Below are 144179 nucleotides of genomic sequence, written 5' to 3'. Positions count from 1 at the left end.
TCAGGATACCTGATAATGGTCACTGATTGCATTACCTGGGCAGCCTGGCCATTCCTTTGTGATGGTTAATACTTTAGTTCCTGAATCCAGGTCACAGGCTCACCCTATTCATACACAAATATGCCCTGGAGACAGGATTTGCAAGCAAAATGACAATAGGAAGGCGTTCCCCATTTGCCTCCGTTACTGTAGAGGAATATTTGAGGTCACTGGGAGAGCCAAAATGGCTTCAGGATTGCTCTCCCATGCTATTTCAGACACATGGTTCATATATTTAGATGTGTGTGCATTTACGAATATTTATTCTACGTTTGAGACCTTAAAATTCTTATAACGTCATGATCGTTTTACTGTGCAATTGCTGTTCTCAGGTGTCTTGGGGGAGGAGCTGTGCTTTAAATGTAAGATATGGTTGTGACCTTTCTCTCCCTCTTCCAAAAATGTGACAAATTGCTGCTGCAGCTTCTCTCTCACTCTCTCTTTCACACACACACACACACACACACACACAGAGGGAAGGGGAGAGAAAGTCCACCCCCTCTCCTCCAGTGAAGAGGTGTTATCAAGCTCCCATTCAATCCCATACAGAGATCCCCAGCTGTCTTCAAAAGCCTTAGCTCCCACTCAGCCAACCCTTCTGGGCTATTAACCAGCTACCTGCCTAGGTCAGCCCCATCTCAGCTCATGCCCTGAGCACACTCAGCAAAAGAGGCTGGAAAATGGCACCATACAAATTGACTAGCAGTTTCTTTTTTTAAAAAATAGCCCCTAGTGTAGCAATAAGATTATAGCTCATTTATCCTCTTGGGCAGAGCAAAGTAATTCTGTGGGTTGCAGAAGGCCATGAAGCAAGATGATGAAGAAGCTACTTTGCACAGTCCTGTTTCTCGTTTAGGCGGCAGATAAGGCAAAAGTAGCCTTAAGAGCTGGAGGCAGCACATGAAGGAGCACAACTGGACTCAAAGGCAGCCTTAATTTTAGATGTCTGCCTATTATCAAGAGACATTCGGCTCTGCACAAAAGAGACAGTGGCCACAGGGTAAGAGATGCTTTCCTCTTTATCTAAATCCAGGAAAGTCCCAGGGCTTTGCCTGCAAGTGTTCCGCAGAGCTAATTTAATCTTTGCTTGTCTCTCCAACAGAGGTTCCCAAAAATGTTCAGGCCACGCCCCTCTAATTCCATAAATTCATCTTCAGTGCCCCCCCTACCCTACTCTATAAAAAGCATTATTCAGAACAGTGGTTTGCATGACCCATTAAGGGAGATAATAACACAATGCAATTCAAGACAGTAACAATCAGTAACAATTTAGCTGCTAGATCACTTTTTTATAAACACTGTACAGTATTAGGTTAAGTTTAGGATAAGTAGAATAACTATGTTATAAGATTCCCCCCCCCCCCGCCCCGGTGTATCTTACAGTGACTATTCTTTTCACATCTTATTTTACCTTGTGCACTTATAGTTTTATACTGGGTGCAAAGATTCCTTTTTATCTTTCAATAGAGTATGTAAAAAAGACAGTAGTGATTAATCGCACATTAATTCAAAATCCAATTAAAATGATTTAGTTCAATTAATTCAACAAAATTGATGAACTTGACCCAGTGATACCGTATTTTCAAAGTCTGATAGTTATTTACATCACCAGAGCCCCCACCCTTGCCTCTTAGTGCCCCACTAGAAAATACCACTGCTCTCTCCCCCCCCCCCAGGAAACACCTTGGGAACCACCTTTAAGACACCACCCCTGAATGTTCCCTGAAACTTACATGGATGTAAGTTAAGGAATGGCTAGGTCTGCAGTACTCTTGCACCTATTTGTAAGTAGATTTCATCCAGCAAAGTGGGACATTTTTGAGTGATAACTATGCATTGGATTGGGCTGTCAATAGCTTTCCAGAAACAAAGGATGGCAGCTACTGAACAAAAACAATGTTTCTACACAATATTTGGGAAACAAATATCCACACTATTTGGTTTGCTGGGTCATAAATATTCATACTTTGAAAAAACACATTACAGCGAGCTCAGGTAGTTGGAGATCATAAAATAGGCAAAATAATGGGCTCAGTGTATGCTTGTGGCAAAGTGCATGATGATATTTCCTAGACTATAGCATGTACGATGACAAGCTAGTTCCCGGATCCGGTAAGATGCCCACAAAAACAACCACACTAAATGAGTTGGGCAATTTAAATTATTTAACCTCAAGAAGTCAGATGTCTTCATCATTGTTCCTTCTTTTCCATAGGAGAAGAAAACTGAGTAATTCAGAATTTTATTTGGCTAAATAATTCAGCTTGGTGGGTTGTTTGTTTTCAAGTGATTATGTGTATTTGATGTTCACATCCAATCAGCTATTCTTTTCAGTTGCATTATCCTTATTTTGTCTTTGTCATTAGACGCCCAAGTAACCTCAGCAGCTAAGGCCTGTCCCAGAGGCTCCAGCTGTCATGCTTTGGGGAATCTGCTTCCTCCCCAGTGGCAGTAAATGAGCAGATCAAACATAAGGAAAGTCTTACCAGTTAGCTTCTTTAATGAACACAGTGAGAGACAAAAGAAAGCGTTTCCCTGTTATGGCGGTGCTCCCAATTAAGATGTACCCCCTCCATCCCTATTAATCTATGTCATTTCTATGTTTTGTAATCTGAGTTTGTACCCTCTGCGCTTTATGTTCTAACACTCTCTGAGCTCTCCTTGTCCTTGGGGATGGGGGGGGAGGAATGCTGTCCAGAGACTGTGAATCTGTTAACTCTTTCTCTTCCAGTGTTTCTTCTGCTAGCTGTTCTCCATCCAGTATTTCCCAGCTTCTGCCTTCTGAACTAGGCTCCTCTCCAAACCACTGTTCCAAATCTATACTGTCCTCCTGCTCCTGGGAAGATTCAGGGTCAGGGGGAGGGGGCTGCTCCCACCATTCCTCCTCAGTGCAGACCTCCTCAGCACGGTCCCTGATACCAGCTGACTCAGAGCAGAGCTGCTAGATGGGGGCAGATGGCTAACAGAATGTGGCATCATTGCTCAAACAACTCCAATGACTGTCCATAGGCTGCCCTGAAGGTTGAAGACTCTTGTGTTGCTATTGAAAGTCCTGAGCAACTTGGATTGAGAAATTCCTGAGCCCTCATAGCCTAGCTTGATCACTAAGACCTTCTGGAGGAAGTCTACCAGTTGCCTCCCATGTTACAGAGGCCCAACTGACCTCATCTAGAAGTCAGGCATTTAATGTCCTATGTCACAGAGCACTCTTCCAGCAGAGATGTGGCAGGCATCCCCCGTCTTTTGACTTGCAGGCTTCTCCATAACCTCCAACATTTCTCTGATGAAAATAGAGACGTCCCCTCCAATATTTCTCCAATGAAAATAGGTAAAAAGGTAAAGGTACCCCAGCCCGTACGGGCCAGTCTTGACAGACTCTAGGGTTGTGCGCTCATCTCACTCTAGAGGCCGGGGGCCAGCGCTGTCCGCAGACACTTCCGGGTCACGTGGCCAGCGTGACAAGCTGCATCTGGCGAGCCAGCGCAGCACACGGAACGCCGTTTTCCTTCCCGCTATAAAGTGGTACCTATTTATCTACTTGCACTTAGGGGTGCTTTCGAACTGCTAGGTCGGCAGGAGCTGGGACTGAGCAACAGGAACTCACCCCGCCGCAGGGATTCGAACCGCCAACCTTTCGATCCGCAAGTCCTAGGCGCTGAGGCTTTTACCCACAGCACCACCCGTGTCCCCTATGAATCCCTATGGAAATAGGGATGTCCTAATGAAAAGCAGTACATTCCAGGATCAAATCAGAAACCAAGATGGCTTCTGTAAATCTGGGACTGTCCCTGGAAAATAGGGAGTCTTGGATAGTCTGCTTCCCTTGATGACCTTTTTATGCTAACAGTCCTTTTGCATTTGTTTAATTAGCCGTTGCTTAAACAGTTATTTGCATTTCTTTTAGTGGTGTTCTGAGTTTTACTTTTGTTCACTGCCCTGCTATTTTACGATAAGGTACAGAAATACTTTTATAAATGCACAAATAAACTGAAAATAACTTTTCTCTCCTGAAGCCGTCCAAAGAGAAAAGAACCAGTCTGACCCAATTCTGAAATACTTGCCCCAAAGTACCATCTGCAGCACACTTTGTGCTGTCCGCTTCGCACCAGCTGGGCTCTGTCTGTCTGCTGAAGCTGAAGGAGGCAAACTTACTAACTCCCTAAGTCTCTCAACTAATTTTTTTTCCAAGTCTCTACCTCAGCATCCAAATATCAGGGGGGTCAGACTTTTGCCTCCCTCCAATTCTGTCGAAAAAACAAGCAAGGAGACCATTTTTATATGCAGAGTTTAACCTACCGAGGCAGGCAGGCTTTGTTCAGCAAACCTTGCACTGGAGAAAGCAGCCTAAAAAATGCCACAGGCAAAAAAGAGAGAAGAAGTTTTTGCTCAATTTACTGGAAATGGAGAGCTGCCACCTCTCGGGAAGCTGGCCATTTAATCCTGTGACTTCAAATCCCAGAACTTCCTAAAGATTTTCAGGCACCTTGCAAATGATGGTTTTATTGCGCGACGTGTTTGCAAATGTGGTGTGTCCAGCGGGGAGTCCAAACTTTTCACATCCACAATCGATGCGCCTAAGCAGAAGACATCTGGTGGAGAATGCAAAGTGCCATGCCACGGGGCTCCCGCAATCGTACCCTCCAACTACCACATGACACTCTCTGTCACCTGTGGCCAGTAAATGTCTGCCTGTGATGGCCTGGGAATCTGATTCAGAGGCTGAACCTGAGGAATCCCAGCCTGCACAGGAGTCCCCGCCTCCAGGGCCGGCTGAGCTGGGGCTGGGGCTTGAGCCTGAAGGGCCCTCACCTGTGCCGGATCCTCAGGAGCAGACATCAGCTGAATCTGCTCTGGCTCCGGAGGTGATCGAGGACCCATTGCGTGCAGGTGCTCCTCTCCCAGCCCTGTCAGGGAAAGGTGAGGTTGCCTCTGAGTCTAGTAACCCTCCAGCCTCACCTGAGCTGCAGAGACTCAGGGCAGAGAGGCAGAGGGAACTAAGTTCTCGCAGAAGGAGTGCTTGCCTCCAGACCAGGAGAGGCGAGTCACCTGTGTACCGGGGCTGCCCTATGCCTCAGAGGAGATAAAGGCTAGCCTGCCCAGTCCCAGGTTGCGGGAGCAACATCGTTGGTTACCTGTTCCTGCCAGCACCCTGTCCTGCTTTCTGCCAGAGTTCCTGACCACGCCCGACTCCCTGCCTTGGACCCCACTTCAGCCTCGGACTGGACACGGACCTTGCCACACGGTAACCCCTCCCTGTGGGGTTGGGCTAGTCTGGTGTGAGAGAGTGAGAGAATTTTTTAAGAGGAGTCAGTCAAACAGTTGAGATAATACGTCAGAAGGTATTAGGAAGGTATAGGCCGGTAAAAAAACTAAAATTAAGATACTGACAGGAATATTATCTGAGAAACCATAAACTTGTTAATGTTTGAAAAATAAACTTGGTTTTTTGGCTCACTTTTAACAACTGACTGGACTTAGTGTTTTACCAGAGAGTAACTGGTTGGTGGCAGCGGGGAAGCGATCACAGTGGTGGCACAGGGATCAATAGACCGTTAAACGTCCAGGGACCGTGTGTGATCACCACAGCCACTCTGGGAAGCTTTTTGGCTGAAGAGTGGGTACAAATGCTCTAAATCATAGAATCATAGAACTGTAGAGTTGGAAGGGACCGCAAGGGTCATCAAGTCCTGACAGTGAGGAACCTTTTTCAGAGCAATGAATACGAATTATACTTTTGTACAACAGTCTCGATTCAAACAGATTCACTCTCTCCTCTCTTTACACCCCCCCCCATCCAGACAAGCAAGAAACACTGTCAGAGCTCAAGGACACATTCCAGCAAAGCAAAAACAATCAAGGAAGATGCAAAGCAAGTGAGGGGTGTGGCCTTGGGAGAGGGGGCGTGGCTTGAGGAGAATGTCAAGGATTGGAAAGAAAGGTTTGATGGGTTATGTTTGGAGCCTTCACCTGAGGTTCCCCACTCCTGTCATATATGGACTTTAGAGGGGGTTTTTTTGTTTTTTTGTTTTTGTAAACTAAGAAATCTTTATTTTATTTTATTTTTTTAAAAAAAACATTTTACAACATATCAAAATATCAAACGAAACAATTCACAATACGACATTACTGAAGATAGTCAAATATAAAGCGTACATTAAGAGCAACAAATTAACAGGAAACCAAAATATTATCTTCAGGATTTCGAAATAAAGCATTACGAAAGAGGTCAGCTACAGAATGCACATTTAATGCAGCAAAGTTAACAAAAAATTATCTCAAACTTTTCAAACGGAAATATTACTAAAGAAAGTCAGATATAAAGCACACGTTTAAAACAGCATACTTAACAACAGAGGAAAAATATTATCATAGACAGAGGACACTGCTGCTGCTGTTGCTGCCAAGCCTGTCAATGGTGGTTCATGGTGGGCAGTGAGTGTTTGTGTATTCAATCTCAAGTTTAGAGGGTTTGTTGAAAGCAAGACGTAAGGATCAGCGTTCTCTTAACTGAAACTGGAGCGGAAGATTCATTCCATTTGTTTTCGGCATCTTCCATTCCTTTATTCTCTCGCTTCTTCTTCCTATGTTGCATAATATATGAAAGTGACGCTTTGCATGAATGCTGAAAAGGTTTCTTCTGACTCATGGAGAAAAGGCAGCTTCGGGATATAAATTGGTAACTCTGAGTGTTGGGCTTGTCTGTGGATTTCTTCCAGGTAACCTGACATTCTGTGTGATCTGTAAGCTGACCTCATGTTAAGGTCCGCAGGAGAATTTGTGAGGTAGCTTTCTTTTATTTGGTTCTGTTTTGCTCAACATGAACTTATAAGAAGGGAAAGAGATGTTCATATTCAGCATGACATTATTCTTTTGGCCAATGCTAAGGTTGCTTTTAGGGGACGCGGGTGGCGCTGTGGGTAAAAGCCTCAGCGCCTAGGGCTTGCTGATCGAAAGGTCGGCGGTTCGAATCCCCGCGGCGGGGTGCGCTCCCGCTGCTCGGTCCCAGCGCCTGCCAACCTAGCAGTTCGAAAGCACCCCCGGGTGCAAGTAGATAAATAGGTACCGCTTACCAGCGGGAAGGTAAACGGCGTTCCGTGTGCTGCGCTGGCTCGCCAGATGCAGCTTTGTCACGCTGGCCACGTGACCCGGAAGTGTCTCCGGACAGCGCTGGCCCCCGGCCTATAGATGTGAGATGGGCGCACAAACCCCAGAGTCTGTCAAGACTGGCCCGCTCGGGCAGGGGTACCTTTACCTTTACCTTTAAGGTTGCTTTTGGTTATACCATATTAACATTTCAGCATTTTTTAAAAATATTATTTTTCTAGTGTTGTTTCTAGCTGTCCCCTGAGAAATGCCTCTATCCTTCTCGTATTAATCTTATTTATCTTACAGTCCGTCAGAAAAGACACTAAAATGAATGTATACATTTAAGGTTCTGTATTAGTGATTTTGAACACACACTCTTTTATTGCTCAGGTTTGCAAACATCCAGAACAGTAGTGGGGGACAGGGACAGAGAGACTTTTTAGTACATTCTTTCCACTGAAGGTAGAATTCATAGCTCATCCCTGTTGGTGTAATTTGAAAAATAAATAAATGGGTGAAATTGCACTAAGTAGGCCATGTCTTGAGCAGCCCATCCTCTGTGTCTAGATTCTGTTTAGAGTTAGCATGTCAGCAGTGCTTGGTGACTTAGAAACAGTCCAAGCCTAAATTCTTGGAGCACGGCTACACTCTCTTTCTCTAAGGAATATGCAGAGGTGGTTAAAAAGCCAAGGATGCATTCAGCAGTGTTGGCAGGAGTGTGAGGTATTCACTGAGTGCAAAGTATCCATGGTGAAGCTGAAAGTTGCATGGTATGTGGTTCATGATGAGTTGGAATAGTAAAGTGCTAGAGGATTTCTCTGTATACAGTGGTACCTCAGGTTAAGAACTTAATTCATTCTGAAGGTCTGTTCTTAACCTGAAACTGTTCTTAACCTGAAGCACCACTTTAGCTAATGGGGCCTTCTGCTGCCGCTGCACCGCCGGAGCACAATTTCTGTTCTCATTCTGAAGCAAAGTTCTTAACCTGAAGCACTATTTCTGGGTTAGCGGAGTCTGTAACCTGAAGCGTATGTAACCCGAGGTACCACTGTACTTGTATCTTTACAAGGTTTACTTCTTAAGACCAGGAGAACTGTATTATAGTAGAGTAGTCTGCAATGTACCAGCATGTCTTGAAAGTTTTTGTAGCTAGTGTGCTTATGCTTGTCTTGTGCCCAGGGGAAGAGGAAGAAGGGTGCAGTGGGTGCGGACTGCCCCGGGTGTCGCCACTGAGGGGGGTGACAAAATGCCGGGTGGCACGCATCGTGGGGCCTGCAGCATGCCCGAGCCATGCATCTCTCCAGGGAGAGGCGCTGTGGCTTGGGCGCGCGCATGCTCTGTGCTGCACAAATGGTCCACCCGCTGCCTCCCTTCCCAGATGTAGGGCAGCTGAGTGGGAGGAGGCAGGCAGACTCTGGAGGGCCCACAGTGTGCCCTGCCCCTATGGGCAGCTCACCACACCCCTGGGCGCACCGCCCCAGGCGCCCGAGCGGCTTCTTCCACCTCTGCTTGTGCCATGAGACGATAAACACTTTATACACTAAACTGAACTGAGTGCAAAAGGAGTTTTCTGAACTGGGATCTCTGAAAAAGGCTGGCTTACTGGGTAGTAGGAAAACTCTGGTGTTCTGCTAGAGGACTCTGCTAGAACTGTGCATACTCTCCGATCACGCTGGTCAAAGTGTGGGGCAGTATCAATGACAGATGGTGGACCCAATTCTAACATTCCCCTCCACCTAGTTTATAGAACTGTTAGAATTACTGCTCCATGATTGCAGTCATTGGGTTTTTGTCTATCACATGATGGTATATGTTTGACTCCACAGAGTGGGAAGTGACGGAAACAGAATGTTTTTGTTACTGTGTTCAGTGAAGTGGGACTATTTTCCTTTGTTCTTTTTCTCTTTGCTGTCTGATGCTAGAGATAGAGGGAGCCATGTTGCAGTGCTCCGTGTATGTTTATATGTAAATAAAGTAGATTAGCCAAAATGCTGAGTTGCTGAGGTCTGTCACGGAACTTGCAGAGACTCTGTGGATCCCTACGTGTGCCGGTGTCTGTTGGCATTGGGCGCTATGATGTTCGGGCAGAAGAAAGCTTTTGAAGCTCCCAAACGATCGACCAGGAGGGAGGGAACATGCCAGTTGGGCATGTGTCTTTGCCAGGGTCCTACTCAAGTGTAGGACGAGCTCCTGACAAGAACAACTGAGAAATCATGACAGGCCCAAGGTCACCTAGTGAGCTTCAAAGCTGATGGGGATTTAAATCTGGAGCCACCTGGTCCTAATCCAATACTGCTGTTCTAAATTGGAGGGGGAGACTCCACCTAAACCCAAGACATTGATGAATGTCAGAACGCTGCACTGCTGTAAGCAAGCTCCTCTTCAGATGACCATGTTGTAAGATCTGGACTCCCTCCTAAATCAAGCTGTAAATATGTGAATAAACCATATTTCAAAAAGAGAGAGAGAAATGTTGCATATGTATGTCAAAAAGTTTCCACTTCTACCTTCACCTGTTGCTCTAACAAAAATGATGCTGTTTCCAATATAGCAATCTGTGGATTGAATGCTCAGAAGGTTTTCACTCGCTGACTCTGAGCGATGCTGTAGGTTGAGGCGTGTGGTATTGATATGTCTGACATGTACATCCAGAGGTTCACTCATTCTGTTCACATTGTTGGATTCGTTAACATCTCTGCAGCAATTATTGATAAGCCCGACAGACTGCGCTTCTCAGAATCAAAGAGATTAGCAACAGTGCGCTCCATATTTTTGGTCAAAAGAGCCTCTTTGTGGTTTCAGAACTTCTGCATAGGTCAGTTGCAGTTTTACACACACACAGACTCAAAAACAATCAGTCTATATAAACAAGAGCTTCCTTGACTTTTGCTCTGGCCAAACGAGACAGAAAATGTAATGAAACCCAGGCCTTTGATTGTCATGTGGGTCAAACCCTTGAGGATATGTTCAGGGTTCTCTGCGCTGGAAATACGATTTTTAACTATTTTCAGTTTCCTGTTACTATATATACACATTATGGTTTCAGATTTTCGTTTGTTATGGCCAATGGCAAAAACAAATACAGAAATAAATAGTTTTGTTCAAGGAGTCAGGCAGAGGGAACTATTATCAGATGAACTCCAATTGAATCCTTCCCCTTTCTTCTCCTTTCCCCTCCCCACAGGTCCTGGGATGTGAGGTTTACGTAAGGGCAACTCTTGACGGACAACATGTGTGACAAAACGGAGGAATTATGATGACAATCAATGTCTTATTAAAGGAGCAAAGTAAAGATGCAGTGGATCTAGGGGTGGAGAAATCAATCCCATGGCAGTGGCACCTATTTATCTACTTGCACTGGTGTGCTTTCAAGCTGCTAGGTTGGCAGCAGCTGGGACAGAGCAATGGGAGCTCACCCCATCGTGCGGATTCGAACCGCCGACCTTCCGATCAGCAAGTCCAAGAGGCTCAGTGGCTTAGACACCAGTGCCACCTGCTCCCTGTTATGCCTCCTCTATTTCTACCCAGGCTATGAAACAGATTCTGCATCTGGGCAATACCTTAATAAACATTAGTTACACAATAACCAATGGAAAGATACCTATAACAGTATTGCCTGACTGCGAATTTTTGCAATTTTCCTAACAGAGCCAAGTGGCTTCCCGTGCTGTTTAAATTGAGTAATTGATTAGCGGTGTAGCCCCGACCATGTCTACTTGAAGGAAATCCTGCTGAATTTAATAGGACTTACTTCCAGATAAGTAGGGTTAGAACTGCAGCCTAAGGCTGAAATTCTGCACACAGTAACCCAGGACTCATTGAACACAGTGGGATATGGTAGGATTCATTGCTCAGCAGAGATGCAGAGAGTGATTGCTCCATTCAGTGAGAGACACATGCATGGTCATGCTTGTTTTAGAAACGTATGAATCCACAGTATTAGGAAATCATGTTTCGCAAATAGAACCCATTTTATTCCTTGTCTCTAGGCTTTAAATTTCACAAAGCTTTTTTATTTTTTTAAAAAACTGGCATAAGTGAGAGAAAAGGGAATAGAGGGAAAAATACAGCCTTAGGCTAGGATTTGTGTCATTCCCCCCTCCCCAACTCTGAGAACCAGAAATAATATCATCCCTTGGATGCAAGGGAAGGGGGCTCTGCTTTTAATAACTGCGTGGAAGAAGGGATTTGGGCAATATACTGCACTGCTGAAATGCCCCCTAAAGGGTAAATTTCCATCACATCCTACTCTCAAACAGACCACAAGATACTATTAAAAACTATGGCTGTACCCACACAAGTGTGCGTGATTCAGTATCCCTCTGTAGGTGCCCATGTTAAGGCGATAAGTATACTTGCTGGCTGTTGGAAGATTTTACCAGTCCTTTGCTTCCTTCACTAAAAGAATGCGATGGATTCTTCCCTTTGCTTTCCATATAAGCATGGCGGATTAGACCCCTAACAGTAACAATAATGGGGAACATTTGCATTGCATTGTATTTACAGTCAAGTTGGTAATTTATGAGGAGAGATAAAGCAGATGTTTATCTACATTTGCCCAGCTAATTTATACAAAAAAGAACCGGGCTCCCCTGATGTGCAAAGCAGAACGGAATTGTCACAAACAAAGCATCCACTGAGAGCAAAGGCAGAATCATTATTCCCATGGAAGAATGTAACAGTCAGATAACAGCGGTGGGTTGCCTCCCAAGACACAAAGCGTGTGTTAGCACGAAGTTGTATTTTAGCATAAAACTTTTCTTGATCTGTTAAATGCAGTCATTGTTGTGGGAATGGGGGGTTGCTGAGGAGGGTAGACTAACAACAACAACAACTTATTATTTATACCCCACCCATCTGGTTGGATTTCCCCAGCCACTGTGGGGGGCTTCCAATAAAATATTAAAAATACAATAAAACGTCAAACAATAAAAACTTCGCTAAACAGAGCTGCCTTCAGATGTCTTCTAAAAGTCAGATAGTGGTTTATATCCTTGACATCTGATGGGAGAGCGTTCCACAGGGTGGGCGCCACCACCAAGAAGGTCCTCTGCCTGGTTCCCTGTAACCTCACTTCTCGCAGTGAGGGAACCACCAGAAGGCCCTTGGAGCTGGACCTCAGTGCTGAACGATGGGGATGGAGATGCTCCTTCAGGTATACTGGGCCAAAGCCATTTAGGGCTTTAAAGGTCAGCACAAACACTTTGAAAGATGCTTGGAAACGTACTGGGAGCCAATGTAGGTCTTTCAAGACCAGTGTTATGTGGTCTCGGTGGCCACTCCCAGTCACCAGTCTAGCTGCCGCATTCTGGATTAGTTGTAGTTTCTGGGTCACCTTCAAAGGTAGCCCCACACCTATGTGTGTCTGCTTGGAAGAAAAGCCCATTGAGTTCACTAGGACTTAATCTCATGTAGGCATGCATAGGACTGCAGCCACAGTCTCCTTGCTGTCTATTCTTATCTGCTTCAGGAACCTTCCTCTAAATAGGATGAGATAGTATGGTAACCAGGTAAAGGGTTTTTTTGGGTGGGGGCTCCTTGAAACAAGCTGCTGCCACACCATGTCTTAGCCCTTTCAGCCCACTGCCGTAAAGACCACAGAGCAATAAGGACCCCAAACCCCAATCAGTTCACAGCGATAGCTACTGCTGAGGGTTCATTGGCTCCCTCCATCTGTGGACAGCATGTGTGGAAGCTGACACCACCACAGCCCCTGACTGGTGGTTTTCCTGGTGTTTCCAAAAATGCTGGGATGTATCTCTCATTTTTATACCATTTTGGTGTTTTCCTCTCCCCTTCTGGGCTGAGCAGGCACTGGATGTCCACAGCTATTCCGCAAGCATAATAGTAGCATATCTCATTGCCTCCTAGATAACTGGTCTGTATTAGGTTTGCTCTGTCTAGTCCAGGGGTCAGCAAACTTACCACACCTCGGGCTGGTGTCTCCAGCGCCGATCACGTGGTGGGCAGGAGGGCAGGGGAGCGTGTGCCCATACGCGTGTGCACATGCTATTTCTGGTGCACTTCCGGGTTGGAGGAGCACCGGAAATAGCTTGTGTACATGTGCACGGGCCTCCTCCGACCCGGATGTGCACCAGAAATAATGCTTGCGCATGCGCAAATAATGCTTGTGCATGCGCAAATAGTGCTTGCGCATGTGCACAAGCTATTTCCGGTGCTTCTCCAACCTAGAAGTGGGCAGCCGTGCAGCGCAGCGCTGGTAAGAGCGGGTGGTGGCAGCAGGCGGGGGGGCATCGTGGGCAGGATAAACAAGTCCCTTGGGCCTTATCCGGTCCACGGGCCTTAGTTTTGGGGCCCCTGGTCTAGTCCTACGTAAGAGCTTGCTGGATCAGGCCAATGGCTCATCTAGTTCAGCATCTGTCAAGGCTTCAGGAAACTATTCCTCCCCCTGTTTGCAGCAAGAGTAGAGAAAACAAGGTAGAGTCCTTTTTAATGAGTTTATTCAATCGTAATAGCGAGAAACGAAAGAGCGCAGCCAGCCCTGACAATGACGTTGCTCCAAGTGACTCCTCCTCCCTCCTTCCTAGCAACAGTATCTGCCTTTACGGTGGCTGCTTGTGGTCAAATGTTTCTGATTCCATTGTTCTTGAACTCTTAACGAATGCAGAGGGAATCAGAAATACACTCCAGTGACAACGTGTCAGCTGGCTACCCTGCCTCTGTGTCCCCCCCCCTTTTAACACTGCCCAACTCTTCTGTTCACCTATCTCTGAGCTGTGATGTCCTTCAGACCCCTCAAACCCCTGCTGTAAATCAGCGCTGCATTCCCCTTCTCCTGCAGTGTCATGACAAGATGGGGTGACCTCCACCATTCCTCCTCCATCTCGCCCTCTTGAGTCCAATCCCTGACAGCATCCTGCTCTTATAGAGACCAACCAGAAGCCTCCAGGAAACTCACAAGCAGGATCCAGGCACAAAAGTGCTCTACCGCCCTGTGGTTTCCAGCCACTAGTGTTCAGAAGCATTACTGCCTGCAACCATGGAAGCAGAGCATAGGTATCATGGCCAGTTTCATGGCTAACTTTCTCTACCATGAACAAGGAGCTGGGTAGGATGGCTTCACCCAGCAGATGGCAATGGGGATTAAGCATTGAGTACACCAGGGGATGCCCTGTCAACCCCTTCTCACCTAAATCCCCCAATAACTCTTCATGGGCTTTTATGGAGTCCAGGCACGTTCAAAATGAGCAGCACGCAGTTCTGTGCCATGCTTTCTTCACCTTTCACTTTCCGCATAATAGGATTTGATGGGCTTCGTTTCTTGCCCTGTTCTCAACAATGAATATTAATAGGATGTTTAGGAGAAAATATGGTCTACAGCTACCGATGGAATATTGCAGACCCCTGCTCCTTGGCAAAGCTCATTCAGTTCCACTTGCCCTGCATTCTGCTCTGTTAAAATAGGGCACAGTGCTGACACTCTGCATTGACATCCTGAGAAGGGCCAAGCCTCCTGTCTCCTCTTGGTTCAGAAGTGGCTGGAGGCAAGGCGCAGTCTGTTGAAATATCAGAGCTCCTACACTCTGTGTGCATTGCAAAGTCTCCACTGGGGGGAGAAAACCAACTCCTCCTGGTGCCAGTTAGGGTTCCCATGTGTCCTCTTTTTCCAGGACGCATCTTCTTTTTCAGGGGTAAAAATTGAGACAAATTGCATTTATTTGCTTTGAATGGCCGTCATAGCATCCTCTTTTTTGCTCTTCAAAATATGGCAACCCTAATCAGCATGTAGTGGGGCCTTGGGAGTCAGGGTAATAGCTCAGGGATAGAGCATGCCTTCCATGCCCAAGGTGCCAGTTTCAATCCCTGGAAGGGTTGGCAAAGACTCCTGCTTGAAATCCTGGGGAGCCATTGCTGCCCGTCACTGTAGATGCTACTGAGCTAAATGGACCAATGGTTTGACTCAGTGTAAGGAAGCTTCCTATATTCCCAGGGATTCCCTGTCCCATTGGTGAGGAGGTCCTATCTGCCTCAGGTTCAAGTGCTGGTTGATTATTATGACACAAGCTTTGCATGTGAGCAGCACAGGAAGGTACCAAAGTGTACCAGCTCCCAAGCTCTAAGTGAATGTTGGAGGCATACCTTTCTTCTGCCACTTATTAAAAGTAAAAAGTTAAAAGGTAAGGTAAAGCCAGTGTGGTGTAGGGTTAAGAGTGGTAGATTCATAATCTGGTGAACCGGGTTCGCTTCCCCGCTCCTCCACATGCAGCTGCTGGGTGACCTTGGGATAGTCACACGTCTTTGAAGTCTCTCAGCCCCACTCACCTCACAGAGTGTTTGTTGTGGGGGAGGAAGGGAAAGGAGAATGTTAGCCACTTTGAGACTCCTTTGGGTAGTGATAAAGTGGGATATCAAATCCAAACTCTTCAAACTCTTCTAAAGGACCCCTGGACAGTTAAGTCCAGTCAAAGGCAATTATGGGGTTGCGATGCTCATCTCGCTTTCAGGCCGAGGGAGCTGGCGTTTGTCCACAGACAGCTTTCCAGGTCATGTGGCCAGCATGACTAAACCGCTTCTGGTGCAACAGAACACCGTGAGGGAAACCAGAATGCACAGAAACGCTGTTTACCTTCCTGCTGCAGTGGTACCTATTTATCTACTTGCACTGTTGCACTTTTGAACTGCTAGGTTGGCAGGAGCTGGGACAGAGCAACGGGAGCTCACCCCATCGTGCGGATTCGAACCACCATCCTTCCAATCGGCAAGCCCAAGAGGCTCAATGGTTTAGACCACATTAAAAGTAGTGTAGTTGAGAAGAGAGTAGCATATGACAGCCTTGCAGTGTAGTTCACTGTTAATGTTGCAGGTTGGAAACCTGAGCTGAGTTGCTTTAAACTTTAAAGCCAAGAGTCTCCCTATGCAAACGCCTCTCCGGTTGCTGCAAAGTTCATTCTATCTCAATTCTCAACTCAGCCTCTTTCCCAGTCTGAATCTGGCAGTCAGTTGCACATAGAAACCCTGGAACCCATTTACTTGCATTGCACTTTTAAATATTTTAAATCTATTTTTTATTAATTGATGGGGGGAAAACATTTCCCACCACCAGTAAGATCGAAGTTATAAAGAGCTTTGCTGGTCTTTTTGTTGCTAGGAAGGGGCAAGCTGATGAATAGCCTCTACTCTGGATTTCTTTTGCAAAAATCCTGGATTTCTATGGCAGCTCTCACTTCAGACACAGAGGAAAGAAAAGGAAAAACCACAAAGTCACCCCAGAAGCAAGGATTTGTGTGCAAGTCAGCAAGTTTATGAGATAAACTTCTGGAAGGAATTTGGTAAGCTAGAAAGTCACGGGACCCAGTGGCGTAGCGTGGGTTGTCAGCACCCGGGGCAAGGCAAGTAATTTGCACCCCCTAACCCGTGGATTTGTGCCCCCTAACCCGTGGATTTGCGCCCCCTAACCCTAACCCCCAGATGTTGCGCCCGGTGCGGCCGGGCCCCCCCTGCACCCCCCACGCTACGCCACTGACGGGACCAGAATAAACCAACCAGCTCCCAGTTCCTTTCATATAAACCCCAAGGCTCACTTACTTCCTATTCAGTCTGAGCAGTATTTATAACTTGCCAGAGTATTTTATGTTGTAGAGAGGACATTTATGAGACTGAAGGACTTTGAAATGAGGAAAGAGCAAAAAAAAAAAAGAAAGAAAGAAAGAAAGAAAGAAAAAAGAAAAAGGGAGCAAATGAGGTTTTGTGAGATTTAAGGTAAAAGCTACCTGTTTCTACAGCTTGGTTCCAAAATGTATGAAAGGCGAAGGCTGCTCTCCATCATCATGCTACATCATGCTTTTCTCCTGTGCATACATTACACATCATACAAAGGGCTGTGTTTCAGTCTGAGAAACACTTACCACTATTGGAGTGAACATTGTGGGGAAGTTGTGTCTGAGCATTGCAAGGAAATTGGGTCAAGGGACAGACTTGTTCCCCTGCTCTGCCCTCCTGCTCTGCTCCCAGAGTTTGCTCCCGCTATCTCTTTGATAGGGTAGGGGGTGTTACTGCCTTTGCCTTGAAGCAGGGAGGTGGGTGGGTGGTTATTTTTAAAGATGTTGCTAGGATTTTGTTGTCTTACGAAACGTAAGCTGTACTTTTATTGAATTTTGTGAGCCATCTTAAGAGTCTTTTTGGCTGAAAGGCAGCATAGAAATAACCTCAATTCACACACCGAGAAGAGAGAGGGGTTAATTAGTAAGACTAACTACTAAGTTGGTGCACTATGTTGTAAATCAGACAGATAATATAATACATTTATGGACTAGTTATTGTTTGGCGTGGATTGATTGACGGACTAGTCTTCCAGCAGCTCACTGGAGCGGTCCAATTTTTCTGGTTTCCTCAAGAATGCAAAACTAATTGGTGAGCTCTAAATTCACATTTGATCACATTTTTATACATGGTGTACAGAATTCCTTCTTTAGAGCTTTCTACCTCTCCTGCATTTAATCAATCAAGATGAGAAGTTTCTGTTTTGGGTTACTTATTTGCATGGTTTTATTGACCTTGACAAAAGCTTTAACAAGGGAACAACTAAGGAGAGTAACAGCCCAACTTATTTTCTTTTTTCTTTTTACACCTGCAGTATAAAAAGGCTGCTTTATGAAGGCAGAAAAGCCCATCGTTATACACACTAGTAAATTATGTTGTGTTCAGAATTTATCTTCTTCACTGTCAGTTTTTCCACGAGGGAGTATTGTTACGGAGAAAGAAGATGGGCTAATAACTCCGAAGATGGATGTTTTCCTATTTCCCCCAAAGAACTGGGCCACTAAATGAGAGGCGAGCTTCAGAGAAAGTGTCTTACCTTCTGTAACCTTTCCTAAATAGAACGATGTGAGTTGTGGTCCCCTAGCACGAGAGCACAATTTTGTGTGTGAAGATGTAACAATGACACAAATGAGAGAGGTCAGTTTCAGGCTTTGTTTGATGTTCCTAAGCTTGGCGAGTGCAGAATCTCTCCAAAAAGGAGAACCAAACTGCTCTTCTCCACCTCCAAAATCAGCCCCTTCCCAGCCTTTGCCAGTATGATGCAGTCTAAACAGAATGACAACTTTGCTTCAACCAAGTGAGGAGGAAAATGAGCCCAATCCTACCATTAGGTATGCTGAAGTGACCGCCTCAGGTGGCAAATACTGGAGGGTAGTGGGAGGTATCCTGGTTGTCCCTTCTGAGCCCCTTTGATGAAGCCTCTGTTTGAGGGGCGTGTGCCATGTGCGGTGCTCTGCACCCTACCAGCTGATCTGCTGCTCTCAGGTGTGGTGAGGGACACTATCCAGGTGCTGATTCAGCTGCCAGTACTGTTGTCTTCTGTACATGAAATGGTAGGTGCCTCATCATGTGTTTCCCATTGGAAATCAAAATGCCTTGTCCTGGCCCTGGGCAAGTTTCATTTGGGGTAACAAGAGCCAATCCCTGGAGCTTGCTTTGGGCACTAGGACTTGGCCTTGGAATAATCATGCAATCATACATTGAATGCCTCTAAAGATGTGCAGAGCACTTTACTCCTGTCTCTGTGAAATTCTAACTAATATGGGAGTAAGAGGGTGGAAATCCAGATTGAGTGAAAATTAATACCTGTTTTTAATTTCAAGGATAGATTCCTTATAGAGCTGAAATGAACCTGGACAGGGACATTTTCCAATTTGCTCATAAAATTTGGATTAATATACTTCTAATCTCCTCACACCCACCCACCCAGGGTGTGGAATGTTAACCCAACTGAAGATTCACCAATAACACTTTTTGAAATGTGTGTGTGTGTGTGTGTGTGTGCATGCCTCTTAATAATATCCTTTGCCTGGAATTTTGAAATTTGTGCAACATTCTTTTCCCTCTCAGCTAATAAGTGCCAGCTTCTGCATAACAAGCCATCGTCTCTTTATCAAGTGACTTTGAACAAGCATCATGATATTACTTATGAGGTATTTCTGCAGCAAAGGGAACTGTAGAATTTTAGATGCTGTTCATTACTGCAGCTGGAGGCATACTAGTCTGGAGAAAAGTTTCTGGCTGTTCTTCCCTACGCTGCTGTCTGGGCATCATAAATAATAACTAGGATACAAGAAAAGTACTTTTTGCCACCACAATTAACTAGACAACTGCGGATACAAAACATGGTGTTGATGCAACAGTTGAATACCCATTAGAAATTTGACAGATGATTGAGGATTCTTATCCAGGAGTTACACTGAATTGTAACTCAATTGTATTAAAAGTGCTCTGGGCATTTTGTTCCTGTTCACTGTTTTAATTAGATTTAGGTGTCTTAATTATTCTGCATTTCTCGTCATGTAACATATGCTGCAATGCGGTGGGTGGAAGGGCAGGAAGATTTCAGGCTGGTTGGATCTACTTTGGTTTACCCACCCCAAGATATACCAGTCAAATCCACTGGCAGCCAGTGCCCTTTGAGACTGATAGGACGGAAGGCAGGGAGGCCAACAGAAGGTGGAGCTAGAGCCATTAATGGGTGGAAGAAGAACATAGAAGACAAGCAAAGCTAACTGATTCTAGCTTTGAGCACCCTCCTCTCTGAGTTTCACAGGGAGCAACATTGAGACTAAGGAGGAGGCAGCTGGCAGGCAGAGCCATTCCCTTGACTGAACATTTATATTTATAAGAATGCATGCAGGTGGGGCATGGCAGAGGGCAGGCTGAGGATGGTGGAGCTCTCTCTAATGGGCTAGCCTCCAAAGCATAGAATCATAGAGTCGGAAGGGACTCCAAGGGCCATCTAGTCCAACCCCCTGCAATGCAGGAATCTCAACTAAAGCACCCATGACAGATGGCCACCCAACCTCTGTTTAAAAACCACCAAGGAGTCCATTCCACTGTCAAACAGCTCTTTCTGTCAGAAGGTTCCTGATGTTTAGTCGGAATCTCCTTTCTTGTAACTTGAAGACATTGGTTCGAGTCCCACCCTCCAGAGTAGGAGAAAACAAGCCTCCTCCACCTTCCATGTGAAAACAAAAAGAATGTGTAGCCAGGATGAACGACACAAATGGTGCTATGGGTGAAACCACAGAGCCTAGGACTTGCTGATCAGAAGGTCAGTGGTTCGAATCCTAGCGATGGGGTGAGCTCCTGCTGCTCGGTCCCTGCTCCTGCCAACCTAGCAGTTCGAAAGCATGCAGTGCAAATAGATAAATAGGTACCACTCCGGCGGGAAGGTAAACGATGTTTCTGTGCACTGCTCTGGTTTGCCAGAAGTGGCTTAGTCATGCTGGCCACATGACCCAGAAGCTGTACGCCGGCTCCCTTGGCCAATAAAGCAAGATGAGTGCCGCAACCCCAAAGTCGACCACGACTGGACCTAATGGTCAGGGGTCCCTTTACCTTTACCTAGGATGAACGAGCAGGAACCTCTGAGTACTTTCTGAGCCTAGGGATTTGTTTTCAGCAACCTCTGGTTAATTTTCATTTCAGCCCCCTACATTTGGGGGTGGGGGGGTTTGTTAAACATCTGAGAGCCAGAAACCCTTGCCACTCTACTCCCAGTGTGCCAGAAACCTACCAGAGATGCCAATGTACCTTCTGCCCCCCCCCTGATGTAACACATCTTTATTACCAGACAAATCCACATCAGGATGTTCCCTCAGTGGAAGGGATGAAAGAACAGCTCTGCTGAAGGCTGACACCCAGCTTGAATCATGGCAGCCTGGAGAAGGGGAACTGGAGAGTGGTTGTTGGTCAAAGGAGCAGCACTGTATCAAGATGAGAATGTAGAAGAGTACCTGAGGGAAGGAGAAGGTGGAGAAGATGTACTTTGATGGCTACTGTCAGCATCAATGCACCCTTGAAATAGGGGCAGATTACATATGTCTCCCAAAAAGAAGTGGGAAAGCCATTTAGGGTCTGATGCTGCTTCAGAAACAGACAGGAAAGCTTAACCTTTCTTAGCTCCTCCACACCTTCTCACTGGTGGAGGCCTCTGTATCCCTATTTAAATGCCTATTTAAATTTTGATCCCGCAGGACTCTGCATCAGTTCAGTCTGATGTCTCCTGTTAATATTCCTAACAATCCAGTCTGCATGACCCATTAGCTGCAGCTTTCACAACACCTCTGCCATCTTAGCGCCCCAAGCTTGATCCATCGGCTTCTTTTGCTGAACTCTTGTCATTTCTAGAATCCTGGCCTCTTGACAGCTCAACTCGGGGGCTGTGTTGTACATTTATAATTGCCAAGATAACTTTCAGAGCTGCTCATTTGTGGTACTTCATTATATCCTTGCCTCTGGAGCAATTCCTCGCTCAGATCTTGCCCATGCCCAAGGACAACAGAAAATGCGACAAAAAGCTTTGTTATTAACCACATTGTCCACCATCTTCCAGAGAAAAGATCTAGTGAGCACTCTAGAATTTAATTAAACTCTGCTTTCCGGCCTCCAACTAATTACACAGAGTGATGAGAAATGCTCTGATAAGACAAACAGATTTTTTTATCTTCCCACAAAGAAGAAAGGGCAGCCTTTTGCTGGAGAGTCTCTGGTATTTGGGCACAATTAATTACTGAAAGAAAAGGAGGTCTCCAACATGGCATATGTTGCACATCTTTGTGAAGTGGAGAAGTGATGTTTGTTTGAAGTTGAACTCTCCCAGTGGATTGGGATTGTTTAGGTGGCTTCTGTTGTCATTTAGAGGCTGGCTTTTCACCAGCTGCCACGCTGAGCTGTCATTTAGCCCCAGATGATCATTAAACCTGCCACAGTTTTAAGCAAATTGTTATGCTTGGAGTAATTATTTACCCAGGAGCAAAAAAATAATAAAAATCCAGGTTGGATGTCTGCAGAAAGAGTCTGAATGGTAGCTTCCAGGAAAGGATTACATGAAATGGCACAATTAGGGGTGTGATGAATATGTTTCCTTGTGAAGGACAAAATTTGTATTTGACCAGTTTCTGTAAACGCTTTCTTCAACCAACATTTACATGGCAGATTGTAGTTATTGGGGATGGGTGTTCCCTGATTGTTCCCAAGGAGCTACAGATCAGAACAGTAGTGTTTCCTATTTAGGATTGTCATATGCTTGGAATTTCCCAGAATACTGCAGATGCAAGCAGTGTCCAGGTGGAAATCATTGGTTAAATGGCTGGGAAAATCTGGACGTATGGCAGCCCATGTCGGCAGTGTAGATTTTGCTGGTCTTCCCCAGAAATAGCTCAAAAACATCCAATTTCGTTCCTCAACAACTTTGGCGAAGAAAGCTCAACAACTTTTCTGTCTGGATTATCACTTTTTAAAATATGGCAGCCCTAGACTAGATGGCCCACTGGATTTCTTCCAACTCTGCAATTTTATGATGATTCAACACTGCTTGTTTTGTCATTGCATGACAGTTCTGATATAGAACAGAATAGAAAGATTTGATATAGCACTGTGATTATACTCAGAACATCTTAACAGAAGCAATTTTAGCTGCAGAAGTAAAAAATAAGAGCAGAATGAGTGGTAAGATAAGCCATTTCTTGGATGGACGAATGAAATGGACCAATGGGACCTCCTCTGAGGGGAAGACACCTTACCCCACTCAGACTCCCTACTGTAACATATGCATTGAATTGAATTACAGATAGGTAGCCGTGTTGGTCTGCCATAGTCAAAATAAAAAAATTCCTTCCAGTAGCACCTTAAAGACCAACTAAGTTAGTTCTTGGTATGAGCTTTCATGTGCATGCACACTTCTTCAGATACACTGAAACAGAAGTTGCCAGATCCTTCTATATAGTGAGAAGGTGGGGAGGGGTATTACTCAGAAGGGTGGTGGGAATGGGAGATTGGCAGATAGCTGAGATGAGCCTGTTGACGACTCTTAACGACCGCAATAGGTCTTACAGGAAAAGGCAAGGGGTGAGAAGGTGAAAAATGGCTTAGTCATGTATAATGAGATAAGAATCCAATGTCTTTGTTCAATCCAGGTCTCTCCATGGTTTTAAGTTTGGTAATGAGTTGCAATTCAGCAGGCTCATCTCAGCTATCTGCAACTTCTGTTTCAGTGTATCTGAAGAAGTGTGCATGCACACGAAAGCTCATACCAAGAACTAACTTAGTTAGTCTTTAAGGTGCTACTGGAAGGAATTTTTTTATATTGAATTGAATGTTCATATCAGAGGCTTCCTGTGCTAATCTTCCATCTCAAGAGAGTAGGGCCAGTGTTGTTGTTGTTGTTGTTTTTGTTACTGTGGGAAATAAGAAATATGGAGGATGGATCTGTCTGGAAGTCAATCTTTTATAAGGAACAGTTGAGGGAGTTTGGTACGTTCTGCTTGGAGAAGAAAAGTTTGAGATGTGATGTGACGGGCATCTTCAGATATCCGAAGAGCTGTCAACATGGAAGATGGAGCAAGGTTGTCTTCAGCTGCTCCAGAGGGTTGGCTATCAAATGGATTCAAATCTTCAAAAGAAGATTCTGATTGAACATTAGGATGAACTTTCTGATGGTAAGAGCTGCTCAACTGTAGAACAGACCACCTTGGAAGGTGGTGGACTCTCCTTCATTGGAGGTTTTTAAACACAGGTTGGATGCCCATCTGTCAAGGTTTCTTGAGCTGTGATTCCTGCATCACTCGGGATTAGATAACCCTTTTTGTATCTTCCATAATTCTATGAATGGACACTAATCACAATATCAACATTAAAAAAACCACCTCTGGGTGCAGAGTTAATCTGCCACTACTGAAAATCCAGTTGCTGAGGGCAACAACAGGACCAGTCAATTGCCTTGATGTCCTGCTTGTGAATTTCTTGGTGGCATCTGTCTAGCCACTTTGGGAAAGTGGGATGATGCTGAACTACATGGACTTTCCATCCGATCCACCAACGCTCTTTTAATGTTCTTATGTCAGTCATTATGTATATATAACATCAAATGATGTGTCATTCAGTCAATTATTCATTTATAAGCCACCCTTCCAGGGCTGCAAAGAATATAAACACTGCAATAAACCAGCCTATAAAAATCAGTACATGCTGTAGAGGCATCAGTCAAGAACAAGCAAAATGAGTAAATCCATAAACTCCAGCAGAATCCATTAAAAAAGAATCATGACTGATGAACTATAAGGCATGCTGCAAGCCCTGGGAAAATGTTTAAACATACCAAAGCACACAAATCCTTGCCGTCTGCCAAAAGGACATCAGAGTTGGTGGTGCCAGGAGATGAAATGTCTGGGGAGGGCATTCCACAGAACAGTCTTCCTCTACCTGGAACCCTCAAGGTGCATTTGACTACAAATCTCATCAGCTCCAGCCAGCATTGCTGTGCCACAATCCAGAGAGCCCCCTTCCCACTCAACTGCAGGGGATCTGGAGGAAGGTGTGAAGTGAAGAGCAAAGGGTTAGGAAGTGAATTCGTGCAATAGAAGGCAGGCCACCAGGCATTTCTACCAAGACAAACCATTGGTCCGTTTAGTTCAGTACTGTCTGTACAGACTAGCAATGGATCTCCATGCTTTCAAACAGGAGACCTCCTCAGCCCAATGTGGAGAAGCTGGGGGTTGAAGCTGGGATCTTCCACATCAGGCCTGCCCCAAGACATTTTGTTATTTGAGGTGGAAAAAAATCCCACCACCGTGGCTTGTGCCACCACTGCCTGGAGGAAGCCTGAGGAAGCTTGGCACAGTGGTGGGGCAGGGTGGGCTGAGTGGCCATGGTGGTGGGGAGCATGTGGTCAGGGCTGTGGAGGAGGAGGAGGCAGCACAGTGGAAGTGGAAGAAATGGGCAAGCTGTCCCCATTCTGCATGCCCTGCCACTGAGCTACAGTCCGCATCTGTATCTTTGGAGATGCTGCTTCAGTCCAACACAAACTCCCCAACCAAATATTATATATTGCATCAGCATCTAAACCAACTAAAGTAGCTGTTCCTCTAAGCACCAGTGGCTTAAGGGAAACCACCGAAAGCTCCTTTGCCAAGCTGAGACTCATAGGCCATAAGATCATCTCTTACTTAACCCAACTCCAGCTACGAAAAATGAGGGCTTTTCGAAAGCTGGATGGCTGCCACCATATCAGCTTTTGTGCTTTTTTAGGGATCGATTTCTCACTTTTTTTTGCCAGTCTTTAAGAGTGACAGTGAATAATAGTCTGAAGATGCCTTTCTCTACTTCCTAACCTTTCCAGTCACCATCTGTTGAGAGATCAATTCCTTGTAGAACTCTCCCTCTGTTATTTCCCCCCTCTTGCTTCTTTTTCTTGCAACTCAGCAGCTGGTTTTAGATTCCTAGACTTGATGCGTCAGGATATGTGGGCTTGCCACTTAAATCATCACAGGGTCCCAAGTGCAGAAAGGCCTAGAGAAACCAGAAGGAGTTGCTGGCTGCAGAGGCTGCAGATGGTCTTTGGGAAGCTGTGGCCGGCTCCATTTGCAGGGAGACAGCAAGCAGAGTCCAGCACGGGAGCCATGCAACATGGTGTGCACTGCTAGCACTATATAAACTAATATAGGGCTGCCATACATCCTGATTTTCCCAGACATTACAGAATTGATGTCCAGAGGTGGGGGGTGGGATTTCCAAACAGCGCTTTGTCCTGGATCTTAGGTGAGTCAATTGAAAAAATGCTCTTTTGGGTCTTTTTGGAAAAAATAAAAACTGAAAAAACTTCCGTGTTTTCCTAAAAAGAAGCTCAACAATTTTCAGGGTGTCCTGGTTTTTACTTTTTGAAATATTGAAAGCCTAACTAATTATTATTATTATTATTATTATTATTATTATTATTATTATTATACCCAGCCCATCTGGGTGGGTTTCCGCAGCCACTCTGGGCAGCTCCCAACAGAATATTAAAAACACGATAAAACATCAAACATTAAAAACTTCCCTAAACAGGGCTGCCTTCAGATGTCTTCTAAAAGTCAGACACAGTGGTACCACAGGTTACAGAGGCTTTAGGTTACAGACGCTTCAGGTTACAGACTCCACTAACCCGGCAGCAGCGGGAGGCCCCATTAGCTAAAGTGGTGCTTCAGGTTAAGAACAGTTTCAGGTTAAGAACGGACCTCCAAAACGAATTAAGTTCTTAACCTGAGGTACCACTGTAGTTGTTTATTTCCTTCACATCTGATGGGAGGGCGTTCCACAGGGCAGGAGCGTCTACCTAGAAGGCCCTCTGTCTGGTTCCCTGAAGCTTCACTTATCTCAGTGAGGGAAATGCCAGAAGGCCCTCGGAGCTGGACCTCAGTGTCCAGGCTGAACCATGGTGGTGGAGACACTCCTTCAGGTATACTGGAGCTTAGGGGCCTGCAGTTCAAAGTAAGACTTGCCACTGAGCTACAGTTCACTTGTGTATCTTTGGAGATGCTGTTCCCTTCTGGCACACACTCCTTTGCCAACTATTTCTAGCCTCACACTATTTCTAGGAACCTAGGAAGCTGCGTCATACTGAGCTGAACCATTGATACATCCTGTATTTTCTGCACTGACTCACAGTGGTTCTCTAGGCCTTCCCAGCCCTAATTGGAGGTGCCAGGGGTTCAGCCTGGGACCTTCTGCGTGGTCTGCCAGGGAGCTAGACCACTTGCTTAAAGTGACCCTCTGCCAGCAACTTGCTCCACTCACTCAGTCCTCATTTTCCTTTCCTTGGCTCTCTTTTTCTCAGCCAAACGTGAAATAATTTGCAAGCAAGCAAACTGTTTGCCCACACAAATGACCACTGCAAGCTCTCGCAGCCATTGTTGTCCATATCTTATTCATTATTGCACCTTCCAGGTAGTGAAAGGATGTAGGAAGGACAGCTCTGCTCAAGAAAAGTATCTCCTTCCTGTTGTCCAGGAAGCATCTTTTGCATCGCCTCCCCTATCCCTCCATAATCCAAAATAATTGCTCTCTTTTGGGTATCTGGCCATCTTCATTACTCCTGAGGCTGAAAACTCAGCTCTTATCTCTGCTAGGAAATATTGTGTACCGCAAGACCAGCATCCATCATCCAGATATGAAGGCAAAAAGGAGAAAAGGCGATGCCGGTATCTGTAGCCCTTGTTAGAAGCATCTGGCCAGGCTTCATCCACAAGAAGGAAATTAATTCTCCCCCTCCCCACTTCACCCACCCAGCCTGCCAGCCACTCATGGCGCAAAGAGACGTTCCCCACCTTTCAAAAGAAGGGGAGGCAAATATGCTTATTTAACAAACTACTGTTTATTTCCTTACACTCATTTGCATTTGAAGAAGAAATCCTAAAGAAAATGTTTTCTACAGCAGCAGCAATTTCTGTTTAAATTAACAGAGTTCGCCGACAAGGGCTACAAAAAGAGAGGTCTTTGAGGAACTGGAGGGAGTCATGAGGAATAACGGATTATGATAAAGTGAAGAGTTACAGGTATAATGTACAGGATTTATTTTCATATTCAAGTCTCTGCATATAATAATGTCAACTTCGTTTATCTTCAAACAGCCCTTCAGGGGAGAGCAGGGGAGTTAATATCCACTTCCAGAAAATCCAAGCAGTTTAGAGCTATAGCGCGTGAGGGCTGTGAGTGAGTGTGTTTAAGTGACTATTAATCAGAAATGTTTTAACATTTTCAGTGCCCTTTTTGAGGGGAACACTCATGGCTCCTGTTGGTTGAACCTCCAGAGACCGGTGGGATATACTGCTGATTTGTACTCAGTAAGAATCTAGATTCTAATTTTCACGCATTGCGTACCAGACAGAAAGTGCAACTTCTGAATATTAAGAAGGCTGAAAGTACTATCACCTGTTCCAGCCTCCTGCATCCCATAGTAGCCTCCCAGGAGCAAGACATAAAGCCAGCATCCTTTCTCTCCTGTTGCTCTGCAGCAGCTATTCCTTAGGGATGTACTTCTTCTGAAACTAGGATTGTAAATAAATAATTGTAAATCCATAAATAGCAACACCCTAGAGGTCCCGGGCCCTAAAGAAGTTAAATTAGCCTCAACTAGAGCCAGGGCCTTCTCAACACTGGCTCCGGCCTGGTGGAACGCTCTGTCTCATGAGACCAGGGCCCTGCGGGATCTGATTTCTTTCTGCAGGGCCTGTTAGACAGAGTTGTTCCACCTGGCCTTTGGATTAGAATCAATTTGATTCCCTCCCCCCCTTTCTTTTCCCCTTTCTCCTTCTGCGATGAGGCTGCATTTTAATGTTTTAATTGTTTTAATGTTGTATTTTAATCTTGTTTTTTAAGTTGTATTTCAATCAACTTGTTTTTATTATTGGTTGTTAGCCGCCCTGAGCCCGGTCTTGGCTGGGGAGGGCGGGGTATAAATTTATTTATTTATTTATTTATTTATTTATTTATTTATTTATTTATTATTGTGGCTATAGCTGCAATTATGCACCCATTTTCATGAAAGTAAGACCCACTGAACTTTATCACTTACGGCAATTCTGTGTAAATTTGGACATCTTTAAAAGACGGTATGGCAAATGCACCAAGGATAAGGTTATCAATAGCTAATATGATGGCGGCATTACCTCCAGTATCCAAAGAGACATGTCTCTGAATACAGGTTGATAGGAGCATGTGGGCTATCTGGCCACTGTGGGAACAGAAAGATGGACAAGATAACCTTTGGACGGATCCAGCTGTTGGGCCAGCTCCAGGGGACCTCAAGACAATGTTCCTAATTTTCTACTGGTCTTGTAGCTTTCATGGTGCCTGAAGCATCCGACAAAGTCATTAATGGAGGACCTTTTTCATCCCAAGGGTTGCATTATTCCCTTCTGGAAAACCTTCTAGATGCCAGAGAGAAATGTAGGCAAAGCAATTCATGTAAATTTCACCTTTGTGTTTTAAACTAGTTTCTATACATGCTCACACACCTCTCTGTCCTCCATCTGGGCAAGCAACAGCAGAGATCAGAATTCAAGGATTGGCAAAAACACTCAAGGAATTTGGAAAGCCAGGACAGTGGAGGTGGGGCCTGGGGTGGGGAGGGCTGTGGCCTGGGAGATTTCCAATGGCCAGATTGAGAGGCCTGGAGGGCTGTCGAGTTTCCCTGCCCTTGTTCCCTGCATTATTCCTTTGCCTCTCAGGTTTCGAAACCTCCTAATTCCTAGAGCTGGAACTTCTGTCTTTTCCCTCCTTCCTCATCAAGATTCTCTTTCTGCCATCCTCTTTCTACTTTCTTGTTCAACCCACTTCTTGGCCTTTAAACTGCCTTTGTTTTTTGTTTTTTTGTTTTTTTATATAATTTTTATTAATTTTAACATATAAATTATAAAGTGTACCACAAAACTTGTCACTTATACAATATTTTTAGACTTCCATCAGCACCTCTGATGATCCACCGTTTTAACCACTTCTTATGCATTTCTAAACTTTATATTGCCTTTACATCTCTTAACAAATCATCCTTCCCCTTCTCCATTTTTGCAATACTTCCATTAATACTCCTCACAAAACTTCTTGCAAACCTACAAACGTCGTCTGCTCTTCACAAATACTTTTCAGATAGTCCGTAAATTTACTCCAGTCTTCCGTGAATTTCTGGTCCCGCCGGTTTCAAATCCTTCCTGTTAGTTTATCTAGTTCTGCATAGTCCATTAGCTTCATCCTCCATTCCTCAATCATCAGTAATTCTTCTTGCTTCCATTTTTGGGCCAATAATATTCTTGCTGCTGTTATTGCATATAAAAAGAGCTTGCATTCCTTTCTATTTATATCCCTCCCAACAATGCCAAGTCAAAATGCTTCTGGTTTCTTTATAAATGTATATTTCAACATTTTTTCCATCTCATTATATATCATCTCCCAGAAGCTTTTCACCTTTTTACATTCCCACCACATGTGATAAAATGTTCCTTCTTTTTCTTTACATTTCCAACATTTATTACTAACTTTATACATTTTCGCTAACTTTACAGGTGTAATATAGCAACTATACATCATTTTCATCACATTTTCTTTAAACTGCCTTTGGATGGGCCAGGCCATTGGCACATGGCACATGGCAGCTGAAGAGTCTTCTGCTCATTTCCCGGGGAGAAAATTCTCTCTCTGAATCCTCTGATTACATGCTAATTGGACATCTATACCACATATATGACCCGACTGAGTAAAGTAGCTCTTAGCATTACAGTGGGTTGCTCTCTTTCATTCAGGACCCAAAAGCTTACACCACCGCATACCGCTTTAGTTTTCTGAGTCAGATGTTGCGCTGATAGTGTTAACAGGCTCTGGTGCTGGGGTTATTCCAGCGTGGTCCTTCCACGAAGGCTTCTTTCTGAGCAATCTACCCACGATTTAATTTCCGCTCTGAAACTACAGAGAATTCCTTCCAGCCAGAAAGCATATTGTATAATTAATTCTGAAGCACTATTTGACTTACTTAGCATTAATAAGTCAAATTTCACACCTCCCAGCTGAATTACTGTCAGAATTAGATTTGTGTCTCCCAAATACCACCACCCTTTCCTACCCAACATGCATTCACCAGAGGAGAAAAGCCCATCTAATCCAGTATCCTTTTCCTCCAACTGCAGTCAATCCATTGCTTCCAGGAAGCCGACAAATATATGAATATGTGAAGCTGCCCTTTGGATGAGTCAGACCATTGGTCCATCCAGGACAACGCTATCTTGCTCAATACTTCCAGGAAAGTCACAGCAGGTCATAAAGGCAACAACTCTCTAGCTACTGGTACTCAGGGTAGACTGCCACTGAACATGGATGTTCTGTACAGTGCTCGTGGCAGAATTGATCTGAACCACTGACGAAAAGGTGTATCAGTTTGTCTCATTCCCTTCTAAACTTTCTAAGCTTGTGGCCATTGCTACACCTTGTGGCAGTGAGTTCCATGAAGGCATGGTGTGAATAAGTCCTTTCCCTCTTCTGTCCTGAATCTTGTTTATTTTTTCATTCATTCACCCACTCACTCGCTCATTCATTCATTCATCTATTTATAGCACATCATTCGCCAAGTGGAGGTACACACATCATTAAAACAATAGCATTTCTAAAATCCCACACATGTGAAACAGAGTAAATCAGTACTTAAAACCATTGATAATCATCTTTCAGAGAGGCTGGTGAATGGAAAATTCAGAGAACAAAGCATCAGGCACTAAACCTCATTTCCTCCCAAAGGCCTGGGCAAATAGGTGCATCTTCAACTGTGAGTGAAATGGCAGTAATATCAGTGCATAACACACCTCAGTGGAGAGATTGCTTCCATAAGTGTGGGCCACCACAGAGGAAAGCACCAATTCCATTGGTTTTTGCATCAGTTTTCTGCAGAATTTTAGAAACCCTGATCACTGTCTCCACCACTGCTGCTATCTTAGTCTAAAGCCTTCCTGGTCTAGCAGCCTATTTTGGGAACACAAGCTGGCAAAATGATTCTGGGAAGCCCATTGCCTTCCATTGCCGATGCCCTTTGCATGCTCACCAATGTCTGCAGTTTCAAACAAATAGGATGCTTAAATAAGCAACGGGGTATTTAAAGAAGCATTGCTCCAACAAAACATTTTAGACAAGGAGTGGCTCGCCTTTTAAGTATGAGGGCCTCATTCATCCTTGCACAGTCCTCAGAGACCACATGCCACTGGTGGGCAGGGGCAAAGGTGGGTGTGGCTACCGTGCCCCCCCCCCATGTACACACAGGCTGCAGACAGGTAGACACACACACTTCATTTAATATGTGCACAACTGCAGTCAAGGATTAACACCCCCTCACTGCAGGGCCAGGGAGAAGTGCTTTGCATCCTAGCAGAATGTTCAGCTTTACCTTCTCCAGCACTGTCTCTACATTGTTGTTGTTGTTGTTGTTGTTGTTTTGCATTTGCCACCCAAATCTGTGAGTTCTTTGTGAACTGGGGGGGGGGCTGCTGGTGGAGAGATGAAACCCTGAACTGGGGGTTAGCTTCTCCCAGTTTCAGGATAATGCTTTGGGTCCATCCCCCACTCCCTGCAGTTCTTGCCCTAATTTGTAATGACAGGCTGTATGCCTGAAGCATGAGACTTAGTACTGCTTTCCCCAAGTATATTTTAATTATATAATAATTTAATTCACAATCTCTCTCTCTCTAAATGTCTGACCACTTGTTACCTGGAAAATCCTCAACTATCGGGGTTTGTAACCTGGGGACAGGTTTCCCACCCACCTTCTGATGCATTCTCTCTTTTTTTTGCATATAATTTTATTATGTTTTCCGTTTTACAATTTAAAGTACTCATTTTACATCCTTAAGGTATCAATGATTTCCTTTCTTTTCTTTCCACGGTTCATTTTACATATCATAAATCCCTGCATATTTTACAGAAACTATACCATTCAGTATTCCATTATTACATCCATCACAACTTATTTACACTGTTGAATTTATCTTAATGCTGACAGCGTTTTCACCTGTACACAATTATTTCCCATATATTCAATAAACGTTTTCCAATCTTCTCTAAACATATGTTCTTCTTGTTCTTTTATTCTATATATTCTATATTCTGTATTTTAATATTTTGTTGAAAGCCGCCCAGAGTGGCTGAGGAAGCCCAGCTAGATGGGTGCGGTATAAATAAATTATTATTATTATTATTATTATTATTATTATTATTATTAGTCTGAGAGCCGTGCGTATTCTGTCAACTTAAGTTGCCATTCTTTTTTGGTTAGGACCTCACTCAATTTCCATTTGGGGGCTGCAGTAGTAGCATACATAAATAACCTTTTTTGACACATGGGGATTTCAGTCTGAATTATCTCCAACAGAAATTACTCTGGGTTTTTTTTGGGGGGAAGTACTTTCAAACACCCTTCCCAATTCATTATGGATCATTTCCCAACACTCTTTTAGCCTTTTCCAAGTCCACTATCTGACGCATTCTCTGTCTCTTGTTAGCATCAAGAATATGAGCTTCAGGAAAAAAGGTTCACATTCTACAGATGTTCATTCAGCAGTTAGAACAAAAGCTAATGTGGTGGTGGTGGTGGTGGTGGTGGTGGTGGTGGTGGTGTGTGTGTGTGTGTGTGTGTGGTGCCTTGGTCTCCTACATTGAGTATGTGCAGTAGTAGCTAGATTGTAAGAATGGAGGAGGAACATGAGATCTAGGGACTGAGGGTGGTTGGATATAATGTAGCTAGTGTAACTCTCTTGAGATTGCTGTGATTTTAGGATGACTAAGATGCAACCTCCAGGCTTGGGTGCAGTCTACTTCTCAAGGGATACAGGGGGAATGGCAGAATAAGTCTGTTGTCTTCGTACACTATCTGTGGTTGCCTCAGAGGCATATGGCTTGGAGCTCTTCAAAAGAGGATGCTGGGTCACATGGGAACACACACACACACAGAAGTTTGATCCAGCAGACGACTTTGTGTATTCTAATTCAGGGATGGGGAGCCTGGGGAGATGCTGTTGGATTCCAGCTCTGAGCAGCCAGCACGGCCAATGGCCAGGGATGGTGGTAGTTGTGGTCCAGAAACATCAGGAGGGACACAGGCTCCTTGTTCTCTTGTCATTCATTCCATCACATGGGCAGGCAGGCACGGAACCGTTCTTAATGAGAGAGGAAAAACGAGGTGACAGCCAATATAAATAAGATTATTAGGGACAGCTGCACAACACCCCCACTGCATTATTGAAGCCTGTAAATAAAAATGGCTGTATTGATTGGCACATACAGCCTTGACACGTGATAAAGAATCAATGGAAAGCAAAGTCCTAATCTGTAGTGTCTCCTGTTCCCAGCTCTGCTGTGGCACTTGCAATTTTATATTAACAGCACTGCTATTTTTCTGTTCTAACCCTGCCACCCCCCCTTTCCCTGCCAGTGGCTGGATATAAAAGAGAATTGCGGGTGGGGGGGAGGGGGTTGCTAAAAGGCACAGTGGTCTAAAATAATTACAAGTGGCTTTCTGAGCTTAGAAGAAGCTGAAATATCTGAAAGCAATAATTTGTGCCTCGCACTGCCTGTTGTTCGTCGGGAAATGAATGCATTGACTCTGTGATGAAGCACAAAAGGATATTAAGACCCAGGGATAAATATATAATAAGAGGTGACCTATAACTACTGCAGTTTGAGCAGAAAGCAGATTATATTAGACAGATGGAAAGGGCAATGCAGAAATGCTCCCCAGTTTACTTGGGAAGCGTAAGAAAAAGACATTGCTACCCAGCATAAGAAGATTTTGCTAAAGGTGCAGATATTGTAAAGCAGCCTTCCTTACAAACTGCTGCCCTACAGATGCTTCCATCAGCTCTGGTGTGCTGGTTGGGGACAGTGTGGTGTAGTAGTGTTTGGAGCACTGGACTAAGACCTGGGAGACCAGGGTTCAACTCACCACTCAGCCATTAAGCTCACTGGGCAGCCTTCAGTCAGTTACTGTCTCAGCCTAACCTACCTCAAAAGGTTGCTGTGAGAATAAAATGGAGAGCGGCAGAACCATGTCTGCCATGCCATCTTCAGCTCCTCAGAGGACAGGTGGGATATAAATATATCATAATCTATTATGTCTTCTGGAAATTTGTTTGCCCATCTGTTCTCTGAGGATCTGCATCCATCTTTTTGGTTCCTTCGAATCCTCAACCAACACTGGGTATGAGACTACTAGTAAATGAATAAATAAAGGTCATTGTAAAGTATACAATAGGGGTAGTGCGGGCAAAACACTGACAATTCCATGCCTTGGTCTGCTGGGCAAGGAAAAAGTGGAGACGATCAACTGCTTTGTACTAGTGCAATGTTGTGATTCACGGAGGTGAGCTAGGGCAGCAAAATCTGTAGGACAATGCAATGGTGCAGCGTTGCAATGGTGCAAGCCTGATTAAGTATGGTTGAAAGTGAGGGGGATGGGGATGGGGATGGTTAGCCAGGGGAAGAGAGAGGATGAAGGGAAACCCAATAGCCATTTTCAGATCTCTGAGCAGCTGCCAAGCGAGAATATAGAAAAGATCCCAGAGGGCAGGACTAGAGCCCACCGAAGGAAATGGTTGGGAAGCAGATTTCTGCTAAACTTTAGGAGAAGATTCCTAATGGGAAGAGCTGCTCAACAGTGGAACTGTTTGCTACAGAAGATGGTGGTCAGAAATGCTGTCACTGAGTGATTCCTACATTGAGGAGGAACTATGGGCTAGGTCAGTGTTCTTCAACCTTGGGTCCCCAGATACTGTCAGACTACAACTCCCTTCAACCCTGACAGTTGGATAAGCTGTCTGGGAATTATGGGGACCGTAGTCCAGCAGCATCTGGGGATCCAAGGTTGAAGACCACATAAGATTGGATACCTTCCGAGTCCCTTTCCTACTAAACAATTCTGTGGTTCCAAGGGGTTGGCACATCTTCCCTGCAAGTAACATCTGGAGCACTTGGGACTTGTTTAGTTTGGAAGCAGTGACTAAAGGGATACAATTATGATCAGTGTGGCTAAAGAGGTATTTTCCTCAGGAGTCATCAACAAAAGTTGATTGGTCAGTTCTGGACAGACATTTCTGTACATAATTCATGTGGGGCTCACTGTTCCAGTTGTCACTAGATCAGACAGGTTTTAAAGGATTTAATTTTTAAGGATTCCTAGAGGGAAATGCCTGTGAGCGGCTTCTAGCCATGATCATAGAATCATAGAATTGTAGAGTTGGAAGGGAAACTGAGGCTCATCTAGTCCATCCCCCTGCAGTGCAGAAGTCTCAACTAAAACATCCATGGCAGATGGCAACCCAACCTCTGCTTAAAAACTTCCAATGAAGGAGAGTTCACCACCTTCCAAGAGAATCTGTTCTACTGTTGGACAGCTCTTAATGTCAGAAAGTTCTTCCTGATGTTGAGTCTGACTCTCCTTTCTTGTAACTTGAAGTCCTTGGTTTGAATCCTACTCTCCAGAGCAGGACAAAACAAGCTTGCTCCATCTTCCATGTGACAGCCCTTTAGATACAGTGGTACCTTGGGTTACATACGCTTCAGGTTACAGACTCCGCTAACCCAGAAATATTTCCTCGGGTTAAGAACTTTGCTTCAGGATGAGAACAGAAATCGTGCCCTGGTGGTGCGGTGGCAGCACCCATTAGCTAAAGTGGTGCTTTAGGTTAAGAACAGTTGCAGGTTAAGAACAGACCTCCGGAACGAATTAAGTACGTAACCAGAGGTACCACTGTATTTGAAGGTGGCTATCATATCTCCTCTCAGTCTGCTATTTACCAGGCTAATACCCAACTTCCTCATGATAATGAAACATCCACATTTAAAGCCAACCAACCTCCAAGGCCCAGGTGCTGAGGGAAGGCAATGAGGATGTGGTGGCTGTCACCTCCATGACCTTTTGTGAGCTTCCAGCTGTTGGGAACATAAAGCTAGGCTAGATGCATCATCATTTTTAGGGCTCTCTGCCGTTCCATCATATTCCAGGATAAATGGACGCAATAGTGTTTAGTGCAACAGTCTAAGGACATTGTGTGTTGAAAGCAACCCAGTACAATAGTAGTACAATAGTACTTATATTGCCAATTTTATTTTATTTTATTTTATAAATTGCTTGTTGGTCATTGACCGTATTAAAGATATTTGATTTGAAAGCAACCCAGGGTCGTCTGTATGCGTCTGAACTCCTCAGCTCCTCAGCACCATTCGGTCGCCCCTCTCCACCCTGACCCATTTGTGTCTGTTGAGATTTCCCCCTGCATCCATCTAACTGTTGCATCCATCTAACATCTCTCTACACCCCTTCTTCCATTCACGCAAACAGCGCTTTGACACCCCCCACCATTTCAGCTGAAATCTACCCATTTCTACATGTGTATCAATACACTTTCCTATTGCCAGATACTTCTCTCCATTAGGATGAATGGCAGCTTTCCGCGTATCCCTTTGGGAGCTCTCCGAGGTCCTATCAAAGCTTCGTCTATCGATCTGTCCCGCAGCTCTCTAATCTGTTCTGAATCTCTTTCTCACCTCTAGTTCGACATCCTTTTGTCTCTCGATCTTTGCTTGTGACTTTAGAGCCCCCCCATCCCCCTCCTCGTGTGCCTGACACCAGACTCAGCTGCATCGGAGGTCTGTGCCGACGGGGTGCGCCTGCGTGTGCAAAGCAGCTGCTCCCTTCAACATAAGGGAATCGTGTGCCACTGGCTGCCTAGGGCTTGTAGCAGTGCCAGGCGGGTCACGGTCTGTTTCTTACCCGTCAACACTATAACACACACACACACACACACGAGTCTCCGCCCCAACCTGAGCCACCGCCTCCTCCCTATTCTTTTCCTTCCCTTTCGCCGACTCCGTCGGAGCTGTCCGTCCTCTTGGTGCTGAATTATCTTCCCACCTCTGCGTTTCCCTGGTGTTCCGTTTTGGTTCTGAGAAGAGGCAGGGCAACTCCGGCTGAGGTGCGCTCAGCAAGTTCCTCGCCAGCCAGCGGCCGCTATCCCCTGGGAAGCCGACGGGAGTGGGAGGCGGGGAAGGATCTCCAGAGCTTTTGCTGCTCGGAACAGCATCACAAAGCTTTGGCTCACCTTTCAAGATTCCCTTTCCCTTATCTCCTCCTCCTCCTATTGTTATTATAAACTCCACAAGAGAATGAAAGGGAGGAGCGCCCTGTTCGCATGAACCCCACTTCAAGAAACCCTGTCTCCCTTAAACGGAGCGACATAAGAGCTTTGCCCAACTCAAGCTGCTCTCCTGAGAAGTTGGAGGACATTCTCTCCGAGGAGGCAAAGGCTAAATCCATAGGGTGGGAGCTCCTACCCAGTCAATGTCCCTTTTTCCAAGAGTCTGACCCTCCTTAGCCTCAGGAGGTTCTGTCTGAGAACAGAAATAGTCTTTCTTGGTGGGGGGAGATTCCGAGAGAGAGTGCCTCTTCTCCACTGGGGGGATCCATGCTGGTTTGGCAAGACCCTACTAGCCTTGCTTTCTCTCTGGGTATCTCCAGAGATCCCATGGAGATGGGAAGTCTGGCAGGAAGCAGGGAGAAGTGAGAAGAGGAGGAAGAGAGGAGCAAAAACGTGGAAACTTTTGGATATACAGGTCAAGACCTGAAGTCAGCGCTGTGGTTCGTGGTTCTCGCTGTCTTATCTTATGGCTTGAAGGTAAGGGCAAAATCATCAGTATTTCACTTTCTCTTCAAGGATAGCAGAAACTGTCTTCTAAGGTTCAGTGGTAGCGATGGCTCAATAAATAGTAATGTATTACATATTCACCTATTTGTAGGGGGCACAAAAAGATGGGGGGGTATCAAAATACAAAGAAATATGTATTGTATAAGCATGACTTGAGAGAACAGCTGAATACTTTTCACTTAGAAAACACATTTTATCCAGAATGAAGATTGGAAGAGTTGCAAGTATGAAAGATTTTCAGATGTTAAAACTGCGAAGATGCTCTCTTGTGTATGTGTGTGTGTTGCTTGTAATGTTTATTAAATATTTGTATATATATATTTTAAAAAATCTTAGAATCTGTCATAGTGAATCTGTTTTACTCCCATTAATCAGATAACAAAATAATCAGAGCAACTCCAGAGGTCTGTAGGCAGAACAAGTCCAGACTGCAAGAAATGAATAAACAAATGAGAAGTGATTGTGGAGCAAGAAGCATTTGCAGAGGCCTTTTACATTGCCCCAAGATGAAAGGCAAAGTTTAGAAAGGTGGGTGGAGAGGAGGAAACAGCATCTGCCTAGACAGAGCTTTTTATGAGCTCCGGCTCCCAATGCAATAATGTAGACAGACATCTGGATATAGTACTGTTTCTACTACCGTTCTTCCTCTTCTCTTCTGCACATCAGCAGGCAAACTCACCCCATAATCACTGCAGTTTTATTATAGATGTATGCTTTTTGGCATTGATTCTTTTATGCCAAAGCAACCATTCACACAGCATTGTTGAATGTGCAAAGAGTGTTTCTTGTTGATATTTCTTGCTCTTGCAACACTGTGAAGTCAATCACTTCTATTCCCATTTTGCACGTGTGGGACTGAGACTATGGCAATCCTACCCTCTACTGTTTCTCAGCTTTAAATCTATATCATCTTTTCAAGAAATCAGTGGCAAATGTTAGATGGGAGTTGGTTCTGGATCCTTCTTCATCCATTGCATGCATAGATCCATCATTTAAATGAAGAAGTTACTTTGAACCATCTTTTAAAAAATCCCTTTTGAGCGTTACTTTACACAATTGTTATTTTTTCTACACTAGTGACCTCATCCATCTTCAGGCACCTATTTGCCTAGATATTGTAACTTGTGATCCGTGGTGGATCTTGGGGGTCTCAAATTTCAGCGGCTTCTTTAGTGGCATCAAAATTTGGAGCACCTCTGCCTCTGCTGTGATTTAGGTGGCCATGGATACAGCCCATGGAAAATTTGAGGGTGCACTGGGTAGCAGAAGGGCTCCAGACCCACACTTGGGGGGGGGAACTGCCAACACCTCTGTATTCCACCTCACATTCCATGATCCACACAAATGTGTGGTCAAGATTGCATGGGTGTCATGTTTAGGAAGCAGAGAGAAGAAAGTTTTGTGTTAAATTAGCTCTTTCCTAGTCCAATATAAGATGCTGACCAACAAATTCTTAACAGAGCGAAGGGCTGCAGTTCAGGAATCGCACTGGCTAACTCAAAGTTTGTGATCACCAGCAAGGGCAAGAAAAAGTTAGTGATACAAAGGAGCTGAAAGACACTGCAGTTCTCATTTCAGAAGAGCTGCACTCTCCACGCTGAAAAGATCTGGGTACACTTAAAGAACATTGCTCATTTATTTTGCGCAAATATGATTAATCACTCAAGGGCCCTGACATGGTGCAATCTCCTGTTTATGTATTTTTTTGTCTTTCCGAACAACTCTCTGTGGGTTGCTACTGGCAACCCTGAAGGAGTTGGCTGCTTTTTTCCCTTTGTCCATAAAAGGAGTTGTTTTACACACACACACACACACACACACACACACACACACACACACACGGTCTGGTTCCATTATTTCCCCAGAGGAATGTGAGTTTCCTATACATACATACATATAATGCTAATTTTTTTATATAGAAAAAGAGGTGCCAGAACTCACTCTGAACACCTCCCTTGTAGTCTTAGAATTGAAATGGTACCCACCTGAGAGGTGCTGGTAAAAAAAGAGAGGTTCTGGCTGAAAAAAAGACATACATACATACATACATACATACATACGCACAGTGTGTGCAGTTTTGGTTCATAGGAAAAATCATCTAACACTAATTAATAATTAATTAATTACTAATGGGACAGCAAGGGATTCCCCCCCCTTAAATAACAAGAAACCTTGATTGCTTTTTCGTTTTGGGCAGTGAAGATCCAAAATGATCTTGGAGTGAAAATGTTGAAGGAAGAGAGCAACAAGAAGCAAGTTGGTGAATCAACAGTGTTGAGCTGGAAAAGTTAAACAGAAAAACTGTGTCAGTCAGTCTACAGGCAGAAGTGCTGATGGAAAAAGTGATGGTCTCACTCAGAATATTCCATTTGGACAGGGGTGTCATTAAAATATTCCTGTAGTGCAGAGGTTCACAGACTGGTTGTCCCTGACTTCTTTTTGCAGAGTCTGCAAAAGGCTTTTGGAATAATCCAGAATATCTGTAATGACCTCGTACGTATTTCACTTGCCTTCTCTAACAGTTGACATAGAGGCTAATTTTAACCAAGGCCTGGTTACTGAACACGCTAACAAGATCTGAGCTTAGTGCCCATGATTTTCAGAATACGAAGCTGGCGCAGTCTACTAATTCTCCATTTAAAAACCACCAGTTAAAGAAAGGGCTACAGTAATGAAAATAATGGTATGTATGCACTTTGATTCGAAGAATTTTTTTTTTTTAAAAAAAGGTTTATCTAGTGGTCCACAGGGGAGAAAAATATGTGAGAACCACTGATGTAGAATGTGCTGACCATATAAATTAACAGCTCCTTGTGTAACAGATAGATCCACAGTTCTCTTGGCACATGCTGAGAATGTCAGTGTGATTTGACTGTTGCCCCCATCCATTTGAGGAAAGATATAAAGTAAGCATATTAGCTTAAGGGAAAAGAGAGAGAGAAAACCAGACACAGTCCTCTTGATAAGCACATAAATGGTGTAAGGAGGTTGAAAAGGAGGATGAAAGTTATTCCTTCTCTCAAAATACCAAAATTTTGGGTAACACACTAAAAAGGAGGATCCGCTGGCATAAGGTGTTTGTGCGTTGGGGAAGCCTTTAAGTGAAGATGCATCTATAGTAGTGGATGGAATTTATGGTACCTTTATGGCACAGAGGCTGAAAAAGAATGAAGGTCCAAAAGCTAAACTTTTTGGCTGCTGTCCTGGCCATTTTTTTGATAGCCAGAAAAGCATGAGACATGGCATATCTCTGACTACCCGTCAGTTACCAATCAAGTAAAAATGATGCACCATGCACTTCTATTAACTGCATTTACGGTACATCCCACTTTTTCTTCCAAGGAGCTCAATATGGCATGTATGGTTCTCCACTCCCCACAGCAACCCTGTGAGGTAGACTAAGCTGAGAGAGACAGTGGTTGCCCCAAGGTCACCCAATGAGTTTCATGGCCAAGTGGGGATTTGACGCCTAGTCTCCCAGATCATACAGGTAAAGGTAAAGGGACCCCTGATTATTAGGTCCAGTCGTGACCAACTCTGGGGTTGCAGTGCTCATCTCGCTTTATTGCCCGAGGGAGTTGGCGTACAGCTTCCAGGTCATGTGGCCAGCATGACTAAGCTGCTTCTGGTGAACCAGAGCAGCGCACAGAAACGCCGTTTACCTTCCCGCCAGAGCAGTACCTATTTATCTACTTGCACTTTGACGTGCTTTCAAACTGCTAGGTGGGCAGGAGCAGGGACCGAGCAACGGGAGCTCACCCCGTTGCTGGGATTCAAACCACCGACCTTCTGATCAGCAAGTCCTAGGCTCTGTGGTTTAACCCACAGTGCCACCCGCATCCCTCTCCCAGATCATAGTCTGACACTATACCATGCTGGTGACCAGCGTTTCACCCTCCCAAATTGTTCCCCTCTCCCCACCACTTCCATTGCACTTGTGCATGCAAGACAGAGTTGGATACTCCTCTCCTCGAACCCTCTTTTTCATCCTCCCTTCTCACAATACACACACACACACACACAAACATATATATATATACTAGACATGCTGCTTCTGACTGGCCACCCTGGGTGGGAACCAGAAAATCCTATATTGGCCACTGCCTGACTACACATAAGAATTAATATGTCCTCTAAACCCCATGTAATGCATTGCATGAGCACCTTCACTCCATGCTAACTGAAAAACAAAACATGTATTGGACATGCCAGGATGCCCTGCCCCTATTAATATGTTTGAGGAATGCCTCTGATGCCTGGAGCTGCTTCCTTTTCACACACAGGCGTTTGTTCTTTGTATGCGCTACAGGACTTTGAATGCCATGTTATCCAAATGCCACGCTCGTGCACTTAGCATCAGCAAACCCCATATTACCATAATAATTATTTCAATAGCCTGCCTATTGCTCAGCAATAATCCTAATATGTTACTAATTAAACACAGAACACAGGGGTTGCTGTACGCAGCAAGTTTTCTGCATGCAACAGCAGTTGGTTCAAGACCTTGCAGGATATTACAATGATTTCCATTTGCCAACTGATTACCTCCTCTAATAACTGCAAATAATGCTGTTGTGGAGTTCTTAGGGCAGCCAAATGAGCAGCCATCAAAGCAAAGGGACTCCAGTTAGCATCTAGTAAAGATTTAGACTATGTAGTCCTCATAAATCATGTACTAACAGAATGGGAAAAAGTTCTCTCTCCCACTCTCTCTTTTATTTCTGGTGGTTGTTTTTCTGAGAGATATTTTATGGACAATCTTGGCATCAAGAAAAAGAGGTTGATTAAAGGAAGGGCTCCTGTGTGCATGCTCTTCACTTTACCATAGCGCCATTGGGTGTCAACATGGATGTGTGAATCATCATTATTATTCTTATTAGACTTGCTTGCAACCTGAAGGTCTCTGAGCGACTTACAGAACATTGAAAACAGCAACATAAATACAACACACAATAAAAATGAATGGGCCACATGATAGATCTAACACTGAAGACAGAAATTTATCACAGCCTCTCCAAGACAATGGGTCACAATCACACCAGACACCTACCTAAAGCATGTATAAAACACATGGCTAACCCAAACAAATAATGGGAACTGTGTTTGTTTGGGGTGTGGTGAACTGTAACTCTGTGGAGGGTAAACTACAGTTTCCCAGGATTCTTGGGGGGGCATGTGTTAAAGTGCTTTTAATATAAGGTGTAGATGTGACCTAAGTTCTACTCAGAATAGAAATTAATGGACTCAAGTTAGTCAAGTGCATTAAATTCAATGATTCCCCGAGTCTCCTCTGAGTACAGCTCAATGCTTTGAAAGAGGTGAACCTAGGAAGCTACCTGAAATTAGATCACTTGCGCATATACAGCCCTTCGATGAGTAGCAGACCTCCAGAGTCTCAGAGGGGAGAGGTCTTTCATTCCTCTTACTTGCTGCCTGATCCATCATCTGCTACTAGGAATTCAAAGTCGGAGCCACTAAGCTATAAGACTCCAGTGCAAATTCTGTATGACACCATGTATTCTTTCCCAAAACAGCCTTAAAACTTCCACAGTGAACTATTATACTGCATGCTGGAGAGTCCTGCTGGTCAACAGGGATCACACAGCACCGTTAAAAAAAGCAGGGATTTAATACGGCTGTGTGACTACTTAATAGTGTGTTAATCAACATGAATAGAGCTTCTCTGTGTCCTGTGCACTCAGCTGTCAGTCACAGTCAAAAGTCACATATTTGTGGCCAAACAATGTGTTATATTAAAGGCACGATGTGCTTCTTTACCTCTGTGTGTTGTTGTTTTTTAAACAGCAGCAATGGGTGGGTTACAGGATGGGGTTCATGTTGCACAGAAGGGGTTTCGATCTATTCTGTTCCTGGGCTACAATTCCGACCAAAGTCTTCCCCCCAGCTGCAACTTGCCTCTGGGTAGAAGATGCCATTGGCTTTTTAAACAGCTTGTGGGAAAAGGGTGCTGCAAATTGAAGGTGCTTAAGCCACGTGGCAACTTTAAACTGAATGAAGCCTCCATGTTTTGCGGCAGTATATCTTTGACGGCAAGATGCTGAGGACAAATAGCCGAGGGAGTCTATCACCTTCCCCCTCTGCTTGTGAGCTTCCTGGGGCTGACTGCTCTTCAGGATTGTGTCACATCTCTCCCATATCATTTTGTGCAATCCATGCGGTTTCATGTGGTCTTTCCCCATGACCCATTCAATTTCCTGCTCAGTTACGTTCTATGCTGTATTTTTATTATTATTGTTATTTTGCCGCTTGCATTTATTTCAATGGAGCCTGGTTGCATCAAATGGCATTTGCTCCTCTCTTTGAGTCTTATGGACCTCCAGGTAGCTTTCACTAGCTTGTCTCCAAGGCTAGTCCCTCTCTGAGTAGATCCATTGAAGTGAATGGACCAAGTTAGTCATTCCCATTCACTTCAGGCGGTCTGCTCTGAGTAGGATTAGCATTGCTTGCAATAGGCATGATTGCCCTTCCTTCTAGTATATCCTTGCTGGGAATAGAATGCCGGGCTAGAGAGACCTGACTTGTACTGATGCATAAGGGCTATTCATACCATCTTGTGTACTGAGTGCAGCTAGAATCATCAAATCGGAAGGTAGCTTGTAGGTCATCTAGTCCAACCCATTGCTTAATCAGGATCTGCAATGCAGGATGAAACAGCAGCATCCTACAGCATCCCTGGCAGATGTCCAACCAGCCTCTGCATTCTTCCAGTGAAGGCTAGCTCACGGCTGGCAGAGGCAGCCTCTTCCATGGTTGTATGGCTCTTAGTGCTACAAAGTCTTCCCACTTCCTTGCCATTTCCACCTGTTGGTTCTAGTCCTTCCCTCTGGCACATCAGAGGGGATAACACAAAAAGAACCTGCAGGATCAAGCTGACGACCTGTTCTCACAGGCTGTGGGAAACCTGCAAGTAGGACCCGAGTGCAACAGCAACTCTCTCCACTACAATTCCCAGCAACTGAGGCATGAGATAGGAACACAAGAAGAGCCTTTTGGATCACACACCAGTGGCCCACCAAGTCCAGGACTCTGCTTTCACAGCCAGCTACCCCAAGGGGAAGCCCACAAGCAAAGACCCAAGCACAAGAGCATTCTCCCTTCCTGCAGTTTCCAGCAAGTGGTATTCGGAAGCATTACTGACTCCAACCATAGAAGCAGAGCACAGCATCCATCATGGTTGTAGCCACAGATAGCTTTCACCTCTGTAAATTTGTCTAATGCTTTTTTTTTAAAGAAGCCATCCAAATTGGTGGCCATCGCTGCCTCCTGTGGGAATGGATTCTATAGCTTTGCTGTGCATTGCCTGTCTTGAGCCAGTGTGGTGCAGTGGTTAAGAGCGGTAGACTTGTAATCTGGTGAACCAGGTTCACGTCCCTGCTCCTTCACATGCAGCTGCTGGGTTACCTTAGGCTAGTCACACTTCTCTGAAGCCTCTCAGCCTCACTCGCCTCACGGAGTGTTTGTTGTGGGGGAGGAAGGGAAAGAAGAATGTTGGCCGCTTTGATAAAGCGGGGTATCAAATCCAAACTCTTCTCTTCTTATTGATTATATATATATATATATATATATATATATATATATATTGCATTTTCAATAACATGAACAGAGAGCATGCTTAACCCCCCTCCCCTCCCCCTGTCCCACTTACAACTTCATACCAAATACAGCATGTATACATATACCATATGACTTCCCTTCCACACATTTCCTGATTCCTTTTGCTTTTCTACTGTTCTGTGTAATCCACATCTTTTTAATCATTCAATTCGTTATCTATTAAATACTCCATTTCAACTCTGCTGGATTTACACGAGACCTGCTAAGCTATGTATTTGTCTATACTGGTTCTTGAAATAATCAATTAACCATTCCTCCTTATATTCCTTATCTTTGTTTTCTCTTATCCTGACCAGCCAGTTCAGCATATTCAAACATTTTACACTGCCATTCTTCCTTAGTGGGTACTATATTTGTTCTTCACCTTTGTACCAATAAGGTTCTAGCTGCAGTGGTAGTGTATAGTAGTAAACTTTTTTGTTTTGGGGGGACCTCCATTGTTACCATTCCCAAGAAGAAAATCTCAGGTGTTTGGGGGGAAGTTTTTTAAATTCATTATATATAGTTCCCTAATATTCCTTAATTATTTTACAGGACCACCGCGTGCAAACAAAAGATTCCTCAGTTTCATTGCACTTCCAACATAAACTTTTTTCATTTTTAGACATTTTCGAAAAATGTCTGTCTTACATTCTTTCAATGTTCAGTTTCATTGATAGTCCCCAAGCTCTAGTATCGTGCGAGAGGAAGAAAAGCTTTTCTCTGTTCACTTCTCCACACCATGTGTAATACCATGCATAATTTTATAAACTTCTGTCATATCACCTCTTACTCATCTTTTCTCTAAAAAGCTCCAGGCACTGCAACCACTTCATAGGGTCATTGCTCCATCCACTTGGTTGACCTTTTCTGGACCTTTTCCCAACTCTGCAATATCCAACATCCAACACTTCATCAGCAGTCTTTGATAGCTTTCTTCTCCATGAATTTGCCTAATCCTTTTAAAGGCCTCCAAACTGGGGGCCATCACAGTTTCCTGGGGGGAGTAAATCCCATCGTTTAACTATGCTTCGTTGGTCCTGAATCTTTCAATGTTCCATTTCATGGGATGTCTCCAAGTTCTAGTGTTGAGGAAGAGAGGGAGAAAAGCTTTTCCTTGTTCACTTTCTACACACCATGAGTAATGTTATGCACCTCTAATTTTAGATTCTTCTTGGGCAAGTCTTTGCAAACTACTGCTGCGCCTCCCCTTCAAATTTCCTCTTCACCAGGCTAAACACACTTGTATCTTGCAACAGTTCCACACCATCCCAGTCCCACACGCTGGGTGCCCATTCATTTTTTACTCAATCTCTAGTGGTAATTTTCTCAAACAAGGTGTGACACGGGAGCTTTTGTTTTTATTTGTGTTAACGTTGGCATCGCAGCAAGTAAATATGACAGCGCTCTCACAATTGCGGGGGAGGAGGCATGAAGTGGCAGCACGCGGCTCACAGATTGGTGGAGGCTGCTGCTGATCAGCTGCCCGTGTGGTTTGAGCCACTAAAAAGTAGCAACCATATGTTTAACTGGCTGTATGCAATTCATCTACCTGTCATTTTTGACACCCGTGGGGGGGGATTTAAGATCCAATTCATGCATTTAGCACAATCAAGTGGGAAAGCTATGCTACTTCAGGCTGCAGATGGCAAAGAACAAATGTTTCTTTGTTCCCATATATATGCTTTTAAAATCCTCTCTGCATTTATAAACCTAGCATGTCAGAGAGATAATAATAATAATAATAATAATAATAATAATAATAATAATAATAAATAATTATTTATTTATACCCCGCCCATCTGGCTGGGTTCCAACAGAATATTAAAATACAATATTATTAAATACAATCTATTAAACATTAAAAGCTTCCCTAAACAGGGCTGCCTTCAGATGTCTTCTAAAAGTCTGGTAGTTGTTGGTGGGAGGGTGTTCCACAGGGTGGGTGGATTACTGAGAAGGCCCTCTGCCTGGTTCCCTGTAACTTGGCTTCTTGCAGTGAGGGAACCGCCAGAAGGCCCTCTGCACTGGACCTCATTGTCCGGGCAGAACGATGGAGGTGGAGATGCCCCTTCAGGTATACTGGGGTTTACAGAGGGGTTTAGACTAGGTTTCCCCCTGACATGTTGTATTTCTTTGTCAAGGGGAGGTTTGGGGACACATGTGTATAAGACAGAGAATTAAACTTGTGATCTTCCACTTAAAGCCTGAAGTGGAACTTGCGTTCAGGGGAAGTTTTGCAACTTGGCCACACTGAGTAAGCAAACTGGTCCTTCCACGGTGCTCTGAAAAGCAGGAAGGCTTTGCTGTCAAAGCAAAATCACTCCTCGAAACATTCTAAAAGCAGCATATTGTCTGCCTTAAACTATTCTTAATAATAAGTACCACCTCCTTTCCGAATTGTTCTTTCTCCCATCACATTTCCTTCAGCTGTCCCTCAAGTGTCTATTTTTAACCTTGTGATTCTTGTTCAATAAAGAAAGCATCACAACTGCATATGTGCTGTTGCTTATCCCCTTGTACATCTTCCTAATTATCTCCTCCTCCTCCTCCTCTCCCCATAAAGAGACATGTGTTTTTTTGGCTTCAGCCCGCTCCTCCTGCGCCTTCCACGCAGCTCTGGAGGAGGCAAGCATGTGGAAAGTACAAATCTGTGATTAGCCCATTCAGAAAATGTAAATGTTGCCATCCTCATCTTCTGTGCTGTGCAGCACACATGGTGGAGGTGGGGAAGGGAAGGTGTGTGTGAGAGAGAACCAGCTTGCAAAGCCAAAGCAACATCAGGATGCCACATTTAAATGCTGTGCATTGTCTGGAGCAAACATTGGTTGGGTTACCATGTTTTTCAAGCACCAAACAAGCAAAATTAGCATACTGCCTGCGTGGAGAAGTCATTGGTAGCAGCTTATCAGCTTGAAGGCCAGGACTGAGGCCACTGGAGCAATATGTTGTCTCCCATTGTGTGTGTGTGCGTGCGTGTGTAGTCAATATGAATTTTGTGTCTTGCCAGCCTTATCTGCCTCTGTGCGCGTTCCTCCATTTATCTTGAATCCACTCCCAGGCCAGCCATTGAGACACATCACTTCTTGAAAGAATCTGTTGGGAACATCAGGTTGCTTTTTTTTTGTATAGTAGAACTGTGAGTGGTTATTTCAGATAGCCTAATTGGTTCAAAGTCTGGTTGCATATGCAGACCCAGTTGTTTGTAGAACATTGGCTGGAATGATGGAAGTGCTGCATCTCTGGGTGAGGAACCTCATTAGTGAAAGGGAGTTTCAAAGAGTTGCACTTTCTGCTTGGGGTTGCTCTTGTGTTGATCTAAAACAGGGCTGGATAGCCTTCTAGACGTTGTGGACTACAACTCCCATTATCCCTGACCATTGACCATGCTGACTGGGACTGGTGAGTGATGGGATCCCTTGCAACAACTGGAGGATACCACATTGGCTGTCCCTAGCCTATAAGGTGGGGAACCAACATCTCGTGAAGGAAGTATTTTGGCATTTCTCTTGACTCTTTGGAGCAGTCTGCACAGGCAGGTCACACCACTTGATCTGGAGAAACCTCATGACTCTGAATGGCAGGATACAGCTGCAGAAATAGACAGCTGAAATCATCAGAGAGTAGGATACATTTTTCTATGAGGAAAGGCTGAAGCATCTTTGGGGTTAGAAAATAAGAGAACTGGGGGAGGATGGGACATAGTGGAAGTATATAACTATAACCAGTCTGCAGAAAGCGGCTAGAGAGAGGTATTACTCCATCTCTCATAAGGCTAGAACTCAGTGCTGTCCAACTCAGCCTCTTGTTTTGGTCACTTTAAAAGAGGATTAGAGGGATTCATGAAGCAGCAGGAGGAAATGGAGTGAAGATGGCAACATGGAACATCCAAATTCAGAGGCAGTCTACCTCTGAATATCATTTGCTGACGAGACACCGTCATAGAGGGCTGTCACTTTCTCATTCTGTTGGTGTTTCCTGGAAGCATCTGATTGGCCAGTGTGGGGAGCAAGCTGCTGCCACAGGTACTCTACTCTATATTTCTTGACAGAGTGGGTATCTTCTTAGGTTTCATCTGAAGGTGCATACTGACTACACTAAAAATTATTGCAGCGAAAGTGAAATCTGTTGCATCTGCGAATAGCCCTCACTTGTTTTGTTGTTTCTTTGCTATTGTTGTAGTATTTCTAAAATCTATTATCCCACTCTTTGACTCAAAGATTGGCAAACAAAATGAAATGCCGTATTTTTTGATCTATAAGACTCACTTTTTCCCTCCTAAAAAGTAAGGGGAAATGTGTGTGCGTCTTATGGAGCGAATGCAGGCTGTGCAGCTATCACGAAGCCAGAACAGCAAGAGGGATTGCTGCTTTCACTGCGCAGCAATCCCTCTTGCTGTTCTGGCTTCTGAGATTCAGAATATTTTTTTTCTTGTTTTCCTCTGGTGCGTATTATAGAGCGAAAAATACGGTAGCAATAAATAACAACAGTATTTAAAGGCACCACTTTTAAACAGTTATTAAAAGCAATAGTCATTCAAATCCTTAAAAGAAGTAGCAGAGCAAATATTAAAACTCTGTATGGAAACAGAAGTCTTGATCAAGTCCATACGCTGGGTATCGACATCTGAAAAGGAACTCCACGTTCCCTACCCAGGAATCTTTTTGCACTTGGAAAACCTGAATGGGGGCCCTGGTTGAGGAAGCTTCTTCCTTGGAGCTATCCAAGGTCCTGAAAATCCAACCAGGTGCTGCAGGCATCCACCATATCCTGCAGTCAGAACAGTTCAAGACAGGACAAGAGCATTCAAAATGCTGCTAATACATGTTATCTAAGATTTAATCCTAGAAAGGTCATTAATCTGTGCTGGCATTATTGATGTGATTTGCTGAAACTGGCTTGGAATAGGTGCTGTTCCGCCTGCCCAAATACTGCTTGCTGGTTTCTCAATCTGGTGTTAAACGTGGTCACCCAGATGCTTTTCAGTTTAGGTTTATTACATTTGTACATCACTTTCCATTAAGAAATCCTCAAAGCAATTTAAAACCAGATTTTTTTTATTAAAAATGCTATAATAAAATCACCTAAGCATCATTATTTTAAAAAAATAAATAGATTTAACTGTGCAACCATATCATTGGCACTACCCAAACATCTTGAAAGCGATAATGTCTTTGCCTGGTGCTGAAACAATGACCAAGTTGGCAGGAGGTGGACCTCCCTGTAGAGATCATTCCATAAATGAGGGGCTACTACAAAGAAGTCCCATTCTCTCATTGTCACCCTTGGAGATCATCTGCAGGGAAGGGCCTCAGCTTGTGATCTCAGGGTCCAAAGAGGTTCATATTGTATTATTGTATAGGGGTCCTAAGCCATACAAGGTGTGAAGGACCACCAGGGCCTGGACCTACAGCCCCTGGATGCAGGATCAAGTCCCTGCTGGAGAATGGTGGGAGATAAGCTAGATAAGGAACATCTGAGGAGAGACTCAGGTGTTGACAGTGAGACTCCAGAGTGTAATTGAGGGAGAAGGAAGGGAATGGGTGGAGTGGAGAGGGCTTGATGGGACCACGATTTGAGCCAAAGCCCAGCATGGAAAAGGGGCTGGGGAGGAAGTGAAGGGGCTTTGAAGGTCAAAAAAGCACTTTGAATTGGGCTCAGGGACAAACCAGTAGCCAGTACAGTCAGGCCTGAACTGGTGTTACATGTCCATGTCTTCATGTTCCACTTAACAATCTAGCTGCCACATTCTGCGCTAGCTGTTCTTTCCAAACAGCCCCAAATATTTCTAATTTCTAAGCAGGGCCTCACTTTGTCAGCTCCCTGCTGTTTTTTGTCCCAGCATCTGGCAATCAGAGGGATATTTCTCATTTTTCACCCTGCAAGTAAGGAGCGGATACATTTCTCCTCTCCCTACGGTTAGGGAAGATGCAGGAAATGCCTTTGCAGTTGGCTGGAGCTCTTTAGCTCACAATAAAATCAAATTGACTGCTTAAAGCTGCTTCATTTTTTTCCTGTGAACTCCATGCAGCTTGTAATAACAATTAAAGCTTTTTCAATTAACTTGGTTCTCATGGGGGCAAACCAAAAGTCAACATGTTCTTTTCTATGCAAATGAAGAGTTCTGCAAATGAATATGATGGTGATGATTTACAGCTGCAGCCTGTAGCAACTTTATGTCTTCCATTTTGCTGGGTTTGCCGTACCAAAAAGGAATAACAAAATCATTTATATTTATTCATTCACTTAGTTACTACATTTGATTGGCTGCCCAATCACATATGTTTTCTGGGCAGCTCACAAAAAATTAAGGAACAAAATATAATATTAGCAATACCATATAAAGCACTAAAAGCAGCACAAAATCTGGTTCTTTCTGGAAGATGGTAACTCAGTAGTTCCACTGTGCAAACGATTTAATGAGCACAACTGAAAAGCAAACTTTTCTAAAATTCTTCTGGGTAAAAGAAATGTGAGATATTTGTAGAGCTGGGAAGCCAGTTTTGAAGTGTCCTGATCAAATGTATATATTCCTCTCCAGGACTGAATATTTTGTAAAATCATCTTTGACATAAGCTAAGCAATGGACAGTTCTGTGAACAGTGCTGACTGGCCAATGACCATGGCATGCCCGTTTCCAATATCTGAAGTAAATCTGCAATCATTTTTCAAATGCTTGCATTAAGATGTAGGGAGGGCTGAGTTGTGCACAGGATTCTTAAAGAACCACCTACTAAAGGTTTCCTCCTTCAAGCACTAGAAAAGCAGCAAGACTGGAAGCTAACCTAGCATTTAGCTTTCATAGGGCATACATCTGTCATGCACATCGCACAGCTGGGGTCACTGGGCAGGGGCATCACACAACATTTGGTCCGGCTTTGTGTGACACCATTGCTTTGAATGAATAAAACTTTATTTGCGTTAGGCATTGGCCATAGCAACAAAAGAACATTGCAATATACACAGAACAAAATAAAAATTGGTTATATAAAACACAGTTTAGGGTCCTGAATCAGCAATCAAATAGTGGACCTTACTCTGATTGCCCCAGCTAAAAACCTTGCAACCTTTGCTGTCATCTGCTCCTCTTGATCTGCCAGGAGGAAAGACACTGTGGCAGTGGTTGCACGACCTGGAATGGACAATAAAAGAGGGCTGATAATCTCATTTCTCAGGTCTTTATAAAGAGTACAAGCCAGAAGGGCATGCGCCACTGATTCGGTGCTGCCATCCCCACAGGGACATAAGCGTTTTTCTTGTGGAATCTGTTGGAATCATCCCTCAAGTACAGCCAAGGGTGATAATTATTATTATTATTATTATTATTATTATTATTATTATTATTAGTTTCCCCAGCCACTCTGGGCAGCTTCCAACAAAGATTAAAAATGCATTAAAACGTCACACATTAAAAACTTTCCTGAACAGGGCTGCCTTCAGATGTCTTCTAAATGTCAGGTGGTTGTTTATCTCTTTGACATCTGATGGGAGGGCATTCCACAGGGCAGGCGCCACTACCGAGAAGGCCGTCTGCCTGGTTCCCTGTAGGTTTGCTTCTCGCAGTGAGGGAACCGCCAGAAGGCCCTCGGCGCTGGACCTCAGCATCCGGGCAGAACAATGGGGGTGGAGACACTCCTTCAGGTATACTGGTATACAATACATTCAGTCTTGTGAGGGTAAAAGTGCATCTATATTTTGGAATTACTAGGTTATACAGACACCATTGCTTTGGTATATGGCTATAAAAAAAATGGTGATAACATGTTTTCTGGATGTGCTGCTGCGATGCCTTATGGGGAACAGTTCAAGAAGTTGGGAAAACGGCATATCCTAGAACCCCTGGTGTTTGTAAGCTTATAACAGTATTTTAAATACCAGAGAGGAAGAGAAAGATACTTCACAACTTCCTATCACCATCTATACCACCATACATGGGGGCCTAGATTACGATCTGAGCCAAAAAAAAAATGATAAGGAATGATAGCTCAGTTCAGAATACTGATAAGCTTTATGAGCATGTCATTATGAGCCAACCCATTGCAAAGCTCAGTTGGCGTCTATAGTCACAGATTCTGCTGATAGCCATCAGTGGTCCAGTAAAACACATTGCTGTGTATACATGAGTGAACCAGCACAAGATATGTTGATAGGCAGTAAGGATCAACCAGTATCTGATTAAGAAACCTGAATGCTAAGCCAAAGGGACTCTTAAAAAAATTAAACCTGTATTCTGTTTTCCTGTCTATAAAACACAGATAGCATCGCTTCCCTGCCTCACAAAAGTGCTGGGAGGATAAAGAGACTCCATTAAAAGATTACGAGCACCTCTGATGGTGTGGAATTGACGGTGGTAGCTGTGGATTGAATGATAAAGAGAAGCTTCCTAAAAGTTTGGTGGTTTTTTTTCTGACGCATCACATTCTCCTCCAGAGCTGGCATGCCCACATGTGAAGGCATGGAGAGGGTTTAGGGTAGTATAATTCTATTGACACCAAGGAGGTGTGGCACACAGAGAGTGGTGCAGCCCCTGGTATGTTGCAGAGAATGTGAAGTATTGCTGGACTCAGCTCCTTCTGGAAAGGGGGCGAAGGAGAATCATAGAACTGCAGAGTTGGAAGGGACCCCAAAGGTCATCAATGCTCTGCAACACAGCAATCACAGCTAAAAACAAAAACAAAAGCCACCAGACTCTATTAACAAACCTCTGATGGAGAGTCCAAGCATTCAAAGGTAGTCTGGTGAAGAGGTTAAGCACAGCAGCAGAGTCAGAGGCCACCTTGGTGGCTCAGACCAGTGGAACCCAGGATACTTTTCCTAGAGCTCAAGAAGTGTTGAATGACCTGCTCTGGCCTTTTCATGTTATGGTAATTCCTTAACTGCCTGCAGCAGTTCCATGCAACTTAAAGACAAGCCATGAGTTTCTGTCTGGAGAAGTGCAATCCAAGTGAAACAATAAACTCTGAGAGGTCACCAGCTCAGCACCCATAGGTGCTAGGGTATTTCATAGATCATATTGCCAATATTTCATAGATAATATAATAATGATAATATTAATAATAATTTATTATTTATACCCTTCCCATCTGGCTGGGTTTCCCCAGAGCACCCACAAAAGCTCTCAGCAAACACACACACACACAAATCCACAATGTGTGAGCAACTGTTTGCTGTTGCTGTTCAGATTGTGTCTGACTCACTCTTATCCACACTGAACATGCCCTCCTTAAACTCACATTTAATCAAAGATTTCCCTGGATGCCAGGACTGGGCACCCACTATCCCTTCCATTCTGAACAGAGGAGAAAAGCAATGATAATTTCTCTGGGAATGAATTTGGTTACCCTGGGATTCTTGCTATTTGCAGTAACAGGGAAGGAACACACCATGAAAGGATGAAATAAATTCAAAATAACATGCATAGAAGCAGGAACTCTGGAGTATGGCTCTCAACTGCCCAAGGCAGAATTGTTGTTGTTGTTGTTGTTGTTGTTGTTGTTGTTGTTGTTAAACCATAAACCATAGCTGAGGCTATAAAAGTGATTTAAAATAAGATAACAGGGCATAAAATACAATACAGATTCTAAAATCAGTAAGACCATTTCTACAATTGTACAACTAATATTTCATATTCCAGTATTCTAGTGACATTAGGCCCTCATTGTGCTCTTTTTGGTGCCTGCTGAAAATATTTTTGTTTCGGCAAGCCTACCCAGATATGTAAAATGCTGGCATGTGTTTTAATCTGGTTGTTAGCTCATTGTTGCTTTTAATTGTTTGACAGCTGGAACAAATTCACTTTGGTTCCCTTACAACTCAGTGATTCTGTTGGCAACCAAAATCCTATACTTCTGGAGAATCAGGATATGCAAACTGCCAACATTGTCACAGTGGTTTTCTGTGGCCCTGATGGTTGCACTGGCTTCAGACAAAGCTGTTCAGTTCTACCCAGAATATAATCACTATATGCCTGTGTGACCAGCACTAAATGGATGAGAGCAGCTTTATTCTCACAAAGCCCTGCCCCTCCCCAATACACATAACACATACAATGGGTAAGGCTCTGTCTAGATAAAACTCTCCAAACATCTCTCTGCCCCACTCCCAGCTTTGGGCCAAAACAGTACAGAGGCTGCAGGGAAATGGAATGGAAATGCTCTCTCAGTACATAGTTTCAGAAAAGCTTGACAGTGACATGGAACTTTGACAAGAGACACAGAACTTGAATGGTAAGGATGGAAAAGACCGATAGGCAGATTGACACAGCTGATTTTGGCCCATGAAGCTACCTCCTGCTGGTGTGAAAAAGTGCAATCATGTAACCTCAAGAATCTGTGCGGCACAATAATCTGTTTAGCAGGCATAGACTGCTTCTTAAACTGGAGTCTCTATTTCTTCTTTGATTGTATTTTTACCTCTTATGCTTGGCAGTCATTGAGGCACCTGTACTCAGGTCCAGTTCTCAATGAAGCTGTTGGGTTGTGTCCTGCTTCCAGGCTTCTAATAGTTCCACAGGGCTATTCCACAGGGGTTCCTTTCCCCCTTCTTTTAGCTGAAAGCTGAAAAAATAATGAAGGGGCTGGCCTGATATTTCCTTGAAGGGGGCACATCCTACCCCCGGCTCCCTGGACTGTGTGACTCCTACCTGCCTCTCCTTTCTGTCCCTGTCTTTTTGGTCTGCAAGCATTTGCAGCCTCTTGCACACACAGTACTTTCCTCTTCTTTGTACACGCCATCATCTGCTTCCTCCTGTGCTTACGTAGTTTGCATGTTTGATATTTATTTTTCTGGTTCTTGTCTCTCTTTATGGTTCTCTTGATCTCTCCCTTCCAGTAACTGTTTCTCCATTCTTCACTGCTGAAAGCACTTTAAAGCATCTCTGTTGCGTCTTAGCTGGTCTCTCCTTGAACTTTACCTCTCACCTCTTCTTTGTAGCATCGCTTATTCGTGCTTAGCTCTTTTATACCCGTTTACTCAGAACATGTGCTCAAAGGGGAATGACTGTGTGATTACAGTCTTATGAACTGGGAGGCTTTGGGCTAGAACCTGACCTCTCCAATTCTTCTTTCCACAGCCTCATGGCCCTTTCAGACCAATGTTTCTTTTTGTGGGAGGGTTGGTGTATTCCGAACCACGTCATTGATACAATATTAGCGCATGAATGGTAGATTTACGGTATTCTGGATTGTCCACATGGCATTTGGCTTTGTTAGATATTCTGTGCTGCTTCACCTATGTTTCCGCACTGGAGAGGCACTTGTGTTCTGATGCAGCAAAAGCAGGATTAAAAAGCACCCTAGAACATTCATAGTACAAAAGGTGAAAGCATTTCTTCTGTGTGAAGTTATAGGACATTCACCAACTGGAAATGAAGTGGCATATTTCTGCCATGCAACTTTTGCAGGTGCAAACTATATTTTAAAAGGTGTAGTGTATAACCACCCTAGAGACCAGAGTGTACACAAATCACCATGAATGCATGATAAAAAGGATGTTCGGATAAGTCCTTAGCTGCACAATCTATACAAACTGTTGTTTACTTCTGTGAATTTCTTTGCCAGGTTCTTATTTATATAAACCTACATAAAAGAGGCATTGAAAATTCAAAGCATGCAAGTATGCTAGTATCAATTTCTCCATTTACATACCATTCAGGCCCTGTGGATTTTAAGTTTCATAGAGATTTGATAATATGGAACAAACTTGCTGTTCAGCTGGTGTAGATCTGGAAAGTAAGGTAACAAAGTCAATGAATAGCCCAAGACAATGTGGAGTGGCTGAAGTACGGTATATTATTCAGTTTGAGCTAGGTGTGATAGACAGGCAGGAGCTGTACGGAGTGAACTTTTGTGTTCTTGATGTACACAGAGATTACTTACAATTCGTGGCACACTGTTCTATTTACCCATCCAAAAAAAAAAATAGTATGTCATGTATATTCATAGGACTGAACATCAAGGACTTCACTTCAGAATGGAGGAATATTTGAGACATGCAAGCAATTTATAAATAGCATCTTGGCAGAGATTTATGTACAGTGATAAGAACCACTTCTCAAGATGCCATTAAGAGACAGACCCAAGAAGGAGCTGTGCAAGTGGAGGGGCTGGAGGATGCAAAGGAAAGACCAGGATCATGCAGACTGGGCCAAGTTTGGTGCTAATTAATCCCATCAGTGGTAAAAATGAAGGAACTGCCTTTCACTATGGCCATGTAAAACAAGGCATTGTATGTCATGGCGAGTTTACAACAGCGATGAAACATGCCACCCTTGATTTGAGGGGGATTTTCTACCACTGAGAGCCCCCACAGGGCAGGCAGAGTGACACCATTGCCTTTGCCTACAAAGCATCATTGGAAATGGCAGCTCTCAGGTTATCAAGGAAGGGGACCGACGTCACCAACCTCTGCTCTTTTCCTCAACTCCATGGGATATACAGATGTTTGGAGCGGGGTCAGAGAGTGTAGTTTCTATGGCAACTGCCAATCCAATACATTTCTCTGGGGATTTTCACCTGACATTTTCACAGCGAGACAACTGTGAATTAGGAAGATTCAAAGGAACCAGGTCTATTGCAGTGCAAAATCAAACGAGGTTTCAGTGTAAGGACACCCAGTTTAATTCACTTCCTCGATAGCACAGGGGGAACTGCAACATTCTCCAGCACAGAGACTGTAGCAGTCACCTCAGGCAAATACCTTTCTTCCTCTTCTTTTTAACTGACTCAGGCATTTAAGCTCTGGCTCGTTTGGTTTTTATTTCTGCGGGGATTTGTTTTCAGATCTGCCTTTTTATTGTTTTCAACTGTTGTTTTTATTGATCATTGTTGTTTTATTGCTCTTTTATGAGCTGACGTAAACTCCTCTGGAAAGTTTCAATTGAAGGGCAGTATTCATTCATTTATTTTTTTAAAAAACCAGCTTTAGCAAAATAAACAACAAGCTGAGTGTCACAACTGTGACATCATAAATGAAATGAAATAATAACCATGATAATAACAGGATATTGATGAACACAAGCCTGCTTACTGGCACCTGAGGCTTATGTTAGCTCTGTATATGTGCCCCCAGTTCTTTTTTTCTGGGGGGACGCAGGGGTATGCACACCCCTAAACATTTTTGTGAATCTTTGTACTTTTGTCCATTGACATGTCTTTATTTTTCCCGATTTGAACTATAAAATGGTGATTTTCTTGAGTCAAAATGAGAGTACCCCTAAACTTTTTTTAAAGAAAAAAGCACTGTGTGCCCCTAAGTGTAAAGTGTTTTTACACAGGATGGGAGCCTGATTCTGATTGGGCCCATCGTGTGGGGTAGGGGAAAATCTAACCCTTTGCCCCCCACTCTGGTTCCAAGTAAGGTGGTATGCCTCATTCCATGCCAGAAATCTGTATGCAGGGTGGAGGTTGAAGGAAATGCCATTTAAGCAAATGAAAGGCAATTCCCCGCCCCCGCCCCCACTGCAGCTCGCCCATTTAAATTGCTGAGATTGAGGTGGGAAAAGCTACCCCAAATCAGATCCAGAACAAGGCCACAGTTAAAGATCCCTATGCACCAGTCCCAGTCTGGAATGGACTCCAGCTGCTGGCACTTTGTGTTAAAAAACAAACAAACAAACAAACCACCAACCCAGCACTTAAGGACACAGATATAGAGCTAATGTATTACTTCTTCTGCCAGCTCTGCCTTTCTGTAAGAATTGTCCAGTGATCCCCAAGCTGATGCCCTCCAGTCATCTAGCGGGGGCTGATGGGAGTTGTATTCCAAGACAGATGGAGCGAGCAATCAATCAATCAATCCATTTATTATACAGTTTCAGAGCCATTAAAATAGAACAAAGAATAAAAACATTATCATTAAAATACACTTAAATGCAATATGAGATATGCAATATGATAAAGGAAGGATACTTTCAATTTAACTGCAGTGTGTACCTCATGTTTAAAGTGAAAGTATCCTCTTGAGAGGGACGCGGGTGGTGCTGTGGGTTAAACCACAGAGCCTAAGACTTGCCGATCAGAAGGTCGGTGGTTTGAATCCCCGTGACGGGGTGAGCTCCCATTGCTCGGTCCCTGCTCCTGCCAATCTAGCAGTTCGAAAGCACGTCAAAGTGCAAGTAGATAAATAAGTACCACTCCGGTGGGAAGGTAAACGGCGTTTCCATGCACTGCTCTGGTTCACCAGAAGCGGCTTTGTCATGCTGGCCACATGATCTGCCAGCTCCCTTGGCCAATAAAGCGAGATGAGCGCCACAACCCCAGAGTCGGCCACGACTGGACCTAATGGTCAGGGGTCCCTTTACCTTAGGTCCCTTTATCCTCTTAGGAGGCCTTTGAGTAGAGAATAGGAACTTCACCACTATCTCTGTTATTAATTTGTTTGCATCAGCCAAAAAAAAATTCAAGATACCATTCCAGTGTCCTTCTAAGGTGTTTCATTATAAGGGAGCAAAGTAATCTATTATGTAAGAGAGTTTGTGTACTGGTCCAGTAAACGCTTCCGCTGCGCCACCAGCAACAGCTCTCTTTGCAGAGCATTAATTAAGTCCAGTGCAGAGGTTCTTGTTGCACTACAAGCTTCAGAGTCTCAGCAGCAAAGAAATAACGACACAGGGAAGCCTGTCCTTCCAAAGACAGGTTTATTGCAGAAAGATAACAGAAACACCTCCGGAGCTTTCAGACATTTTTGCTTCACGCCCCACACACAGAGAAACAAACACTCTTTATATACTGAGCAACTTAACAACTTAACGAGCTTGACTACTTAAAGTTACATGACATTGCTAACTTGCCAGCGTCTTAGGTTTCACACCCTAACACCCCCTCTCGCTGGCAATACAAAAAACAAAATTACTTCAGACCCATTTCTTCACAAAAGTTTTCATGCCGCTGAAACCCAAGCGGTTTTGTGAAACCATCAGCTTGGTTTTCATGACTGGGACAGTAATTTAATTTAACAATTCCTGCTTTTACCATTTGACAAACATTTTGAAAGCGGATATCCAAATGTTTTGTACGACCTTTAAACTGCCCATTTTGTGCTAACTTAAGACACGGTTGATTATCACCCCATACAGTGATTGGAGTGATGGCCTTTTCATACATCTCTTGTGCCAAGCATTTGTAAAATTCTAGATCTCTACATAACTCAGACAAGGCACAGAACTCAGCTTCTGTTGACGACAAAGCAATCAGGTTCTGTTTCTTGGATCTCCACCCAATCAGAGAGTTACCAAATTTTATTACACAGCCAGACACTGATTTTCTATCCTTTAAATTTGCCCAATCACTATCTGCCCAACAAGTAATCTGTGCTTGTCCTTCTGAAGATAATTCAAGGCAAAAATCTTTGGTGTATTGTAAATATCTTAACACTCTTTGAATTCCTTTCTGAGCAGCAACTGCTAATAGTGCCCGTAGGGTTTCACTCCTTGAAGTGGGTGCATAGACTTCAGAATAATGTAACCCCTTTCTTTGCGTAAAACCTCGAGCTACAAGTCTTGCTTTGTACTCTGGTTTCCCCATCGCTGTTGTTTTTATCCTGTACACCCACCTACAACTTACTGCCTTGGTACCTTCTGGCAGTTTGGTGATGGAAAACACACCCAGTTCTTTCATAGAATTCAACTCCTTTTGCATGGCCTCACGCCACCTACTGGCCTCCTCCTGGGGTAATTGCTCAACTTCCTCAAAACTTTCAGGTTCGCAATTTGCCAAACCAGCCCAAACACTAATAGCTTGGTACCTTTCAGGAGGTTTACCTTTGTTGGTACGCTTAGAACGCCTTAACAGTTCCTGCGATGTTCCTTCAGTTTCCCCCTCTGACCCAGAATCACTAGTCGTCACCTGTTTGTCACTAGTAGTTGAAGAACTTTCTGATTCTGACTTTACACGTCTCTCTTGCTGTACAGGTGAACTTTTAGAGCTAGAAGATTCTGACTTTACAGATTTGGGTGAACTAGGCGATTTCTCACCCTCGTCCTTAGACTCAAATTCCTCAGTCTGTTCTGGAACTAACACCTGCCCTGGGGCCTGAGTTTCATTGCTACTGTTCACCACATCAAATAGTATGTCAGGATTTCCATGAATTTTATTCCAACCATCCTGTTCACAAAATTCCGCACTTCTGCTGATTGTGATTTTCGTTTGATTGCCTTCTACATTCACAAATCTCCAACCTTTTGTGTTTGCTTGATAACCACAGAAAAACATTTCTTTAGACCTAGGATCACCTTTCCTACGTTGTGCCCTAGGCACCAGCACATAAGCACGACATCCAAAAACTCTTAGATGATCAATTTTTGGTTTTTTCCCAAATAGCATGAAGTAAGGAGTGTTGCCTACTGTGCTATTGTACACTCTGTTAAAAGTATAATTCGCATACAGTGCAGCCTCAGCCCAAAAACGCTGTGGAAGTCCAGAATCAAACAGCAAAGCAGTAATGGCTTCCTGTAATGTTCGAAATTTTCTTTCGGCAACTGCATTCTCCTGTGGTGAATAGGGATTGGTAAGTCTATGAACTATACCTTTCCTTTTTAACCACGTCTCCAGCGTGTGGTTCACATATTCCCCACCACGATCTGATTGTATTTTACGTACCCTGGTGTCAAATTTACATTCAACTTCTTCAATCCAATCCATCAGGATGGAAGCTGCTTGTGATTTTTCTTTCAGAAAGAAAACCCAACTAGCCCTTGAAAAATCATCCACCAAAATTTGCATAAATCTCGCACCTCCAAGCGATTTGACTGGCATAGGGCCACACACGTCTGTGTGCACAAGTTCAAAGGGTTTCTTGCTTACTCTATCAGATCTAGGATAGTTACATGTCTTAACCTTAGCATGTTTACAAGCACAACAATCCAGAAAATTTGGACAGGGTTTAATCTTACACTCCTCAGCTAAACCTGGCATCTTGCTTACATACTTAAAGCATATATGAGCTAACCTTCTGTGTAGTAGATGTGCACAACCTGTATGAGGAGCCTTATTTACACACTTAGCTTGCACTTCACCTGTTGAACATTTACCTGCTGCTAACTGCTTTTCAACCAAAACAAAAAGCCCATCCTCACAGGGAATTTTAACTGGCTCCTTCCCCTGTTTCGAAATGGTGCACACATCATTTTCAAACTCAACCTTAAAACCACTTTTTACCAGGCATGACACACTCAAAAGTCCATTCTTCATTCCTGGAAGAACAAAAACAGGAAGGTTAGTTTGCAAACAGTTAACAAAAATTGTGCCTTTAAGGTTCATTTCTCGTTTACTATTGTCTGCTATAGTCACGGTTTTTGCAACTGGCAATGTCTTGCAGTTCATCAAGCGGCCAATAGATGTCGCTGGAACTAAACTGTGACTTGCTCCACTGTCAATTATCCACTTCAAAGTTTGTTGGCTCCTTTTAAGACTCTGTTGTGCTGCCATTGCAGATAGTCCCTTATCAGCACCTGCTCCCCCTCTGGATCGTTGATTCTTGTAGTTCTCATGTCGTCTTCCCCTGTAACTCCGGAAACTGGCCTTGGACTGTTGAAATTCCTGTTGCTTTTCTGGACACTTTGCTATCAAATGAAACCTGCTGCCACATCGAAAACATGACTTGCTGGCCATGGCAGACACTTGTGAGGCTTCCTTACAGCTCTGCCTGCTAGTTTCCCCACTCTGGGAATTATCTGAACATCCAACCCTTGGGGTATTTGAATTATCAATACGTTTTCGATGATGTTGATATTCTTGCTCACACAATCTACCAGTCACATAATTCATATTCAGCTGGTCCTCTGGCAAAACTTGTAAAGTTAGCACTAAGTTTTCAAACTCTGCATGCAGGCTGCTAAGCAGAGTATAAACTTTAATATTTTCAGGAAAATTCACACCTAAAGACGACAGTCGGTTGAAATACTCAGTCATCTGTGACGTGTGTTCAACCACACTATCCCCTGGCTTCAGTTTCAACTCATACAAAGCACGTATAATGTTCACCTTCTCTCCGGGCGTGGCTCTATGGTGAATTCGCCTAAGAGCTTCCCAAATTTCAAATGCAGACCTTAAATTTTCCACATGAGGTAATTGGGAATCATCTATCGATACCATCAACATGCATCTAGCTTTAGTGTCCATTTTATCATGTTCCCTGTTCTGAGCATGTGCAGCAGCCTGTTGCTCTGCTGTGGCATCTGCTGCAACAGCCACAAACGGCTTTCGCCTCTGGACATAGTCAGCCCACACTTCTTTGGCTTCCAACCAGACTTGAGCCCTCTTAGACCACTGCACGTAATTAGCAGAGTTCAACTTTGTAAAGGGAACCTGGAAATTTTCCACTGCCATTCTTGGGGTCTGCTGCTACTCCCTCTGTGTGCCCTTTCTTCTCTTTCCCCTTGGGATTTGTCTTACTCACTTTTCAGACGCCTCCAACCTCCTCTGAAGCCTCTCAGTTCCTTTAAGAGCTGGATTTACGACCAAGCCGGTTTTTTCTCTCATCCGAATGCTGCTTTCACTTTCTCTGCACACAATACAGCTGTAGAAACGTAGAAGGAGTCCATAACCTAAGAGAGTTTGTGTACTGGTCCAGTAAACGCTTCCGCTGCGCCACCAGCAACAGCTCTCTTTGCAGAGCATTAATTAAGTCCAGTGCAGAGGTTCTTGTTGCACTACAAGCTTCAGAGTCTCAGCAGCAAAGAAATAACGACACAGGGAAGCCTGTCCTTCCAAAGACAGGTTTATTGCAGAAAGATAACAGAAACACCTCCGGAGCTTTCAGACATTTTTGCTTCACGCCCCACACACAGAGAAACAAACACTCTTTATATACTGAGCAACTTAACAACTTAACGAGCTTGACTACTTAAAGTTACATGACATTGCTAACTTGCCAGCGTCTTAGGTTTCACACCCTAACATTATGTTCCTCTATGTGAAGATTGCGTTCAAAAAAAGGCATGACCCAACTCAAAGTTTTGGCTACTTCGTCTTCCACAGGGATACAAGTGACCCTCATATGGGACACACTGATAACAGACGAAGCATTTTCGGTGGTGGCACCCAGTTTGTAAAACACCTTCCCTCTGGAAATCAGCCAAGCCACCGTGCTTTTTGACATTTGTTGAATGCATTTTGGGTTTCAGTGTGCATTTAGTTTGGGATTCCACTCTGCCTACTTACTGTGCAGTTTGTTACCTGGTGGTCTTTTCAGAAAAATGCTTGGCATTTTAGGTTCTTTCTTTTATTTACTGTTTTATGGTCTTTAATATTTGCAGAAAAATCACCAGAAAACTGGGCAAAGTACTACTGATTGGGTATGGGGGGCGGGGAGAGAAGGAAGATATGGCAGATGCTTGAAGTAAGATTTATTCTGTGCCCGACTCATTTCAGAATAATCCTTCTTTGTGGATATGTTTTGTACAGCAATTTCCATCAAGTGTACAAGACCTCTATAGCACAGGGTGTGCTTGTAGTGGGTGAGACCAAAGACAAAAGCAGATGGAGCAACTACTGTGGATTTTTGCCTTTGCACAGTGGGCTAGTTTCTACACCCACTCACACCCATTCATCTAAAGAAGCAGGAAGCCTTATAAGAACTCACAGAGATTCCAAAGAGGCAAAAACACTCAGGGTGCAAAGCAGGCCAGTGAAGGGGTGTGGCCTCTAGAGAGGGTGTGTGGCCTGGGGAGAGTTCCATGGGGATGTTCCCCCCCACACACAATATAGTAAAATGAGCTCCTTTAATTTATGTGAGCCACTTTGTGTGCATTTTGCAAAGCGTGTTCTCCATAACAGAGAGCACGTGTTGTGGTGGGGGCCTGCAGCCACCTCACTGTTGTTTGCTTAAAGGCCACAAGCTGTGATTGGGCAAAAGTGTGTTGCTGGGAAGTTTGTTATGTTGCAAATTGGTGGGAGGGATCAGAGGGCTTAAATACAGGGCACGCAGCTAGGGGCTTTCTCTTGGGCTGGGTGCACCGGATAACCTGCCCACCCTCCATGAAAAGGGGGGGGGGTTCATTGCTCTCTGACTTTGTTATGCCTGTCATGGGGTCACCTGCTTTTGAGGCAGGGGCCTGGTAGGAATTTTGTCCATTTGGCTGATTGGCTGTTGCCATTTGGTTTTTTGCCTACTGCGTAGCAAATCGTCACAACGTGTAAGGTTGAAGGTTAAAGTAAAGGTAAAGGTACCCCTGCCCGAACGGGCCAGTCTTGACAGACTCTGGGGTTTGTGCGCCCATTTCACATCTATAGGCCGGGTTAGGCATTGGTTAAAATTGGTTGGTGGAGGGGTAAGTGCCTACCCCTCCAATGGTGGTGCTGCATAGGGAATTCCGTTAAAGGAATCCAGGGGCTTGCCATCCTTTCGCCCTAGTCCCTGGCATCGGACTTGGCCCCCGTGCAAGCCCCCAGGGGCATGAGGGTGAGAAATGAGGGACTGATGCCCAGCTTCTTTTCTCCCCAATATTGTTTTCCCTAACTGGCTTCTGCTGGAATCCGGAAGTCAGTTCTGTCCCTGGGGCAAGGACAGATAGTCGTAACCAATGCCTAAGCAACCACTCATGTGTGTGTATTTAATTAAAATTGTGGCCAAATTCATGCCAAAAACCTTAAACAAAAAATTGATGTGTGTGGTGTGAGTTACTGGGGTGGCTTGGGGACCCCGACGCGCAACAGAAAAGTGGGGCTGAAACAACAAATATAATAAATTTCAGGGAAACAGTAGAGTTATTTCCATCCTGCAATGGAATTCACTGTGTAGATTATGTGAGGTTTTCTCTCCACACAGGTTATAAACTCTGTTACCAATTTCCCAATTGCTTTCCTTTGCCTAAGTTCTCCTTTTCCTGCACACATTAATGCTACGCCAATAATGAAGTTGACATGTTCAATCCATTGAGTTTCACTTGAGCCGTAACGGCCCAGCCTTCCCCCCACAAGCCCTCAGTTCCACAATTACCCACAGCTTCGCCCTTCCATAATTAAAAACATTAGTGTTCCATCTGACGTCCGTATCTGAAATAGTAGACTCTTCAAATAATGAGATGGAAACGTTTAATGAATACATGGCGACCCATTAATGACTTTTAGGAATTAGTTGGGGACAACACCAGCGCGTTTATGTGGAAATTGTTCAATTTAGTTGGGTACCTTTTATGTTTTGTTCATTGTTTATGACGGCTTTTGTTATGTTTTGTAGTATGTAATTTTTTATATGTTGTCAGCCACCTTGAGTATGGTTTTAACTTTGGAATGGAGGCAGACACAGGCTTGAGGGATGAGGGAAGGAGGCTATCCAATTCTTTTGATGCTCATGAAATCTTCCTTTATAACACACTATTCTGCATTAAGCACAACCAGTTACTTTGTAGGATTAAGCATTCTGTACTGCTTTAGTCACTTGGAACACCTCTGGCATCTGAAGCCTGTGGTGTCAGGCGATTGCAGAATATGGAATGTGTGGAAGAAAGGCATCAGACATGTGGAATAATTCAAGGGTTGGTGGGTGGCAGCTCAAAGCAATGTGCCCTAATGTGCCACAACAGGATGTTGCAAATATCCCCATTTTTGCCTGTGAAATGTGGGTGGAGAGGGAACTGATTGCCGCTTCCTGTAATGGAACTAGGGTAGGTTTGCTGGCATGCAAATAGGGTGACTCGATGGTTTGGATCAAGAGCTGAATGGACCTACACAAATTCTGAAAGGCAGCCAAGGATGTATTTCACTTTCATAAATGGAGAAAATCAACCCCGGAATCACACATACAGGTGTGAAATATCATTTGTTAAGAGATTGATGGGGTTATAGCGCTGCAGTATTGTCCTACGAAAGGTATGATAGCAGATGGTCTAACAAAACCTTTATCAGGTCAGCATCATTGTAAACTATTAAGTAAAATGAGCCTAGCCGGGTAATTAATTTGCTGAGATTGAAAGAGGTGTTGGAAGAAGCAACAACCTTTAATTAATCCCAATGTGCTGAGAGAAAAACCAAATTGTTAATGTACCTAGGAAGAGAAAGCTTTGTGGCTTTCCTAAATTGCCTGTGCAGTTTCTTTCTTTCTTTCTTTCTTTCTTTCTTTCTTTCTTTCTTTCTTTCTTTCTTTTCTTTCTTTCTTTCTTTCTTTCTTTCTTTCTTTCTTTCTTTCTTTCTTTTTTCCTTCCTTCCTTCCTTCCTTCCTTCCTTCCTTCTTCTTTTGTATCCAGATGCAGTAAAAGATTCAGTTTATAGTATAGAGCCGTGTCTGTCTTCAGCATGGTGAAACAAAACCTACTCTGCAACACGGAAAATCATCTGTCAGAGGAGATGTTGGCAACTTCTGCCCAATGTCACCTATGATGCTGTTAAAAAAAATTGATCCCAATTTATTTTAAGTGAAAGTTGCTGAAAATGTTCTTTGTCCTAGATTGGTGGTATGCTCCCTTGATGACCTCTCCTTTATGAGACAGGTCACGGAAGCAATTGCTGTGAAAGAATGAAAAGGTCTTTGTCAGTGTTATGAATGAGTAGTTCTAGTCCTGTTTACATCATTTTAATGGTTGAATTATGCCATCATATTGGAGGCCTGGGAAATGGTTGTTAGGATACAACCAGCCCATGAATCTTAATTGCACTTCCTAGTCCTAATGAGGTGAACAAATACAAAAATTGAGCCAAGATCCATATTCCCTAGGGTTCACACCAAGCCAAGATGTATTTACGGAATGGAAATGATAGCAGGCAGGATGGGGAGAGAAGGAGAGAGAGAGGAAAGAAGTTGGTGTTTAAGATAACTGAGATGCAATGCTTTGCTTTTTTAACATTTATGTTGGATTTGAAACTGAGTATTTTGAGATGGGCACATTTAATTCTATGGAGTTGCTGCTAAATGCCCAGCACTTAGAAATGGTGGCTTTAATGAAGAGATGGAAAACTTGTAGGCCCCCTCCAGCTGCTGTTAGATTCCATCAGGGGCTGCAACCCTTCCAACAATTCTCTGATGAAAATAGGGACATTCCCATTCCATAATAATAATTATGTATACCCCGCCCATCTGACTGGGTTGCCCCAGCCACTCTGGGTGGCTTCCAACATACATGGAAACATAATAAAATGTAAAATGTTACTTAAAAAACCTCCCGTATACAGGGCGGCCTTCAGATGTCTTCTAAAGGTTGTACAGTCACACCTTGGTTCTCGAACAACTTGTTACTCGAAAGTTTTGGCTGCCGAATATTGCAAACCTGGAAGTGAGTGTTCTGGTTAGCAAACATTTTTTGGAAGCAAATGTCTGACGTAGCTTCCGCGGCTTCCGAATAAGTGGAGGAAGCTCCTGCAGCCAATCAGAAGCCACACAATGGTTTTCAAACACTTTCAGAAGTGGAATGGACTTCCAGGATGGATTATGTTCGAGAACCAAGGTGCAACTATATAGTTAGTTATCACCTTGGCTTAGGGGTCACATAAATCCATTCCCTCCAACACTTCTCCAATGATAATAGGGATGTCCTAAGGAAAAGCAGGACATTCCAGGATAAAATCAGAAACCAGGACAGCTTTTGTAAATCCGGTACTGTCCCTGGAAAATAGGGACACTTGGAGGGTCTGTGAGCTGTAGTCCAGAAACACCTGGAGGGTCATAGGGTAAGGGCATTTCTCTATTTCTCTATTTCCATTTATTTACAGATTGCTTCCTATGAGGCCTCTTGAAACAATAGAACAATAAACACACCAGCAATAAAAAATATCTCTGAAACAATTTCATATATAAAAACAAAACCAATTTCATGCATAAAAACCATTTCAAATCCAAATGCAGATACAGAACGGGGGGGACCAAAACAAATCTCTCCTTAAAATAGGTGACGTGACAGACGTTTATCACATTATGTGCGGCATGAAGAAAGTGGCTAGAGAAAAGGTCTTCTCCCTCTGTCATAAAACTAGAACTTGTGAAGACCCAATACAGTGGTACCTCTGGTTAAGAACTTAATTTGTTCCGGAGGTCCGTTCTTAACCTGAAATCGTTCTTAACCTGAGGTTCCACTTTAGCTAATGGGGCCTCACTCTGCCGCCATGTGATTTCTGTTCTCATCCTGAAGCAAAATTCTTAACCCGAGGTACTATTTCTGGGTTAGCGGAGTCTGTAACCTGAAGCATCTGTAACCTGAGGTACCACTGTAAAGCTGAGTGTCAGAAGATTCAGGTCAGATAAAAGAAAGGACTTCTTCATGCAGCGTAAAGCTAAACTGTGGAACTCACTGCCACAGGAGGCAGTGATGGCCACCAACTGGGATGGGCAAATTCATGGAGGACAAGGCTATCAAAGACTGCTGGCTGCAATGGCTACGCTCTACCTCCACAGTTGGGAGGCAGTAATGCTTCTGAATATCAGTTGATGGAAGTCACAGGATGATGGAAGCTCTTGTGTGCATGCCCTGCTTTCTGGGTGGTCACTGTGAGAACAGAATCCTGGACTAGATGGGATATTGACCTGATCCAGCAAGCTTTTCTTATGCTCTTAAATGGCTTAGTGGAAAAGTCAGGTTACCAGTAGGCACTGAAGGCAATACAACTTGTACCTGTCTGGTGTGTAATACGTGGGAGATCCAAAGGTAGATGCCACCACCATAAAAGTCTAATTCTGACATCATATGCAATGGACCTCATGAGACCACAATGATCACTTGGGTATATAAGGACTGAGATTATGCTTTTCGGTCTCCTATCAACCCGCTGTGTAGAGCTTTGTACACCAAAATCAGCCCCTTGAACTAATTCAGGCAGTGCCATTCTTTCAGAAGTGGCATAGGAGAAGGTGCAGTTAAGCTGCTGCATTTTATACTGCCAGCAGCTTCTTGGTCAACCTCCAGAACAGCCCTACATAGAATATATTGTAGGTAGTCCATAGGCAGAGTCTTGCCAGATCAGGTCACAGTCCAATCTAGTTCAGCCTCCACTTCTCTCGGTAACCAACCAGATGCCTAAAAGAAATGCAGCAACTCAACTCATGCTTTCCAGCGACTGATGTTCAGCAGCATCCAGTGCCTGATCCTAGAGGTAGTACTCAGACATTGTGACTAGTAGCCAAGGCACTGGTGGTCTTATTCTCCACAAATTTGTCTAATCCCATTAAAAAGCTTCTCTGCAATGGTGGCCATCAGTATGTGGCCATGTTGGTTGGAGCTGATGGAGTCCATTTATATCTGGAGGCTCTAAGGCTCCCCTTCCCTCCTCTAATGAAATTTGACCCTCCACATTTATAAAATATTTGCGAAGATACTGAATTTGCTTTTTGAAATCAGATTGCCAACTTTTGCATTAGTCTCTATAGCTGGTCATTAACGGCCCTCTGATCAGCAGCCATTTAGCAGGAGGACTGCATTCATCTCTGTGTCGTGAGAAGTTTCAGCTACTGGTTCCTACACTTTCAGCTCCTGTTCAAGGCACAAGAGAAGGCCAGGCTGGTTGTGGTTCTTATTAGTCCTCCTACTCCAGATCCACCAGAAAGTTGAATGAATGAACTTGACCAGTGTAGTTTCATTATTTCAGTGAGCCTACTGGTAGAACTTGGTTGGATACAACTGGGAGTGAACAAATGTGTCTATTTGAGTTTTTCATTTCCCCCTGTCTTAAATTAGATCCCCCACATTTCTGCATCAGTTTGAGGGTTCAATCCTCAAGAAAAGTCACTTGAATTTTAATGTGCATTCCTCATAATAAATACAACTTTTATGCAATTTTTCCTAAAATAACATTCTTTTGCAATGGATTTTCTCTTGAATAATACATTATGGGGTTGTTGCTGTTTTGTTATTTCCATGAATATATGCATCTTTATGCAAACCCCTAGATAGATAGATAGATAGGTAGGTAGGTAGGTAGGTAGGCAGACAGTCAGAAAGACAGACAGATATAGATACTGGATGGAGAACTGCTTTGCAAAATTCAGAGAAGTGAAAATCTCAAATGATAGCTGTATTAGGATTTACATATTGGTTCATGAAATGCAGATTAAATAGGTGCATATTAAAATGTTAATCGAACTGATTTTTTCCCTCCCTATCCCTAGATACGACCACTTTCTGCTAATAGAAATGCAAAATATTGAGGTAGCACTAGCAGGTCAATGGAAGGTTATACCAAAGAGAACCTCTTCTAAGGTCTGCACTCCATAGGGCATTGCATTCACACATTGAATTTGTGATTCTGATCATCATTACTGTGGAGGAAAGCCTGCTGGGATTCTCTACAATATTCATGTCTCATTTGAGATTATGGCAGTAGCTTAGATCCCCCAACTGTGAAGTTCTTTGTGCCTAAAGCTATTCAGTGGGTAAAAATATATCTATATAAAATTGGCTTAGTGGCTTACAAATGCATACTTTCTGGTGGTATAATATCCTCCAGACACTACCTTGTATGTGATGATGATCCATTGCATACCATGGCAAAAAGAACGTCACTGTGTCAAAGAGAGAACCAACTCTAGCTTCTTGCATAGAGAGGGTTCTCTGATGACTTCTGATAGTTGGTGATATCTACTTCACATTTCTTTACTTGCTTGGGTAGAGACTGCAGAGAAGCTGCTTGAAATGGGAATACAACCAGGAAAGAGAGAGAGAGAGAAGTCTGAAGATTTACATCAAGAAGCAAGGCAGGATGCTAGCTGATTGTCTGTTTGCTGGTGGGGGATACTGTACACACCACATCCTTCCTACAGAGCTCTGTTACAATTACCGGCCCTTTAGGGTATAGCTGTGAATCCCACTGATGGGTATATTTGGAAGGTGAAACAATGAAAGTTGACATCCTGCCTCCTTCAATTCTTAATGAGGCACCTGGGTTGCAGGGAATTAGGAGATGGACAGACATCTAGAAAGAAAGAGTTTTCCATCCAGTGAATTACTAGTCACTGGGAACAAGCAGTCTTGACCCCTGGCACTTTCCCTGGAAGCCTCTTGCCTGTCCGTTGCTGGAGAATGAATATAAGATTATAGGCACTTCAGGTGGTCTAGGGCAAAGAGCTCTTGTACTATTGAGAGTTGTGTGACAAAGGGAATGCAATCAAGTGGGTGGGGATGAGCTATACCAGGGTGACATGTTACATTAAAGGTGATCATCACCTTTAAAGTGGCTGTGTTGTTTTTTTAAAAGGCTAGCTGTGAATGCAGAAATCATAATCAAGACCTTTCATCTACGCTATGCTTCCAACAAATAGCCTTGGGAGGAAAGGCATATAGTTAAAGGCTATGGGAGCCTTTCCTTCATCGCCTCTCCCCGCTCACTGTTGATCTTTTTTCCTCTTTTGGAAAGCATCCCGATAAGAGAACTCTGATGTCTTGATTCAAGAGACCTCTGCCTCTGCAGTCTGTGAGCTTGCCTTGAAATAAACTTTCTCCTCTCAACTGCCAAGACTTTCTTCTTTTCTATTTAAAGATCAAAGACGTATAATCTGAGCTCCTTCTCCCACCTCCCGCAAATCCTCATGGATGTTATTGATTACAGTGACAGCTGAGACATTGCTTCAGCTCAGAACATTACTGGATCATAGGATTGGGAACAAATGGATTGCTCCCTCCCCCCAATGCACACCTTTATTTTTGGAAGAAGCTGGATCTAAGAGGCCTTAACACATAGACTGTTAGATTCTTCCACAGATAACTCTTTTGAAAAATATCCAAGGTACCAAAATACCTGTGCTAAGAACGAATGTGGGGGAAACTGTCCCTTTCATCAGATCTTAATGCAACAGAAAGAAACATCACCAAATGAAATAATGGGAAAGTTGCAGCTATTCTTAATCCCACCTCTCATTTGAATTCTGGCTATGGATTTAGCCATCAAAGTGTTGTTGTTGTTGTTTAGTCGTTTAGTCATGTCTGACTCTTTGTGACCCTATGGACCAGAGCACACCAGGCACTCCTGTCTTCTACCGCCACCCGCAGTTTGGTGAAACTCATGTTGGTAGCTTCAAGAACACTGTCCAACCATCTCATCCCCTTCTCCTTGTGCTCTCAATCTTTCCCAACATCAGGGTCTTTTCCAGGGAGTCTTCTCCTCTTATGACGTAGCCAAACATACTGGAGCCTAAACTTCAGGATCTGTCCTTCCAGTGAGCACTCAGGGCTGATTTCCTTAAGAATGGATAGGTTTGATTTTCTTGCAGTCCATGGGAATAGGTGAAGGCAAATTAACCTCAGTTCCTCTCATTTTCTCCTTTCCCCAGTCTTAAGTTCAGGTTCTCCATACTTCTGCATCAGTAAATCCATCAGCATCTTAGGACATTTTTTCCTAATATGCAGGTTTTTGTGTGCCTAATCAACCATTTGTGCAAAGCAATTTTCTCTGCTATGATGCATTTTTTGTGCATATTACTTGGCTTGAAAACTGCACTGCAAAATTCAGAGAAATGCAAATTTCTAATGCCGGCTGTGATTCAGATTTTGTATTGTTTTGTAAAGTGAAAATTAGGCAGGTTTGTAAACTGAGCTGAATTTCTCTCCCCACCCCCACCGCCATCCATACATTTATGGTTACTCTTCAGAAATTGCATAATACTACTCAGGGGACATGAAGTCTCTCCCTGGATACCCAACATTGATTTTATATTCTGGGGAGAAATTATAAATACATATATTTTTGTGTCTCTAAGAATAAAGCAGATTGCAGGAGACTGGGCTTCCTTTTCAGTGGCATGAATGTAATCCTTTGTAGCAAACAGATTGCCTCCTTGAGAATGAGGATAGTGCTGAACTCTTGTGTTGTGACTTTCTCAAAAAAACAGCCTTCTCCAAATGAAGGATGATGTTACCTACATCTATCAAAGGGTATAAAGAACTCACTTTGAAACTCACTTACAGATGGTACCTAACACCACAGAAACTAGCGCTAATATGCACAGGAACCTCACCAAAATGCTGAAGAGGATGCACCTCCACAGGCACATACCTCCACGTGTGGTGGGAATGTCCCCAAATCCAACTCTTCTTGACATCAGTCATACAAGAAATGTGCAAAATAACTAAGCAAGTATTAGAAGTCACCCCAGAACTGGCCCTACTAAACAACTTCCAAGATAATAATGCCCACTCACATCATACAGAGCTCATAACCCACCTACTCTCAGCAGCCAGAAGCATCATAGCCAGACACTGAAGAGACCTGTCAGGAGTAAGCATGGACCAATGGTGTCAAATAGTATGGGGAAAAGCCTTATTAGAAAAACTAACCAATAAACTGACACGGACACGGGAACAAATAGAAGAAGACATCTTCACCCCGGTTTGGTTCCCCTTTATCACATACACAGCCCAACAAGACAACAACAAGAATCCCCCAACAGCATACGAATCAATCTGGCTAACCTGATCCAAAAATACACACTCATACCCCGCTCACACATAAAAACAATTCTCACTACAGCCAACCAAAGACAACCAACCACACCCTAAGCCACACCCAACCTCTCTCACTTCTTCTTCTTCTTCTTCCTAATTGTTTAAACCATATGTTGTAGATATTTTTCCACATTTATTATGCTGCTTTTGTGATATACAAATGACATGAGAAAACTTGGTATACTTATTTGTATAATATTATTCCTGTTTATAAAACCCAGTCTATCACAGGGTATGGTCTGAAGGCACATGAGCCTACCACCTTGCTGAAGCTAAGTGGGTCTGGCTCTGGTCAACACTTGGATGGGAGACCACCCAGGAATCACATGGATGCTGTCCTGGGTTCCTTTGTGGAAGAGAGGCGGTATATAAATGCAAAGGAGGAAGGACACTATCTTGTGCAGAGTTACAGCTACTCCATTTTCTTAAAGCACCAGCATATTTTATATGCTTCCCCACTACTATAATAAAACAAGCTTTCTCCCCAGTACAACCATCACTTTTTATTTTATGGTATTTCCCCCCCATTGCCCAAGATTTCATTACTTCCATAGTCTTCCTTGAAATAATTGTTATTTGAATTTACAAGTGTAAGATTGTAACAATACAAAATACATATCCATATTTAGAGATTTCTCCGAATCTCTGGACATCCCACCTCCCCCTCCAACCGCGTATTATTTCATAATCCATATTTTATGTCACTCCATTTTGTCCATAGTATCTGCTACATTACAAGTGTTATTGCAATCCTGCTAATGTTTTCATCTGATCACAATGGTATCCCAGATATATTATAAAATTATCCCATTCTTTGTTAAAGTTTTGGACTCCTTGGTTTCTTGAATTCTGAGCTTCCCGGTATGTTTTGCCATTTCAGCATTGTCCAGCAGCTTAGTTTGTCATTCTTCTCTGGTAGGGAAGTTCTTTTCTGTCTTCTTTCCATCTCTGGGCTCTTCCATGGTCTTCTAACCTTCCACAGTATTGGCTGAGGAGGCTGTAATGGCCCTGATCCAGGCTTGCGAAAGCTGGGCTAGCTTCCAGAGGCATATTCAGACTTTAGGAAGAGCCATGGCTTAGTGGTAGAACAGCTGCTTGGATGGAAAAAGTTCCAGTTTCAATCCTTGGCATTGCTATTGCAAGAATCTCCAATAGGAGAACTTCAGAGAGCCACTGTCTCTTAGAGAAAACAGTACTAGGTTACATAAAGCAATGGTGTGATTCGGCATAATGCAGTTTGTTAAGTGTAAGCCCCAGATAGACCACACACACACACACACACACACACACACACACACACAATGTTGGGATGATAGAATTTGATGCTAGAGCTAGTGCTATACCAAAATCTTGCCCCTAGTTTCTCAAAAGTTTTCTGCTTGCAAAAAAAAGAAGAAAAGCTTCCATTTCCCCACCTCATTCTCAGAGAACTTGAGAATTCCTTTAGAATTTCAGTGGGTGTGGAGTTTTGGAGATTACCCTATTGCTGTGTGGTGGCCAAGGACTGTGTGTGTTTCTTCCCAGTAAACAATTCTCCACCACTTTGGCTTCCCACGCTTCCTGATTGGAAAAAGGAGTGAACCTCGTGATGTCTTCCTTTGGGCATTGTTTGAAGCCCAGGCACCCAGGGAGGCTGCATGCTGCAGAGCCTCAGAGAAATGTGTTGCAGAGCAAAGAAAAGGGAATTTGCAGATTCCCCTTGGCTGCCTTAACGTATGATGAACATTACAAAAGCTCAGCAAGCACCCAATTCATGAAATTTTTTTCTAAAGTCTTCTGCTTCCTTTGACGATTTTCAATGGCAATTTCTTTCCCCATTTATTGATGGAGAGTGTTTAAAAAAAAACACAGACAAGAGAAATTTTGGCTCAGCCCTCACTAGAACAGTTTCACTCTTTCCTCCTTCTCTGCCTCCTCCTTGTAAAAAAAAAGGGTAGCCCTCCAGCACATGGCTTAGCTTGGGCATGGAAGGACTTCTCTTAGACAATCTGTGACAAAACCTTGCTTTTGCCTTGTGGTCCGCATTGATCTAATGAATGCTCAGTCTCCTCTGGGCTGGCTAATATTTATGCTCGTCCCAAACCACTGCACACAAGGCAGGCTTTTTGTGTGCAAAAGAGAAGAATCTGTCACTCAGATCTCCAGGGTCTGAAATGAATGCCAGGCCTTCATTGGTCCTAAAATGGTATATTAAAAGATGCTGTGCTGCTGGCATCCCAGTGGTCCCAGGGAGTGCAGAAACTCTGTACAGAAGTACTTGTATATGTGCCTTGATGAGGCTCTTTGGATTCCAGCCGAATACATTCAGTCAGAGGCAGGTTATTAATATGCCACATGTTCCACAGACACATCTGTGCTCAAAACGCTTTACACAAATTGAAGGGTAAAGCTCCAATAGTAAAATCTGAATAACAGTGACAGGTAATAAAAATTGTATCGCTACACTAACAATTCAGTCACCAATAACTGATTCAAAACAGACATAGGGGAAACCTCTTTTCAGGCCAGGAGCTGAAAACCTCTTTTCAGCCCAGTGGTGGGTGGGGCTGGAAGCAAGAATGAGTGGAGCAAATCATGTTAATTTATCTTTGCGGAGTAAGTTTGTTTCTACAGAAGAATGAGTCATGCGGAGGAAAAACTTAAACACATTGCAGAGTTCCCCAAAAAATAGACCAGAGGCAATTGTATTTCATCCAGCAGAGAGTTACTATTACTGAAGGCAAATGAGCATAATGGTCACAAATCCAATACGTTCGGGATTGGCACAGTCCATAAGAAATCCAGTTGCAGCAGACTTAACTTAAATTTACAATAACTTATGATAAGTCTAAACCTTAACACTAAGCATACTATGTACAGAACAGCACACCAGAAAGAAAAAAGATAGAAAAAGTGAAGCCCAAGCTCCTTCCAGCCCTACTTCTATAATCAGCATGACCTTAACAGAAAAAGATAAGAGAACCAGTTTAGGCCAGCTGTACTCAGCTTCTATGAAGGAATAACCCAAACATCATGAAATTTCTTTCACACAGAGAAGCTTCCAGAAGCTTCCAGAACCCTCTTGAATTAAGTAGAAAAGGAAAAATCTCTACACATCAGATCAATACTTTCTGCACTAAGAAATGCAAACTGACAGAATTTAGTTTAAGGATACCTTCTAACCAGGCAAACGAGTGAGTAAAGTAGAGCCAGGGAATGGCGTGGCTGGGTGAAACATAGGGAGAGTCCCCAGGGCCAGGTAAAGAGGCCTGGAGGGCCACAATTAACCTCTGGATCTGACAGTCTCCATTTTTGATCATAAGAAAACTTAAGCAAGCTTAACGCTTAACCAAGAGGTGAATTGCCCCCCCCCCAAACTCATGGCATAAGTATCTAGCAGACCCATTCCACATTTTTATACCTAGGCTCAGAATCCCCCTGCTAGGGTTGCCATATTTTGAAGAGCAAAATGAAGACTTTCATTTTAAATACCCCCTACTATATGTAAGCTATAGAAGCTGTGATATATTGCTGAGGGGGTAGGAGAAGAGAAGAGGAAAGCAAGTCTTCAACCACCAGTTATGTCTATGTCTCATCCAGAAAGTATAGCCAGAGAAATTTAAAAAATCCACCCAGACAGAAATTTTACCCCTGAAAAAGAAGATGTATCCTGGAAAAAGAGGACACGTGACAACCCTATCGGCCACTCGTAGGACAAGAGGCTGGGTCATGGCAGGTGGAAGCAGTCCACCCTACCATGGATGGCCAACGCAGCCCCTGTCTCTCCCCATCCCACATATACCAGGAAGCCCCAAGATGGGACAGGAGAGGATTTGATCAAGCTCCCTTTCTCTTCACTTCCCTCTTTCCTATAACCCTTTTAATACTTCAGTTCAAGGGATCTGATTCATGTTATGGAATGAGAGCCAAGTGCTGCAAATGATGCAATTATCCAGAAATGAACCGCAAGCGCTGGTTAAATATTGTGGCAGCCAGAAGTGGAGAGGTAAAATGGGGTTTTATTTTCCTTTCTTTTAGAGCATTTCCTACTAGGAGCCTGACTTAACAGCATGTCTTTGCACTTAACCAGGGCAAATGAACCGATCAGCGAGTCTGGAGACGTGCACTGCGGCCAGAACCCCACCTGGTGGGCGGAAAGTGCCAAAGCAAAATGGCAAACGAGTATTTTTTGTTAGAACAGCTATTATTTATTTCTTCATTCCTTTTATTTAAGTATTTTTGGGACTGTTTTTCAGGGCTGTAGGCGAAACACCCTTAAAATCATGACAAGCAATCCAATGCCGTAAATAAAATTCATGAAACGTGAATGAACCAATAAAATGAAGTCCATAAAAGACAGCAGCAGTTTACAAAGTCCACTAACAACCTGAGGTCTCTTGAGGACCAAATGCTGTGGGCAAAGAGTGGGGAGCTTTCTGCATTCCCATAAGCGGTCCAGATATGGTGATGGCCACCAGCTTAGATGCCTTTTAAAAGAAAAGCAAAAGGGAAGTAGAACATGGTTAGTAGAACATTAGAGCAACCCTGCCAGATTGTGCCAAAGGCCAAAGGCTTTTCAACGTCTACTTCCAACAGGGACCAGCCAGGTGTCCCTTTCAAAGCTCTCTGTGAGCTCTGATAATCAGCTGGTAGTTGGGGCTTGCAGAGTGATTTGCACAGGGCGTTTGCAGGTGCCACTGATCAGCTGATTGCTAGTGCTTGCAAACCCCCTTTGGGCTGAATCAGGATGTTACCTGCCCCACACGTGATGTTATGTATAAGGCAGCTGGGCCATTTGCTCAAAATGGCCTGATGGGTCAAATGGGGAGGCCTGGCATGCTGAATTAGACTCACAGGTTGGAGGTTTCCCACGTTTGATATAGGTCATAGCCATGGCATGATAGTCTCAAAAGCACAAAGGCAGTGGTTCCCCCTTCCCTCTTCCCCCATGGCAGATTGGTCCTTTTTCTTTCTTGTAGGCAGGGCTTTTTACCATAACAGATCATTGATGTTCATGTAAAAGAAGATGGGCCTGCCTTAATGCACTGGTACAATCAGTGAATTTTTCAAGCAAATCACCATTTTATAGTTCAAAGCAGGGAAAATAAATGCAGTAAATGGACAAAAGTACAAAGAACATGCATTACCTCATATTACGCAGCTCACAGTAACTTCCACATTGGCATGAGGTTGTGCGCCCTAACATCTTCCCGATTCCTCTGCTTGCTGTTGGTGTCTGTCGGAGGTGGCGACAACGAAACTGACCAATCCCCATGCTAGATTCCAACTCCTACTTCACACATTAAACGCTCGCTTCTGTCTGAGACTTGAGAAACACCGTGACAGGAAATGAGGCTGCCATCGGGGGTAGCAACGGAACTGACGATTCACTGTGCTAGAGAAGAAACTAAAATTTTAAGTTTCTTCTCCTGTTAGATTCACAAAATGTTTAGGGGTATGCGTACCCCCAGAAAAAAGCACTGGCTACAATACATGATGGTGTTCCCTTCTCATTCTGCATCAGGAATTGACTCCAACCCTAGTGATGGGAAAGCACACACACACACACACACACACACACACACACACACCTGTCGCCCCTGAACCAGCTCACCAGTTAAGGGTACCCAAGGGAGGCCATGTGACAGATGGTTGAGTGACTAAGGAGGAAGAGCTGGGCATCTGCTGTTGTTGCACAACAGCACTTATCACTTGAGGTGCTTGTCTCACTGTACCCAAAGATGTGTCAGGCTTAGGGGATGTGGCTCCCCCCCCCCTTGGCCAGGAGATAAGAAAGACAAAGCAAAGTGAGTTTCTTACTGGTGAAAGAGCTTTTAATGCTGACAACAAAGCAACCATCTTGAAATGGCTGTGTTCCCAATTAAAGATTACACCCACTTCCCTCCTAGCTACTCCCGTCATTTCCAGCCCTGGAAACATGATCTCTCCACCACCTAGCTTTTTGTTCAACTACCTTATCTAATCTCCGTGACCTCTCCAGAGAGGGAGAGCCTGTTTGTTCTCTCGCTGCCAGTTTGTTGTTGTCTTCTTCTGACTGTTCCCCCCCCCTTGTCAACTGTGTCCCTCCACAAACCATTGTTCCAAATCAATACTGCTCTCCTGCTCCTGTGTAGTTTCAAGATCCTGGCCAGGAGCAGGGGAGGGGGGATGCTCCCGCCATTCTTCATCAGAGCAGTACTCATCAGCCTGGTCTCTGACATGATGGGACCAGCCCTGTACCTTGAGAGTCCTCTTTTCCTGTGGCATGCATGCGTGCCCCTTTCCCCACAGCCTAAGGTGGCATTTTCCCATACCTTGAGACCCAGTCTGGCTCACTGTGCCATGAAGAACTGAGCTGGAGTTGGCCTGCACTGGTGGCAGTAAGAAAGCAGGAGGGATACAGCTGGCATTTGATGGCAAATGTTTCATTATTTATGTGCCGAGAATGCATAAATGTCAAGATCCTGCCAAGGATTGCCTCTGGTTCAATCTAATTAAAAGGGGCTTTGATTCAAATGGCTTATAGTAAGGAAGGAAGTTTCATAACTGTGGTCAGCAACATATGGATGTGTGTGACGCATTAGCAGAGGAGAGCTTGGACCTCTCCTGCAAATTCTCTGCGGCCATTTAAATGAACAGGAGAGGGGAAATACTTGTGTCCCCACCACTCATATCTTATACATTGGTACCTCAGGTTAAGAACTTAATTGGTTCTGGAGGTCCGTTCTTAACCTGAAACTGTTCTTAACTTGAGGTACCACTTCAGCTAATGGGGCCTCCCACCACCGCCCCACCACCGCTGCCGCACGATTTCTGTTCTCATCCTGAAGCAAAGTTCTTAACCCGAGGTACTATTTCTGGGTTAGCGGAGTCTGTAACCTGAAGTGTCTGTAACCTTAAGAGCCTGTAACCCGAGGTACCACTGTACAGTGGTACCTCGGTTTACAAACTTAATCCATTCTGGAAGTCCATTCTTAAACCAAAGCCATTCTTAAACCAAGGTGCACTTTCCGTAATGAGGCTTCCTGCTGCTGGTGCCCTTCCACCATTCGGATTCTGTTCGTAGACCAAGGTAAAGTTCACACACTACTTCCAGTTTTGCAGAGTTCGTAAACCAAATTGTTCGTAAACAGAACTTTTCTTAAACAGAGGTACCACTGTACTGTTTTATGTTTCACCCAAATCTTCAGGGAAAATCGTGGGGTGTGTGTGAGAGAGATTAGTTTTGTGTTTTACGAAAGGCAATTTATACTCCCCAAAAATGTCTTTTCCCTAAAAGCACAGTCATGGGCATTTGTAGAGAAAGCCTGTCTCCCCGGGGAGAGACACGCAGCCCCTGGGTTTTGCTGGTGTTGCTATTTCAGAAAGGGAGGGAGTGGTTTTTGTAACTTACGTCCTGCCACTAGTAGAAAATTGATTCTATGTGCTGCCAAAAAGCCTTCAAGGTATAACCACTTTGAAAGAGCTCTCACCACCGCCATCTCCAAAAGACCAACAGTAATTAAACACTTTCGGCATCTATCTTAGTGTCGGCAATGAAGAATAAATGTGATGTGAGGTCTGCCTCAGCAGGAGGTGTTGTGGGAATGGTTGCATGTTAACGTCTCCTTCTCCCTTTTCTTTTCTTCATCTAAGTCTGGATAGTGCAGAATTGCCATTGGGTCTGTCCTGCAATTTAGAACACTCTAGCAAGGTTGGCATTTGACTTGCAGAACTTAGCTGAGGGCCTGGGATAGATAGCCAGTTCTCCCTCCCTCCTCCCTCCCTCCCTCCCTCCCTCCCTCCCTCTCTCTCTCTCTCTCTCTCTCACACACACACACACACACACACACCATTTGAAAGGCTGTCTGGTCCAAATCTGGTTTAAAGAAGATGAACCATAAGAAGGTAGAGATGCAAGATCCTTTAAGTTGCCCATAACAGTTCGCAGCAGGAACACAGCTCACCCGGCTACAGCTGTCCCCACTAAAATGAGATGTGATCTATTTTGTAAAGTGGCTATTTCTAAGTATTCCTTTATACAGAGGTGTAGTGCTCCAGGTCACAGAGGATCCTTCTCATCATGCTAAGGAGGACAAAGTGGAATTTAGCTAGAGCTGAAATTTCTTGGAGGACAGAATTCTGGGGGGGGGGGATCTGTGATTTCCCCCTTTTTCTTCCTTTCATTCCTGCAAATAGGTTGCCCCTTTGCAGCATGTTCCCCAGTGGATCTCTACTTTTCGGTACCACAAATTCTACCTAAACTGGGAAAGCTATGTCACTATACCTCTCACATCTGCTGCCCTCTCAAGTGGGACTCGGTGGCAGAAAGTTCTATAATTCTACACTGGTCAGCATTGGTTGTTTGGCATGGGTAGGAGTGAAGTGAAGGACATGAGGCAGGAGTTGATAATGCAGGTGAGCTGCGCACAGGTGAGTTGCAAGCAAGCTGCCGGCCAGCTCTGTGAAGGCTCCTTTTATTGACACAATATGCAAACCCAGGCAGATATATTTTGGGCGGTGACCTTTACACATCTTCCAGTCCTGAAATTGTGGGGTGGTACAAAGTTATTTTGGCACCTGTTTCCACCGCGTCATTTCCCCCTTGCCCAGTGTATGACGAAGGAGCCAAAGGTCTCAGAGACAAAGGTCACAGACAGGACACCACAGACTACTGAGACCGCAAAAGGTTAGACAGAGGGCAAGATGTTCAGACAGCTGTGGCTTTATCTGTGAGGCTGCCTGCAGGTGGGGAGTGTGCTCCGCACCCAACAATCATCCCTACATAGGAGGGAACCTGTAGCCATTCTGTTGGACTCCCACTCCCATCCTTCCTGACTATTGACTGTGTTAAGAAGATAAGAACACAAGGAGAGCATGTTGGATCAGGCCAGTGACCCATCTAGTTCAGCATCCTACACTGCGTGGCCAACCAGATGCCTGTGGGAAACTCTCAAGCAGAACCTAAGTGTCAGGCATCAGAGGATCCAACCCGCCATAGTAGATTGCCAGGAATGGATAAGACAAGGAAAGTTCTTACCAGTGTTGTTTATTCAATATTCACAGAGAGAGGCGCAGAAATGCAACCTCTTGTAGTAATGGTGTTACTCCGAGTAAATTTCCACCCCTCTTCTTTCCTACGTCCTCATTCGTCAATGGCACCATCTACCTAATGGCTGCGGCTTAGGGCCATCTGTCTCTGAGCCCTTTGCTCTCCTACTTTCAATGCTTGCCAGGTTCTGGGAGAAGGGGGGGCGGGTCTGGAATGCTTTCTAGTGATAAGGTTTCAGCCAGCTGCTCCGGCTCTGCCTCCTCCTCCTCTCCCATTATTTCCCAACTTTCCCCCACATCAGCCTCTGAGCTGTGACCTCCTGCAAACCACTGTTGTAAATCTATAGCAGGGATCAGCAAGGTTTTACCTGCCTGGGCTGGGCAAGTCCTGCGGAGATCTCTCCGTGGGCCGGACTGCACACACGCGCACGATTTCTGGCTTCTGGGGATGCACAGACACGATTTCCGGCACCGCAGAAGTGAGTCCCTGCGCTGCGCCGGTTTAGCGCAGTGCACAGGGACTTGCCAAATGGGCAGCTTGGTTCAGGGGTGGTTCAGGGACCGGTTAAACTGCCCCAATGGGCCACTTGCAGCCCCTGGGCCACAGGTTGCTGACCCCTCATCTATACTGTCTTTCTCTTCTCTGGAAGGTTCAGGCTGGGGAGGCGGTCTCCACCATTCCTCCTCTGCCCAGTCCCTGACATGAATCACAAGAGTCCTCTCTCCTTCCCATGGCTTCCAGCAACTGGTATTCAGAAGCATTACTGCTTCCAACCATGGAAGCAGAGCAGAGCCACTGTGGCTAGTAGCCATTGATACTGTCCTCCATGAATGTGTCCAAACCCTCTTTTAAAGCCCTTCCAAGCTGGTGGCCATCACTGCCTCCTGCTCACAATTTCGTGCAACTTCAGATCTTTCCGGGGTCAGCACAGGATGTTGTGTGGTCCTTTCACGAGTGCCTTCTCCGAGGGCAACAAGCGAACAGTCTTAAGTGCTGCTGCTTCGCTTAGCATCCTGATCCCCCTCTTCTCCCCTTTCCCGCCCCCTGCAAAGTGAATCATCAGAGCTAACATTTAATTAATTTGTGACACTTTGACAGTTTGCAAGGCGACATTAGTAGTTCTGTCAATCTGAATTGATAATACTGTCAAGCAGGGCCCTCTGGGAGTTATCAGCTCTTAAACTTATATGCCACACATTGCCAAGGTGTGCCACACATTTTGTTCTTTGACAGAATCAAGTACCACACAAAAGCACACCAAAGGCCTCTCATTATTCACGGGAGAGTTTGATATTTGCAAATGTTTTGCTATCTTAGTAATTCTCTCCCCATCACCACCCTTAAAAGGTAAAAAAGCGTGCACACCTCAGCCTCATCCCCCCCCTTTGTCTTTTAGAAAGAGAAATGAAATTAGATGTCCTCTTTCCTTAATCACTTGCCGATGCATTAAACAGGGCTGATTCTGTCTTGCACCTAGTTGTGTCTGCAGGGATGTCTATCTTAAGCTTCCACTCTCAATCTGGGTAGACATATTCCGGTTCACACATGCACACGTTCACACATAGCTCAGTTTCTTCTCACTACTTGATAACCCAGTTGGATGTGTGAGCAAACTTGATTGCAAAGTGTTGTGCTAAAAATGATATTGTGAGAATTACCTGTGCTATATCAACATGCATGGCACTTTGCAAAGTACGAGAGAACAGGTCGCTGTCCCAAGATGATTAGAATCTAAAATTCAGTGCAGGGAAGGTAATAGAGATGGGTAAACTCTGAATGCCAGCTGCCAGGGGGCAAAAGTGTGGAGTATGTTGTTGCAGTCATGCCCTGCTTATGAGTATCTGGTTGGTCATGGTGAAAACAAGATACTGGACTAGATGAGTCTTTGGCCTGACTCAGCAAAGCTGTTGTTATGTTCTTCCAAAGGAAACATTTCCCCAGCTTTTAAGCCTAGCAGGAAATTATCGGTGTTTGCTTCATTCTTTATAAACAACCCACATTAGTGTAAAGGGGATGAAATTGCTGAGAAAACCTGCTCAGAACTAAATTATTCAGCAACCCTAGCTATTCTCCTCAAATGATCACAAGTCCACTTTCTTTTTGTGCTGCTACTGGATTTTAAGAATGCATAAGAGATTCCCTCCGGCCTTGCAGGAGACTTACGGTTGTTTTGCAAACTTAAAGTCCCCAATGTCTGTGAGGGATTTCTAAGTCCTGTTCTTGGAGTTTTGCTGCTTTTAAGGTCTGGTCAAGGTAGGGTGTCTACTTGCACAGCACCCAAAAAAGAGGAGAAACATTGGCTTAAAATGTGAATAAGCAAATACAGATTGATAAAGGCAAATTTAGAAAGAGTTACTATAGTTTAAGACTGTGACCAGATGCCCTGTATATTCTGATGTCCAGGTTGATGAGCAACTTAATCCCTTCACATGGCACTTCAATAGAGGACTGCCCTCTGTAAGACAGGCCACATGGCCATCCTAGGTAAGGGCATATCCTAAAACTCACACCAACATTCCTCAAAAGAAAAAGGTAGGGTTTTGAGGTCAGAGTAGGCAAAGTGTAGCTAGTTGTAGGTTTATATTGTTCCTTAAATCATTTGTTGACACTGTGGTCAAAATTTCAGATTTCTTTGTCCATTAACTAGGAAATTCTACTTGGAGTCTTTTTGTTTACTTTGATTTTTCACGGGCATCAAATATGAACTCTCATAAACTGTTGATGGTCAAATTTTACATGACACTGAATATAAAGTTTTGTAGATAAATATTTACTTCTAGAGGTGTGTGCCAGCTCCAAGAGCCACTTCATAACTGCACATTTTTAAAAAATTCTGATTTGATTCCAAGCCCCCCTGCCTGCTTTCATCTGTTGTTCCGTTCTGACCTGCTCTGTGTAAAATGAACTTTCTCAAAATACAAAAACAGCTATCACTTTTTTGACATTTGGCAGAAGTGGATAAACTTTGCAGCCACAGGAGCCCAGCCAGAATGGATGAAGACTGCCAAATTGCAGACAACTCGATCCAGGGGTTTTTTGGGGGAAAGTAAAATAAATTTACTTTCCTCTATAACTCATATAAGGATGATATATTTATTATGCCACCTAAAACCCTGAACACAATATTAGGGTCTTATGGGGGGGGAGGTTGTCCCTTGCTTGTTCTTACCTTCAAGTAACTAAGAGATGGCAGAGTGGTGTGTATTCTTACTTGCCTTTGAGTGTTTGTTTGTTTGTGTGTGTGTGTTTTAACTGTAGGTTATATAAAGCAATTTAGAGAATGCATAATTTACTACCTTAAAAGGCAGTTTCCTGGTCGATCCTTAGAAACCCTTCTGAGTATCTTCCTTGTGGGAGTCTAATATCCGAATGCTGTAATATCTCTCAGACCTGCTATGATTGTTAGCATACTGCTTCTGAAAATGGAGAGAGCTGCAGAGAAGTGTCATCACAAAAATGATTCCTGGACAATAAAAAAAAAATCCTCTGCAAACTGGGATTAAATTGCCAACGAGATGTGCAAAGCAGAACAATTTATTAATTCAAGGAGAGGTCAGTGGTTATCTTGATAAGTGAGAGAACCTCAAGGAGCTGGTTGTGTGTCACCATCTATTACTTATGCAGTATTTTGAAAAGGCCAATGGAATGACTTAACACTAACGCAGGCATGTTGGAAACTGTTTCTAACAAGGATTTTGAGCACAGGGAGAATGTCCTGTCCTCCCATCCTTTGTGGTCAGTTTCATTGATGGAGAGACCTCTGGAGCCTCTCAACATCTTCCTCAAAATCAGAACAAACAGAGATCCGTTCCATGGAAAACACAATTACCAACTGAGGTACTCTCAATTATCAAGACAACCATTCAGCAGTAAACCAAGGATTTTCTGGAGGGGAAGCAGTGCAGCAAACTGAGGTGTGGCAAAGCCCTGAGTGGGCGGACAGTCTATGGAGAATGAGTTAATTATCAGCCCCTTTCCCTTGCTATTCCCGTCACTCCTAACACAATTCCCAACCCTACCCCTCCAGCAAGGCTGTGTTTCATTTCCCGCTTTAAAAAACCTTTGAATAAGGGCCAAACAACCCCTCGTACCATTTAGCACTTCTTGAGAGCTTATAGTTCTTCATTTGGGGGTTGAAATGCTTTGAACATTTCCTCTACCATTCAAAATTGTGTCCATCTCCCATGGAGGTGAGGCAGTTGTACTGCACATATTAATGGCACAGTTGTTTTGGAGGAACGGAATGTGGTGGTCTTCTCAGGACATGAATCCTCTAGAAAGGGAATGTGCGTGACCCAAAAAATAAAACATGTTTACAAAGCATTTATAATCTGGTTTGTTCTCGTGGAATGATTACTCTGCATTCGTGAGCACCAGTTGGCCATCTCCCTGATTCACTGGTAAATTCGTTCTTCCCTCTAAGCGAATTTGTCATTTGGAGTGATTCAGCTGAAGTGTTTGGACAAACAAATCTCACACCACGAGCGGCAGGTTCCCTTTTGCTTTCCACTCTTTTGTCATTTTATGGTTCCTGTTGCTCGCTTTGTCATCAAATATGTTTTCTTCTCCCCAGCGTGAAACTTGTTAAACAGGGAATAATTTATTGCACATTGTGTGGCAGAGATTTTCAGATGCCTAAAGCTGCTCTGAAACATTTGTAGTTTAAAACTATCCATAACAATCCATCAGAAGGCGCCATTGTGTGCTTTGCGTCATGCACAGTGCAGGATTTCACAGCAAACCACAAAGCATAGCCATTTCTTATTGGTTCCAGTTGAAAGGGTTGCTGGGAAATAGAACGATTCTAGTCATACAAAGTGCCTCTTCTCCAGAATTTAATGGCTGCTGAAAGATGCTTCATTCCATGAACATTGATGGCTGGTTGGAACTACCTATTTAACACTTCTTACCTGCTTAGGGGAGAAAAAGAGCTACAATGCAGCCAAGCAAATGAGAAAGAAGTCTGGTGTTTTTGCAGGTCACTGGCACTCTCTCTCTCACACACACACACTCTCTGTTTATTTATTACATGTTTATACCACCTCCCCCCCCTCAAGGAGCTGCAACTAGTGTACATGGTTCTCCCCTCCCCATTTTCTCCCCACAACAAGCCTTTGAGGTAGGTTAAGCTGAGAGGCAGTAACTGACCCATGGTCACCCAGTGAGCTTCATGGCTAAGTGGGGATTCATAGAATCATAGAATCATAGAGTTGGAAGAGACCACAAGGGCCATCGAGTCCAACCCCCTGCCAAGCAGGAAACACCATCAGAGCACTCCTGACATATGGTTGTCAAGCCTCTGCTTAAAGACCTCCAAAGAAGGAGACTCCACCACACTCCTTGGCAGCAAATTCCGCTGTTGAACAGCTCTTACTGTCAGGAAGTTCTTCCTAATGTTTAGGTGGCATCTTCTTTCTTGTAGTTTGGATCCATTGCTCCGTGTCCGCTTCTCTGGAGCAGCAGAAAACAACCTTTCTCCCTCCTCTATATGACATCCTTTTATATATTTGAACATGGCTATCATATCACCCATTAACCTCCTCTTCTCCAGGCTAAACATGCCCAGCTCCCTTAGCCGTTCCTCATAAGGCATCGTTTCCAGGCCTTTGACCATTTTGGTTGCCCTCCTCTGGACACGTTCCAGTTTGTCAGTGTCCTTCTTGAACTGTGGTGCCCAGAACTGGACACAGTACTCCAGGTGAGGTCTGACCAGAGCAGAGCAGAATTCAAACAAACCCTGATCTCCCAGGTCCTAGTCCAGTACTCTAACCATTATACCACACGGGCAGTCACAGAAGGAGCCTTGTGGGGTGGGGGCAGTTGGTGGCGAGGGGGGGTGCGACAGTATTCTAAGCTGTAATTATGGGGAAATATCAATACTCTGTAGGCTACCAGTGGCCACCAGGTTGTATGTTTGAAAAACACCAACTATTCAGGAGAGAACTTGCTTTGTAAAAAGGATGCCACTTAAACTTCCTACCACTGTGTGAAATGCAAGATTATCTTCCCATCCATCCATCCATCCATCCACCCATCCATCCATCCATCCATCTATATTTCAGAGTGAGCTCATTTTCAAACTCTCTTGAAGAGGGCAAAAGGAGAAAAGGTGTGGAAAGGTCTCAGTCATTTCTCAGCACAACAGTAGCCTTCTTCCACCAGTAAATGTCCAAGACATCCACCCAACGTGCCTCTGGATACTAGTTGCTGGGTACCACAAATGGGAGGGGCTACTACACTGAGACCCACCCCCTTGTAGGCTTTCCAGGGACATCTGGTTGGTCACAGTGGAAAGGAGAGGGTGCTGTTGAGAAGATGAGACTTTGATTTTATCCTGCAGGGCTGCTGTTCTGTTTCAAAAACTGAAAAGTGCTCAGAGTAATGCTAAATCCATGGTGGGATGGAGAGAGGGTGGCTAGTTCAAATGAAATACATCTTTTTCATGTTTGCCTGCTGAGTACTCAGCTGTAGAGCCACCAGAGCCAAGAAGTCATTCGTTACTGGGAAACAGAAAATCACAGGGTGAGACTTGGCAGCTCCGGGGGCTCAGCTTGGAGAGGCTTTCAGAATTGGTTTCTTCTGGATTTGCCTTGCTGAAGAAGCCCAGATCCCACACACACTCTGCATCAGGTTGAGAAGGGCAGCTCAGATCAATCAAACTGTGTCAACAGTAATCAGTTGGAGGAAATCACAATTAAGGGAAAGTGTTTTTCTTCTTCTTTTTAAAACCTTCTTTTAATGGTACACATGAAGTTGTTGGTCAATTAAGCTGTCTAATTAGCCACTTCATGCACCACAGTTTGAATCAGAACTGGGGAGAGCACTTTAAACTGGGTAGAGATTATTGCAGATGTTAATATTGTGTACTAGAAGCATAAGAATTGAGTCCTTTTGAAAGGAATTGTTGTCCAGATCCAAAAAAGTATTATTTGAAGTTTTACTGGCAGAACTCTTCAAAACAAAACAGAAACCTCAAATGATACATCCAAAACAGTTATGCAACGTCTTGTGTTGTCCAGCACAGGCTCAGCATCTTAGAAATAAAAGGTAACTCCAAAAATCAAAAACGGTGTTTCTCTCCCCCATTCCAGCCTGCCTTAGCCTGCTTTAAGGCTATGCATTTTGAGAGAGCCATTTATCACTTCTGTTTGTTGCATTCAGAGAAAGGCTTTCAGCCACCAGCCTTTCAAGATGGCGAATTTGCAACTCAAGACCTTGGGCACCTGATCTAAGGTTACAACACACACATGTTAGCTAGCAGAAAACAAGAGTTGATTATCAGAGCTCACTTAGAAAACTACTGTGGAAAAACCCCAACACTAGCAATATGCATCCAGCCATTTTTCCATTTTAAACCTTCATGAAATACACATACATTTCCCATTTCTGTGACAATTAAATTAATTATACTGAACAGAGATCTGATTCCTGGGTGCAGATGCAGCAGAACTGGGGTGGAAAACTGGGCTAGCAAGCACAGCCAAAATGGTGTCTTCGGAAAATGAGTCGAGGAGATCCAAGGATGAATAAGTCTGTGCCTAATGAAGGGTTTTTGTGATAGTTCTGCCACATGTCCAAATTACAGTGCCCCTGGCTCCATGTACAGAAGCCAACCAGACTGGCTGCTGGATCTTCCCTGAACATTGGTGGTGTTCCTCCACTGCAACAGAGGATAGCATGCTAGTTTAGAGGACAATGTTCCTTTCTCCCCAGCTTCTGTTGCCTGAGCCTACTGGCTTACTCGAAGAACCATATGACTATTTCAGCACACATGCCTTAACCCTGTGCTGATCCAGCTCGGCCAAACTGTTGACACCTTTTATGTCACTTGAGTTATCTTCTTCCTTTCCCCACTTTCACTTCCAGCCTTGTTCCATTGTTGCCTCTTTATTTGCAGGGTTCCCTCTCCTTTCCCCCACCTGCCGCCACTTCACCGTAAATAGTGATGGGTGCAAATTGCATAAAATAGCTAATCAGTCAATATTGTGTCTGGTATTGCCAGAGTGCTGTCATTCATCAATAATCTCAAACTGTACATCTAAAGCAGATGTGGCTGGCACAACTTGTCTTTTAGTGCATTATCCTTCACAAATCCAATTATTCCGGAAAAATCACCTTATTAAAAAATAACAAACTCAAAACTGAGTAGCATATCTTGTTCATGGTAAATACTTACCATACTTCATTTCACCCAGTAAATGTGGTGGCAAATTCAGACGTGAAAGGTCCCTTCATATATGTCATAGCCTCACCCTTTCTTAGATTATACAACCTTCTAAACAACCTTCCTGTTAACCACCCTGAGACCTGCGGGTACAGGGCGGTGGGGCATGGGTGGTGCTGTGGTCTAAGCCACTGAGCCTCTTGAGCTTGCTGATCAGAAGGTCAGCAGTTTGAATCCCCGAGACGGGGTGAGCTCCCATTGCTCTGTCTCAGCTCCTGCCAACCTACCAGTTTGAAAGCACGCCAGTGCAAGTAGATAAATAGGTACTGCTGTGGCAGGAAGATAAACAGTATTTCTGTGCACTCTGCTTTCCATCACGGTGTTCCGTTGTGCCAGAAGCAGTTTAGTCATGCTGGCCACATGACCCGGAAAGTTGTCTGTGGACAAATGCCGGCTCCCTCTACCTGAAAGCGAAATGAGTGCCGCAACCCCAAAGTCTCCTTTGACTGGACTTAACCATCCAGGGGTCCTTTATCTTACATGGAGGTATACAAATTTTAACAACAACAACAAATTTACACAATAATCTTAAAATTATACAATAGTATTCAGGGATAATATTCAGGGATGCATTGCAGCCATCAATGCAGATCTCCATGTGTTGCTGTTCACCTATATCTAATATTTTCTGTACATGTACATGGGCAAATGATTTGGAAAAGTCGTCTTTCTGGATGACTTAAGGGGTGTTTCCCTTGAAGCTCCATTGTAGGTAGCAAAATTTGTGCACCGTTCCCTTGAAACTGGAGCCCCATTTCTTTTCCATGTTCCCAAACGCTTAGCTTCAGAACATACAGTGGCTAAAAAGTTCCTCTTTCATGGCGATTAGGTAACTCCAGGATGCTGGAGACAGCGACCTTGCAGGAACCCTGCTGCAGAAATAGCAATGGGTCTTTACCCCAATCCCACTCCTATGAGCCTGGACCACTAAACCTCTGCCCATACGTGAAGGCAGATTCTTGCTTTTCCATTTAACTACAATTTTGGGACTCTTTTTGAAGTGGCTCTCTTTCTTATCGCAAACAGAAACTGCAGGCTGAAAGTACAAACAGCCATATTTTTTACTGAGCCTCCCTTACTAATGCGACATTATTGGGGTTTAGTCTGCTTTCCCCTCTATAAAAGGCACAGCGCTCCCTCCTGATTATTTCAGTTGACCTTTTCTGCACCTTTTCCCAGTTCTACAATATCCTCTTTGAAAGTATTCCAAGTGTGGCTGAACCAGAGATTTGCAAAAGGGCATTACGATATTGGCACTTAGATTTCCCATCACTCCCCTAATAACCCTTAGCATGGAATTTGCCTTTTTTGCCACGGCTGCACACTCAATCAAAGTCAGGATAACGTTTCTCAAATGTTTCTCAAAATCCTCCATCAAAAGCCGTGGAATTGTAAATCTCCAGTCTCTTGTCATTATGTGCTTTTCTGCAGCGCAGTGTTTTGAAAAACGTGCCTTTTTCAATTATGTCGTACAATTATATGCAGCCTTCGACAATGAGCACCATAGCCATATCCAATTAGCATAAACCTTTGCAAAATCATTTTGTTTACTGAAGTGTTCTAATCAGTGTTTAATCTTTCCTTGAGCTAACCTAGATAAAGGCATAATCAAACAGAAATGGCAAAAAAGTGATGCAGTTACAGAAGCTTTTGAAGCTGCCGGGGACCAGGGGGGGGGGAGAGAGAGAGACGACCACTTTGGCAGCATTTTCCTTGCATAACTAAAACAGATCTCTGGGGGAAAATAATTAATACTCTTCCAGCCCTGCCAAAGTGTGTTCGGAACTGTTGGGAGCCATATTTTAATTAAACAGCAAACCATAAACTGTACCATAAATACCACCATTTACAGAGCAATTTAAACTTATGGAGCAGCACTTCAAATTTTAATGTGCATTCTGCCTCTCTTGCCCCCTCCTTCATGACTGCTCAATAAGGCATGTTGGTTTTACATATAATCTAAGGGCCTCATAATCTAAGGGGGCCTCAGCATCTTGCCAATTTTTCTTTTTTAAACACCAGGCAGATTTTACTATCTAGCCCAGAGGCGCCAACTTCTGAAGGAGAATGAGGGTGTCAGTGTCGCACGGTGTGTGACGTCAGGATGTCAGAGGAGCCAGGGTGGAGCCAAACATGGCGGCAGCTTCTCCTCCTCCTGTTGCCACTACCACCAGAACATGGGGGGGGGGGCTGACTCCTTCCACAATATTGGGTCCCCCCCCCAAATGGGCTTGGCCCCTGGGAGATGGCATCACCGATCTAGACCCAGTTGCTTATTAACAATAAACATGTGGCATATGAATCTATGACTGTTTAACAGTCACACAAGTGCATACTAACAGTTTAGCAAAATGATGGAGGTTTTATTCAGAATCAAATTATAAAGTCAGCTATGAAGCAATGCAAGTGTTCATATTGTGGCAAGACCACCTGGAAGAATTTTACCTTTATGATTTCTATATAATCATATATCTATATATAACCATATACCCTAATGATGATTTTTATATATCCATGTATCCTAATGATGTTTGAATCTTAAAGATCCAAAAGTTGCCCTCTGTCCTATTTCTCTCTCTGCCCAGCTATTGTGCTTGAAGGAAACAATAAATCTGATGTGTTGGCATTTTTCTATAGGGAACCATCTCCATAGGGCTTCTCAGGCTCACGAGATGGGGCTGAGTTGGGGAACAGGAAAAAGCAGTCAGCCACAATGCAATGTTCTAAGCCGATAGCAGATGGTGGAGGTTATTCAGGTTTCAACGGTCAAATAGGTTTCTTTTCCTCTTTATTGCTGAAAATTAGGGTAAAGGGCAAATTGATGCACCATCTGAGAAAAACAGAAGTATTCTTTACATGGGCAGAGGAAGAGCTTGTGCCCGCTCATTGGTTTGATTTTGCTGCAACATACGAATATGTCATGTTTTATGCTGTTTGTAATCAGGTATAAAAACCCAATGGACAGGGGCTGCGGGGCCCAGGCTTTGGAAAATATTCCACTGGGTCTTTATTGCTCAGCAATAAACTTTGCCTTCTTTTTCTCCACTGCTGCGTCTGTCGATTCTTGGACACATTTTGAGTGGGCAACAGGTATTCCTTATATACTTGCAGCAATATCACTGTCTTATCATTACAGTGTACATTTTGAGAACAAGTGAGGATTTTTTTATATCACTGGGAATCACAACCATATTTAATTTTGACTTGTTGTGGAAATGATAATGAGTAAGTAATATGAAAGCGGTGCTAGTAAACAAGAGACAAAAAGAACAGAAGGAAATACTCAAACCTTTAAAGTCAATCATGTCATATGGCTTTGTACAGCAGACAGAAACTGCCTTACATAACCCCTAAGATGCAGACTGTTCTTGTTTACAAGCATAAGACAATCAAGTAGACTACACTGAGCAGTCTGAACAGAATGAAGAACCAGTTAATATACAGAACACAATCTCCCAAGAACTTCAAGGAGAACTTTTGTGAGTAAATACCACTACAAGTACAGAGATTTCTGAAGAAAGTGACAATGAAATGGCATGGCCAAAGAATTAACAGAAGGCACTGAAGGAACATGCTAGGAGATGGTTGCACCAAAAGAAGCAATTCCAGCTCATTTCTGCCTTAAAGAATTGGAAAACAAAGCAAATTATCTAGTGAAAACTCAGCATTGCACACACAAAAATACCAGCTGTTCATGCTACTAGTGATTTCAGAGACAATAATGATGTAGACTTATGGACCACACTGAATAACAAGGAAATATTCTGCATTAAGAAAGGTCTATCAGAATGGCAGCCATATTGAGCACATCCAACAGACAGGTTATTTTAGTTTATCAGTGAATTCAACCCCTGATGTTTCCCATGTTGGTCAATTAACTATCATGGATGTTCTCAAAACCAACCTACACAGAAGAGCAACAGTGTATAGGAGTATCGCTGGGATTTTTTTCATTTTTGGTGAATCTGCGAGCAACCAAGGAACAGATTCACAATGGCATTGAGTTCTTGAGTATCCAAAGGATGTAAACCTTAGTTTAATCAATGAACTCTTACACTTCCATCTGTACATAAAACAAGCTCACCCTGAAAAAGACAAATTCAGCCATCAATATATGAATCAAATAATATTCCAGGAGAAAATTCTGACAACTTTTTCAAATGGGGAAATGATGTTCAGATTGTTCCTGTGTTTAATGGTTACAAACTGTACTGCAAAAGATTATTTTCTAGACTAAAAAGGATAAAGAATGATCTACGGTCAACAATGCTCCAAGATTGGTTGTCTGATCCAAGCATTCTCTTACTGTTTATATTAATATAATTGATAAGTTTGCATTGAAAAGAGCTCAAAAGAATCTGTTCTGACTTTGTATACAGTGTAAATTTCCCCTGTGTGCTATGATTCTCCTACATATATTCCATGTGAATATCTTCATTAATTTCAAACTTTTGTAAACTTATAAAAGATTGTTTAGAAATTTATAATCTTTTTATCAGCGCTAAAATTTCAGCAATGTTCTACTTTCATTGAGTATATAAAGAACACAATAAAGTTTTGCTTCTCATTATCAGATACTATTAGGTTTGGGCCTCCCAAGATCTCCTAGCTCAGGGTTTCCAGTTGCTTTAATCCAGGCATGAATGCATGTTGCTATTCTTCCAATTTTACAGGTGGAAAACCACGGCTGAAAGGTAGTGACAGGCTTCACCTATGACAAGCATGTTTGACATTCTTAGGCTCTTCCTAAGAGGCATGCCTGTTGGCAATTCTCCTCTCAAGAAGTGTGTCTTTCTAATGCAGGAGCCAAGAAGGTACACTCAAGGCTTTTGAGAAATCAATTAAGATTTTTGTTACCTCCATCTTCAAACCCTAGTCAACAACTAGTTTTATGGGGAAACCACCAGGCCTCCCTCATTTGGCCTATGGGGCCATTTGGGCCAACCCTCTCCCACCTGACACCATATATGACCTGGCTCAGCCAAAAGAGGCTTGCTTCACAAGCTCCATCCATTAGCTGCTTGTCAGGTCTTGCAGAGCTCTTTGAAAGGCACTTTGTGGGCTGTGCATTTGTGGGTCTGAGTTGAGATGTGAGTGGCCCATGGGGGAGGTCCATGATCTGTCCCACCAACCAGATCCAATTTCCTACCCCTGTATGAGGACCAGTGTGGTGTAGTGGTAGACTCGTGATCTGGTGAACCGGGTTTGCATCTCCGCTCCTCCACATGCAGCTGATGGGTGACTTTGGGCTAGTCAGACTTCTCTGAAGACTCTCAGCCTCACTCACCTCACAGAGTGTTTGTTGTGAGGGAGGAAGGGAAAAGGAGATTGTTAGCTGCTTTGAGACTCCTTAGGGTAGTGATAAAGCAGGGCATCAAATCCAAACTCCTCCTCCTCCTCCTCCTCCTCTTCTTGAATGCTAGGCAGAGGCTGGTAGACAAATCCCACCCTCAAGCTGCTGAGCATGAAGATTCATTCTGTGACCACTGTGGTTCCTCAGTCAAGAAATTCTCAGAAATTCTCAGAAATACTGTGGTTCCTCAGTCAAGAAATACTCAGAAATTCCAGGTCCCCATTCCTTTCCCAGAGAAAACCTGCTCTTTAGCTCTAAATCAGAGCAAACATCAACCCGACGAAAACCCAAATTGCTGTTTGCTCTGATTGAGCACTAAAGAGAGTTTTTTCCTAGGGGGAAGCAGCAGGACAAGAGGAAGTATGGATAAACCCTAACACTCAAGACATGTCCCTTTTTATGTAGCTCTTCCCCTCCCCATAGTTTTCTTTAGCCCAAGAGCAGCACTCCCTTGTGAGAAGTGCATGCCCCTGATAGCGAGTGAGACCAGAGGTGAAAGTGAGGAGGCCAGAGGCAAAAGTTGGGGAAGCAATGGATTTGTTCAGTGGGCTACATTCCAGGCTTACAAAGCCAGAGGTTTCTACAACTCCCTCGCCATCTTTCCATCCAGGCAAAATAAGAATAATTCAAGGACATGCTTCAGCCATGCAAGAGCACGCACAGAGGGTGTGGAATTGGGTCTGGGAGACTCATGTGGGTCAGAAAGAGAGGCCACAGGTTCTCCACCCAATACTCCAGTAGTTTTTTTAACTCTCTGTGTGAAGTTATCTGACAGAAGTTCACAAAACTGGGAGAAGTGTGTTAGTGATCTTGCATCCCAAGGGGATGCCCTACCTTGCTCTTGAAAGTGCTACTTAACTGCTTTTCTCTCCTGCCCACAGGTGGAAGGGAATTCCACCCAAAGTAGACTATAATTTGCCGTAAGAACATCTCAGAGGGGAGGGAGAAGGGACAGCGAGGAAGGAGCTTTAAAGAGTTGTGTACTTGGCCAAGAAGATGGCTTAGCTCATCAAGTGCAATATAGCGGGGATTATAGTCTTGTATCCAACTTCCTCTTCAATTAATATGGTTAACCTTCTTGTTTTATCTCCTGCCGAGATAAGTCAAGGGGAGGCCACTGAGTCAAGGGGAGGCCGCTAGGAAGGAATACTAAACATCTCAGACCAGCCAGCCTTACAGTTCAAGAAGTGAAACTTGAATAAGCTATAGATGGATCATTTTGGAGGGGCGCCCCCCCCCCCCCGTGCATACTGAGCGATATGCAAAGTTTAAAGTTCTACAAGTCCCTTTATCTCAGGTGTCAAACTAACCTCAGAGACAGATTTAGGGGAGCACAACTAGTTTGGTTGTACTGGGCATGAAGCCTCAGGGGTGCTGCAGAGGGCACAGCAACTAGGATGTAGAATGGAACGTTGAAATTTTTTAATAAAAGGTTTTTATTTATACTTTTCAAATGTATACATTCCATTAACTTTACTATCGTTTTAACATTTCAAAGTTTGACTTCCTTCCCCCTCTTTCTGCGGTTCCTTAAATTTATTTTTAAATATCTTCTGCATATCCAAATTCATTTAATTTGCTCGTTTAATTGTCTGCTTAAAATATAAACCCTTATGAAAATGTGGGTTATTACAATAATCCTGCCAATGTTCTTACCTGTTTGCAATTTATCTGTAAATATTCAATAAACAATATCTATTATTTAATAAGGGACGCGGGTGGCGCTGCGGGCTAAAGCCTCAGCGCCTAGGGCTTGCCGATCGAAAGGTCGGCGGTTCGAATCCCCGCGGCGGGGTGCGCTCCCGCTGCTCGGTCCCAGCGCCTGCCCACCTAGCAGTTCGAAAGCACCCCCGGGTGCAAGTAGATAAATAGGTACCGCTTACCAGCGGGAAGGTAAACGGCGTTCCGTGTGCGGCTCTGGCTCGCCAGAGCAGCTTTGTCACGCTGGCCACGTGACCCGGAAGTGTCTGCGGACAGCGCTGGCCCCCGGCCAATAGATGTGAGATGGGCGCACAAACCCCAGAGTCTGTCAAGACTGGCCCGTTCGGGCAGGGGTACCTTTACCTTTACCTTTATTATTTAATAATAAAAAATATTATCTTGATTTCTTACTCTTCTGGTAAGTTTTGCCATTTCTGCATATTCCGTAAGTTTTTGTATCCATTCTTCCTTTGCTGGGACTTCTGCTTCCTTTCTATTTTCGGGCGAGTAGCATTCTTGCTGCTGTACTAGCATACATGAATAAATTTCTATACAATGTAGGTAGTCCGATCCCTATAATTCCCAAAAGAAAAGCTTCTGTTGTTTTTACAAAAGTTATTTTTAATTCATTCTTTCAAATCTGTGTCCAGGGCAGCTGTTTACCAGCTCCATCTGGTACGTAGGCTGAGACCCTACCTGCCTGCAGTCTGTCTCGCCAGAGTGGTGCATGCTCTGGTTATCTCCCGCTTGGACTACTGCAATGCACTCTATGTGGGGCTACCTTTGAAGGTGACTCGGAAACTACAACTAATCCAGAATGCGGCAGCTAGACTGGTGACTGGGAGCGGCCGCCGAGACCACATAACACCGGTCTTGAAAGACCTGCATTGGCTCCCAGTACGTTTCCGAGCACAATTCAAAGTGTTGGTGCTGACCTTTAAAGCCCTAAACGGCCTCGGTCCAGTATACCTGAAGGAGCATCTCCACCCCCATCATTCTGCCCGGACGCTGAGGTCCAGCGCCGAGGGCCTTCTGGCGGTTCCCTCATTGCGAGAAGCAAAGCTACAGGGAACCAGGCAGAGGGCCTTCTCGGTAGTGGCGCCCGCCCTGTGGAACGCCCTTCCAGCAGATGTCAAAGCGATAAACAACTACCTGACATTCAGGAGACATCTTAAGGCAGCCCTGTTCAGGGAAGTTTTTAACGTGTGATATTTTATTGTATTTCTGGTTTTTATGGAAGCCGCCCAGAGTGGCTGGGGAGGCCCAGCCAGATGGGCGGGGTATAAATAATAAATTATTATTATTATTATTATTATTATTATTATTATTATTAATTGTGTATCATTTCCCAGTAAGTTTTAACCTGACCCGAACAACACCACATATGATAAAAGGAACCTTCTTTCTCTTTACATTTCCAACACTGGTTTGATTTACATTTATACATTTTTGTCAGTTTACTTGGTGTTAGATATCAACGATATATCATTTTCATATCATTTTCTCTTAAACCATAACATGATGTAAATTTTATATCCATTGAGCTGTTGAAATTTGAGACGACAAGATCTACTACTGTCATTAGGAATAGTGGAATGGATATCGAGAAGGTATTGATTTGCACCAGCTCCTGAGTTGACAAATTTCTCCTGGGTCTGTGTGTGTGTCAGGGAGCTGGGGAAGGAGTTGTTCCCTCTAGATCTAAGTTTTCCACTGTTCCTCCCCCAGCACACCCCCAATATACCCAGTTGCTAGAGAACACAAGTGCAAAGGGTTGTTGTTCTCATTGGGGCATCTGGTTGGGCACTGTGAGAACAGGACTGGATGTGCCATTGAGCTGATCCAGAAGGCTGTTCTTAAATTCCTGGAATTTATTTTTATTTTTTAAAAGTATTTTTATTGATTTGATAAGAAGTGCAAATATAACAAAATGAAAGAGAGCAAAGAATCAAAATGTAAACCGCAAAGCCTCGCAGTCTGGAAGTACAGGAGGTACAGCACATCTCCAAAGGAATAATAAAGTATTGACTCATACAAGGATTCCCTTTACAAATATCAAAGATAGGTAAAAATGAAAGTAGTCTCCACCTGTAAGCTCCATCGTTATTGACAATAAAAGCTCTATAAAGTCTTAGATGAGCCAGGCATTTGCACAGACTTGTAATGCTGAGCAACTGTGTGCCACAATATCCACCCAATAAATAAAAATCACCCTGTATAGCAAAAAATATATAAAGAAAATGGGTCATTTGAGCTTAGCCTTTAAAATACACTCAGTTTATAAGAGATCTTTTAAAGGGGGCAATTTTTGCAAGCCCTATTCTACTTTGTTAAATACAGTTGTTGTTTTTTAATTTTCTGTCGCAGTGTTGCTGTTTTAAGCTTTCTATGCAGACTTATTGCAAGTTGTCAATGTATCGTCAGACAGTAAGGTTCTAAAAATCCTGAGAATGAATGGATAAAATCATATTAGGTGTCCTAGGCAGATACATACTTATGTACAAAGGGAAGGGAGGCATGGCAATGTGAGATCAAAAGACCGCGCAGTGTACAGACAGTAGCAGGAAACTCCCGTTGCTTTACAGAGCAGAAATGAATATAAGATCCAGTTAAAATGGGCAGCCCATTCCCAGCCAGCCATTGGTGATAAATTAGCATAGCATGATTGAAAATGATAAACACCTAAAATAGGGCAATTGTTTGTTTGCAGTGAGACAACCACCCCCCAGTTTATGTTGGCTTCTGCCTGCATCTCATTAAATTTCATTTCAGCATCAGTTTCACGCTGGAGCCTCTCTCTGAAACATTGTTGTTCAAATATGGCGGCCTTAAGATCTGTGACTAAATGTTCCTCACTGCTGGTTACCCGCTAATGACCAACTCTTTTGTCTTCCCCTTTTGTGGTGAGGCAGATCCCCAAACCAGCTGCTTCTTCCTCATGGATTTCCAGAACATGTCCTCGTATGATGACAGCTACGATAACCAAACCCTCAATGGGTCCAGCCCAGGACAGGAGCCCCCTCAGTATAATTTCTATGCCATGCTCCTCACTCTCCTCATCTTCGTCATCGTCTTTGGTAATGTGCTGGTGTGCATGGCTGTGTCGAGGGAGAAGGCTCTTCAGACGACCACCAACTACCTGATTGTCAGCCTCGCCGTGGCAGACCTGCTCGTGGCTACTCTGGTGATGCCATGGGGGGTCTACTTGGAGGTAGGCAGACTCTAGGAATAGTCTATTGCAACTTGTCCTGGTTAAGAATCCTTGAAGCTTCTTTAGAGTCAGGAAGAGGTGACCCAAACACTTGGGAGGTGTTCAGATGTGGGGAATATTGTGTTCATTTTTCTGATTATAATGCTACTGCTTCTGTCCCATTTTCAGATGTTCCTTTCACACAGCAGTACCTGTTGCATTATGGAACTATGGTTTTTTGATCAATATACTGGCACCCCACAATAAATTCCATTCACACCAGTGGGCACGGTACTCCCCCACCCTTTCCACACATGCATGCTTCTATTTCACTATGTTTCCCCCATAAAAATGGCAGGAAATGACTGTATGCCATTATAACACCCTAAATTTTGTAATTTTACTTCCATAATATTCTGGGTCAATAGGGTTACAAAGAGATTGTTTTGGAACCAATTATCACAGAAAGGAGCACTAAACTTCCATGAGATTCCGCTAGAAGTGGGTTTTATGTCAAGCAAAAGCTCAAATATACTTTAATATGAAAATTAACAGAGTGAAACTGAATTAACTACTGTGCGAATGCGACCTAAGAAAGGGAAGGGATAGGAACTTTTTCCACCTGCTTTTCACAGTGGACCATTCCAACCTGACACTCCCAAACTTGACTGAAAATCAGAACCCAATCAGATTGTGCACTTTTCTTGCTTTTGTGATGCTGTTTCAGTGCAGAAAATGTATGTATCTTATGTAAAAGATGCATGCAAAATGTGTATTCTATAGGCAAATGCATTGAAAATAATTGGAAATAGAGACCACACAGTGAGGCCTAGAAGGTTGTATTTGGCTCCTGGGCTGTAATGACACTCTTCCACCTGTCACTCTTCCACTCATTAGGGTGTTGATCTGTCTGTGGGGTTTCTGTGAGGAGGAACCAGGCAAGCCCTTGAGTTAATTAAATTCTGGTTGGCTCAAGAAGCAGGGGGCCCAATATTCTAGAAAGCACCATCAAGTCTTCCAGGAAATCTACCTTAGTAGCTGTTATTTTGCACACTCATTTCCCCAATGGATGAACGGATGAATGAAATCTTTATTGCCAAAAGCTATAAGCCAGGCATCCCCATCCTTCGGCCCTCCAGATGTTTTGGACTACAATTCCCATCATCCCTGACCACTGGTCCTGTTAGCTAGGGATCATGGGAGTTGTAGGCCAAAACATCTGGAGGGCCGCAGGTGGGTGGTGCCTGCTATAAGCCATCACAATTGGTCACAATGCGTAGAATGCAAATAATTGATTTGAAACTGAACAACAACAGCAGCAAAGCAAACATACAAAAATGCAAAAAATAACACCTGCATAAGTTAAGCACTCCACATCTCTCACACCCCCTTATGCTACTTGTCTTGGCACCTAGCTCTCAACTTACTTGCAGCCAAGGCAAGTTTTGCAACCAGTGCAATAATAAATACGTTATTACCAGCCAGCTAAATAGAGAATTGCTCAAGGGGAGGTCAGTTGGAAAGAGAACAAAGGATGTAATCGAGGAATTTTTGTCTAGGGGATGTACATAAGGGGCATCGTAAAGAATAGCGTTGAATGTCCTCCATGTCTCCCGACTCACAGATGCAGTCTTAGGTACACAGAGATGTTATTGAATCTTCCCATTCGATATGCGGAGGGCATACACTGAAGACACAAAGCTGTAAATGCTTTTCTAAGGGGTGCCAGCGTGAGATTAATTAAGTATTGCTCCAGCCCAAAAGATGTTTTATATATTGGATACCAGGATGAGTATGCCATCTGGGAAAGTGAATGAATGTCCCTGCATTTACAGTCCAAATAATTTTTTTCTTTGATGAGTTGTTTGACTCTGTTAGAGGCAAAATTTGGTAGGGAGTCCACATTAATCCCATAATAATGGAGAATCTTACAGATACCCCAATGGATGCTATTCACCTACTGGCTGGACATACATTTAAGTGTCATTACAGCACAAGAATGCCTCTCCTGCTCTTACTTCTGTGCTCCATTCAAAAGTAAACAAAAAAAATATCAATGGGGCTTGTTTCATTCATATATATATATAAAATCTGTGGCAATGCTTGCCACACTTTTCAAGAGCAAGTACAGGCAACAACAGACCCGGACTCCCTCTGTATGATCCTCAACCTGCTTTCAAGTGGAATATCAGTTTATCCCTTCCAAGAGAATAAAAATAAATAATGACTGTTTGTTTATCAGACAATAGACAGTGTCATTTGGATTTTGATGGTTTTGCCTTGTTCTGGTTGAAATATTGTGTGCATATTTTTAATGTGACGCATGAAACTCATTTGTATGAATGCACTGCAAGAAATGCGTTCCCAGCAAGTTTTTGACTGCCAAGAAATCAAATTCCACTGAAACATACAACTTTTGCCCATTTCTAAAACTGTGTTTACCAAACAATATTTGCATGGGTGTGTTCTTTCCCCTTTGGAGTGTATGTGATGGGGGGGTTAGATGTTTAAATACATTAAAAAAAACACCACAATTCTAAAACCATTTTGGACACATGGTGTTTGGGTTTTGCATTTCCTACATCTCCAAATCAAAAACATCCCTGTTGTTGAGTGCTCCACATGAGAGTCAGAACGGTTTTTTTGGTGCCTTGTCTATCACCTGCACCCAAAATGCTTTGCTGCTAAAAAGGATGCTGTTGCAAATACACACTGTCCCCAGAAGGCCTCTCTGCCATGCAGCTATGAGACATAATAGGGGGGGGGGAATGCAACCGTTTCTATTTTGCTATGAACCACTCATAAAGTTTCGCTATGAAGTGATTTAATTAATAAATAAAACATCCCAGAGACAGTGTCATTCTAGGTGTCAGATGCCAGGGGCAGGGAGTCTACTGGCCTGATGTGACAGATCTCTTCTTAAGCTGCGTTCCACAACCACCACAAAGAGTGCACTCCCCACCAGCATTGTGTGTAACACTTCATTAGTTTGTCTTCTAATTCCTTCTGAAGTCTCACATCCTCTCCCTTAAAGTGAATGATGCTGAGAGACATTGATGTAGATTCCAAGAATTACAGAGGCCAGGGAGAGCTGGGGGGCAGGTGGGGGAGAGTCTGTTGGCAGCTTGCTGGATGTATATTCAGGAGCATGTTGTCTGTTTCCAAATTCCCCCCCCCCCCAGCTGATAGGATCAGTGCTGATCTCTCCGGACAGGCAGGTCTAGATTTTTACATTCCAGACAAGCTAGACTGCAACAGCCAAAAGCGGCAAGCAAGCGATGAACATCTGGAAACCTGATCAAAGGTGTGATTTGTGCAGGAGAGAGAAAGGGAAGGAGAGAGCGCTTATGTGGTTATGCTGGAACTGTCTTGCTCTGGGCATTTGAGAAATAAATTGATTGATTGAAGAGATTGCACCAAAGAAGCTCAGATGCAGCCCATTCCAGCATTGTTTCTGTGCTTCTTGAATTATTCCATATCAAAACTGTCTCTAAGTTCCTCTAGGGCAGCCGGCTCCCAACCTGCTGCCTTCTTGGTGTTTGGATTACAATTCTCATCATCACCACCCAGGATGATCAGGTTGACTGGAGTTGATGGGAATCATAGCCCAAAACATAAGGAGAGTGAGAGGCTAGGGGAGGCTGTTGTAAAGGCCATCTGGCTGGAAAATGGAATAGGTATACCTGGATAAACAAGTGTCTCCAGGGAATCAGCTATACAGCTGAAAATAGAACATTTCAAGTGTGTTGTAAAGTGCAATATACTAATGTGACACTAGATGGCGATGGTGAGCTATGGATAATTCAATATATTTTTCAAAATGTTTTTTTTTTAAAAAAACACACATTTTCACAGTGTTTTTATATGTGTGCAGATTCCACCCAAGTCTTCATTATTGTTGTACAGAGTCTTGGACTTCCCCACCCCTGACACCGATGCTGTTTTCTTCTCAGGTGGTTGGTGAGTGGCGTTTCAGCCGCATCCACTGTGACATCTTCGTCACCCTGGACGTTATGATGTGCACAGCTAGCATCCTCAACCTTTGCGCCATCAGCATCGACAGGTAGAGAATCCATCTCTGAGCTGCTTCCCAGCTTGCAAGGGTTTGCGTGCTCCTTCCAGCACAGCATCACGAATCCTTGCTATCTCTGGACCTGAACTTTCCTCTGCCATCCTTCCCCTCCTTGTTTGTTTTCCAGCAGTGCAGGTGAGCTCCAATGCCACACTGAGTTCCCACTCTTGTGTCTCCCTTCCAAACAGGTATACTGCTGTGGCCATGCCGATGCTTTACAACACACGCTACAGCTCCAAGCGCAGAGTCACTGTCATGATCGCCGTGGTCTGGGTCCTCTCCTTTGCCGTCTCCTGCCCACTGCTTTTTGGGCTGAACAACACAAGTAAGCATGATAAAATAAAATAGGGGGTGCATTCTGTGCTGGGTTCAAGTCTGGGGGGGTAGGCTGTAAAGTGAGCCAGCATTCTCTCTGTGTGTCCTGGTCACAACACAACCTTCCTCTTCTTGTAACCCCAAAGGGTAGTTTGTGCAGAAAGCAAGCAAATGCACCAGTGGCGTAGCGTGGGTTGTCAGCACCCGGGGCAAGGCAAGTAATTTGCGCCCCCTAACCCGTGGATTTTAGTAGGGGCAGAGAGCTGCGAGTGCGAGCGCCCCCCCCCCAGATGTTGTGCCCGGTGTGGCCGGCCCCCCCTGCACCCCCCACGCTACACCACTGAAATGCACACATGTATGTGCACACACAAGAAAGAGTAAAATTGGCCTACTTTCAGCACAGCAATTGGGAAGAACAGCCTTTACGAACAGTGCTGGCAGAGGCTGATGGGAGTTGTAGTCCAATAACAACTGGAGTGCATCATTGTGTCAAAAGCTGGTGTAGATACTCTTTATTCTCCTGCCCCAATTATAATTCAATGTTATTTTTATGAATCCGCAATGGCTCATTCAGAAAGACTGGCAAAGGCCCATCTAGAAAATAGCTCAGTGTGTGTCTCTTGGTCACGCTGTATTTCTGCCACAGCAACATCTGATCTCCTGAAGGGGTGCAAACTTCCACCACTCACTGTCATGGACTGGCTGGATACAGAGGTGTGGTGGGAGACAGCAATTGGGTAACCCCGAGGGAAGAAGGCCCAGAGTTGGGGAGATGATAATGAGTAGTCAGTGGAAGAGGACTGGAGGAGGTGTTGAAAATTGCAGAGGTAACAGGGTTTAGTGAGCAGGAAGAGGCTATGGCAGAGAGCAGTCCAGAATCAGAGGCAGAAGCAGAGACTGGAGTGGAGGAGGACCACAGAGAAATATATAAAGCAGGCTGCTGAAGAAGCCTGGGTTTTTTCCCCTTCGTGCTGCGACCAGCTCCCCTCCCTGCTGGTCACCCAGAACCTGCAGCAGTATGACACGAGTAAAGCAGAAACAGGCAAAACAAAGGAGCCTCAGACTGCTTGGGAAGTAACCAAGGGAGGAGGAGACTTAGAGAGCTGTGAGAAGGTGGGGGTCTTCAGTCCTTGCAACTGCCTCACTGGGGCAAGACATACTGGGAAGAGTCACTGTGCTCACTAGGCCTGAGCTATTTTGTTTCTTTGAATAAAGAGTTAACTTCACTGACACTTGGGGAGTTATTGCTGACTGGCTCCCGGCTCCCACTTTGACATTCACTCTCCTGTTCCTCCCCTTGTCTCTTAAATAACTTTATGGAACTGCAAGTCAGAAAGACTAGCAAGGCAGGGAGACAGCATGCCACCCCCTTGAAATTAGCAGTGTCTTGGGATGGGGCTGCTCTCCCAAGGAACAGTGTCATGTATGTGAGGCTGGATAGATTCCATAACAGTCATGCAGTCTCCACTGCTGAAGATCTCAAGCTTGCATTGGAGTTTATTGCATTAGGACCAAGTGTGATGAGGTTCTCCCCCAGAAACAACATCTTTTGCACCTTCTTGTAGTAGCACAAACTCACATGCAAGCTGGCAGTAGCTCCTAATGGCTGGGACAACGCTCCTGCAATCTCTTGTGTCTTCCAGAGAAGAATGAGTGTTTCATTGCCAATCCTGCCTTTGTTGTGTATTCCTCTATCGTCTCCTTCTACGTCCCCTTCATTGTCACCCTGCTGGTGTACGTGCAGATATACATAGTGCTGCGGAAACGCAGGAAGCGGGTCAACACCAAGCGCGTCGCCGCCACCAACGTGGGCCTGGACCCTGACACCGAGGCCCCACTGAAGGTAATCAGAACCCAAGCAACACCCACACACCAATCTCCATCTCCTCTTTCCTCCCTGTTCCTTATTTATCCCCAAGGATTTCCCATCCCCTCCTTTTCCTTCCCCAATCTTTGCTGTTCGGCGTGAGTGAACCTGAGATGGCTGTTTGGTTCTCTGTCTCAGGTAGGGCTCCTAGGCAAAAGCAGAAGAGGCATCAGTCCTCAGCTGTCGTCCTGGTTTCTGACATCGCTATCCCATTGTATACTTAAGCTATGGAGCTCACTTTCCATAGGAGATGGCAATGGCTACCAACTTGGATGGCTATAAAGGAGGATTGGACAAATTCATGGAGGAGCAGGCTATCCACGGCCGCTAGTCATGGTGGCCAGGATGTACTGCCATGGTCAGAGGCAGTAATGTTCCTCAATACCAGTTGCTGGAAACCACAGGAGGCGAGAGTGCGCTTGGGCTTGGGTCCTGCTTGGGTCCCACAAGCATCAGTTTGGCCACTGCAAGAAGAGAATGCTGGACGAGATGGGTCATTGGCCTGATCCAGCAGGCTCATCTTATATTATTGCACCCCCAATAAAGGGGGACTTCATCTTCCTACCATGGTTGACTGTCCTTGCCCTTAATAGGCACACCAGGAGTTGAGGCAACAGTTAAAAGCATGTTGCTAGTGACACTGGGGAGAGCAGTTCATCCTACATACCTCCAAAAAACAAAACAAAAACAAAAACCTGGAGGCATCCCATCCTGTACCATTTAGTGACAACTTCCATAACAATAGCTGAACAGGTGCAAGCTTGAGATCAAAGTGGAAAATACGACCAGGGGCTATACAGATTGTGGCCCTCAAAGCTTCTCAACCCATGCATTCGGGCTCTCAATAAATGTTCTAGTTTTGCTGCCTGTCCAAAGGATGGAAAGTATAGAGTTTATCAAGCACCTGGGAAGCCACAGTATATGACTGTGGGCCTATCTGTGTTTGTTTATTTATTTATTTATTTTTTGAAGAGGGGTATTCACAAGAATTGCAGGCGTAACAACGTAGGAATAACCTTGCTAGATTGTCCAGCATCCTGTTCTCTCACAGTGGCCAATCAGATGGCTCTGGAAAGCAGAAGAGCCTTCTCCCTACAGGTGATTTGCAACAGTTCATATTCAGAGGCATACTGCCTCTGGCATGAAGGCAGGACCATCATGGCTAGTAGCCTTCTCCTCCGTGAATTTGCCAGATCCTCTTTTAAAGCCCTCCAAATTGGTGGCCATCCCTGACTCTTGTAGAAGCAAATTCCACAATGCAACCAAGCACTTTGTGAAGATTTGCTTTGTTCAATCCTGAATTTTTCAACATTCAGCTTCATTGGATGGCTCTGTGTTCTAGTATTATGAGAAAGGGAGAAAAAATCTCTCTGTCCACTTTCCCCACACCAAGCATAATAGTATATGACTCTATCATTTCCCACCACCAGAACTGGCCCAAGACATTTTGGCACCTGAGGTGAACCACAAAATGGCATTCTCCTCCCCTCCAGGGAAGAAGAGGTGAAAATGAAGATCTTCATCAGCAACAAGGTGGAATAAAGAGCTACATTGGAATCTGCTGCCCACCTGAGGCAGTTACCTCATCTTGCCTCAAGGGTGGGCCAGCCCCACCCACCACCACCCCTTACCCTTTCTCTAAACAGGAGTTGCTCCCTTGATAGTTTTGATTGGAGTGATTCCCCTGTAAGGAAAGGCTATAGAGGTAATATAGAAAACTTTTTGAAATACATCTCTTCCTTGGTTTTTCACCCACCTGCTTCACCCAGGATAAGCTACAGACTTTGCCAAGCTGATCCATGTTTATTCAGGGAGACACACACAGTCAGGGCCCTCACATCTATATCCTCCATCCCCAGTCTTCTGAATTTCAAATCCATCTCTCTAGCTCACAGGCCAGACTTATCTCTTCTTACACTCCCTGTTTGTCCTTCCTTGCTTCCCCTCCCTTCCTTGCACTCCCTCCCTCCCCACCCATAGAGCAAATGCACTCATCTAGAAGACGTCAGGCTCTGCACACTCATCATGAAGACCAATGGGAGCTTCCAGCTTCACAAACGGAGAGTGGTGAGTTGTACTACAAGCAATAGCAGGCTTCAGGCTTGCAGGATCTCTTTCAGTTCTTAGAGTCCCTCCAGCTGGAGCCAGGAACTCAGCTCCAGGGAAGCAGACATACACTTAGAGAGGATTCCTCTGAGCACTTGCTCAGCTCTGGAAACCTCAGTCCCCCCTCCTTCCCCAGAGAAAGTCCACCCCGGGATTTCTCCCAAGCTTTCTCCATTTCATCAAGTCCACTCCATGCAGGCTCCAGGTTTTGTACAGAGGGCAAGACACTCTCCCAGAGTCCAGCTCCCCCGTGAGTCTGCCTCTTCACCACCATAAACTGCTGCTGTGCTCCTCTTCCTCATCACATGTACTTCTGAGCATGTAAGCAAGGACGTCTCCTGCTCCTCCTCATCACCACCATAGTAAAGGTATAGGTACCCCTGACCATTAGGTCCAGTCGTGATCGACTCTGGGGTTGTGGCGCTCATCTCACTTTACTGGCCGAGGGAGCCGGCGTTTGTCCGCAGACAGCTTCTGGGTCATGTGGCCAGCATGACCAAGCTGCTTCTGGCGAACCAGAGCAGTGCACAGAAACGCCATTTACCTTCCCGCCGGAGTGGTACCTATTTATCTACTTGCACTTTGACATGCTTTCGAACTGCTAGGTTGGCAGGAGCAGGGACCGAGCAACGGGAGTTCACCCCGTCGCGGGGATTCGAACCGCCAACCTTCTGATCGGCAAGTCCTAGGCTCTGTGGTTTAACCCACAGCACCACCCGCGTCCCTCATCACCACCAGAGCCTGAGCCAAAGTAACTGTTGGATGAACAAGTTAGTGGGCTGCAGTGCTGAAGAGGAGGAGCAAGTTCAGGGAGCGCTCTTGTCAGTGGGGCTCACTGGTGTAATGTTTGTCCCTGGCAGATGCCCAACTATGCCATCCTTTGGTGCCAGCCCTGAACCTGATTTAAAATGGAGAAATGCCTGATGTTGTTGCTACTGGTTACCTGTATAGCATTATACAGCTCAGGACCCCAGTATCTCAAGGACCAGCATTGCTCACTTGAAGTGACCTGAACCCCACAACCATCATCTGAGGCACTTCTTTGTGTGCCCTGTCCCTGTTCTGAGCGTGGCAAGAAGAGTTCATGTCTTTTCAGTGGTGGCCCCCAACTTGTGGAATGCTCTCTCCAAGGTGGCATGCCTGGCACCATCTTTATCTCCTTTTAGGTGCCAGGCAAATACTTTTTTCTTTACCAGCATTTTGGCCCTTAATTTGGGCTAGCACTGTGGCATCTTTCAGTGGGGTAGGATCTGTAAGTCCTGCCATATATTTACCCGGATTTTTATTGGCTTTTCTGACTTGGCCATAATGTGTGTTACTTTCTAAGAAAAGCAAGTAACAAATATAAATGACATGAGGCTGCAGCTCCTACTCAATCCACTCACCTGCCCCTTTACCAACCCTCTCCCCACACACCTGGCCAGCTCCTCCTCCCTCTACACCTGACCAAACTCCCTTCCCTTTACACCTCACCCATCCTTTTGCCCATCCCTTCACAGCTCACCCCAACCTCTTTTAAAGGAGGCTATCTATCCACATAACAGTTTGAACAATTAAGACATCAGTTCATTTGGCATGAACAGATAACATCTTTTCATATTCCAGAATGAAAATGTATCATCTGAGAGATAGATTGTGCATTAAATCGGAGCCACTTGGGTGTTGAGTGTCTGGGAGAACAGGATTCAAATCCCCGCTCAGCCACAAAGATCACTGAGTGTCTTTGGGCCTGTCATTGTCTCTGTGTATAACCTACCTCACAGAGTTGTTGTGAGGGCGGTAGAGAACCCTGTATCCTGGAAGAAAGGTGATATATAAATGTAGTGAAAATAATAATAATAATAATAATAATAATAATGACATATCAATATTATATGCAAGCCATGAACTGGATTACAAATGCAATTGTTAAAATCTGGTATTAAAAAGTTGAATGTGCTGAATGGGGTCAAAATGCACTTCCCCCCTCCCCAATATTTTGCCTTGGATGGCATGAGCACCAGAGTTACAGATACAATCCTGGCTCCGTCAAGCCCTGCTGCTGCCAACCAGAGCTTAGAATTGCATCCTACACCATAACCCTAACCCCTCCTAGAGTCACGCTTTGGACGAAGTAATTTAGGTAGGTTTCCTTAAATCCTTTTTGTAAAAAATAATTAAAAATGGGGGCGAATCTGATCTTTGTCCAGGATGCAGTAAATCACATGGAAGAGATGGAGATGGCAACCAGCACCAGCCCTGCAGAGAAAACCAAACACAAGCCACCTGTGCCAAGTAACGACGAAGTGGCCATGCCAGCTGCTTCCAACCTCTGTGCCAATGCCACTCTGCGGTCTCCCACGGATGGCCCACCAAAAGTAGAGAAGAATGGGCATACGGTGGATAACCCCAAAGCAGCCAAGATATTTGAGATCCAAACAATGCCCAATGGCAAGACGAGGACCTCCCTCAAGACGATGAGCAGGAGGAAGTTTTCGCAGCAGAAGGAAAAGAAAGCCACGCAGATGCTGGCCATAGTGCTTGGTAAGGGTTCCATGTCACTTCCACCTCTAGTTTACAGAAGTTCTCCATCCATCCAAGAACCACCTTCCACTGAGTTTGATAGTAAATTGGAGGCTTCTGATGCCTTTGTTCTATGTATTTATATCAATCTTTATAAACCACTGTTTGCATTCTTAAAGTTCCTAATGTGGGTATTTAAAAAAAATCATTAAAGTAATAAAGTAGATATAATTAAAATAATAATTATTATTTCTGCAGCAGCCTCTGTCAACCTGATACCCTCCATTGATTATAAGGCGATCAATGGTTACTTCACTGTCTGAGGCAGTTGCTTACTCGGAAACATAAAAGAGAAGGGCAAATGATGCAGGAATTTCTTGTTGAAATTTGCTGAACAACAATTCCCATCAAATCCAGCTAGAGCTGATGAAAGTTTCACCAACAACATCCAGAGAGCACCAGGTTGGCCAAGGCTGATACCAACATAATGCATGTTGTTGGATGACAGTTCCCATCAGCTGCAGCCAACATGGTCAATCATCAGAGATGATAGGAGTTATAGAGTCCAACCATATCTGAAGGGCCACAGGTTACCCATCCCTGCATTACCATGTGAGGAATTAAATTATAACAACTGCAGCTGCCAAAATAAAGAGGGAAATCTAACACCAAAGATGCAGTAGAAAATGAAAGAGGGCAGATGTACTTTGGAAAGGTCTTTGACAAAAGTAGCCTCTTGATTGTGGGGCTCAAAACACACTTTATGCAGGGAAAAACAACCATACTGTTGTACCTTGGAAGTCGAACGGAATCCATTCCAGAAGTCCATTTGACTTCCAAAACATTCAAAATCCAAAGCGTGGCTTCTGATTGGCTGCAGAAAGTTCCTGCAGCCAATCAGAAGCCATAGAAGCCCTGTCGGAAGTTTGGCTTCCAAAAATAGTTTGCAAACTGGAACAGTCACTTCCAGGGTTTGCGACATTCGGGAGCCAAAACATTGGAGAAGTAAGCTGTTTGAAAACCAAGGTACGACTGCATAAAGGTAAAGGTAAAGGGACCCCTGACCAGGGTCCAGTCGTGACCAACTCTGGGGTTGTGGCGCTCATCTCGCTTTATTGGCCGAGGGAGCCGGCGTACGGCGTCATGTAGCCAGCATGACTAAGCCGCTTCTGGCAAACCAGAGCAGTGCACGGAAACGCTGTTTACCTTCCCACCAGAGCGGTACCTATTTATCTACTTGCACTTTGACATGCTTTCGAACTCCTAGGTTGGCAGGAGCAGAAACCGAGCAATGGGAGCTCACCCAGTCGCGGGGATTCGAACCACTGACCTTCTGATCGGCAAGTCCTAGGCTCTGTGGTTTAACCCACAGCGCCACCCGCATATCGTGCTGCAAATGGCAAGGAATATCATTTGCTTCTCTGACATTCCCCACATCTGGTGGTAGCACATTGCATAAGTTAACTGCATTCTGTTGTGAAAAAGTACTGGCTGGTCGCTGCAATGCTAACCTGGCTCCTTTCATTTGTCCTCCTGCAGGCGTCTTCATCATCTGTTGGCTCCCATTCTTCATCACCCACATCCTGAACATGCACTGCAACTGTGGCATCCCCCCGGCCCTGTACAATGCCTTCACATGGCTTGGCTATGTCAACAGTGCTGTCAACCCCATTATCTACACAACCTTCAATATTGAGTTCCGGAAGGCCTTTATGAAGATCCTTCACTGCTAACTCTCCTGAGGACCAGGTGCATGATTAGCATGGTCCTAATGGGGACCGTGAAGACACCATGTGTTCTGCCTGGACATCGAAGCACGCCGTGTTATGGGTGTCATGCCTACATACATTTGTCAGCTGGGTTGAAACCACTGTATATCGGTTGAAGGTTGTCTCATTCATGACCAAGGTGGCATTCAGACTCTGGGAGACTGATGAAGAAGTGTTCATTTCAACTGCAACCTTTGCACTGTGCTAGAAACAACAGCAGTTAGGGGAAATGCCCCAAGTAACACTTGTGGTCTTCAGTGCATTCATCACAGTGATTAGCCGAGCCTAACAGTTGAATGCATTGACTTGCTCGTGTGTAGCTCTGATGGATACATTTCTCACCAAAGACACCACCATCCTGTCTGCTTTGCAATAGGAGAACCTCTCTCTGCCACTGCTCCCCAAACCAGCCAGGACTTCTTAGGATTGTGTCCATTGGCCTTGCCTTCAGACTTCAAGGTCTGGTTGGGCAGGCTGCATAAAGGCGTTCAGTAGCCTCAAAACACTGTTGCCGGGAGGAGAATGTAAGAAAATAGAACCTCAGTGTGGAGGACACTGTATAACAATGATGTTTGTGTGTGTGTATATATATATATATATAATTGAATGAACTGAGCAGAAGCCCAAGCCAAAAAAAATAAGAATAATAAATTAAAATATACAAAATCTTGTCTTGCATGGTATGCATTGTAATTAGTGTCTGCCCATGATGCTCAAAAACAATAGCCATCTCCACCAGCATCCACCGGCTTTCCTTGCCTTCTCCAGCATCTTCTCTGATTACATGCCATTGTCCAGAAGGGAATCCAATGGAGGTAGGGATGAAAGAGAACTAACAGGCAAGGAGGGATAAGTGGAAGACAAGGAAGGGCTGTAGCTCGGTGGCAGAGTTTTTGCTTTGTATACAGGAGGCCCCAGGCCTGATGGCCGGGCTGGGAGAGAACCCTGCCCCAAATCCTGCAGAGCTCATGCCAATCAGCCAATCAGTCAAGACAGACAGATTAATGGTGTGGTTTAAGGCAGTTTCCTAGGTTCCTAAATCAAGCATTCCAACAGAAGAAACCTCCAAGGAATGCTCAACGAAGCATAAATTGCTAGGAAAAGACCGCCCAGTAATAATAATAATAACAATAACAATAATAATAATAATAATAATAATAATAATAATAATAATAATTAAATTTTTATTTATACCCCGCCCTTCCCGGTTCAGAAAACCGGGCTCAGGGCGGCTAACAACAAATTTAAAACACTTAATTGATGCAACAAAATACAGTATAAAACGTGAATAACAATAAATTCAGAATTCAAAAATCAATGTAGAGGTGGAAATCCATCCAATAAATATTAGATGATCACCAGGGCTAGCTGGCTAAATTAGTCCTATTTGGCCCAACGAGGAGACATGGGGAGAATTAGCTGTGGGATCCAGAGCGGGTAATCTTCATAAAAAGGGGAGGGGGAGGGAAGGAAGGGGAATAAAAGATCAGGCTAAGTTCAAATTGAATGCCAGGTGGAATAGCTCTGTCTTACAGGCCCTGTGGAAGGAAGTTAAATCCTGCAGGGCCCTGGTCTCATGGGACAGAGCATTCCACCAGGTCGGAGCCATCACTGAGAAGGCCCTGACCCTGGTGGAGGATAGTCTGACTTCCTTAGGGCCCGGGACCTCTAAACTATGATTATTCATGGACCTTAAAGTCCTCTGTGGGGCAGACCAGGAGAGGCGGTCCCATAAATACGAGGGCACTAAGCATATGCATTACTACTACTACTACTACAACTACTATTTATATACTGCCCTATATCCGGATGCCCTGCGTTGTTCACGGTGGGCCCCAGAATTAATTCCTGGTATCTCCAGTAAATTTTTCAAAGGATCAAACAGGTAGTGTTGAAAGACTCTCTGAGGGAGCCACAGTCAGAGATTGCTGTGCTGGTTTAGATTAGCTGTTGCCAACATCATAAAGGTAAAGGACCCGTGACCATTAGGTCCAGTCGTGGCCGACTCTGGGGTTGCGGCGCTCATCTCGCTTTATTGGCTAAGGGAGCCGGCGTACAGCTTCCGGGTCATGCGGCCACATGACTAAGCCGCTTCTGGCGAACCAGAGCAGCGCACAGAAACGCCGTTTACCTTCCCGCCAGAGCTGTACCTATTTATCTACTTGCACTTTGACGTGCTTTCGAGCTGCTAGGTTGGCAGGAGCAGGGAACAAGCAACGGGAACTCACCCCGTCACAGGGATTCGAACCGCTGGCCTTCTGATCAGCAAGTCCTAGGCTCTGTGGTTTAACCCACAGGGCCACCTGCGTCCCTTTCAACATCATGCCCACCAGTAATTTCCAGCAACTGCAATTCGGGTTCATGCTGCCTCCATCAGTGGAGTTAGAACAATAGCCAGTATGGCATAGGAACAGGGTTTATTTTCAAGAAGGTTTTATCTGAGACATCATTATTCTGACGTGATGGGAACTTTAGCCAAGCTGCGAAAATCTAGCATGCCCCATATCTGTGGAGAGCGTGTTGTATGGAAAGCCCATCTTACAATGAAGCACTAAAGGCAGATTGGTTCTGCTTGAGTCCCAATCTACGGCAGCTTTTAAATAAAAGCTAACACATTAGGGCAGGAACCTGAATTGTTCTTTCTATGAAGTTCCATACTGGACTGCTCATTAGGGACTCAGGGGAGTACTCCCCTAAGCACTTGCAAATTGGGGTGGGGAAAAAATTTGATTTAGTTCACATCTGAAAGTGGGCCTGCCTAATTCATACTCACTGAAACAATGCGCAAACAGAAACACAGCCGTCCTTCGAAATACTTCTCTGAATTTAGCAATGGAGTTATCCGGCCAAGTAAGGTATAAGAAAAGAAGAAGAAGCATATACTCTGGCAAAATGTGCATTACAATGCGTGTATTGGTGAAAATAACATACAAAAATGCATTATATTTGTTAGGGAAATGCTTTGAACAAAAATGTGCATTGCGAGAAATTTGTGCTAAAATCACTGATGAATTTTGATGAGGGTTGTTTTTTTTTAAAAAAAATGCAAACTGATGTAGGAATGTGGGGAACTGAAGAATAGAAAAATGAGAAAGGGGGGAGATATTAAAATGGATGGATTTGCCCATTTCTGTTTGCAATGCAGTGATTGGGCAAGAGTGGATTGAGGATCCCTTTCCCAAGGGCTGTGCCAGATTCTTTCCTGGACACAGACCTGGGCCTTTGTGTTATCAAGTAAGAACACAGCTCAGACAAAAAAAAAAGGCATGAAACAGTTGAACTGAGAAGAGACAAAAACACCACCCTCAATATCCAGATTTAGTTCCGGGATTGAGATCATTTGTTTCTAGGTCTCCCGTCGCATCTCATGCTTTGACATCTTGCTGTGACCTCTTCAGTACTCTCCTCTATAAATTTTTAAAGGGGGGGAATATAACATTACATGCAGTAACATTTAAATGTTAGAAATCTAATTAAACAGATATTGCCAATAAAGGTTTAATTAGATTTCTAACTTGTGTTCGCTATAAAAAAATTGTTGGGGATCACTGGGGATGTGTAGTTGGTCTCTGGTAAGATGCAGGGAGGGGGGCATTTTTCTGACTAAATGTTTCCACGTCACCATCAAGGTATTTGTGGTTCACCATCAGGAAGCTGTCACTGTCGCCCACAGCCATCACATTGAATTGACAGGCCCTTTGCCACCCCTGTAACTGCTAGCTGTACCCAGTTCACAGTACCTTTTGTAAGACCTTTGCCGATGTTATACAGTCGGTTAATAATAAAATGGCGTGGAAATGGATCTCTCTGGAATTTAATTCACTAATGCATCTGGTGAATAAGGCAGCACCTTTGAGGTTTAAGCCTAACAATTGTTGATGATCATGTTTTGGGAACATTGAGCTCTCATTACCTCAGTGTGTTTTACACAAAGTCCACTGTTAACGCTCTGGAGCTTTAGGGGGAACACACTTTTGCGTGTTGAGGTTCCCATGCCACCCCCCAAAATAAATTCACACATCACACATTGATTTTTGTTTAAGGTTTTTGGCATAATTTTGGCCACAACTTTATTCAAATACAAAAAATGTGAGTGGTTGCTTAGGCATTGGTTATGACTATCTGCCCTTGCCCCAGGGACAGAACTGACTTCCGGATTCCAGCGGAAGCCAGCGTGGGAAACAATTATTGGGTGAGAAATGAAGCTGGGCATCAGTCCCTCACTTCTCACCCGCATGTTCCTGTGGGGCTTGCACGGCCCAAGTCCGATGCCAGGGACAAGGACGAAAAGAATGGCAAGCCCCTGGATTCCTTTAACGGAATTCCCTTTCCGCACCACCATTGGAGGGATAGGCACTTACCCCTCCACCAACCAATTTTAACCAATGCCTAACCGCCAACCTTACAAGTTGCTATGCAGTAGGCAAAAACCAAATGGCACCAGCCAATCAACCAGATGGCAAAATTCCTACCAGGCCCCCGCACTAAGGCAGACGACCCCATGACAGGCATAGCAAGGTCAAGTAAACAACCCCCCCCCCATTACAGGGAGGGTAGGCGGGTGATCCAGTGCAAACAGCCAAGAGGATGCCCATAGTTGGGTGTCCAGCATTTAAAAGCTCTGACCCCACCTCCAATCTTGGCAACATTCAATTCTCCCCAGCGACCAATTTGTTTTTCCCAAAATCTGCCCAGCAACAATGGGGTGGCCTGTATCCCCAACCACAACACGTGCTCTCTCCTATGAAGAACACGCTTTCTCACACACAGAATTCACAGCAGGACTGAAACTAGCTAGACTCAAGTTGAGTCCCTCTCCTCAGTGAAGGGATCCTTCTTCTTCTTTGGCGATCACTTGTGGCCGAGTAAGATTGTCTTCCATAAACACAGTTTTAAAAGTGAGTCTGTAAGTGACTGTGGAGGCCAATTCTGGATCCACACATCCTTCCACAGTGGGGACATAGGTTTCCGGGTGGGAGTTGATCATGGTGAGGGTCTGCCAAGCGTGCCTTCCTCTTAGCACGTTTCTCCCTTTCATCCTAAGCTTGAGCGTCTTCAAAACCCATGACACCTTTGGTAAAGGCTGTTCTCCAATTGGAGCGCTCTCAGGCCACTGTGTCCCAGTTGTTGGTGCTTATACTACATTTTTTAAGATTTGCCTTGAGACAGTCTTTGAACCTCTAGGGTAGGAAAAAAGGTTAACTGTCAGGAATTATCAACCACAACTAGGGATGCCAGACCTCCAGGTCTGACCTGAAGTCTCCAGGTTTCCCTGGCCCCCTCCAGGTGACAGGTAAGGCACTTGACTCTCCAGGTGGGTGAGACTGCCTTTACAAAAATTTTGGGGTGGGGCAGACTGTATGCCCGAGTCCCTTCTAATTCCTGGATCCAAAAAGGATCTGATTGCTGGGATAACCAAAGTTTCTTCCTAAATATGGCTCCCTAAATATGGAACATTAAGGGAACAAAAGAAGTGGCTCTGTGCCATAAGACAAATGAGTGGGACCCGCCTCCCTCAACAGCTTGTTAGTTAGAAATACAAAGGACAGGTGTGTGAGCTAGAAGCAAGAAGCAGGCTGGACAGCTGAGAGACAGAGCCATGCCTGATTTCTGGTGGGATCCAAGATTGTGGCCATGGGAGAAGCAAGCCCTTCCTGAGGTTCTGATGCTGCAAGCCCCTCCATCGCAGGCTCAGGTTGTATATATCTGTAAATAAACCATGTATCCTGAAGACATCATAGTCTCTGCTGTCCTTCATTCTGAGGAAACCAAACCCTGGGTAAGCAGCTGGAACCCGCTGAAAGATTAGGGTGGCATGCAACAATATCTTAAGAAGACTGTGCATGCAGCTTGCAATCTTCAGGCAGGCAGGAACTTGCTGCAAATTATAGCATAGACCCTTGGGAAGGGGATTTGCCGCCTTCTGTTCCCCTCTCCCAATTAGCTTCCGTCTCCAAACCCATGACTTCACCAGGGGCCTCTCCAGGTCTCAGATTTGGGCCTTGAAATCTCAAGGAATGGGATGCTCCTGACCTGACAACCTTACCACAACCCCGTGACTGAGATTTCCCGGCTTCTTCCTTACAGATTTGGTGCCATGACCTGAATTTTATCCACTTGAATGACATTTCTCTGTTTTGATCTCACTCAAGTGAAGCTGGGGAAATCGCCGCTCGCTTTTTAATTTTAACGGTGCAAAATAGGTTGACATTTAAGGTGTTTGAGCCTTTTAATTAAGAGGGAGGAGAATTGATTTGCAGGATTGAGTCGATTCAGTTGGATTAAGACACAAACAGTCGTCCAGTTGGAAACACGCGTGCTCTTGAGAAGTTTGGTATTTCCAGTTTCCTGATCAGGAAGGGATTTGCTGCCTTCCTGTGTTTACAGAAGAAATTAATCTTGTGCTTACATGTAATCCTGTTAAGCTCGCACTCTACAAAAGCTAGTCTAATTGCCGTGGCCCTTTTCTTTACCGTGGAATGATTAGCCTTGTGCCCATTGTGTAAACAGTTTTGCTCCGAGGAAATAATCAAAAGCGCAGGTGGCACAAAGCATGTAGCTACTCATCCATAATACAATGCATTTTTGTACAGTATTTTCACCATTATATGCAATTTTGTGCATGATCTTCCCAAACATATGCATTTTGTTGCTGTTGGAGAGCTGCACCTAAAAAAATGGGGAGCATTTCCAAAGCTAGTTGTGTTTTGGTCCACATATTGATTCAGGAAGTGGGACTAGGATAGGCTCCCATTCAAATGCAAATGGAATGACTTTCTTTCCCACCTCTCCTCACCCAAGTCTAGGATGTTGTCCATAAACCCAGAGAGGCACTGCCAGTCAGTGGAGACAATGGCAGACCAATGATATAAGGCAACTTCCTGTGTGAGTAAGTTGGCTTTCAGGGTAACTTATTTGTATGCATGCATAATTGTAACTGAGTAGCCAAGGTACTAAAATGTGGGGAGATACCCCCCCCCAAAACAAATTCACCCTCAATTCCTGAAGGGTGATGAGAATGGCAAGGTGTTGGAGTAGGGATATGGGGCTAAAGCAGGCATCCCCAAACTTGGTCCTCCAGCTGTTTTGGGACTACAGTTCCCATCATCCCTGACCACTGGTCCTGTTAGCTAGGGATGATGGGAGTTGTAGTCCCAAAACAGCTTGGGAATGCCTGGGCTAGAGTATTCATCTCCACTGTCCTCCTTGACCCTTTTTCCAAAGTTAATAATACCCTCAAGAGGACTACAAAAAGCTATTTTCTCCACCTTGGTCTAGGAAACTTCAAGAGGAAATTAACTGCTGTCTTTCTGAAGTTCCTGCCTCAATTTAGATGCCCATTTTATGGATCAGCATCTCAACCCAGACTTCTTGCTTTATTAAAGAACTGAGCAAAGGCAAGCATGCCCTGTTCTCTCTATGCGCACGAATATAGACTCATCAGTCTGCCTTTATCTGCCTGTTTTTCACGTGCTTGTTGGTAATTTTAGTCGTCCTGATCTGACAAGAATCGCAAATGTGATTGAGGCAATTTCTGGAATTTCTTCTTGCCCGGGGTTCCAACTTGGTGTTCCTTGCTCCCCACAACACCCTCCCCAACTGACTATAGAGCAAATATAACCTGTGTGGTGGAGAAATTCAAATATATATTGGAAGACCTCCAAGTCAGTGCTCATCACTTTCTCTTGTAGGAGCAAATTCCACTATTTAACTCTCTGCTATGTGAAAATGTATTTTCTTTTGTCCTGAATCTCCCAGCTTTCTTCTTTATTGGATGTCCCAGAATTGTAGTGGTTTTACAAGAGAGACAGAAAAACTTTCTTCCCTTTCTCAACATAATGCATTGTTTTCCCCACCTCTGTCTCACCTCTTCTTTAACCTAATGTCCTTTCTTCACACGCTCCAAAATGATTGACTGATGAAGTATCTGTTCTAGGAACTTTCCTGGTATTGATGTCAAGCTCACTGGTCGTTAGTTACCTGGGTCTTGCTTTCCCCCCTTTTTTGAAGATGGGAAAAACATTTGCCTGCCTCCAGTCTCTAGGGACCTCTCCTGTTTTCCAAGAACTCTCAAAGATAATAGGCAAAGGCTCTGAAAATACATCTGCAAGCTCCTTTGCTACCCTTGGCTGCAGATCATCAAGTCTTGGAGATCTGAATTCATTTAAAGTAGCTAGGTGTTCCCTTAGGGATGCGGGTGGCGCTGTGGGTTAAACCACAGAGCCTAGGACTTGCCGATCAGAAGGTTGGCGGTTCGAATCCCCGCGACGGGGTGAGCTCCCGTTGCTCAGTCCCTGCTCCTGCCAACCTAGCAGGTGGAAAGCACGTCAAAGTGCAAGTAAATAAATAGGTACCACTCTGGCGGGAAGGTAAACGGCTTTTCCGTGCGCTGCTCTGTTTCGCAATAAATCGCTTAGCCATGCTGGCCACATGACCCGGAAGCCGTACGCCAGCTCCCTCGGCCAATAAAGCGAGATGAGTGCCACAACCACCGAGTCAGTCACAACTGGACCTAATGGTCAGGGGTCCCTTTATCTTTACCTTAGGTGTTCCCTTACCACCTCTTTTCCTATTTTGGGCTGCAGCTCTAGATCATTTTGGTTTTGGTTGCCCTTTTCCAGCTCTACAATACCCTTACAGAGGTGCGTCAATACAAGGCCTGCACTTTCCTTGCATGAGCAGAACAGCATTGAGTTTAATAATGTGGGATAAAGCCAGTCTCATATAACACAAGTTCTGCAGCCACAAGTCAAGGTCTTTGTGCTTCCTGTGTTGTTCTGCAGTGAACAAAACAATCTTCTTGCCAGCTCCAGAGCGTTTTTTTAAATATAGTGAGCAAAATGTAGACAGAAGAATGAGTTGCAACAATGCGAGAAGTATGCTTCAGATGCCCTGAGAAGCCCAAAGTCCATAATTAAGTCTTCAGGTTTGTTAAATTCTGAGAAATCTAGCTGCTGCTAAAAATACAGTATGTTTAGCATGCAAATTGTCTCCAGTGTCAGAGTGCCCTGACAGCTTGAATTTTCCTCCTTCACAGAATGGGGGATCTAAATTCGTGGGTGTGCTACTGAGCCTTCATCAGTTCTTAGCCGAAGCTACTTGACTCAAAGCAGCAGAAGATACAAAAGACTATCAAATGCGTGCTCATTTCCCTCCTGCCACACTCACTTCTCACCCAGGGTTGTTTTTTTTAATATAAAAAAATAATAATCCCTTAATTCTACAGCAAAACTATCAGTGGAAAAGATGGAGCCTGTTTTAGAACAGATATTTAGAGCTTAAAATCGGCACAATCTTTTATTGTGACCATTTAAAAGTGTAAATTTCTCTGACAGAATGTCACAAGAAATCCTGGGCTCCCCATTTGGATTCTGTGCAAAAAATGTTGTAGATCAGCCCTTGCAACATTCAACATTAATCCAGGAATTACAGCGATGTCGTGTAGCGTCTAAACCAGGGATCAGCAAACTTTTTCAGCAGGGGGCCGGTCCACTGTCCCTCTGACCTTGTGGGGGGCCGGACTATATTTTGGGGGGAAATAATGAAAGAATTCCTGTGCCCCACAAATAACCCAGAGGTGCATTTTAAATAGAAGCACACATTCTACTCATGTAAAAATACCAGGCAGGCCCCACAAATAACCCAGAGATGCATTTTAAATAAAAGGACACATTCTACTCATGTAAAAACACACTGATTCCTGGCCCATCCGTGGGCCGGATTTAGAAGGCAGTTGGGCCAGATCCGGCCCCCAGGCCTTAGTTGCCTACCCATGGTCTAAACACACTTAAGATGCAAAATGATGCTCATTGAAGGTGTAAGTTACATTCACATGGAAGCTTGCAAAAGTAAGACTCACAGAGGGCAGTGAGCAACAGTCAAATCCTAACCATGCCTACGTAGAAGTAAATCCTATGGGTTAGAATTACAGCCTAAATGATGAATACATTTGTATGGTTGCACCTTTTTAAATTTGGTTTACACGTTTTATCAGTTGCCTCCAGATCAGAGCAGAGGGTGGCTTCCAACGCAGCATACAGTATAAGCAGCAGTACAAAAGATAAAACAAAGCAGAATAAAACAAAACAGCCATTATAAAAACAGCAACACTAAGTCCAAACTGCAACCGGCATCAACACAATCGCATTCAATAGCATTTTGCCTTATAATAAACTGCTCGTCAAATGTTGGACATCCATCAAATGTGTAATTCCAGGGGGGAAATGGGGCACAGGCTTGACCATCACCGATAGCAGTGTTTTTGCTCGCTTTTTCTATGACTCATACCCTCCAACATTTCTCCGATAAAAATGGGGACGTCCCATTCCATAATGATATTTTTACTATTTATACCCCATACATCTTGCTGGGTTGCCCCAGCCACTCTGAGCAGGTTCCAACATATAAAAACATAATAAAACATGAATTATTGTTTTTTTTTTTTTAAAAAAAACTCCTTCCCTATACAGGATTTCCTTGCGACAGCAGGAGGGTTCAGATAGCTCCATACCCTCCAACATTTCTCCAATGAAAACAGGGACATCCTAAGGAAAAGTGGGACATTCCAGGTTCAAATCAGAAATCGGGACACCTTCTCTAAATCAGGGACATCCCTGGAAAATAGGGACACTTGGAGGGTCTGTGACTTCATCTGCTTCACCTTGGACCTGGGAGTCAAACTCAGTCCTCCAGGCTTCTCTATCTGCCACACACACACACACACACACACACACACACAGCCTTACTTCACATCCTACTGTTCAGAGGTAAAATTTCCATTCATTGTTTCACTCACTTTTCTCTTAGAAGGGAACATGGCCCTTGGACTGAAAGGGGTTCCTTTTCCCTGACCTTGAATGAATCAAGCATGTATGTGCATATATATGTAGGCCAATACTGCTGTGGGTTAAACCACAGAGTCTAGGACTTCCTGATCAGAAGGCCAGCGGTTCGAATCCCCGCAACAGGGTGAGCTCCTGTTGCTCGGTCCCTCCTCCTGCCAACTTAGCAGTTCGAAAGCACGTCAAAGTGCAAGTAGATAAATAGGTACCGCTCCGGCAGGAAGGTAAACGGCGTTTCCGCGCACTGTTCTGGTTCGCCAGAAGCTGCTTAGTCATGCTGGCCACATGACCCGGAAGCTGTACGCTGGCTCCCTCGGCCAATAAAGCGAGATGAGCACCGCAACCCCAGAGTCAGCCACGACTGGACCTAATGGTCAGGGGTCCCTTTACCTTTACCTTTACCTTTACTGAGCTTTAATGAACACGCTCATTTTTCCTTGCTCTCTGTTTCCCACATAACTTGGATTTGGAGACATCCATATCAACAGAAAGGATAACTGGATGGGATAATGTCTTGCGAGTGATTTGCACTTCCATGACACAACCTACATCTGTAATATGCAGCTGATAGCTGCAAATGCTGGGGTTTTCATGGTAACACCTAACACTAAAGCACATTTTGAAATCTCTCACTGTTTAACTGAAAGGACAAGCCCAGCAGCTCCTGCTGTCTCTCAGATATTGACTCCAAGGAGATCAGTGCTTCTCAGATAAATACTCAAACCAATCAGTGGATAGCCCAAAATTTAATGCAAGATTGTGTCAGCAGTTGAGCCGCTGGGATGCTCTGAGCTTCTTGTTGATTGTTCATCTAATCACAGAGCCAAAAGGGAACAAAAAGAAACCATTTGCTGAAGCCTGTGTACCACTTGGAGAGGTCTAGTTCATCCTTGATGTTCAATTCAGCAGACAAAGAGATTTATCTAAAAGGAGAACGGGCAGCCCAAAGTGAGAGATCATTATGCCCTAACCTTCTCAAGAGGCAGGCATTGTCTATTTCAAAAACATGAGAAACAGGGGCAGAGAATGAGAGTAGGAACTATACATGAACATCACAGTTGGCATGCGGACACTTTACTTCCTGCCTTTCAGCACCAAACTCTATGCAGCCAGGTCAAATCCAAACATGGGTACCTTCAAAACTGATGGCCAACTCCACCTGGGAGTTCAGGCATTGATCCAAGATTTAAGACACCATGTGGAAATGGAGTGTCCAAAACTGAAGTTGTTCACTGGCTAAGATCTAAGGCCACCTCAACAGCATACATTTAAAGTAGCATCATACCACTTAAAACAGTCATGGATTCCCCTGCAAAGAATCCTGGATACTGTAGTTTGTTAAGGGTGAGAATTGTTAGGAGACCCCTGTTCACTTCACAATTCTCAGAGTGGTTTAACATGCAGTTCCTCTTCACATGGAACTCTGGGAACTGCAGGGGTCTCCTAACTACTTGCAAAAATGTGTACGTTAGTCAGAGCTGCATACAAAAATGCAGGGGATGTTATAAGAAAAACTGCTCCCTTTCTCTTATGGCGTATTCTGGAGCTAGTATAGAGTCCTTAAATGGATTCTCTATCAGTAGGAGAAAACAGAGGCCAACCAGAGCAAAGCGGCTAGTAAGTCTGATCTTTATTAAAGGAAATAAATTATTGCAGCGGGGTCCCCACTCACCACATGCAGGAGGGAGGAGAGCCCTGAACAATGGTGTGCAAGCCCTTATATAGACTTTTGAAATTGCTCACCCTGTAGCCCAAGAACACCCCCCTAAAACATTATACATACATCACAGAAGGAGGTGGTCTACAGCAGAAATCTTGCCTGCCAGGATTCCTGATAATGGGCGCTGATTGCATTACCTGGGCAGCCTGGCCATACTTTTGTGATGGTTAATACTTTAGTTCCTGAATCCTGGTCACAGGTTCACCCTATTCATACACAAATATGCCTTTAAGACAGGATTTGCAAACAAAAAGACAATGGGAAGCCTTTCCCCATTTGCCTCCCTTACTGCAGAGGAATATTTGAGGTCATTGGGAGAGTCAAAATGGCTTCAGGATTGCTCTCCCATACTATTTCAGACACATGGGTCATATATTTAGGTATGTGTGCACTTAGGAATATTCATTCTATATTTGAGACCTTAAAATTCTTATAACAAGGGCAATTTGCGCAAAAATGCTTGCGAATTTAAGATTGGAAAAATGAGAAACTGACAGAACCAAAACAGATATATCCTTCCTTGGTAGGGAGCCATGATTATTTAAAAACTAAACAAGACAGGGAAAAGAAAACAAGTAATGTATGGGTGTATCAAACTATCCTCCACCACTCCAGAAGCAGTTGTTCAATATAATTCTGCATGAAAGAAAACAAAAGACAATTCATACATGTCTCTCTATTGGGTGAGCTCATTGCACTTCTTCAAAATCAATTTTGAAAACCGCTGGACCTGGGGAAAAAAGGAGCTGAGGCGTAGAACAAAACATGTCCGTTCACTGAATTAAAATCAATTGCTTTTTGTTTTTATTCCTTTGATTGCAAGCAGCTTCTTTTAATTGTACCGGGGAGGGAGTGTGTAACCCTCTGGAGAGGCAAGAAAACAATTGTTGAGTATCACATACATTGCTGCCTACCTGATAAAACGAGTGTTCTCCTCTGTGGCTGGATTACAAAAAGGGGTGTTGGGGAGGGAATCAATGCTCTCAAAAGTGTGATGGAAGAAAATCAGAATTGACCTCAGGGGAGTTCCAGAGGCAATAAAACCTTCTAAAGTTCATAGGGAAAGCTGTGCACCCTTTCACAGCACTGCTGTTAGCAAAGCAACCTGACTGCTAAGTGATGTTTAATTATTAAGCGATAAGATTCTCAACTCTGCCCTGAGTCTTTTCAAAGGCAAGCAGACACTTTGGCTCTGCAAAATGATGTTCTCTCTCAAGGATTCTGTAGCATTTTGCTTGCTGGGGATGATTGCTTGGGGAGCAGGGATGGCTGCTAGCTACCAGCTGCCGATCCCCTTGACCAGAGGCGGATTTAGGGGAGCATGACCAGTTCGGTCACACTGGGCAAGGAGCCTCAGGGGCTCCGTAGGAGATGCTGCAATTATTGTTTAGAATGGAGTGCAAGATGCAAAGGGGTGCCGAATTTTTGCACCCCACAAGGTGCCACTGAAATTTGAGATGCCAAGGTTCACCACTGCCTTGACTCAGATTCAAGGGAAGCAGTTAGGCAGTTCTGAATGGAGCTCCAAATAAGCAAAACACTTGCAAATTTAAAAGACATAAACACAAACTAATGAAATATCTGCTAACCTATCTGAAAATAGTAAACTCATCTCATGTGGAAAGTGGGAAAAGCTGTTTTCTGCAACTTCTGACAGTTATGGGGAACTGGCCATATCACAAAACATTTCTTTAGGTGGGTGGGAGGTGGAATTCAAGCAGATATTATCAATGTAGCTTTGCACAAATAAAGTTAGAGGGCTGTGTTGCCCTCATACAACAAATCAGCTTCAGAAAAGTAAAGGTCTTTTGGGGTTGTTGCCAGCTAAATTCTACTCAGAGTAGAACTAAAATACATCCATCCTTCAATATTCACATTTATCCAAAATTTTGCAATATGGTTCTCTAACCAATGTTTCCAAAAATGCATATATTAAGGGAAAGTGTTCACAAAAATAAAGATAGTAGTGAAAATGCATACAAAAAATGAAGTACAGAATGTCAATGGAAATTACTTGCAAAAATGTATGTTTGTCAAAAATCCACATAAAATGCTTTGATTGGGAGAAATTTGCCCTAAAAAGCTGGTGAATTTTCATGAGCATGAAGCAAAAGAAGAAGAGAGAAGCTGCAAAATGTGGAAAACTAAATTGTAAGACTGGAAGAATGAAAAAAATCAGAGAAACGATACCAGCAGATCCTTCCATCTCAACAGACAAAGCTCCTTGGCACAGAATGCTTGCAAAACAGAGTTTGTCTGGCCAGATGTGCGTAATCGGCCAGTTCTGTTCCTAAGGATGTGATTGATGGCCAGACTGTGTGGTGGGTTTGTTTTTTTTAAAAAAAGTATTTATAATGGTAAATATCATAGTGGTGTACAATGCAATCATTATAAAAATCATATTCGTGGTCCGCTAGAAAAAATAGGGATTTGGTAATAAAGCAATGCATTATTGAAAAAGCATAGACTCAATATTTCTCAGCTTGAAGCTATCCTAATATTAAATATTAATATTAAACACAGGAAAATGAAGGCTGTAAATGAAAGGCCAAATAAATAAGTAAATTTAAAAAACTCTTAAAAAAAGAAAAGCAAAGGAAGGGAATAAGTTCAACCCTGGAATGAATGAAAGAAATCTCCTGTTGGGAAAATAATTTTCAGCTCTGGCTCATAATTTAAATATATGGACTGCTAGCTTTAAAAAAAAAAAAGGCTCCCATATTGCCTAAGCTTAGACCCCACTCATTGCTATTTGTTGCATTTCTGTGATGTCATGGAATGTTCACAAACACTAACTGCTGTGCAGAAAAAGCATCATCCATTGAAATTTGACAGACAAGGGAGGGCAATTCCTTCCTTCCTTCCTTCCTTCCTTCCTTCCTTCCTTCCTTTTCTTGCAGATATTCGCGTAAGAACCTTTTACAGAACAGAGGATGGATTCCCATCAACCAAACACTGAAGGAGTGTGAGACCCCCATGCAAAAAGATGGGGAAATGGTAGACATAAAAAACCCACCTCTTATTGTGCAACTGACAGATTCTGTCGCTGAAGGGATTTAGCCAGCATCTTCTGAACCTCTAGGTCCAGCATTTCAGTGACAGGATTTCTCAAATTGAAGAAAGAGGAAGGATCTGGTCTGAAAAGGACCACAGCTCAGTATGGTTTAAAACCTGTTTTGCAGGTAGACGTTCAGAGCTTCAGTCTCTGGCATTTTCAGGTAGGACTGGGAATGTCCTGCACCTGTAGTCTTGGAAAGCCACAGCCGGTCAGTGTCAACAATACTTTAAAAAGAAATTGTTGCACAATTTTTCCAAAACATAACAAATGGCAGCATGGTCAAGCCCCCTGCTGTTGTTACGGAAATGCCTCTCCATGGGACATTTGGTTTTTCCCTCCCCTGGCTGGAGAAGTGTTAAAGGAAGTTTGCCTTATCCTGAGCCAGACCATTGGCCCACCTAGCTCTATACTGTCTACACCAATAGGAGGAGGAGTTGTTGTTTGGATTTGATATCCCGCTTTATCACTACCCAAAGGAGTCTCAAAGTGGCTAACAATCTCCTTTCCCTTCCTCCCCCACAACAAACACTCCGTGAGGTGAGTGGGGCTGAGAGACTTCAGAGAAGTGTGACTGGCCCAAGGTCACCCAGCAGCTGCATGTGGAGGAGCGGGGAAGCGAACCTGGTTCACCAGATTACGAGTCTACCACTCTTAACCACTACACCACACAGGCATTTGGACTCTCCAGGATTTCAGCTGGAGGGCACCATGTTGGGAAAGACTACTCTGAATCCTTTTTCAATTCCGTTTCATGCTCCAAATAGCTGACAATTGCCCCCATCACAAATGGGGAAGCAGAGAAGAGGCGGGCTCGCCACTGTGCTGAAAGCATTGTGCACCCAGTAAACATTAAGAAATTGTTGTTTTGCTACTCGGCAAATCTCCAAGGTCAGCAAAGCAAACATTTCACCTCTGACAAATCCTACCTGGGCCAGCCTTCTGAATGATGTCTGTCTCATATTTCAGCCACAGAATCCTTTGCCAAGCAAAAAGCTCTGCTCACAAATAATACTACAAACATTTTATAGCTTCGGGTTGGGTTTTTTTAATTATTTATTTGCAAGAATTTTTCCCCCCAATGCAAATGATAAATATTTCTGACAACACTGTAATTAATTTATCCAACCCACCAGAAGATGGAAAAGTCTAGTGGACTTGTTTTGGGGGTGTTTTCGTTTGTGGGAACAGTCTGGGTTTTGTTTCTTTTAATGCAGAACTGCAGAGTCTACCGCAATAGAAACAGCTTTTTAATTATTGCAACAAATCAAGGGGTAGCACCTCACTATTTGTCTGCATAAGGCTTGCATTCAAAGCTCCCAAGAAGGGGGTGTTGGGAGAATTGATTTGTGCTGGAGGTCTGTTCAGTTCGAGCTGAGTAAACTGAGAAGAACTTCCATTTAATTCAATTTATTCTAAATAAATTTCATTCAAATTGGAAAAGAAGCTAATTGCCTCTATGTCTCAGTTTTGTAGCGCTGAGTGCAGAGATGGCAAAAAAACCAAACAAACCTGGTGTGTTTGTTATGAGGATCATTTATTTTTAATTATTCTTTATTATGCAGTTTATAAACACAATAACATTAAGTGTATAATGGCAATGACAAAAGGATTAAAGATTAAAAAAGAATAAGATAAGATCAGTTAGACAAATTCCCATTCTACATATTTTTACCGGAAGATGCCAAATTCATCTGAGATCATCCTTCTAAAATTGACCCTAATTGAGTTACAGCACATACCGATGTATTTGCACATGGTGCAAAACAGTGACAAGTAGCAAAAGTGTCATCATTTTCTGTGGTTTTATGTATAGATCTAATTTTATAGGCAAGTTTCTCCATGGGTGCCGTATCAAGGGATCAAGGGAAGTAAGGGTCCTACTTTGTCAGGCACCACCTAGAGTACTGTGTCCACTTCTGGGCACAACTGTTGAATATTGGGCACAATATTGACAAGTTGGAACGTGTGCAGAAAAGGGTGACCAAGACTATCAAGGGTCTGAAAACCAAGCCTTACAAGGAAGGGTTCAGGGAGTTGGGTATGTTTAGCCTGGAGAAGAGAAGACTGAGAGAGGGAAATGAGAGGCATCTTGAAATACCTGGAGGGCTGTCGCATGGAAGATGGAGCAAACTTGTTTTCTGCTGCTCCAGGGGGTAGGACAACAGATAGCTCGTTTGGTAGAGCATGAGACTTTTAATCTCAGGATCTTGGATTTGAGCCCCATGTGGGGCAAAAGATTCCTGCATTTTCAGGGGGCTGAACAAGATGATCTCTGTGGTCCCTGCCAACTCCTTCCATGATTCCATGAAACTGCAAGAAAGTAGCTTCTGGTCAAACATTAGGAAGAACACTGGAACGGTCTCCTTTGGAAAGTTGTGGGCACTCCTTCATTTGAGGTTTTTAAAGCAGAGGTTTGATAGCTATGTGTCATAGCTTCTTTATCTGCACTGCAGAGGGATGGACTAGATGAACTTTGGGGTCATTTCCAAATCGGCAGTTCTATGATTCTATGTTTCTATGCCATTTTTTTAAACAAACAAACCAATTATTGTTTTATTTTCATTATACTTTAAAGTTCTCTCTGCAACACAGCCAGGAGGAGATGACACTTCTCAAAAAGACAGGAAGTATAAGCTTACCCATTGGCTAGGTTTGTCTTCACTCTCCCTTCTTCAGAGCCAAGAAATGTGAGCCTTGGCAGTACTATTACCATGGCCTTGACAATGACCTCCACCTTTCCATCGTAACACAGCCAAGCCAGGGCAAATCTGGCAGGTTTGATTCCCTCCCCAACCCCCAAGCCTCCAAAATGTTTATTCTATGTGACTGTGTTGCTTACATAAGGTATTGTTAAGTCTTAAGAGCATTTGAAAACAGACTGCAAGTTGTTCAATAGTCCAGATTCTAGCTGTGTATTATTGCTGTCCATTGTCAAGACTCGAAGATGCTACTCTGTGAAAAAGCACTTTAACACCATGAAAAGGCAATTTTGCCACATTTTTGCTGGCAGCGGAAGACCTCAGTGAGTTCTCCTGTCCAGCACACAGGTCTATTCAAACAAATGCTTGTCTCATCCACACTTCTTATTTTGAACCGCACACTTTAAAAAGGGGGTTGTTGTTGTTGTTTTAGTTACAGTGCAAAGTTCTCAGAAATACATAGATGGTCCAACCTAGGGCTCTGTCTCCAGCGGTTTCCAACAGATGCCTTTAGAAAGCTTGCAAACAGCACATAGTAGAGAGATTTATTTTCTATAATTAGTCCCAAACATATGGAAACTGGAGATAAAAAATTTGTAAACCTCGAGGTTCCACTCGTCGAATTTCCAATTAATCAATACTTTAAAACTGTGTTAGTGACTTGGAATGTTTCTTAAAGCAGAAGGTGTCCAAATTCAAATTGCGAAAAAAGGGGTTGGGGAAAATTAAGAAACCCCGAGCCCCATCAAAGAGATTCCCTGTAAATCAGTGCCCGCAGGGGGCACAAAACAGACTTATTAACCAAGTTGCAGAAAGAACATCCAGCCCCCGAGTGGCGAGCACCATCTGCAAGGCAGCTGGGCCCAGCTACTGCAATGCGCCATGAAGTTTCAATGAGTTCTCTGTGTCCTAAGCTTCTCGGTGTGAGGCAAACATCCTCATCAGCTGAAATGCCAAATGCAACCCTGCATCACATAGCCAGGACCATCTCCAAAAGCAGCAGACAGGAGATTGGAAGCACATTTCAAACCATGGGGAAATGGCATTTTTGTCATGGTCCTAAGAACATCAGAAGAACCCTGGTGAATCAGGCCAAATGCCTAGCGAAGCCAGCATCCTGCTTCCACAGTGGCTGACCAGATGCCTCTTAGAAGGCCACCAGAAGGACATCTCTTCTCCATACTTGTGCCCCCCCAGCATTTTAAAGCCCTCCAAGTTTATGGCCATCACTACAGCATGTGGTAGTGCATCCTACGGTTTAACTATGTGCTGTGGGAATAAGGCCTTTCTTTTGTATATGTGGAATCTTCCAACATTCATTGGATGGTCCTCATTGGCTTCTAGCTTTAGGAGAGAGGGATTAAAACTGATCTCTGTTCTCCCATGAACCATCTTCTAGAGCAAAGACTGCAGATGCTATTGGACTCCAACTCCCTTCAGCCCCAGCCAGCATGGCAAATAGCCAGGTATGATGAGACTTGGAGTCTAGCAACATCTGGAGGACCACATGTTTCTCTGTCCCTGATCTAAGAAGTAGCATTCTCCACTGCATGCAAGAATAGTGTCTCTACTTAGAAAAGGCATTCCCTCCATAGAGCATGGAATGTCTCCTCTAAGAGCAGAGGTGGGGACCTCTGTGGCCCTCCAGGTGTTTTTGAACTCCACCTTCCATCAGCCCCAGCCAGCATGGCCAGTGCTCAGGCCTGATGGGAGCTGAGGTCCAGCAACACCTTGAGAGACAGAGGTTTCCCATCCCTGTCCTACAGCTTCCTACATCCAAGAGCAGAAAACCCAAATGTAATGAAACTGAAGGTACATTCTTTCACCTTTGGTGGACGTGCCCAAGGATTAAGACATTCTGGGAGATGATTTATAATGAAATGAAAAAGGTATTTAAATATACCTTCCTGAAGAAACCAGAGGCCTTTTTCCTGGGCATGGTCGGCCAATCGGTGCCAAAGAAGGATAGAACTTTTTTTATGTACGCAACAACAGCAGCAAGAATACTCATCGCGAAGTATTGGAAGACACAAGATTTACCTACCCGGGAAGAATGGCAGATGAAGTTGATGGACTATATGGAACTGGCGGAAATGACTGGCAGAATCCGAGACCAGGGAGAGGAGTTGGTGGAAGAAGACTGGAAAAAGTTTAAAGGCTATCTACAGAAATATTGTAAAAATTAATGAATGTTAGAAAAATGTTGAAATGAAGTTACATGGCTTTAGTAGAAATATTATAAGGAATTAAGTACAGATAGGTTAATAGAGTATTAAAGGAAAAAAATAAGGTTAGAATGAGTTAAGATAATTATAGGATAGAAAACAGAGGAGGATGGAAAGGAATTGCTGAAATAATTAACAGAAGTGGAATACAAAAAGGGAGGTGTGAGGAGGTCGTGGAAATAAGTGAATGAAGGATGGGATAATGAAATTGGTTGATTTATTTTATTGTCTTAGTCTTGTTTTGTTAATTTGATGTGTTGTATTGTATTGGTTTTTTCCCTTTTCTTCTTCTTTTTTTTTAGTGTTTTTGGAAAAATAATAAATATTATTTTAAAAAAACACACCCAAAGCCACTGGGAAGTGCACAAAGAAGGCATGAAGCAGCGGTGAGGAACCTGCGGTCCTCTAAACGTTGCTAGACTACAGTTTCCATTATCCCTAAATATTAGCCAGGCTGGCTGGAGCTGATGGGAGTTGGAGTCCAACAACACCTGGAGTCCCCCATTGCCAGCCTTTCCCACTTGACTGCCACCATTGCCAGCCTTCCCCACATTGCCAGCCCCATCACTAGCCTTTCCCACTTGACTGCCACCTGTTGTTTAGTCGTTTAGTCGTGTCCGACTCTTCATGACCCCATGGACCAGAGCACGCCAGGCACTCCTGTCTTCCACTGCCTCCTGCAGTTTGGTCAGACTCATGTTTGTAGTTTCGAGAACACTGTCCAACCATCTTGTCCTCTGTCATCCCCTTCTTCTTGTGCCCTCAATCTTTCCCAACATCAGGGTCTTTTCCAGGGAGTCTTCTCTTCTCATGAGGTGGCCAAAGTACTGGAGCCTCAGCTTCACAATCTGTCCTTCCAGTGAGCACTCAGGGCTGGTTTCCTTCAGAGTGGATAGGTTTGATCTTCTTGCAATCCATGGGACTCTCAAGAGTCTCCTCCAGCACCATAATTCAAAAGCATCAATTCTTCTGTGATCAGCCTTCTTGAATTGAAGGCGGGGGAGATTGTTCAAGGCAGTTTTGGTCTCTGGACGGGTGTCACTTTCCCCATTTCAAACCTGAGACACAGATGTTTGATGCCGCTCCACTAGGCTGCAAGGCATGCATCTTAGTTAACACAGGCAATTTTATGAATCATGTAATTAACGAGTAGCTCTAATGAACTACCGTTCATTTAATGAATACCCTTCATTTTTCAACCTCAGAAAGTGCATCGGGAGAAGGAGGAGGGGGAAAAATGAATCAAAAGCAGAGAGAGATTAAAATTCACTCACCAACAGCACAGATTTGCTCTTTAATCAGGAAAATATGGTGATAATTAAGTGCTTATTTTTCAATTAAGAGAAACTTTGCTAGCTAGAGAAATGGAAAGAGTTGCTCTCTCCTCCCGCTGTAAGAAATGGGTGAGGTGTGGAGAGCCAGCTTTGAAGCAAGGCAAGCAACAAGGGCAGGGAAACAGCTTTAAATCACCGAGAAACCAAATCAGCCCATTGATCCATTGATACCAATATTGTCTACCCTGATTGACAGTGGCTCCTCAAGGGAGAGTTTGTGCCTTAGATCATTTAACCCAGGAGTGCCTAGTCTCCAGTTTGAGGGGTGTGATTTGGGGCCGTTGTGCTGAATGGAAGCATATGGCCTTCTTTACCCTTGAAGGTCAGACAGAGAAGTGTGAGGTGATGGCTTTGCACCTATCCCGGGACGAAACAGACACCATGCAAGTGCACAGATACATGTCAGGGTGTCATGTCGATTCACATCAAGGGAAAGAGCTGGGGTTCTAAAAGCTTGCTCTATTTTCTGCCAGCCCTTTACAAACTCCCCCACCCCAGTAATGATAATTTTAGACACACACATGCACACACCTGCAATGCCAAGAGGTGTAGGGACCGAAAACAGTTCACCCACCCTACCCAAAGCCTTGATAGACTCAGGGATGGTACCAGAACTCACTGGGTCAACCCAATAATACCGAATATGGGAAGGTTCAAGACAAATAAAAATGAAGTACTTCACACAGTGCATAGTTGGACTATGGAATCTGCTCCCACAAGAAGCAGTGATGGCCACCAACTTGAATGGATTTAAAAAGGCATCACACAAATTCGTGGAGGAGAAAGCTACCAATGGCTACCAGCCACAATGACTATGTTCTACCTCAACTGTTAAGGCTGTATGCATCTGAGCACCATTTGCTAGGAATCACAGGTGGGGATAATGCTGCTGCCCTTGAGTCCTGCTTGTGGGCTTCCCAGAAGAGGCATCTGGTTGGTCACTGTGAGAACAGGATGATGGACTAAACTGGCCTTTAATCTGACCAGTCAGTTGGGTTCTTCCAGTGTTTTTTATCTGGACTCCCCTTTATCTGGAATTCCCTAAGGTCTCTAGGGGACCTTAGCAGTAACAACAACAACAACAATTTATTATTTATACCCCCCCCCCAAATCTGGCCAGGCCTCCCCAACCACTCTGGGCGGCTCCCAACAGAGTATTAAAACACGATAAAACATCAAACATTAAAATCTTCCCTAAACAGGGTTGCCTTCAGATGCTTTCTAAAATTCAGATAGTTGTTTATTTCCTTGACATTGGATGGGAGGGCATCCCACAGGGCAGGCGCCACCACCGAGAAGGCCCTCTGCCTGTAACCACCCTTCTCACAGTGAAGGAACCGCCAGAAGGCTCTCGGAGCTGGACCTCAGTGTCCAGGCAGAATGATGGGGGTGGAGATGCTCCTTCAGGTATACTGGGCTGAGGCGGCCCTCTGCCACCATCGTGTTCAGGCAAATGTGGTTGGGGAAACTGGTTGCCTGTTTGGTTCATCTATCTCAAGAAGAATAGTCAGAGATTCCAACTGAACATCAGGAAGAACTTTCTGACTGTAAGTGGAATGGTCTCCCACAGGAGGTTATGGGCTCTTCTTCATTGGAGGCTTTTAAGCAGAGGTTCGATGGCCATCTGTTATAGATGCTTTAGTTGAGATTTCTGCATTGCGGGGGCGTTGGACTTGATGGCCCTTGCGGTCCCTTCCCGCTCTATGATTCTATAACCACAGAAATCTGTTTTGGATCCTCCTTGTGCTTGTTATTCTCCACCACACATCTCAGCTGTTTCAAGCTAATCATGAATATTTTACATCAGAGGGAAGAGATGAAAAGAGAAGGCAAAATGGGAGAGAGGGAAAGTACTTAGGAGGCTGCCCTTCGTGCTAGAACACAGAAGAGAAGGGACGCTGACCGGAGCCTCTAGTTCTTTGTACTTGCCTTTCCTAAATCCGTAAATGGCAAATTAAGGAGCTTCAAAGCTGCTCTGGGAGCTGAGGAATGCACACTGCGCTCCCTTGAAAGTGATAGGAATGGAAGTGAAGGGGAAATAGCATAAAGAACCCATCATGCTATTTGGATACACTGGGCAGATCCAGTGTAGTTAAAGTGTTGGGCCAGGACATGGGTAGACCAGGGGCAAAATCCCTTCTTGGCCATGATACTGCCTAGGTGACCTTGGGCCAGTCACTGCCTCTCAGCCTAACCTTCCTCCCAGGGTTGTTGTGGGAATTAAATGAGGAGTGGCGAAAACCATGTACACTGTAGCAGGAACCCCCCCACCCCAATCATTCTGTTTGTGCAAACTTCACACACACACTCACTCACTCACACATTACATACGTCACATTTCTGTTATAAATTCATAGAAAAATCAACCATACATCAGATTTGCACTGTTCCATTTTTATTTTACTCCATATGACAAGGACTATCAAAGGGGGGTGGCTTGGTTCTGGTCAGCCATAATCCCTTCACCATCCCAGCACATCCACAGGAGCCCTGCCCAGTTGCTATGTCAACCCTGATAATCCCAGACAGAAGACAATCAGGATCACAAAGAACTTGCATATGGTAGTGGATTCAGCATGGACTGAAACAAAGGACAATAATCAGATCTTCCCTCTGGGGGGGCAGGAAACTGCAAACTCTCTTTGTCTCCTGGAAGTGACTCATGGGCAGGGGGAAAGGAAGAATCAGCCAGGTGACAGGACACTCAGGTTACCACCACAACTCCTCCCTCAACCCCTCCTTTCTGTAATGTATGCATGATGTTTCTGGGGGTGGGCTTGACCTAGAGCATGGGAATTTCAAAAGTTTTTATAAGGTCTGGCACACCATCTTTCTGAGTCTTTCCTCTCTCCTGCAAGTGAGGGGAACACCCTGTTGCAACAGTTCAATAAAGGCCAAGCCTACAAGCTGCTGTTTTGCTCCAAGTTATCCTGGTTGGTGTCTTTGTTTTTGTCCAAGGGAGCCCTCGGATTTTTCCGGTAACACACAACACTGAGCTTCTTGAAAATAAGATGGGGTATAAATGCAATAAAAACATAAATACATAAATACATAGTCCAACCCCCTGCAATGAGGACTATGCAGCTGTCCCATACGGGGATCGAACCTGCAACCTTGACGTTATCAGCACCATTCTCTAGCCACACTTGTGAAGAAATAGATCTCTTAGTACACTGGAGCTCCCTGCCTATTATTATTATTAGATGGTCACATTCATTATACAGTTTTCAATGCTCCCTAAACACTCCCCTCCCCCATTTAGGCATGTCTAAATAAGCATGTAAATTTATTATGTGCATTTTGAAAAAACAAACATGTTGGTTTTATCTATATTGTGGTGGTCTTATTATCCCTACTTGTTTTTAAAGTCTGTTTTCAAATGCAGTTTTCAAATGGATATTTCGTGCCATTTCATGTAAACTGCTTAGGGATATTTGTGCAATTAAGCAGTACATAGCTAAATAAATAGATTAAAATGAATGCAGTTGAACCTCCTATGCAAGCAGTCTGCAAACAACAGGCAGCACCTGGGCTAATAATATCTTGAAACCTGGCAAGAGTAATCTGCCCCTAAAGGGAAAGGGGGAGAAACAGAGAGAGACCCTCAATTTTTACTCTGGTTTTTGACACTTGTGTGCTTTCCAGACCCACCCTATTCCTGTGACTGTAATGTGTTTTAGAAGTTTTAAATTTGATATAATAATTATAACAACAACAACAACAGGCAGCCAAAATGTTGCTCTCTGTTCCTGGCCTGCACAGAGAATCCCTTTCGGCAATTTAGTTTCTCATGAATTTTGCAGGAGTTTGCAACCATCTTGGCTGGGAAACCACTGAATTTTTCTTACTGGACTCTACAAGCAGAGATTGGGGAAGAAATTCAGTTCAGTTCACATATTCTTCTTACTGTTGTTGTTATCTTAATTTATTACCTGCCTTTCACCTTAAGGCTCCAGGATAGGTTGCATAATAATAATAATAATAATAATAATAATAATAATAATAATAATAATAAATTTTATTTATATCCCGCCCTCCCCAGCCGAAGCCGGGCTCAGGGTGGCTAACAACAATAAAACAGTACAAAAGTACAGCACAAACAACACTCTAAAATCATTCATTATAAAATTAATTAATTAATTTTAAGAGCAGCCTGCTGGTCACAAAGCCCAAACCGATGGCAGGGAGAAACCTACAGGCAGGATTCAAGCGCAAGAGCTTGAACAGTTTAAAAGCTTACAATGAATTCACATGTGGTGGACTTGTAAAAGGGTAAAAGAGTACAGTATTGGGAAATGATCCATAATGAATTGAAAAAAATGTTTTAAGGTACTCTACCCAAGAGTCCTTCCAGGTGTTAAAAAAGGTTATTTATGTATGCCACTGCTGCAGCCCGTGTTTTGATAGCCCCAAAATGGAAAATGGGTGACGTTCCAGCCAAAGAAGAATGGTAACTTAAGTTGACAGAATATGCACAGCTTGCAGACTTAACATATAGAATAAGAGACAAGAAGCACATACGTTTAGAAAAGATTGGAAAATGTTGACATGAATATATGGGAAATAACTGTGTACAGCTGAAAACGCTGGCAGCATTAAGATAAATTCAACAGTGTAAATAAGTTGCGATGGATGTAATAATGGAATACTGAATGGTATAGTTTCTGTAAAATATGCAGGGACTTATGATATGTAAAATGAACTGTGGAAAGAGAAGAAGGGAAGTCACTGATATTTTAAGGATGTAAAAATGAGTGTTTTAAACTGTAAAACAGAAAATTTAATAAAAATTATATACAAACAAATAAAAATAAAAACATACAATGAAAAAAATGCAGTCACAAAGAACAGGATGGGTCCTAAGAATATGCATCTCTTGGATATATAAGAATATGCAGAAATGGTGGGAAAATTCAAGGAACCAGGAAAGGGGAAGAAGGGAAGTCATTGAATGTTTTTTATTAAAAGGAATATGTCAATGGTGGAAATGTATATTTGAACGTCAATGTGACTTTGGAAATGGTAATAATGAAAATTATAAATAAAATTTAAAAGGGTCATAAAAAAAAAAAGAATATGTATCTCAGGTGCCAAAGGTCAGGGTAAAGGTGTGCATCCTATCTAACTGGCCCTTCCTGAAGCAATATATCAACCGAAATGATACTAACCTCTGAAACTCGCACTGCTCTGAATGTGGTGATGTGGTTCTGCAAACCAAATACTGTGCAGAAAAGTGCACATTTTAGGGGGAAATCTACATTTAAAGACATGTGCATTAGTGATTAGTAAACATAACAAGCAAAAGTGCATTCTATTTGGCAAAAAGGCATACATACAGTATGTGTTTAGGTTAGGAGTGCACTAAAATGCCGGTGAATTTCCACAAATTTCTTTAGGGGGGGTGACTTTGCAAACTGATGCGGAAATGTGGAGAACTGAATAGAAGATTGGAAAAAATGAGAAATGGGGTGGAACCACAAATGGGCACATTCATCCATCCTTATCTTCAGGACAAAGCACTGGAAAGAATAGCACTTTTTGCAATGTTGGAATTTGAACAGAGATGGGAGTGTAGCCTTGCTGCTGACTTCTTTTCAGCTTCCTTGTCCTTGTCCCCCTCCCCATCACACAGAGAAATGTTTTTTGGAAGCAGAGTCTGCACAGATAGGAGCCGTGTCCCTTTTTACGTCATCCAGGCCAGTCTGTGCTCTTTCTAAGAATAAGCTTTTGCAAAAGCAGGAACCACGGAAATAAAAGAAAATGCAGCAGCTGACAGAAAAGCAAACAGCTCTTGATGCCTGATTAAATGGGCTGCTCCGGAAAATCTTCCTCAATAAAGAAGTCATTGTTTTACAGTTCTCTGCAGTCCTCGCTCTCTTTATCTCTGGGACAGTCACAGTCGTGTGTGAAAGAGGCAAGTGTGTGATAAATTGTAGAACTGCAGGAGGTTGCCTGATTATGGTTGGCTGGAGGGTCATGAAGGACAAAGAAAAACTGGGGAACGATCTATCACTTTTTGTAAAGAGGAGAGTGGGGTGGGAGGCAGAGGTTGCTAATGCAACCATTTTCTGTCTTTATCTTCTTTCTTAGCGATTCATATTCATGTTCAAATCTGCCTCAGAGTTCTTCTTCCACCAGCATTCCGGAAAGCTGGTGTTAGTTGGTAAATAACATCAATAAACTGTAATTAATCTTTTGCTGACTTGCTCTGCTGTCACGGAACATTTTCATTGCTGAGGAGTAAAGTGTTCGGGCTTTGAACGTTGGTCAAACAAGTGTTGCTGTTGTGAAGGAAGCAACCTGTCAGTTTGGCTGGAGGACAAAGCTTCCCACCAGCAAAGCTGTGTGGCGGGTGTGCTCTTGGTGGAAACGAAAGACTGGCTGGATAAAGCAAATTTCCTTCAGAATACAGTGGTACCTCGGGTTAAGAACTTAATTCATTCTGGAGGTCCATTCTTAACCTGAAACTGTTCTTAACCTGAGGTACCACTTTAACTAATGGGGCCTCCCGCTGCTGCCACACAATTTCTGTTCTCATCCTGAAGCAAAGTTCTTAACCCGAGGTACTATTTCTGGGTTAGCGGAGTCTGTAACCTGAAGCGTCTGTAACCCGAGGTACCACTGTACAAGAACATAAAAAGAGCCAAGATGGATCAGAATATTGTTTCTCACAGTGGCTATCCTCTGCAAAGTCCACAAACAAGACTCATAGGCAATTGGCCCACCCTGGTGTTGATCCCCGGCAACTGGCCTTTTAGAGACAGACTTCCTCTGTAGGGAGAGTGAGACAATTTAGACATCATGAGGGTGCTATTGATAGACCTCTTCAGCAATCTCCATGAATTTGACTAATCCCCTTTTGTAGCCATCTTAGCTAATGACTACCAATGCAAGGAATTCCACAACAATGGGCTGTGTGAGGAGTACTTCACTTTGTCTTTCATGAATCTGCTGCTGGTTGGCCTTGTTGAGTGAACCCCCCAGGTTATAGCATTATGAGAATGGGAGAGGCAGTTATGAGTCTCTCTCTCCTTTCTCCACATGATGTTCCATTTTATAACCCTCTGTGATGCAGTCACCTTTTGCCTTAAGTTTCAAAGGCTTCA

General features: G+C 43.9%; 1 protein-coding gene across 4 annotated transcripts; it reads left to right on the top strand.

The window, feature by feature from the left end:
• Positions 1 to 37209: 37209 nt before the first annotated feature.
• DRD2 (dopamine receptor D2) lies at positions 37210 to 115867 on the top strand. 4 transcript variants are annotated; one of them, XM_082201045.1, is made up of 8 exons: positions 37210 to 37391; positions 102288 to 102586; positions 106519 to 106628; positions 106826 to 106962; positions 108596 to 108795; positions 110800 to 110886; positions 113115 to 113448; positions 114967 to 115867. In XM_082201045.1, the coding sequence occupies exons 2-8, from the start codon at positions 102314 to 102316 to the stop codon at positions 115158 to 115160; spliced, it is 1335 nt and encodes a 444-aa protein (XP_082057171.1). In that variant the 5' UTR covers positions 37210 to 37391; positions 102288 to 102313; the 3' UTR covers positions 115161 to 115867. The 4 variants fall into 4 exon arrangements, with proteins under 4 accessions (XP_082057171.1, XP_082057170.1, XP_082057173.1 ...); XM_082201044.1 differs by having other exon boundaries at positions 37210 to 38090; XM_082201046.1 differs by lacking the exon at positions 37210 to 37391 and adding an exon at positions 38559 to 38648.
• The last annotated feature ends 28312 nt before the right edge of the window (positions 115868 to 144179 follow it).

This window comes from Podarcis vaucheri, assembly GCF_965113315.1.
Source record: "Podarcis vaucheri genome assembly, chromosome: 15".
In the NCBI taxonomy this organism is placed as follows: domain Eukaryota; kingdom Metazoa; phylum Chordata; class Lepidosauria; order Squamata; family Lacertidae; genus Podarcis; species Podarcis vaucheri.
Note: the sequence above shows the minus strand (reverse complement) of the source record. Positions and strands in the feature narration are given on the sequence as shown.

Bases quoted from the DNA above. Each gene is read 5' to 3' on its own strand.
- DRD2 (XM_082201045.1), top strand. From the start codon at position 102,314: ATGGATTTCCAGAACATGTCCTCGTATGATGACAGCTACGATAACCAA. The intron at 106,963-108,595 runs GTAAGCATGATA...TGTGTCTTCCAG, and splicing joins TTTTGGGCTGAACAACACAA to AGAAGAATGAGTGTTTCATT. The intron at 110,887-113,114 runs GTGAGTTGTACT...ATCTTTGTCCAG, and splicing joins AGCTTCACAAACGGAGAGTG to GATGCAGTAAATCACATGGA.